The sequence below is a fragment of the Pipistrellus kuhlii genome, unplaced genomic scaffold, assembly GCF_014108245.1.
Source record: "Pipistrellus kuhlii isolate mPipKuh1 unplaced genomic scaffold, mPipKuh1.p scaffold_m20_p_27, whole genome shotgun sequence".
Classification (NCBI taxonomy): Eukaryota; Metazoa; Chordata; class Mammalia; order Chiroptera; family Vespertilionidae; genus Pipistrellus; species Pipistrellus kuhlii.
This window is the reverse complement of record NW_023425526.1, coordinates 1,364,814-1,486,647: the sequence shown is the minus strand read 5'-3', so window position 1 is coordinate 1,486,647 and position 121,834 is coordinate 1,364,814. Positions and strand designations below refer to the sequence as shown.

The following is a 121,834-nucleotide window of genomic DNA, read 5'->3' as shown; positions in this document are numbered from 1 at the left end:
TTAACTGGACTGATTGTGATGGTCATTTTGCAACTATACAAATATTGCAACATATACAAATATTGAATCATTATGTCATATAATTGAAACTAATATAACATTGTATATCAATTATAACTCAAAAAAACCCACAGAAACCACAAACGGGGACAACATAGAAGTGAAAGAACCAATGGACCCTGTTCACACTGTGGTTTTCCCACCCCTTTCTTTGTCATTTGTTTCCTTTCCTTTAAAATGAGACAAATATGTGCGTCTCAGAGCCATCAGAAGGAAACAGGTTTTACGTATCATAGTTTTTAGTCCCCCTTTTCCTATGTGAACAAGAAAGGATGGGTCCAACAGTTGAGGATAAAAAGACAAGTAAGAGGCCCTCTGTGTTTTTTGCATGTTTTTGCCTTTTTTTGTGTGGCCTAATTTCTTCAGTAAATAACATTAATTGTTTCCTGAAATAGTATATATATTGTAGAAGATTTGAAAATTACAGAAAAAAATATTTTAGAAATCACTAGTAATCCTATCACTGAGTAGTAAAACTATTAATGTTTTTGTATTTGTCTTAAGCATGCCTACCTGCAACCATTTTTCTTTAAACAATTGGGGTAGTATTATAGAAAATATCATATCTCACTTTTCAATTACATACTCTTATTTTTTTTTAAAAAATATTCTTCCAGTTTTGGAATTTCTCTTATTTTAAGAATATTGTTCCAAAACATGACTGAGTGGTTGTAGAACATTTTGCTATATTGCTGTGCCATATTTTATTTAGTCCTATTTTGGGGCAGTTAGACTCTTTCCAAGTTTTCTCAATATAGGTATGCCACATGATATCCTTGTACACAAGTTTTCATACACATCTGTTGATGTCTTTAGAATAAATTCCTAGGAGTGGGATGACTAATTTCCAGAGCTTTGAAGTGGTCCTAACTCATAATATGAAATCATACTTCTCAAAGATTATAACAATTGATGATGCCTTCTATTACCATAGTGAATAATTTTTGTACCATCTGGTCTCAGAACCAAAAGATCACCTACAATTTTGAAAGTAATGGATTGAGAGTGGATTGATTTTAGGTACATATTTTTATGAAACTCTGTGTGATTTTCTAATTTTTGCATTTAGAATGCTGGGCTACAGAAAATTGGGAGTGGGCTGGACGGTTTCCAGAGACGAGAAGCGCACCAACAGTGGGAACCATTCCTCAGCCCAGGGGCTCAGATACAACAAAGGATCAAGAATTAGAAAATTCTGCAAGTGTCAGGCGCTGGTCAGCCCACACAGGGGAACCTGATTGAGCCCTTGAAGGATGAGGCATCTGGCTGCCTGCCCATTGTGATCAGCTACACACAGAACAGATCTGAAGCAGCAGTGAACCAAGGTCCGGGGTGGGTGAAGGCACGTGGCGGAAGGAGCCAGGACAGGACTGAGAGCCCAGGAAAGGCTGCGGCAGGCGGCCGGGTCTGCCGCAGCTGCTGGAGACAACCAATCACAAGCTTTCCAGAAAGGCCAGGTTCTAAGTGGAGCCTCTGAGAACAGTCCTGCAAGTCCCTGGAGCTGTCTGGAGGGCGCCACTGAGGGTGTGGGGAGAAACAGGCAGGCAGTCCCTCCTCAGGTTGGCCTGGGCCAGCTTCTAGGTCATGTGAAAATTCAACATTACAATTCAATTAGGAATTTGGAGAAGATCATTTGGAAGAAAAGAATTAATATTCAGCCCTTGCTGGTTTGGCTCAGTGGATAGAGCCTCAACTTGCGGACTTGAAGGGTCCCAGGTTCGATTCCGGTCAAGGGCACATGCCCAGGTTGCAGGCTTGATCCCCAATAGGGGGCATGCAGGAGGCAGCCAATCAACGATTCTTTCTCATCATAGATGTTTCTATCTCTCTCTCCCCCTTCCTCTCTGAAATCAATAAAAATATTTTAAAAAGAGAATTAATATACATGTATTAATATTTAAATTAGAGATATGCACAAACCAAAAGTCCCAGAGATTGACAGCACCTAAACAATTGCCATTGATTTTAGTAACTTTGGCAGATTAGCAATGTGAGGAACTATAAGAAACTAGTGAAAATAATTCTCAAAATCATCACAAAGGAAAACACCCAATCCTACTCAACCCTCCCCAGGAATAAATACAAAGTCTTACTTAATATGGCTTTGGCACTAACAAACCCTGTCAGACTGGTCACTGGTTCTAAGCCAAAGGCTGTTGTTTACCTGTGGTATACATGATGTATCTTAGCGTTGAAAGAAGGTTAAACTTGTCCCACGTAAGCCACTCAACAAACCAGAAAACTGTGGTCAAAGTGTGAGTGTTAGAAAACAGGGAGTGCTCTCAGAGGCTGGCCAGCCGGTGTATCTGCCATTCTCTCAGTAACGAGGGAAGATGCTGCATGAAGAAGTGAACTAAAGAGATGACCTAGCATGCAGTTAGAACTTCCTAGCACACTAACTCACCACCGGAGCCGGGAGACGGAAACTGAGGAACCCGTAGCCACGGATCTGTAGAATGAAGTCTGACGGCATCAGGCACCTCACTGACAGACGAATCGCCCAAATAAAAACATGGGGTGAACACAGTATAGTGAAACATGCACCCCCTGGCGTCCCCGAGAGGCGTCCCTCCAGAGAGCCGGGTTTCCAGCAACTGAGACACCCTGAAGCACTAATGTTATGTGTTTGTCTGTTTCCAATGGACAGTTTTCAAACAGGCGTCACCCATTTCTCCGTCTTCCTGAGGAAGGTGCCTGGCAGAAGAATGCAGCCTCTTCCTGATGGCTCAGGGCGGCCATGAAGGACTAATTGCAATTCAATGAGCACTTATGGAGCACCTCGACTTCGCGCCAAGTGTCGTACGTTGAACTTTAACCATTTTTTATTGACCTTAAAACCAGGTCTTGATGGAAGGTGAAAGAAGCCAGTCCAGAATGGGAAATCTGTAAAGACAGAAAGTAGACTGCTGTCCTAGGACTGGGCCAGGGTAAGCTGAGGGGTGTGGGTTTTTTCTTGTTATTGTTGTTGTTGTTGTTTTTTGGGAGGAGGGGCGAGGGAGGAGAATGACATTGTTCTAATAATTGTGGTGGTGGATTCATAACTCTGTGACTATATTAAAAGCCATTGGATTGTACACTTTAAATGGGTAGATTTTGTGGAATGAGAAATAAATCTCGATAAAGCCACATTTTTAAAAAAATCAATCTTTATTGTTCATATTATTACAAAGGTTCCTCTTTTCTTCCCCCCTCCACCAGGTTCCCACCTCACCCTCCGCCCCCTCCCCACCCCCCATTGTCTTCATCCATAGGTGCTGAAGCCACATTTTTTAAAAAAACAGAGTGGAAGAAGAGAAAGACAACTCCTGGACAAGGGTGAGGACGGTTGATGGCACAGTGGCCTGGGAGGAGCTGGGCAGCTCCGGTTCGTCCCTGAAGGATTCTCGGCTCCTCTTCACCCTGGCTGCTCTGCCGTATCCTCTCCCTCTCGTCCGGGGCCTGTCTGTGCCGGGCTCTCTAGCATCAGCTGCTTCCGGTCAGCTCTGATCCTGGAAACCAGAGGTTCAAGGTCAGGCTCAGGAGTCAGATAGACCTTACTATTCCAAAGTCTGTGTTCCTGCTGCTCGGAAAGGCCAAACATCAAAATGTCCAAGTCTGGAGTGAGGCATGGTTTATCCATCGAGAGGTGCCAACCAAGAGGATGAGGGACCTAATCCTCAGACCCATCGTACCAGAGTTCAGGCTTATTTTATGTCCAGGGAAGGGGAAAGGGAAGGGCAAGAGGAGATATCTGGGCACAAGCAGGGGTTCCAGGAAGATTGTGCTGGTTGATGTCAGTTTGGTTCCTGCAATCCTTGGATATTATTTTTATTTGTACATACTTCCCTTATCTCCTCAGGAAATGCACCTCTGGTAAGTTTTTGTAAAACTCAAGCCTCATTAGAATTCCTCCAGTGGTTAGCAGGTCTCTGTGGGAGGCCAAGCAGAAGCTATCGGCCTGGAGGTCATGGGCACAATGCAGACCTGGACAAGATGAAGTCAGAGAGGCTGAGCACTCCACTCTGGTAGACACCTGGGTTTGATGGCTACACTGAGACACACCACTGTGACCTCGGGCAAGTTCCTTACTCTCTCTAAGCCCCAGTTTCCTCATCTGTAAGACCAGAATGATGACATTGACCTCACAGTGTTGCGATAAGGATTAAATGAGATGGAGCTCTTGGCTCACTTTGTATGACTCACAGTAAGTGTTCAAAAGAACTTTGTGTCTGGGAAGGGCAGAACACAGAGTCCTCGGAGCGTGGCATTCATTTCGGCTGGTTCAGATGGATAAAGACAAGGGTCAATGGATGTTCCTGTCAGATGACATGTGACTACATTATTAGCTTTCCCTAAAATAGTAGAAAGAAAAAGAGAAGAAACATTAGGTGAGCATTTCCTGTGTGCCAGGAGTCTGACGTTCAGTACCTCGTTTAATTATTTTAACAATAGCCCCATGCTGTAGATGAGGAAACCGAGGTTCACCCAGCTAGTCACTATGACAATACCACCGAACACTCCCGCAATGTGTTGTGTTTAATCCTTATAACTCTGTGACATTGTGATTTATAAGAAATAGAAACTAGCTGAAACCAGTTTGGCTCAGTGGATAGAGCATTGGCCTGTGGACTGAAAGGTCCCAGGTTCGATTCCAGTCAAGGGCATGTACCTTGGTGGTGGGCATATTCCCAGTGGGGGGTGTGCAGGAGGCAGCTGATCAATGTTTCTCTCTTATCGATATTTCTAGCTCTCTATTCCTCTCCCTTTCTCTCTGTAAAAAAATCAATAAAATATATTAAAAAAAAAAAAAGAAAAAAAAAAAAAAAGAAATAGAAACTTGGTTTTCATCTAGCTCCTGACTTCCAGCTCCCAGCAACCCTGGGAATTTCCCAAGTGTTGAGACTGATAAAGGTGTCTCTTTTATGTTAATGAGGCAGCTTTTGGACCCCAATTAAGGACCCCAGTGGCCAGGAAAACCAAATGTGATTTTCGGGTTGAACTTTTGGTCCCACCCCCTGACCTCGGAAGAGGGGCTGAAGATCAGAACGCCACCAATCTCCAACAGCCAATGATTTAATCAGTCGTGAGAAGTAAAGTGAGAGCTGGAGGAGCTCCTGGGCTGCTGAACGTGGAGGTGCAGGGAGGGGCTGGAATGGGCAGGAGCTCCCTGCCTTCCCCCCATACCCTGGCCCATGCGCTTCTTCCCTCTGGCCGATTACATACAGTCTTTTACAGCAAACAGGTGACCCAGCACGTACGCGTTTCTCTGAGCTCTGGGAGCCGCGCTAGCAGGTGGAACCCAGGGAGGAGGGGGTGGGATCGAACCTCCAATCTGCAGCGTGTCCGTCATAAGCTCAGGTAACAGCCTGGCCTTGTGACGGGCCTCTGACGGTGGGGAGGCAGTCTTGTAGAACTGAGCCCTTAGCCTCGGACCCGGTGCTGTCTGCGGGGAGTCAGTGAGAGTTAAGCTGGATTGTAGGACCCCCCGCTGGTGTTGCTGCATTGCCTGTTGTTGGCGTGGGGGAACACCCCCCCACACATTGAAAATGGTCTCAGAACACCAAAAGAAGGGGTATTATTATTATCTCACTTTGTAGACAAGGAAACTGAGGCACAGGCATAATTAATTTACCCTCTATATTAAATTGCAGAGCTGGGATACAAATACAAATCTTATTTCAAAGCCCGTCTCTCTTGCATTTTCTACGCTGTCCACTGAGAACAGAGCAGAGGGTCCTAGCAGCCTCCACGCCCAACAGAAAGACAGGCTGCAAAAGGCACCATGTGCGGGAGTCTGGGCCAACGCCAGGGAGGCGCCATCAGGGAGCGGCTCTTCGGGGATGACTGAGGGCACTGAGACGCCTTCATCCTGCCCTTCTCAGCGTCCTGCCTGAGAATACAGAGAGCCGTTCTGTAGGGTTATTTGTGGTTTCGTGTTTGTCAGAACAGCTATAACTTTCTCTGATACATACATCTATGTAGACACATCTCTATATTTATAGACACAGAAGTGGTTTTTCTCACATCCTTGATAGCAGAGCAGGAAGAAGATCTCAAAGGCTCAGGGGTTGGTGGAGAGCTAAGAATCATGGGCCTCACCCACTTTTTCCTTCTTCCCAGGCGGTTCCTAAAGGTTTGCGTGCAGAGCACCTGGGGGAGGTCACGCTCTGGCGAGACCCAATCATCTCCTTCTCTCCAAGGCTGACCTGACCGGGAAGCAGCCGCCCTCCGTCTGTGCCTCTCCTCCACTCAGCTAATCGCGTCCTGGGAACTGGACACCTGGTCAGGGGAGTCAGCTTCCTCACAGACGCCCTGTGTTCAGACGAACAATAGCCAGCTGTTCCCGCCCTCTGCAGAGCCAGTAATCTGGGCAAACCGTTGGTCCCTTCTTCCTGCTCCTTAGCCTCACTGCCCCCTGCTTCCAGAACACGCCCCTTTGACACGGCTCTACAACCGATCAGTTTGCTCCACCAAACTAATTATTTGTTGAAATTCAGTGGCCCCAGTGAGAGGAAGAAATACCCAAACAGCAACAAACTGTCAGAGCTCCATTTCCTGTGCTCTTTCCAACCACGGATGTGGAATGTTTTATTTAAAAAAAAAAAAAAAATCACGATACTTGCTCAGGTGAAAAGAGTCCCCCAGCCAATTCCAGTCCAGGTGGGGGGGTTGGTCTCCTAAGCCCACTCCCACCCTCCTCCAGAGGCATCCCCACTGCAAGGGGAGACCCCGATTTCTTTAACGAGGACGGGAAACAGCTGGGGGAAGCCTGAGTGGGCGCCTGGCACCTGTTAATGTTCGACTCCTTAATCACAGGCCCAAATCCCAGGGCTTCCCAGGAGGACCAGCATCCAGGTGGGGCTGGGAACAGCGGTTGGAAACGCCCCGGAAACAAGGCCGGTGCAAGGTGTGGCCTTAGGAGGGGTGGGGACAGAGCGGAAGGAAGGGCTCTTCTGCTCCCACAATCCACTCTCTGTTGGAAGATCGTTGATGAGGTTCAAAGTTTCTCTCAACTTGGTTTCTCATTTTCTGGGCGGGTCACTATCACGATCAGAGTAATATATTAAGTTATTTCCAATTCTTTACACTTTAAGGGTCATCAGAGCACAGCTTCCCAGATCATGTTTTAAAAGGGAGATAGGAGGGAAATCTACACAGAGTGAGGCTGTCTGGGACCGCCTTGGGGGCAGAGTTGGACAGAGGGACACTCATAAGGACACCAGGCCTGACAGAAGGGTGGGACACAGGTGGTGTGTTAGTTCGCTTCGGCTGCTACAACAAACACCACAGACTAGGCCGCTTACACAACAGAAATTCATTTTCTCCCAGCACTGGAGGCTGGACGTCCAAGACGAAGGTGTCAGCAGGCCTCTCCTGGGGCCTCTCTCCTTGCCTTGCAGGTGATTGTCCTTCTGTTTGTGAAGTCTGTTTCCTAATTTCTTCTTGTAAGGACATCAGTCAGGTTGGATTAGGGCCACTCTAATGAACCCATTTTACCGTATGGAGGGCTAGGACTCAACATATGAAGGGGGGGGGGGCACACTTCAGTACATAACAGATAACAGAAGTCAAGGAAGACAAAGTCCAAACACAGCCCCGTCTCCGGCTTGTGGAGAACATTGGGGTCACATGTCCCTGCAGGAATTCCCTGGAATATGGGCTCATCCTTCCCTCCAAGAGGATGTCCTAGGCCTGGGGTGCCTGCAGAGCAGGGGCCGTCACTGTGGGCTCAGGGACTGGCCGCCAGGAGCCCAGGAGCTGGACAGGCTTCGCTTTTCTGAGCAGGAGAGCCAAGAGGGAGCACGCCCTCTCCCTGCTCCTCGGTTATGAAACATACTTAGGCTGAAGCTCCATGCTAATTTAATCGTTATTAATAATTGATAACACCATCCCACAAGGATTATTTGCATAGTGCTTGGAGGCTGGAAAATTAGTGGCAATAAAATTTCAGCATGAAGATAAAACTGGGTTAAGAGTTTTCCTGCCTCTGTCTTAAATGTTTCCGTATATAAAATATTCATCTTTAAGTTATAATCTAATCATCAAAGATGTCCCCTGCAGGCTCCCATGTGTAAAAATCGAATGTGATAATGTAAATCAATAAACAAATAGCAATGAACAAATTATAAGGAAATAATCATTGGGGACGCAATGACAGCGTTATTAGAGTAACAGGTCCGCATAAAGAGTATGAACCGGACAGGAAGGCGTGCTGGTGCATCTAATATGTGGCTTGCAGGTTCAGCCTTTATCCGCCCACTGGCAGCGATGATTTGACATGTTACAGAGAACCAGAATAAATCGAGCAATGCTCAGAGAGTTTGGAGTCATGCTTTATTCACCGAGGTGGGCTTAGGGAAAATGAGTTCAAATTCTAAGCAAAGCTGCAACTTCCCTTTTTATTAAAGAGCCAGCCCTCTGTGTGCTTAGTGGTTATCTGGCTGCTGGCCTTGAAAATAACACAGTTCAATCCAATTAAAAAATACACCTGGCATGGCATTGAGAGCATGGGTGTATCTAGTCTCTGGCCTACAAGGTCAGATGGCTAAGTTTATCTTCCTCATTATTCAAGCAGGCTAAAGCAGGCTACAAAGCAAAGTTATTTTTTTTTAGAATAAGAGGTCATCTAAAAAACAGCAGAGAATTCCAAACAGTGGTTTTACAAGACAGGGGTAAGCCTTCTCAGACAGATGCTGGGTTAGTCTCCTCAGAGCCCCGGGGAGGGGCTCCCCACGTGTCCTCAGAAGGATGCCGTGATGGCAGCGGTAAGGAAGGTGAATCAAACGGTTCAGTTCCTGGGACTGCCCAGCGTTCCCATTGCGAACGTGGATGCCTGCTGTGCCCCGCTCTCCAGTCCGGTTGCCTTCTTTGCTCCCAGTCTCTGAACACTGGTGTCCCTGGGGGTTTGTCTAGTCTAGCGCTTCTACTCTTCTCCGTCCACACCCCTCTCCCAGGGGGTTACCATTCTCAGAGCCTTAAAAAGGTTGTGCTGACAACTCCACATTTACATCTCAGGCCGAGGTCCCCCTGAGCTCCAGACTCACTGAGCTCTCTATCTCCTCGGCATCTCCACTTTGAGGTGCGCATCCCTCCCTTCACTGCTCCTCCTTCCATCTTAGTCAGTGGCAACCCAGCCATTCACTTGCTCAAGAAATAATCCCAAGAGGAGTCCTTGATCCCTCCCTTCCCTTCACTCCCCACAGCCAACTCCTCAGAGAGTTCTTTTAGTTCTACCTTCAAAACATGCCTGGAGTCTGTCTACTTCCACCCATCTTCTCTCTCACCACACCGGTCCTGTCACCGCCATCTCCAGGGGAGTTTGTAAAGTAGCCTCCCAGGGGCCTCCCCACTGACACTCTGCCCACTCACCCGGCAGCCAGAGGGATTTAGAAGCAAAAATTAGATCACCCACGCCACTTCCACCCCGTCTGCGCCACACCCTTCAGCAGGTGTCTGCTGCGCTTAGCTGAACACCAGCTTCTTACTGCACTCCAAGGCCAGGACCGAGCTCGCTCCCCTCAGCTCGCCAGCCCCATCTTGAACAATCGCCCCTCTTTCAAGACGTCTGGCTGGACGGGCCTCTCAGGGTCTAGGACTGTCCTCCTCCAGTGAAGCCTCAGGGGCAGTGGCTCCGCATCCCCCAAAGGCCGTTAGAACTCTCCAGACCCCGAGACCTACTGAGATGGACCAGGATCCCCACAGGCCCTCAAAGGAGGGCCTCCTGGCTGCCGGCGGTGGGGCTGAAGCCTCAGATCCCTCTGGAAGGCCCATTTCTCAGGCAGCCGCCCCCGTCCTCCCGAAGTCACCTGCAGGGCGAGCCCTGCTGGAGTGCAAAGAGGCTCCTTGTGACTAAGAAAAGGTGCTCCGCTCACCCCCAACAAGCAATCAGCAGGGCTTTGTGCCAGGATCTCTGAACGCATAATAACCTGGCACTCAGTGCATATACTTCACAATAAAAGCCTAATATGCAAATTGTTCCCTTAACCAGGAGTTTGACCAGCAGGCAGGCCAGCCAACCACCCATGTCCCCTCCCCTGGCCAGGCTGGCCAGACCCCACCCATGCATGAATTCATGCACTGGGCCTCTAACACACACACACACACACACACACACACACACACACACACACACTGAGTGGCCAGATTATTATGCATTCAGAGATCATAATAATCTGGCCACTCAATATATATATATATATATGTGTGTGTGTGTGTGTGTGTGTGTGTGTGTATATATATATATATATTGAGGTATATATATATATATATTGAGGTATATATATGTGTGTGTGTGTGTGTGTATATGTATATATGTATATGTGTGTATATATGTATGCTTGTGTGTATATGTATATATATATATTTTTTTTTCCTTTCTTTTTTTATTTCATCACTGTGGCACAGGGACCACAATGGGAACAGCAGCTCTGTGCAGAGGAAGGCGGAGAAGAAGCCAGGCAGGCAGGCGGAGCTCAGAGCCAAGGTGGGGATGGAGACATTATGCTGGGAATTGTTAGCATGTGGATGACAGGAATGTCACAGATTAAAAGGCGAAAGATTTATGCGATCTGAAGAGAAACCAGAGCATAGGAATGTCACAGATTAAAAACTTCAGTGATTGTTCTTGAATTTTAGCATCAACTCTAAACTCCTGCATACTCTCTCCCCAGGCTCCCTCCTCCCTCAGCTCCTCCTCCTCGTTCAGGTGGCAGTGCAGACACCACAGGCAGGGCACCCCGCTTCCCCTGCCCTGCCTCTGGCTGCCCTGCCTCTGGCTGCCCTGCCCGTCTCCCACAGGCCGTCCCGGAGTCACTGTGCCCGAGGCTGCACTGTCCTTGCCCGCACTGACTCACTCTTCCCTGTGCATCCCGACACGCATCCGGTGCCTGTCTCGGTGGAAGGTCAGTCAATATTTGTCAGAAGGAGGTGGAGGGGGGGGGTGAGCTTCCTGAGACCCATGAACGGCCCCAGAGCGCGGATCCCTGCGGTGCTGGGTCACGGCATCAGGCCCCTCCCAGATGCTGTGAGGGCGGCCCCAGTGGCAGGAGCACGGGCAGGGATGTCAGGCTCGCAGGGTGCCGGGAGCACGTGCTGTTTGCCCCTTTCGTGTCGGACTCCCCTTTCTGGCCACATTTCAGCCCGGTCTCTGAGCCTGGCCACGCCAGAGGCCTTCCTCAGACCCGCCCTGGTAAGTACACAGCCGCCGCCGTCTGTCCCTCTGCCTGTCCCTCTGCAAGTTCTCGGCGTGCAAGCTCTGACTCAGTATTTCCACACTGGACCTCTGCTTACGGCCGTCACACACAGCAAGGTGCTGACCCCCCTCTACACGCGTGCCGGCTTTCCGAGTGTCACTGCTTTGGCAAGAGCCCACGGCCACCGGTTGGGATCACCGGTGGCATGAGCTCCCTGGGGTGAGCCAAGGGCCCCTCAGGGATGCTGCAGCAGTGAGGACAGCAACGGGCCCCGGCAGGCTCCGGGAGCCAGGCATCACCTGTGCAAGCCAAACAGGAAATGTCTGATGAGACTGGATCCCCCCCTCAGAGTCAGGGTGTCTCCAAGCACCCCGGGTGAGAATGGCCTTGGGAAGCAGGAAGAGGACCAGGAACCCTGCCCGCCCTCCTGCTCAGCCAGGCCCACACTGCTGGGCAGTCACCTGGAATGGCTGGAGGGAGCAATCAGGATGTCTCCGTGGCATGGGCGGGTGTGCATGTCCTCAGAGCTGGCTGGGACAGAGCCAATGCCGAGGCACACGGCCTTGCTCCTGCCTCTGGTTCGAAGGGGAAGACATGGCAACAGTCTCCCCAGCCTCCGCCTGCCCCACAGCCCTGCTCCCTGCTGGCTTCCCCCTCAGTGAACGCACTTTGTTCTCCACCGGCCTGTTTGTGAAGGGGGAAATCACAGCAGGTGGATCATCAGTCTAGACCCGTGGTCGGTAAACTGCGGCTCGAGAGCCTCATGCGGCTCTTTGGCCCTTGAGTGTGGCTCTTCCACAAAATACCGCGCCCTGGGCCAGTCTATTTTGAAGAAGTGGCGTTAGAAGAAGTTTAAGTTTTAAAAATTTGGCTCTCAAAAGAAATTTGAAGCTTTATTCTGTTGATATTTGGCTCTGTTGCCTAATGAGTTTGCCGACCACTGGTCTAGACAACCAGGTCCCAGTGTCACTCCAGACTAAGATGTGTGTGGGCAGCCGAAACAGTTACTGTCCTTGAAATATGACATTAGAAATCACTGTCAGGTGGTGCATTAGTCAGGGTTCTCCAGAGCAACATCACTAATAGGAATCGTATGAAGAGATTTATTACAAGGTATTGGCTCACGGACAGGACGCTGAACGCTCAATGATCTGCTATGTGTAAGTGGGAGACGCAGGAGGCCAGTGGAGCTGGAAGGCTGCAGAACAGAATCCAATGCGAGTGTGAAGGCCTGAGAACCAGGGGGCTGGAGTGAGAGGAGACAGCCAAACCAGCTGGGCTTCGAGAGAGAGAGAGAGAGAGAGAGAGAGAGAGAGAGAGAGCCCAGCCTTCCCCTGCCTCCTCGTTCTATTTGGGCCTTCAACAGATGGGATGATGCCCACACTGGGGAGGCCCAGCTGCTTCCCTTAGTCTACCTGTTTCAATGCGAAGCCCTTCTCAGTACACCTCACAGACACACCCAGAGAGCGTTCAGCCAGCTCTCCAGGCGTCCAGCAGAGGTGACACACAGCATCCACCGCCGTGGTAGTCATGGTGGCTTTCCCCTCCAGGCGTCTGAAATAAGGTTAGAGCGTGTCCACTTTGCACCATCACAAATGCAAACGAAAGGCACCTACGTGCTTCGGCGTTTTCAAAACCGAGGCCACCGTGGCGTGTCCCCGTGCAGCCCCAGGCCGCGGTCCAACGCTGTCCTAAACGTGCAAGCTGAGCGGTTACAATCTGCAGGTGATATTTCAGTGGTGCGTTACAGAAGAAAGAAAAAAAAATGCTTTTTGGTTCTCGCCTATTTTAAGTAACATTCTCGGCAACACACTTACTCTTCCCGTGCAGAGGCCGTGAGTAAATATTGTGAAAGCACATCTGCGAGCCTCCAAGGCCTCGGTCCCCTGGCGGGCATCAAAGGCCCCGGGCCTCCGCGCTGAATCACACAGTCAGAAACGCAGCCCTAAATCTGCAGTCAAGGCTTTCCAGGAGAAATGCGAACTGCAAATCAACTGGCCTCAGACCATTCATTTATTTAATTTGTCCTTGGGATTTAGCAGGGAGCCAGCTCATTTAAAGATGCGTTCATCGGTGCTGGCTGCTCTAGAAGGTCCTTCGTTGAGAACGCTCAGTTCCTGGAACCAATGACTCACATCTTACACCTCACACCTCTGTGCACGGTCTTCAGCCCCTGAACCGAGCCTTTTCCACTTCAGAAGCCCAGGCATTAACCCTTCGCACCTCCGAGGGGACTGAGGTGCGAAAAGGACTTTTCTGCCGAGGGAGAACCCGTCAAGCTGACAGACCTGGCTCAGAAAACACCCACCCAATCACCATCACGTGCTTCTGGGGCTCAAAGAGCATTTCTGGAACGTTTGCTGGGAACGCGGAGCCCGCCGGGAGCCTTTGAGCCAGTGCGTGAACGCACCCCCTCCCCGCCCCCAGGATGCATGCATTCCTTACTGAGTGCAGCTTAGGCCGCTGGCCTCCCTCCGGGCCTTCCAGGCTGAAGACACAGGGAGGACTGAGAAAACAGCCCTACTTAACGGATTAATAATATTCTTTCAAATATCCCTCGTATGAAGAACTGGCGCCTATCACCTCTTTGGAGAAGGGTAAATTCAGGTTAAAACCCTGCTTTGGAGACTTTTACAAACTAGTAAATCTCTTTTAAAAATGGTTATTACTTGTATTCAAACAATGGAAAAATATAAGCAATTGTTTGATATGAAACTAAAATTTTCCACGCTGCATGAATTGTTTGGTTTGGACCAAATTCTACCTCGTGTATTTCCACTAGAGGGGAAATGTACGCACGGCTTCATGTTTTCTAGGTTGCCAGCTAATGGATAAGAGAGAAGACTGACATACACATTTACCTTGCCTCCTGCCCATCATTACTTCATTTTATACTCTTACTAGAGGCCTGGTGCACGAAATTTGTGAAGTTGGGGGCGTTGGATCCTCAGTCAGGCCTGTGCTCTTTTGCAATCGGGGAGCCCTTAGGGAGCACCCTGACCACCAGGGGAAAGTTCCTGTGTTGAGCATCTGCCCCCTGGCGGTCAGTGCGTATCATAGCAACCAGTAGTTCCACTGTTCGGTTGATTTGCATACTAGCCTTTTATTGTATAGGATAAGTGGACTAATGTCACAAGAAAGCTGAGAACAGAAGGGAAACCAGCATTCACACTGGGACCTAACCCAGCACCCCCGCCTGCCCTTACCAGGCCATTTCATGAGAGGGCAGGCGCGGGTGCTGGGTTAGGTCCCAGTGTGAATGCTTGTGCCCCATCCCAGAGGAAAGTCCTCCTTATTTGGGGCCTTGTGGGATGGGAAGGACTGGTTAGCTACCTGTTTCCTGCCTATGCACTTTGTTTTTTAAAATATATATTTTTATTGATTTCAGAGAGGAAGGGAGGAGAGAGAGATAGAAACATCAATGATGAGAGAGAATCATTCATCAGTTGCCTCCTGCCCGCCCGCTACTGGGGATTAAGTCAGCAACCTGGGCCTGTGCCCTGACCGGGAATTGAACCGTGACCTTTTGGCTCATAGGTCGATGCTCAGCCACCGAGCCATACCAGCCGGGCCTGCCTATGCACGTTAAAGCTGAGCCTATCAGATGATCTTCCCATCCATGGACTCAGTCTTCCCATTCCGGATGGGACTTTGGGGAGAAAAGGGCTACTCAACCCACAGCACACTCCCCAAAGCAACCAGCCTGGCTTTTGTCGACAAATACAGACGGACAACCAATAGAGCCCCGAGGAAAAGCAACAGCTTCAAAGAGAAGAACCGGGAAGGTAGCCCGCGGCTGGCTCCCAGGGGAAGGAGAGAGAAGGGCGGAAAGAGAAGGCGCAGAGCTCGGTGTGAGGGTTCACCGCCATGTAATCTGAACGGGTTCCTCCGGAAAAGGGGCAGAGAACAAGAATCCCTGCAGATTAATGACAGGATTTCCAGGATAAGACTGTGAACTAAAGTGCAGTATGATTCCGAGGATTTGGTGGAGAATAAGAAGGAGACAATCCATGTGGCTTTGATGGGTAGGATGCTCTCTGTGGAGAGATGCATTTAGTAACCAGGGGCTTGTATTTATTTTTCCAATCACGTGACTTGGTTCTGTGTGATAATATTTACATAATTAAAACACTGCAAATACCATGTCTTAGTTTGCAGCTTTTAGGAACAACAGAGCACCAAAGGCCTAGTTCACTTACAAAATGGAATGTAAACATCAGAGCGAGGGGCCTGGGAACCAGCGGTGGGACTGGCAGCGGCCGGCTGGGAAGGGGGCACCGCCTGTGAGTGGGATAATGAGACCCTCACCTCACGGCGGGAGGAGCTAATGGAAAAGGAAACAGCCAAGTTATAAGGTAAACAAAAGGAAAAGCGGTAAATAAGATGTTTATAAAAGACAAGTTTTGGGGAGCAGTGGGGAGAGGAGGTAATATGAGTCAGGCAGTTTTTCCTGTTTCACCGGGGGGACTCAGTAGATGCCAGGTAAAATGAATAAACCAAACAAGCATAGTATCTAGAATGTTGGGTACAGGAACTCCAGTACAGAAACTGTTCAATGTGGTTACTCCGGAGAGCGGACTGCCTCTGGGGGTGCAAGGCTTTGATTTCTCATTTCATATTGTTCTACGGCTCAGAAGTCAGCAAAGTATGGCCACAGGCTGGCTGTCTGTCTCTGTAAATCAAGTTTTACCGGAACACGATCATGCCTCAGCTCCGTGCTATCTACAGTGAACCCACTCCGAGTGTGAGGGTGCACTGGGTCTAAAGTGAAAGGCCGGAGAAAGCTATGCCGGGCAAACATTAACCGAGAGGAAGGTGGGGCAGCTCTGTTAATCTTAAAGTAAACCCCAGAACCAGGGAGACTAACAGGGCTGGAGAGGGGCAGCCGATAAGAGGGCAAATCCCCAGGAAGACGTAATTCTGCATGCTGGCACCTGAGGACAGGGCTGCAGGGCATCCAAGGCCAGACCCACAGGCCCGAACGGAGACGCGGGCAGCGGCGGAGCGGCCAGCTCCCTCTTTCAGTAAGTGACGGAAAAGAGGCACAGATTGTAAGGACACAGGGGGCTCGGCACGCCTGATTTAAGCAGCATCCCCGAGTGCCGCGGAACACTAACCCGGGATAAAACCGCGTTCCGTGCCACTGACAGCCAACGCCAATGCTGCCGCCAGGTCCCCGTGGTCTCGCTCTGAGACACCAGAGAAGAGCAGGCGTGGGGAACTTGGAAAAGGCTCCACAGGCATTTCTGCTTCTTTTTCCTTCTGCTGCCTCCTTTTCCTCTGCCCCTCCCCGCCCCCCTGCTTCCCGTCCTCCCCCTCCTTCCCCCCAGGAAAACCTCTGGGCTGGACTGGGACGAGCAGGGAATGAAGGAGGGTGAGGTGTATGGGACTGAAATGATGTTTTCTTGTGGACTGTTCCTGTGTGGAAACATCTAAACACCTTATTCAAGCATCCATTGGCAGATGTTAACTGAGCAGCTACCGTGTACCGGGATGCCACTGCGCTGGAGCCTGGCGAGGGCATCGAGGCAGCAGAGAAAGACAGGCTGCCAGGCTGACGGGGGAGCTGCCAGCAGAGCCTGCAGCCTTCTCCACACGGAGCCAAAGGCCTGTCCTGACCCCCGTGAGGGGTTCAGAGGCTGAAGTTACCAGAAGCCGGAGAGAGCCGTTAAACACTGGGGATTGTTCTCTTTTCCTCAATAAACAATTACCGGCCAGAAGTATCAAAGCTTTTGTTCAAGAAAAGAAGCTGACCTTCCTGTGTCTCAGCACAGGGCTCAGCGTTAGGGGGGCCCAGAGGCCAGAATGAGAGAGGCAGCCCCGCCCTGCTGAGACCACACCAGACCTGTGCCTCACCGGCAGCTTGCTCCGGCTGCCGTACCCAAGCACTGCGGCCTGCGTGACTGAAATAACAGAAACCTACGTTCTTGTCACTCTAGAGGAGAGAAGCTCAAGATCAGGGTCCGGCACAGCTGGTTCCTCCCGGCCTCTCTCCCTGGCCTGTGGATAGTCGTCTTCTCCGTCTGTCCCCACAGGGTCTTCCCTTGTGTGTGCCTGTGCCCCACTCCCCTACGAGGGCGCCATCACAAGACCACCACCCACCTCAGGGACCTCATTTACCTTCGTCACCCCTAAAGGCCTTCTCTCAAAACAGTCACCTTCTGAGGCCGTGGGGTCAGGACCTCAACATGTGAATCTGGGGGACAGCGGCCTGTGAGCGCCTGAAGGCCCAGTCCCCGGGGACAGGACCCTAAGTGGAAGAGAGCTGTGCCCAGCGCCCGGGGTTGAAGCACAGAACCGCAGCAGGAGGGCAGGAGCTTCCGGGACGGCCAAGGTGCCCAGGACGTCTGGCTGCAGCCGCTGCCAGGAGAGCCGCTGCCAACTTGGCCACAGTTAATGCAGCGCCTCGCCCACAGCCGTCACCAGCACGTGCTGTGCTGAGTGCATCACGGAGGATAGTGCTCCCCGGACGGGGCCGGCCCGCGTGCGGCTGGGGCTCTGGGGGGGGGGGGTTTGCCCGCCATGAGGGGGTGGTGGCAGCCACCCCCGGCCTCCTGCTTGGCTGGGGAGCCCGGGCAGTGCCCCCAGGGGACAGGCCCACCCTCCCAGAGGACCTGACAGTGTGGGGAGGGCACAGGGAAAGGAACCATCTGGGCATCTCTCCCCGGCCTCCCTCGGGAAGGGAGACGGAGAGCCCGAGTTTAACGGCTCCAGCTTTTGAAAGACCGAGTTTATGTTTGTCCAAAGGACTCCCTCGTGAACTGCCCCTCCCTTCCTCTGTCCCCGGAGCAGTTTTGCTTGATCCTACATTGAACACCAGGATTCCTTTTCCTGCGGGAAAACCCTATAGGGGCCTCCGCGGGGGTGGTGTGGGGGTTGGGAGGGAGGTTCACACACAAACTGGAGCGCTGACACCCAGCCGGTGCTGTTGTGGTTAATAATCCGGGGTCACAACACCAGCTCCCCGGCCCACGCCCACGGTCAGTCCCCCGGAGCCGGTAGGAAGGGAGTGACAGGGCCAGCCAGCAGCTGCCCCGCACCTGTGCGCCTCCCAAAAGGCAGGTGGCTGGCTCAGGGGTTCCTGCTATTTGATCCTGATACACCTCCTCAGTGCAGGCTGTTTGCACCGCCCAGGGGATAAGTCACTGTTCCCGCTGCGGGAGCTCGGAGGGCTGCGGGGAGATGCAGGGGTCGGGGAAGCAGGACGGCACCCCTCCCCCGACACGGCCGAGGACGGAGGGGGCTGGGCAGGCTCATCTGCTGAGTGGCTGCTTCTGCCCGGCTCCCTTCTGGTAATAAGGAGCTTTCAAAGCACTCTGAGCAGCCACATCCCGCATAAAAGGCCATTTGGATCATTTTCTGGCTGGTTACTTCTCGGTTATAATTAGCATTAAGAGCCGTGTAATGTGATTACATTACAGAATGAAAGGGGAAGGCCTACCTTCCAATCTAGCGCAGCTCCTGGCTGGCCGGCCAGCCATCCTCCCTGTGAGCGTCTGGAGCTCACTCCGGGCCAGCATCCTGTCTGGCCCACGCTGGGTAACTCCGGCAGGGAAACCTGTCTGTCCTCCGGGGGCGGCCCTTCTGGTCCTGGCTGTTCCCAGTGGAGCTACGCAGGGAAAGTCAATTCTCTGCTCATCCTTCAGACACCGAAGGCACTTCTCCCGCTCCCCATGGCCTCTCTGAGCCGAACACCCCCTCTCTGAAATCTCCTCCACAGGACACTTCCTGGTCCTCTGGCTGCCTTCCTGGTCCCCTCCTGGACAGAACTGTGCATATGAGATGCCCATCAGCCAGAACTTGGCCACAGGGTCCCGCGTATACGGTGTGCGGGTTGGGTGGGAGTGGGTGCAGCTGGAGACAGAGTCTCCGGTTGGACATCTGCTTCCAGACGAGGCGAGGCGTTGACAGGCCTTTGGTGTCTCTCTCCCCCCGCCTCCCCCAGCGATCTCTGCTCCACAGCCTAAGACAGATTGCAGTTTGGGAGGTAGTAAATACATTTCTCTCAGACTGTGCATATGGTTATGCTCTTAACCCCAACTAAAATATTAATGTGAAAACAAGTAAGGCCTTTTCACTTTATGACCCAGAAAAAGAACATAAAACTGCCCTGTTAGATACTTGTTGCTAAGTGACAAATTACTCCAAAACTTAGTGGCTTAAAGCAATAACAAACACTTGTTCCCTAATATTTTCAGTGGGTCAGGATTTCGGAGTGGCCTGGCTGGGCAGTCTGGCCTGGGATCGGCCATGAGGTCACAGTCAGTGTGTCAGCTGGGCGGGCTGCACTCATCTGAAGGCTTGCCTGGGGCTGGCGGAGCCAATCTAAGGGGCTCATTCCCATGGCTGGCATGCTGGTGCTGGCGACTGGCAGGAATGTGTTAGTGTGCTCCCACTGCCATAACAAAGTGCCACAGGTGGGGCTTAAACAACAGAGATGTGTTGTCTCAGTTCTGTAGGCGGAAAGTCTGAGCTCAAGATATTGACAGGATTGATTTCTCGAGGCCTCTGTCCTTGGCTGGTACATGGCTGTATTTTCCTCGTATCTTCCCTTTGTGTGAATCTGTGCCAAATTCCTTCTCGTAAGAACTCCAGTCATATTGGATTAGGGTCCATCCTAAGGATCTATTTAACTTAATTTCCTCTTGAAAGGTCCTGTCTCCAAATACAGCGACATTCTGAAACACTGCGTTAGGCCAACATACAATTCGCATTTGGGGGTGGGAGCACAACTTAGGCCAGAGCAGGAGGTCTCGGTTCTTCCACCTGGGCCTCTGCACAGGCTGCTAAGCTCCCTCCCGCCCTGGCGACAGATGCTCTCTGAGGACAGCCCTGAGGAGCGCAGGCTGAGGCAGCAAGGCCTTCATCACCTCACTTCCGAAGTTACACGTCCCCTCCGCTACATGCCGCCGTTACACATGAGCACGGAGTCTGCTCACAACCAGGGAAGGCAAACTAGGCTCCGCTTTTCGAAGGGAGGACTGTCCACTGCAGGCTGCCCTAGACTATGTCCCCGTTGTCTCTCTTAGGGTCCAGTACAAAGATTACGGCCTTCCCTGTTTTTCTCCTCGGTCTTCCACTGAAAGCCAATGCAGATCTAGGGCCCATCCCACGGAGTGTATTTTTCTTAAAATCGCAGGGGCATCCCTATTAGCTCAAGTGTTTTTCTTCTCAATGATTTCTCTGCCATGAAGGAGATGAGTGCGTCTCTTCGGAGTGGGTGGGGGAGCCTTGCTATCCTCAGATTGGCAGCCTCACTCCAGCTGGAGACAGTCCCCGCAGTCTTAGGGAGGAAGACGGTGTGGGGGAATAATAGCCAACGGGAAATTTTTTCTAGTTAAATCTATGCATGCCTCAGCTTTTAGAGCGAGCCTGCATGGCTGGAGTTCTTGTTCAGAGCATTCACCCTGCCATTTGAGGCTAAGACAGTGCGATTAACACATCAACGAGGTCGGGGGGAAAACTATCTCAGGACTTTTAACAATAAAGGCAGACCTGATTCAACTGTGTAGTTCTAACAGTTAGAAAGACAATTATTCATAAAGAAAAAAATGCAATCGAAGTATCAAAACTCAGTGTATGAGGTCTTACTAACTCTAATGGCTCAATGTTCACTGCTATATACATATTCCCATGGAGATTCGCTTGTTCAAAAGAACAAATTGGAAATGTTTTTAAAAATAGAGGTATTATGTAACTGAGACATGATTCTGAGATACCCAAAATATATGCTCTTTCTCTGCTGGCTTTTCCACATTCTGTATTCATGAACCATCCTGGCTAATAATTGAAAACCTAGTTTTTAATAGAAATATGCAAGTTAGGTAAAGAATTGTAACATTTTGGGAAATCTCATAGTCTTATATGTTGTACAAATAGATGAGAAGAGGAAAAACACCTATATTAACGTCTGGTTTCCAAAATAAACACCAACATTTTATTGGGAGAAAAAAGTCTAAGAAAAACCCAAACTCCAAAATCAACCCAACGGAGACTTACAATGAGATCTGCGTTAAATGAAGCACTGTACTTCCTTTCACTCAGGGCTGAGGACGCTCTCTCAATGTGAGCAGAAACAACATCTGACAGGAGCATGTTTGAAAGCTTTTATTGAACAGGCAATGAATATGTTGTGTAACGGCTAAGGACACAGATGCCTAGTGGAAAATTTTAAAAATTATTGTTGGAAACGGTCTGTGAGTTGATGCGCCCTGCTGTGCTCTTCCCGCCCCTTCACAGAGTGTCTGTCTTCAGGAAAACTGGCTGCTTTATCCCTGTTCTTGGCAGCGGCATCCTTACGTACCACAAATACCACGCCCACGAGGGAAGGAGAGGAGCAGGCAGGACCCGCAGGTGGGGCTGCGGCCGCAGACACAGCGGATCTCAGGGGGAGGCACAGACACACGCTCTCCGGGTCCCAGTTTTGCATCCGTGTTTCACGGCTTCTTCCGTGTTGGAGCTCCTTTGATGAAGGCGATCCTGAAAGACTGGCATTCAGACCTCCGGGCACCAGGCCTTGCTCCTCGAACACCTTCTCAATGGTGTTCTTGTTTGCAGGCCCTGCTGGCCAGGCCCTTGGCTGTGTGTCTGTCCTCCCTGTTGGCCTGGCTCCCTCCTCCCCAGCCGGATGATAAAAATCACTCCTACGGTTCAGCGTCTTTGCCTTCAGTGGCAGTTTTTTCACGAACGTGACCCGTCAGTCAGGGTGGTGGGCATTTTTGTCACACGCTGTCAGCCTATTTTATGATCTGGGGCATGTCACTCCACGCCTGAGCCTTCTTTCTGGCGAGCTCCATCCAGGACGGCTGCTCGGCACTGGCATAGCTGGCTCTCTTCAGCTGGTGCAGCTCCCTCTCCGCCATCGCCGCCGCCTGGGCTGCTGGGGTGAAGACAACACAGACACACACAGCAGCAACGTGTTTGAATTTTCACTCACGCCTCTGCATTTCTTTAACACACGCATCGAGGTCTAACTGTGGTCTCAAATGTGAAATCCTTAATGTGCAAAAATGCAGAGAAGGTTTAGGCACAGAAAACCTGCTGTGACAAACAGACTGCCAGGAGGCTCCCATGCGGTGAGGAGAGAAGCTTCCAGAGGAAAACTGCAGCCCGAGGGACTGTGTACAAGTGTGAATATTCTTAACACGACTGACCTGCACACTTAAAAATGGGTTAGGTGGTAAGTTTTGTTATTTGTATTTTACATAATTAAAAAGAAATTTAAGCCAAACCAGTTTGGCTCAGTGGATAGAGCATCAGCCTGCGGAATGGAAGGTCCCAGGTTCGATTCCGGTCAAGGGCATGTACCTTGGTTGCGGGCACATCCCCAGTAGGGGGTGTGCAGGAGGCAGCTGATCGATGTTCCTCTTCATCGATGTTTCTAACTCTCCAGCCATCTCTCTTCTTCTTTGTAAAAAAATCAATAGCATATATTAAAAAAAAAAATTTAAAAGGTGCTAATGCATGGAATGTCAGAGATGAATGCTCTGTGAAGGAAGCCAGACACCCAAGCACACGTGTTTTGTGATTCCGGGAATAGGACATGACTAAGAAAGGCAGGAACTGAAAGTAGTTGTGATTGGTGGTTGCCTGGAGTGGGCGGGAATGGTGAGTGCCTGTAGGTGGGCCCAAAGCTGCTTTCTAGGGTGAGGCTCTTAGACTGGACTGCGATGGTTGGACAAATCAGGAAACATATGCTCACTGTCCGTTAGTACTCACTGACTGTACTTAAAACAGGTGAGTTTTATGGTAATATCCCAATAAAAGCTATTTTAACAAATCCGTGTGTCAAGTAATTCAGAAAAAACAAACAAACAAAAACAAAACAAAGCCCGTAGGCCCACCCCAGGAGGGGATTTCTGAGTGTTCGGGGCTGCTGGCAGGTTTCATACCCAAGTTCTGGTGGGACAAGGAGATCCCTCTTTGCAGCCCCTCCTGGAGGCAGAGCTTGCTCCCCTGCCGGCGGTCCGCGGGCTTCGCCGGGGTGATCAGGAAGGACTTGCTGCGGATGAAGTCGGCTTGCCTCGCGGGCCCCTGTGAGGACACAAGGAGGACACTCTGCCCGTCATCCCAGGCTCATGGGTCTGAGCAGAACCAGGCGGAGCCACGCGGTCTGTAACAGGAAGCGTGCGGCTGGCGCTGTCTCGGGCTCAGCTTGGTGCTCTCACTGGCCCAGCCTTCAGCACCAGGAGCTCGGATGCCCCGGGACACACACAGGCGTCCTGGGTTCTGCCCTGTCCCCACGGCGGCCTCAGCCCGGACACTGGACGGCAGGGATCCCATTGGAAAGTGTAAACGAATGGTGTTTGCAAGTAGTTTTGAGGTTTTTATGACACTTGGTCTGCTCACAGAGCCCCAAACCAGATCGCTGGCTCACACTTGTTTATAAATGCTGTCTGCACGCAGGCATGGGGGTGATGAGGTTTGGGTTAAGATGAAGGGGAGCGGGCTGAAACAAGCCATGGCTTCACCGTGGTAGCTACTTTGGGGGGATGCGAATGTCATGATTCTCAGCCTGCTTCCAAGCACAGCTGTTTAGGGTTGAAAAAGCTGTTTTGAGTCCAGACTGCGAATGGTCCCTGGGGCAGATGCAGCCCTGGCTGGGAGGAGGGGACCCTGGCTGGGAGGAGGGGCCCTGGCTGGGAGGAGGGGCCCTGGCAGGGAGGAGGGGCCCTGGCTGGGAGGAGGGGCCCTGGCTGGGAGGAGGGGCCCTGGCTGGGAGGAGGGGCCCTGGCTGGGAGGAGGGGACCCTGGCTGGGAGGAGGGGCCCTGGCTGGGAGGAGGGGGCCCTGGCTGGGAGGAGGGGACCCTGGCTGGGAGGAGGGGCCCTGGCTGGGAGGAGGGGCCCTGGCTGGGAGGAGGGGACCCTGGCTAGGGAGGAGGGCCCTGGCTGGGAGGAGGGGCCCTGGCAGGGAGGAGGGGACCCTGGCTGGGAGGAGGGACCCTGGCTGGGAGGAGGGGGCCCTGGCTGGGAGGAGGGGACCCTGGCTGGGAGGAGGGCCCTGGCTGGGAGGAGGGCCCTGGCTGGGAGGAGGAGACCCTGGCTGGGAGGAGGGGCCCTGGCAGGGAGGAGGGGCCCTGGCTGGGAGGAGGGGCCCTGGCTGGGAGGAGGGGGCCCCTGGCTGGGAGGAGGGGCCCTGGCTGGAGGAGGGGCCCTGGCTGGGAGGAGGGGCCCTGGCTGGGAGGGGGGGCCCTGGCTGGGAGGAGGGGCCCTGGCTGGGAGGAGGGGCCCTGGCTGGGAGGAGGGGCCCTGGCAGGGAGGAGGGGACCCTGGCTGGGAGGAGGGGGCCCTGGCTGGGAGGAGGGGGCCCTGGCAGGGAGGAGGGGCCCTGGCTGGGAGGAGGGGACCCTGGCTGGGAGGAGGGGCCCTGGCTGGGAGGAGGGGACCATGGCTGGGAGGAGGGGGCCCTGGCTGGGAGGAGGGGCCCTGGCAGGGAGGAGGGGCCCTGGCTGGGAGGAGGGGCCCTGGCTGGGAGGAGGGGACCCTGGCTGGGAGGAGGGGCCCTGGCTGGGAGGAGGGGACCCTGGCTGGGAGGAGGGGACCCTGGCTGGGAGGAGGGGCCCTGGCTGGGAGGAGGGGACCTGGCATCACTGCAGGCACCGGGCAGCAGCAGAGGCGGGGCTGGTCCGCCCCCAGCCGAGAGGCAGCCCTGACCTGGTCCCGCGTCTGACTGAGGAGCTATTTTAACCTGCTCCACTTCTCCAGATGCTCGTTGCCTAGGAGGCAGGAGCAGAGCTGTCCCTCCCGCCCGAGTGATCCACCTGCTCCTCCGCCTCCCTGACAGCCCTGCAGCCGAGGGCAGCTGGCAGCCCGCAGCCCGGCCACGGGCTCTGCACCACCAGGCAGGAAGCGTGGCCCGGGGGCCCCGGCGCCTCTCCCCCACACCCACAGGCTCAGGAAGGCGTTGCTCTCGGCACCCACCTGGGCCCTCTCGGGTGCCTTGGCTGGCTTTCCTATCTCGGGCTCCAGGGTCTGGGCCCCAGGCTTGTCCTCCTGGTTGGGCGGCTGCTCCGGGGCCCCTCGCCGCTTCTGTGGGGTGATGGTGATCCAGGGCGGCCCAGACTGGCCCTCGGCTCCAGGCCCCGGGGCTGCGGGAGGCAGGCCCTTCTCTGTGGGTGGAAACACAAGGTTGTCAAAACACGCCTGGTCCCTCCGCAGTCTCACTGTCGTGGCTCCCACACCGAGGACCCCGGGGAGGGGGCGCAGGGGTGGCGGGAGGGGACTGATGTCGGGGAGCCTCTCTGGGGGGACTATTCCTTTTCTTTAGGGAACTCTGCTTCCTCATTTAAGGGTGCACCAAGGAGACTGTGCTTCTCTGGTCTGAGCCACAAACACTTAAATGCAGCCGCTCCTATACACACATTTTAGAGCCAACTTCCTCATAAGGGGTATTTTCTGGAATGACATAAAAGTACACAAGTATCAATAGATAAGATTTCTGTAACATAAGACCGTCATTTTACACACTTCCTGGCTGGTTTGGGAATTGTAGACACATTCTTCTGTTTTTTTCTTTTAAAAGTTGTAAGCATGCCCTTCCATTTGTAAAGAACGACACCCAAAACAGACGCAGCTGTGTTCCTCCGTGTTCCGGAGAGCAGAGAAATAGTGCCTGTAAAACCATCACGTTTTGCTGAATTTTCTCCCACATTCACAGTGATCTTTGGGTGGTAAGGCTGTGGGTCATTCCCCTCCTCCTTTTTAACTCTCCTGTATTTTCATATTTTCTACAATGGGAAGTTATTACCTTCATTAAGAGAAATGGAAAGCAATCTTATTTTTTTCAAGGGAACATACTGATGAAATAAGCGGTTTCTCAGAGGTTCAAAAGTACTTTCTCTCTGAAGTACCCGAGACCCAAACGTTGCAGCAGCTGGCCCCTGAACCTCTGCCTCCAGCACACAGAACCAAGCCGACCTCGCGTCCACATGCCCACCCAGGCCTCCGGGGTCCCTCCCAGCGAGCGCCTGGTCAGCAGGTGAGGCAGCGCCATCGCAGCCGATGCCCCAGGGCAGTGGCATCATTGTTCTCTGTGCTCTGCTCTGCTGTGTTTGGGTGCCACTCTGTTTGTTCTTGTCTCTGCCTCCAGTTCAACCTGGAGTCCTTTCTCCTCCATCACTTGGTCACCAAGGAGGGATGAGGGACAGGAGCCCCTGAGCACCCGTCTCCGGCCAGCCGAGAGGGGCCCCTCCGGCCAGGCCCCTGGGGACAGCCCCTGTGCTGCTCCTGGCTGCCCCCGAGGCCTTCACCACCCCGTCCCCCGGGAGCCCTATCCCCCAGGAGCCCTGTCTGTCTGTCTGTCTCATCCATCCCTGGTCTCTTCCTGCAACTTCACCTCTTCCTGGCCACAGCCGTCCTCCCTGCTGCTTTGCATAAAGCTTGGGTCTCCCAAGCTCAAAGGAGAACCATCTCCACTGAGGTTTGCGGCCCCGTGAAGCCCCAGCTCCCGGTTCCCCCCACCCTCCACCTGTGGCCTCTGCCTGAGTCCCTCCAGCCAATCCCTAAGCCAGCGCAGTGCTGCCACCTGCCCCCCGCTGCACCAGAAGGATGGGTGTCTCTCCCACCCCCGCCTGCTCACCCTGAGCCCCGGCCTGACCTCATGACCGCTCCAGGTGCCCTTCCTCCTTGTGCGGTCGCTCTCGGCCCTGCCAGACTCGCTCCGGAACCTGCAGGCTTCATCGCTTCTTCTGTTCCACTCCTGATTTCAACACTCATGGGCCCCGTTACCTCCCATCCAGCCCTAGTTCCTCCTCTAAGGCACAGCCTGCGTTTCCCCTCCCCTTCTTCTCGCCCTCCCTTCCTTACAAAACTCAAGTCTAGTGTGGGAGGCTACCAACAAGTAACCATGGTGGACACTGGAAAACGCTACAATTCATACAGTGCTGTGTGGACAGGGCCTGAGCGAGGGGCAGCAGCTGAGGGCGCTGTCTGGGGCTGGGGCCTGGAGGAGGAGAGCAGAGCTTCTGGGCGAGCAGGGGGCAGGCAGGCCGCCCAGGAGGAGGGGTAGAGGCCGGAAAGGTGCAGGGCCGGAGGGGAACTGAAAAGGGGCTCTGGCCTCTCCCTGTCCACGTGGGGGCCTCCAGGGGCCAACCCAGGGTCACACTTGGAGGCTGTGAGAAGAACATCTGACTGGGGGACTGAGGAGGGAGGCCGTGTCCCAGTGCAGGGAGGTGACGAGGGATTGGATGCCATTCCAGAATCACCTCTTCTGGTCCAACAAGGCCATGCCCAGGTGCCACCTCCTCCAGGCAGCCTGCTCTGGTCCCTCTCCCAATTCTCTGTAACTCCCTGAGACCTTTTCCCCCGGGGTTGGTACTAGACATGTCTGCTAGCTGACCGTCTACCCCACTGGTTCATGCTTCTGGTCATTGGAACTTATTTAACAAACACATGGCACAGACTACATACCTCGTCCTGTTGCTGACTGCCCCAATCGCCCCTCAGGAGCAGGGGGAAGTGGAGAAGCCCGCAGGGGTGACTGGGGTCAGCAGGCACCGCTCGTACCTGCTGATGGCTCTGAGCACTGGGACCAGCGCTGGGCACCAGCCAGCACCAGCAGCAGGTGTGAGTGCCCGGCAGAACTGCGGCGCATGAGAGCAAAGAATTTTCAGTTACCACCAGTGGGTCCCCTGATGACAGCGACCGGCGCCCCACCTTGGTCTGATGCCTCCGTTCACCTGCTCCACCATTCCGCCACAGCCAACACCTGGCATGTTCTGTGTGCACTCCCTGGTGGTCAGCACACAGCATAGCACCTGGTTGTTCGGTTGTTTTGCTATTTGGTCTATTTGCATATTAGGATTTTATATATATAGAAGATAGTATTACAGATGTTCCCCTCTTTTCTCCCCATTGCCACCTCCACCTGGTCCCCGCCCCACACCACCCCAGGCCTTCACCACCCTATTGTCTGTGTCCACAGGTAATGGATAGCCTATATAATAAAAGTCCAGGGACCGAACGGTGGAACAACCAGAATGACTGGTCGACCAGTCGCTGTGATGTGCACTGACCACCAGGGAGCAAATGCTCAATGCAGGAGCTTCTCCTGGTGGTCAGTGCACTCCCACAGTAGGAGCGCCACTTGGCTGACCAGGATGAGCAGCAGGCCATGCCCCCCAACCAGTCCACGAATCCTGTGCACCGGGCCTCTAGATAAATATGCAAATTGACCATACCTTTGTGATAGCCACCAGCCAGTCATGAGTGGATATGCAAATTAACCCAACAAAGATGGTGGGTTAATTTGCATATGCAGACGCGGACTGAAGACTAAAGACTGAAGTCTGATGACTGAAGACTGAAGAGGCTTGGCTTCTCCGTTGTGGACAGAGTGGAGAAGCCAAGCCTTGCTGCAGCCAGAGCGGAGAAGCCTAGCCTCAAGGCTTGGCTTCTCTGCTGCAGCTGAAGCAAAGGCCTGGGTCCTGTTTACCAGAGGAAAACCAGTGCTGGCAGCCAGGAGAAGGAAGACCTATTGCAGGAATCTTCGTGCAATGGGCCTCTAGTCTATAATAAAAGTGTAATATGCTAATTAGACCAGACAGACTACTGACCTTCTGGATGAAGCCAAGGCTGCGAGGGCCAAGGCAAGCTGCTGTGGCTGCAAGGACCGAGCCCCTTGCACAATGTGCATTGGGCCTCTAGTGTGCATATAAGATCTTTGGTTAATCTCTTCCCGCCCCTGCACCTCCTTCCCTCTGAGATTGGTCAATCTGTTCCATGTTTCCAAACCTCTGATTCTATTTTATTTATTAGATTTCTTGATTATTGTTTTTAGACTCAATTGTTGAAAGATATGTATTAATTGCCATTTTAGTGTTCATATTTTTTATTTCTTCTTCTTCTTCTTCTTCTTCTTCTTCTTCTTCTTCTTCTTCTTCTTTCTTCCTTCTTCTTCCTCTTCTTCAAGAATACACTTCAACATTTCATATAATACTGGTTTGGTGGTGATGAACTCCTTTAGTTTTTTCTTGTCGTCTTCTTCTTCTTCTTTTTCTTCTTCTTCTTCTTCTTTCTTCCTTCTTCTTCCTCTTCTTCAAGAATACACTTCAACATTTCATATAATACTGGTTTGGTGGTGATGAACTCCTTTAGTTTTTTCTTGTCTGTGAAGATCTTTATCTGACCTTCAATTCTAAATGATAGCTTTGCTGGTAGAATAATCTTGGTTATAGGTCCTTACTGTTCATCACTTTGAATATTTGTCATTCCCGTCTGGCTTGCAAAGTTTTTATTGAGAAATCAGCTGACAAAAATATGGGTGTTTCCTTGTGGGTAATGAACTATTTTTCTCATGCTGCTTTTAAGATTCTCTCTTTGTCTTTAACCCTTGGCCTTTTAATTATGATGTGTCTTAGTGTGGGCTTCTTTGGGTTCCTCTTATTTGGGACTTTCTGTGCTTCCTGGACTTGTAAGTCTATTTCTTTCATCAGGTGGGGGAAGTTTTCTGTCATTTTTTCTTCAAATAGGTTTCAATATCTTGTCCTCTCTCATCTCCTGGCAACCCCATAATGTGAATGCTGGTATACTTGAAGTTGTCCCAGAGGCTCCTTACACTAGCTTCATATTTTTTTATTCTTTTTTCTTTTTGCTCTTCTAATTGAGTGTTGTTGCTTTTTTTTTTTTTTTTACTTCCTCATATTCAAATTTTTTATTTGATTATTAGAATTCTTTCGTCTACTGTTGAAACCCTATAAATTATTCTTTATTTCAGTTATCGTGTATGCTTAATTTTTGACTCGTCCTTTTTCATGTCTTTGAAATTCTCTCTAAGATCCGTAAAAGTCTCACCAAGTCCCCTGAAGTTCTCATCAAGATCCTTGAGCAACCTTATAACCATTGGTTTGAACTCTGTATCTACTAGTTTGTCTACTTCCATTTCTTTCATTTGTAACATGTTTCTTTGTCTCCACAGTTTGGCTGCTTCCCTTGTTTGCTTATATGTATTAGGTAGAGCTTCTATGTCTCCTGGAGTTGGTCAAGTCTCCTTGTGTAGTAGGTGTCCTGTTGGGCTCAGTGTCCCCTGTCACCTGAGCTGGGCACTCTAGGTACACCCGTGTGGGCTGTGGGCGCAGTCTTGTTGTAGTTAAGCCTTGATTGCTGTTGGCATCACTGAGAGGAACTGAACTCCAGGCCGATGGGCTATGAGGACCAGCTGTGTCTACAATGGAAGAGCTTCTGTGCAGGGACCCCTATGGAACAGGACTTGTACAATGGGGCTTTGGTGCTCACTGAGTCAGCTCCTTGAGTGTATTGCTCGTGGATGTGTAGAATTGTAATCTGTTATGGTCTGAAGCTGTCCACCAGGTGCACTGGGGGCCTCCTAGAGGTGCAAAGTCAGCCACTTCCTGGGAGCACCTGGCAGAAGTTAGAGATTTCTACAGATGGCTGCTACTTGTATTGGGCTAGGAAATGCCCAGAAAAGGCCCAGCTGTGAAGCAAGGCAGGCTGGTTCTAGTGCTGGGTCTTGAGCCTCTTATTGATAAGCATGGAGGGGTGCTTGTTTGAGATATTTGAGCAAAGTCTGAAGTCTTAGCCAGGACAGGCCATTCATGTGGGAAACCAACTGCAAGCAGTTTAGGTGGGGCTGCAAATTGGATGGTGTGGGGTCTTAGGGAATCACCAGGGCAGAGCGAACAGTGTGGGCCATGTTGATGAAACCTCAGATATGGCTGCCAGTCATCTCTACATCAAGGGAGGGCCCAGCACAGGAATAATGGCCCTTGTGAGCACCCTTGTTTGGGAGAAAGTTTCCCCTGAGTTCCTGCCTTGGTGCTATACAGTCTATTTTCTCCCTGTATGTCCCTGGATTTCTCCTAAAAGCTGACACCAGGTACTGGAGCTCAGAGGAAGTGGGATAGTGTAAATTCGTGTGCAGGCCCTTTAAGAGGAACACCTGGGACTCCAGCAGCCTCTGTGTCACTCAGTCTCAATCCCCACTGGTTTTTACAGCTCCAAGTTATGGGGACTTCTATTCTCAGCTCTGAAACCCTGGGCTGGGGGTCTGGTGTGCAGCTGGGACCCCGTTTCTCACAGAAGGCCTTGGAGATATCCCTCCTGATTAAAAGAATGCCACACGTGGGTGTCGGACCAGCCTGTTCCCTGCCACCACTGCTCCTACCAGTCTCAGTGTGCTGTGTTCTTTACTTCTGTAGTTGTAGGACTTCCACTCAGCCAGATTTGAGGTGGTTCTGAATGATGGTTGTTCTGTGTTTTAGTTGTAATTTTGATGTGTTGGTGGGAGGCAGTGAGTTCAGGCATTTACCTACACTGCCATCTTGGTTCTCCTGGACTTTTTTTTTTAAAAGGCTTAATTCACTTCTCCGTATCTTCTTCACTCTCAGTGCAGTCGCTGGTTGTACCCTCTGCTCCCGTGTGGTCCAGGGTGTCAGGCTGTGCTGTCCTCTTAGCAGTGCCCAGCACGTTACCTCAGTCAACAAAACATTCTGAGTAATTCGGTCAAGACAAAGTGTACCTGGAGAGAAAATTTTCATCCCGGTTTTAACCGACAGGCAGAATGGCAGCTGCGAAACACCAAGGCAGCCCAGCATCCGGGGGCTCTGGCTGCCTCTCCAGCCCCCGTGAAGGGCAGTGGGAGGCATTGGACATGCCACTCTTACCACGAGGGCACAGGACATGGCCTTGGTGAGGGCCTGTGCCGTGCAATTGGATTATCCTCTTTGAGCCAAAAAGAGTGCTTGACACTCACTAGGGATAGTTCTATGAAACAGGCCACACACAGTGCTCCTGGGATGGCGCTGGAGGAGGCCTGAGGACGAGGCTGCAGCCACGGTGGGCCACGGCTGCGGCTGTGTGCAAGGCCCACCGCTCACACCGAGAGCAACGCGTGCACACGGGCACTAAAGCGATTGCTGGGGTGTGGGGGAGGCTCCCCCGTGCCGAGCGTTTAGCCTGACTTCCGTTTGAAAGTTGTGTTTTTTAAAGCACGTATTGATCTGTTGTCAGTCTCTGCTTACACAGACAGCTCCTGATCGATACACGCTGGCCATCTGCAGCTGCCCCTCGCCCTGTCCCGGCTCGGCTGTGTGCTCACCGCTGGCAGCTGTCGCGCTCCCGCACACCTACCTCATCTCCATGCTCAGCGAGGGCTTTTCCCAGAGCGAGCTCCTGTCCCTAAGCTCACGCACGGCTGTGTCCCAGTTCCACCTCAGATTAACCGTAGCACCATTCCTTCCTTTACGGAGTCAACAAACACAGCCGTCCTCACTGCTTGTGAATCCCACCTCTGAGAATGTTCCTACTGCTAACACTGAAACCCCCGATCAATACTCATGACCCTCAGGGGCACCTGCAGACACGTGCACAGCAGCACGGTCACCCGCTGGTCAGGAAGTGTGGTTAGAGGCTCCCGGAACCTCAGCCTGTCTCTCCCCGGGGGCAATGGCTCAGCAGCTGCTCATTCAGACGTCACAGAGCGTAACTACTGCGGGGAACGAGAACCGTCTGTGCCTGGTGAGTGCCCCAGGCCCAGGCCCGTGGTGCGCGCCGAGACCACAGAGAGGAAGTTCCTTCCCATCAACACATCTCTCCAGGGCACCACACGCGCTCTCCTGCAAGAGCGCCCGTGGATGGAGGGGTCCGAGGCCCGGAAATGAGTTCCAGAGCTGCCAGAGGGGCTGGGAGGGGCCTCTGGCTACTGCCTCATTGTCTTCTGGGTGGTGGTCAGTGTGTGAAAATCCACTCAGATGCACACACAGGGTCTGTGTGCTTCTCTGCCTGTGTATCACTCTTCAATACAAAGTTAAAAAACAAACAAACAAAACAAAAAACAAACAAACACTGAGACAGTCAGGGCTCACTCGGGGCATGGAGAGCCACCAGGAGAGGAGTCTCGGCTGTGCAGGCCTCCACTGGAGGAATGTATGAGTCTTTTCCCACGTGGGGACCGGAGGCCTGCTGGGTTTGTTTGTTGTTTCAGCACCAGCTCTGACTGTCAGCACACAGACATGAGGCGAATTCGCACTGTGGAGCTGTTTCCATACTGTGCGTAGGTAAGGCTGCTGCGCGGAGTGGGTGGGGGGAGATGGCTCTCCGAAGGACGTCCTCCCTCAGGGACAGACCCTTTCCATCCTCTTCCTCCTCCCTGCCCTCAAAGGCACCTGGGGTCCTGGGCCCACCTGCCTTTCCTACTGCCGCTCCCCTGCCCACCTGGGTTCCCCTTCCTGCCGTTCTCTGACGCTTCCCCTGATCCACTCCTCCCCCACAAAGACCCCAGAACCACAGGGCAGACCGCCTCCCTCTCTGGTCACAGACTCACTTCACAGCCTCAAGGGCGATTCCTTGTCTCAGCCACCAGCACGCCGCCTCCGGGGCCAAGTGCCCCCCCACCCCCACCCCAAGTCAGAGGCCCTGCCGTGACCGCCCCACCCGGCTCCTCGGAAACCGCCTTCCGACCGACCGACACATCTCTCTCACAACCTGCACATCAGGAAAAACTCATGCTGTTGTGTCATTCCAGGTGAGCCAGCGAGGCCCTTCTTCCCCCCATCACGGACTCCGTGAGGCAGCGCACTGCTCACCCGCGTGGGACGCTCTGCCAGAGCCCGGCGACAGCAGCAGCACGTCCCAGGCTGTACCTGCTCCGGGGAAAGCCCTGGAGCCAGGGCGCCCTGGGCCGGCCTTCCCGGCGCCTGAGAGCAGCGCGCGTTCACCGGACGGCGGAGGGTGCCTGCCCGGGTGGGTTCGTGCAGTCTCCGTGGCAGGAATGGACGGGATCTTTTCCTAAAAGAGGACCTGGGGCTCCCTGGTCTGTCTGTTGTTACAGCACCAGTCCTCTCTGTCTCAGGGCTCTGCTTCTCGTAGCAGAATTTGTGGAAAACACTTTATAAAGAAACACCAACCCGTGCGTCACGCCTGGATGTGGACGTGCGGGGCTGGTCCCATGCAGGCGTGTGACTGGGTGCCCCAGGGTCAGATGCTCCGACTGTTGCTTAACTACAGAAGCAGAACCCAGCCCCAGGGGAGCAAGGCTGGCAGACATCCAGGGCTGTCCAGCCCCAGGCTGCAGCTCGTGGTGGAGCCTGGGAGCCAGCGAGGGCTCCAGGGCACGGAGTTGAGCCTGAGGAGCCTGAACGGAAAATGTACATGCTCAGCCACCATGTGCGCAATGCACGCAGCTCAGAGCTGGGGTGGGGGAGGGGGAGAGATGGCACAGTTCCCACATCCTCTGAGAGCAGGCAACTGGCCTCCACTCCCTGCCAGGTGATACACGGATCTTCTCAGTATCTGGGATGGAAAGGCATTGGTATCCTAGATAATAATCCTACCTAATAAAATAGTAATATGCAAATTAACCATGACTCCGCTACATCCACAAGCCACATCCACCAGCCACACCCACCAGCCAGAGTGTGTATGCAAATTAACCCCAAACAAGATGACTGCAGCCACAGAGAGCAGGAGGGAGGCTTGGGTTTCCCTGGCAATGGAAGAAGCCAAGCTTCTGCAGCCCTGGCTGGCCTAGGCCTCCACTCCAGGCTACAAAGTTTCAATTGTAGAAGGTAAATAAAGTCCAGATACCAGGGCCTCTACTTGGGTGACCAGGGGGCATGGCTGGCCTGCAAACCACCACAGGCCCCTCGCTCATGCTGCCACATGCCCCAAGGGAACCCCCACCCTGATCCGGGACACCCTTCAGGCTGGCCCCCACCCATGCACCAGGCCTCTATCCTATCTAATAAAAGAGTAATATACAGATTGACCATCAACACACAACATGGCTGTCCCCAGGTGGTCAAAGATCCTGCCCCCATGTGGACACAAGATGGCCAGCAGGGGAGTGCAGTTGGGAGGGACCAGCTCTGCAAGGGAGGGCAGCTGGAGGCACTCAACCCTGCAGGGGAGGGCAGTTAGGGGTGACCAGGCAGGCAGAGGAGGGAAGTTGAGGGCAAACAGACTGGCAGGGGAGCAATTAGACATCAATCAGGCTGGCATGGAAGTGGTTATGGGGTGATCAGACTGGCAGGCAGAAGCGGTTAGGGGCAATCAGGAAGGCAGACAGGCGAGCAGTTGGGAGCCAGCAGTCCTGGATTGTGAGAGGGATGTCCGACTGCCAGTTTAGACCCAATCCCGATCTAAACGTAAAGTTAAACATACCTCAAGGGGTCCCAGATTGGAGAGGGTGCAGGAGCGCCCCCTGGTGGTCAGTGTGCTCCTGCAGGGAGCGCTGCTCAGCCAGAAGCTGGCGAGTGCAGCAGTGGTGGCGGGAGCCTCTCCCACCTCTGAGGTAGTGCTAAGGATGTCCCTCTGCCTTCAGTCAGACATTCCCTGAGGGCTTCCTGACTGCGAGAGGGTGCAGGCCTGGCTGAGGAACCCCCCAGTGTATGAATTTTGTGCACTGGGGCTCTAGTTTGAATATAATTGTGAGCTACAACAGAGGAAGGAGAGAAAGTAGTGACGTTATTATATTACATGCGACCTCTTACAATTCAAAATGTACACAAACGTCCTGCCTTCCCGTCCTTCATTACACCTGGCCCTCACCCCTCCCAGATGGAGAGGGACAGTTCTCCAACCAGAGGCATGCCAACAGCTGAGGTGTACTGGCCCTGATTCTCAGAGCAGCATCACGTGCACAAGGAGCCCCACACATCTCTGTGATGTCAGGGCACTTCCAGTCCCCATTTCAGAGACAGGAATGGAGTCTCTGCAGGACAGGACTTGTTCAGGGTCCAGGGCCAACATGTAATGATGGGGCATCGGAACACGGGCTTCCTGATTCCCAGTCCTCACACACCTCGTCACATACCATCTCCTATGAAGGGGTACGACCCCCAACTTTCCTACACACTGTTCCCTCCCCATCATCACCCGTCACTGACGCGGCATTACTGAGCTTCGGGGCTGGGTGAGTCCCGGGCATGGTGGTAGTTTAACTGCCACCACTGGATGCCGACAGCACCTCCCTCGCCCCACCAGGAGCCCCGCTGGCACAGCACACTGTACGGGCGGCCACAGAGGGTGTTCCCACAGCTCCCCGCTTTGTGAAAGAAGCTGTTGTTGGAGATTGAACTGTAGAGCATTTGCTATGACCCTTGGCACTTGGTAAGGGCTAGGTAAACATCAGCTGCTGTTGTCATTAGCTATCCACTTCCTGCCTGTGTGCAAGTCGTGGGCAAATCCGCTGCAGACTGAACTGTGGGAAGCGGGTGTGCGGACGGACACAGGTGCACTGTGCGGGGAGCTGAAGAGACTTGCGAAGGGAAGGACAAGCTAAAAGGAAAGGTAGGTGTGGACAAAGTTGGTTTCCTTCAAGAATTCAGACATATGAGTATACTTTTAGCATGCCAGCCAAAGCATTCATCCCCCTTATATTCTACCAAATGAATCTAAGTACATTGAAACAAAGGTCGGTCAGTGAGTCTCTCTGAGTTCATTTTCTCCCTGATACCCAAAGATAGATGGGCTCTCTCCTCACTCCCTGTGACACACAGACCAGGTCCTGTGCTTTCCCATTGCTGCTGGGCCAGCGCCGTGCATGCGTGTGGCGGGAGCACATGAAGTATTTGCCGAATGAGTGAAGTGTGATCCGGTGAGGCCGCGCGTCCAGGAAGAGACTAGAGTCTGACTGTCATTGTCACCAGGTGGGGCTGGTTGGAATGAGCTGGATTAGAGGCTGAGGCTGGTTACCAAATGAGGCCCCAGCTACTGTCCCCAATATCTGCCACGTGACCACAACCCTACAGAAAACAAACCACACATACACGCACACACACACGCACACGCACACATATATACATATATATACACATGCACACACAGACATGTACACACACGCACACGCATACATGCACACAGAAAGATTAGAAGGAAAGTCCAACAGATTTAACACCTAGATAGTGGACTCATAGGTGATTGCTCTTTCTATAGACATCTTGTATTTTATCAGTTTTCTACACAAGAGCCACCGACTACTTTCTGCTAATTCTAATCCTGTGGTTTAGACTCTGGCTGAGTGTCCTGAGGCCCGGCCATCCGCCTGCTCTGGCCGCCAGCAGACACCGGGTGCTCTGTGGTGGCTGCGCACAAGTGCGGCCTGGGCTTGCCGCCACCTCCCAGAGGTGGCCCTGCCAGGCCTGCCCGCTGGGCCAGCCGGATCCTGGGTTTATGGCAACAACATGGAACTCTCCCAGCTTCCCTGTGGCAGCTCCTCAAGGCCTCTGAGGAAGGAAGAGGGAGTGTGAGCGGCGAGCACGGCCAGCAGGAGCGCTGGGAAGGCAGAGCGGGCACCTGTCGGGACGCCTCAGCTCCTGGCCTGACCTGTGCCTGAAGTGGGACAGGGAGGTGGAGCCCCCGGGCCTGGGGCAAAGGGCCTACCCCGAGATAATCGACAGCAGTAACCAGGACTTTCTGAGCAATACTGTTGCTAAAACTTCTATAACCTGTACGTTTTATATAAACGGAACTGCCTTCAGCGGCTGTCCCGTGGGAGTGAGGAGGAGGAGGACGGCAGAAGCAATAATGAGCCAAACCACCAGCAGATCCAGCGTCTGCGAACCTCAGAGGCTCTTCGCTGAGATCCTGCTCTGCCCTGCACGAGGCCGGCCTGTGCCCGAGCCCCGGGCAGCAGCCACAGCCTCTCCCGGCGGCACTTCCCCCTCAGCCAGCCAGCTCCCGAGAGCATGGGTCATTCTTCCCCTCGGTCTCTGCGAGGAAATGAAACTCCCGAAGCGAACTCCCGCCAGTGCCCCCTCACCCAGTTTCTTCCGCCCTGGAATCCATCCCACGGGGCTATTCTGTGCTCAGAGGCTGTGAACACAATTCTCTCTGCTGCGGAAGCGAAGCCACTGGTGAATACATACTATGCCGTATTTTATAAATCAAAGAAAAAAGCCCAGTGCAGGCACAGGGCATTGAGGGAAGCCTCTCTGCCGGGCGGAGAAGCCAGGGTCATCGGTGAGCCGCTCCACTCCCCGAGGCGTCCTCCCAGCTCCCAGCGGAGCCTGGGCGCCCTGCGTCTCAGCCCTTCTCAGCAAGCCCTGGAGGGACATTTCCAATCCCAGGCCACGAAGGGGGACGGAGCTGAGGTCAGGGTTTACCTGGAAGAGCAAGCCCCGAAGCCCCCCCCCGACAGTCCTAACGTGGCGGCAGCAGCAGCAGCAGGAAATCACGGTGGAGCCAGGGGCCAGGATGAGCGAGGCCTTTTCCTGGCTCTTCTCCCCGGACCATCTGCACCCGGGGGTCCCCTTAGGGCCTGAGGCACTGCACACCCTCTTGCTCCCTCGCGAAGAGGGGGACAGAAAGGATGGGAGCCTCGCCTCTGTGTGTGAGCTCACGTCTTCCTCCTGAGCGTGAGTGCCCTGATCTGGCGCTCAGGCTGCGAGGTCCCCAGGACCGTGGTGGGCAAACTGCGGCTCGCGAGCCACACGCGGCTTTTTGGCCTCTTGAGTGTGGCTCTTCCACAAAATACCACGGCCTGGGCGAGGCTATTTTGAAGAAGTGGCGTTAGAAGTTTAAGTTTAAAAAATTTGGCTCGCAAGAGAAATTCCCATCGTTGTCCTGTTGCTATTTGGCTCTGTGGACCAATGAGTTTGCCGACCACGGCCCCAGGGGAACGGCTGGGCTCTGATTTCTTTTGTCCCGCAATGTGGTGCTTTAGTAAAGCCTGGACTCAGAGTAGCCACTTAAAGTATCCTGGAAGTTTTTGTATGTGTGTTTTGTTTTGTTTTTAAATTTGCCATGGCTGAAGCCGGTTTGGCTCAGTGGTAGAACGTCGGTCTGCGGACTGAAAGGTCCCGGGTTCGATTCCGGTCAAGGGCCTGTACATTGGTTGCGGGCACATCGCCCGTAGGGGGTGTGCAAGAGGCAGCTGGTCGATGTTTCTCTCTCATCGATGTTTCTAGCTCTCTATCCCTCTTCCTTCCTCTCTGTAAAAAATCAATAAAATATATTTTTAAAAATTTGCCATGAAGTTTCTCCCAGGGCCCTGGTCACCCGGGTCAGAGAGCCACGTCCAGCGGACGGCCGTCCCGTCTGAAACCCCACGAGTCCACGGTGACCACGTCACCGCCCGAAACCACCGCGGGCCTCTCCCAGTTCATTAGGCGGAGCTGTAGAGTATTCCGGCTCTCCGCCCCATCTTCACACCGCTCCCTGTGGGACCGGGAGCCACACCCCCTCGGAGGGCTCACACCAGACAGAGGCTGTATGTGGGGGGCGTCCTGCCTGACACCCAGCCCGGGAGCCCAAGGATTAGACGGAGGAACCACCTTCTTGGGGGTGAAGGCCAGGCAGTAAGGGACAGGGGCCCATGGTCCCCTTAAAACCAAGAACGCAGGTGCTGCCGGAGACCCATCCAGAGCACAGCCGGACGGCCTCCCAAGCTCCCAGCTCAGTGGCAGGCGTGGCCTGAGCCCGCGGGGCCGCCTGCCAGGAAACAAGGCCTTGCAGAGCAAGTGTGGACCATTCCTGACTTCTCTGAGCTCGCACGACCTCCCCTTCTGTCTCCACGCCTGACTCTCAGACATGCGAGGGGCACCGGGAGGGATGCTGACTTCCTGCCAGTCTCCTGCGGGCAGGTTTTCCCTGGGTCTCATCCCCGGTGGATGTCCAGCAGACCATTCCCGCCCACTGACTGCCGCCGACCCCCCCACACGCCCAGGGCCGGCTCTTACCGGCTCCCCGGCGGGGCGGCCGCTTCTCCGCCGGCCGGCTCTCCTTCCGGGGCCCCGGGGCCGGCTCTCCGGGGCTCCGGGCCGGGCCCGCGGGCGGGCACGGGAGGGTGAGGGCTTGCAGAAGCGGCTTCCGGGGCAGGGGTGGCTTGAAGCCCGCCTGCTCGGACGCCTGGGCCTTCCCCTGCCCCTGGCCGCTGGGGGACCTGGCTCCCCGGATCGTGGGGGGCGCCCCCGCGTGACACTTGTCGTCTTTGATGAGCAGCGCCAGTCCTCCCTTCTCCAGCCTGACTTCGGCGCTGTACCTCTTGGCTGCTTTCCCCTCGGGCGCGGGCACGTCTCTGTGTCTGAAGGAGAGGGACGTGGCCCGGAGCTTGACGGGGAAGGGGCTCCTGTCCGCGCTCGGGGGCGGCTCCTGGGCGGCGGGGCGGGGCTCCCCCGTGGCGGGCGTGGCCGCCGCCTCCGGGGGCCTCTGCCTGGGCCTGGCCGGGCCGGCCCCCCTGCCCCCCGAGTCCTGAGGGCCGTGCCCAGCGGCGTTCGGGCGCTCTGGGGGCGCCGGGGGGTCATCCAGGGCGGCCTCGCTCCTCCAGGCCGGCCGGCTCCGCGCCAGGGGCAGCCGGGCGGCGGCGGGGGCGGCGGGGGCCAGGGGGCCCGGGCGCGCCGGCCGCTCCCTGTGGCCCGCGTGCGGCCAGGCCCGGCCCGAGGACACGGAGAACTTCCTCCCGCCCCGGGGCCTGCCGCCCCCTCTCCCCAGTTTCTGCTCCGGCGCCTCCGGTTCGGCTCCCGGCTGCGGGGACTCGCCCTGCTCCGTGCTGGGGGCCTTCGGGGGGGCGGCCTCCTTGTCCAGGGCACAGGGGGCGGGCTCCTGTGGGGGTGACTGGGGGGCAGGCTCCTGTGGGGGTGACTGGACGGCGGGCTCCTGTGGGGGTGACTGGGGGGCGGGCTCCTGTGGGGGTGTCTCGGGGGCGGGCTCCTGTGGGGGTGTCTGGGGGGCGGGCTCCTGTGGGGGTGTCTGGGGGGCGGGCTCCTGTGGGGGTGTCTGGGGGGCGGGCTCCTGTGGGGGTGTCTGGGGGGCGGGCTCCTGTGGGGGTGACTGGGGGGCGGGCTCCTGTGGGGGTGACTGGGGGGCGGGCTCCTGTGGGGGTGTCTGGGGGGCGGGCTCCTGTGGGGGTGTCTCGGGGGCGGGCTCCTGTGAGGGTAACTGGACGGCGGGCTCCTGTGGGGGTGTCTGGGGGGCGGGCTCCTGTAGGGGTGTCTGGGGGGCGGGCTCCTGTGGGGGTGTCTCGGGGGCGGGCTCCTGTGGGGGTAACTCGGGGGCGGGCTCCTGTGGGGGTGACTGGACGGCGGGCGGCCTGGGGGACACACTGAGGCTCCTCGCCGGGGCCTGGTGCTTCAGGCAGCTCCTGGAGGCTGGGGGGCGTGGGGCGAGGTCCTCCGAGCACTCTGTGCCCTCTGCGCCCTCGGGACCGGGCACTGCCAGCGTCAGCCCCGCCCCCTCCTGCCCACCGTGGCCTGGCCCTCCGGGACCTGGCGGAGCCTCCACGGGGGTGGCGGGGCAGGTGCCAGGAGGTGCCGTGTCCTCCTCGGGAACGTGGGGAGACGAACTCCCAGCGTCTCCAGCTGCGTCCTCAGAGCAGGGACGTGGGCTTTCCAGGGATGGCTCCTGCCTGTGATGTCTGCCGCCGGGATCAGGGTGCGGGGAGTCTTCTGGCAAAAGTGGGCACTCCAAGCAAGGGGCTGGGCCTGGCACGGGCTCCGCGACCTCAGTGACCTCCATGACCTCCGGGGTGGCCTGGCGGCCAGGGGGGCTTTCCACCTCCTCGGCGCTGGCGCTGAGCGCGGGGCAGTGCTGCAGGCGCGCCCGCCGGGCACGGGGCCCCCCAGGCGGCAGCACGGGGGCCGGTCCCCGGGGCTCCGCCTGCCGCTCGGCACCGGGCGTCTCCTCCTCCTCCTCCTCCGGCGTGCAGGTCAGGTCGCCCAGGGACTCGGACTGCGCCCGCTAGGAGAGGAAGAGGACACAGCGTCACTGAGGGGAGCAGCAGCCCGCCCTGCCCACGTGTGCATCCACGTCCGGGAGCCTCTCCTACTCCCCCTCCTGCTCTGTTCCGGAGGCCGGCCTCACAAGCTCACTGTTCAAATAAATGTCCCCGAGGCTCTCGTGGCCACGCCGAGAACTGGGGGAGGGTGCTCACACGGCAAGGCCCGGGAGAGGGGGCGTGGCCGTGGAGGTCCGCCACGCTGCACTCTGTGCTGCTGCTTCTCTCCTCCTGCGTCCTCCCGGGGCGGGAAGGATCGCCAGTTCCTCCGAGCTCCGAGGGGAGCCGGGCCTGTGACCTCGGAGGGGAGCCGGGCCTGTGACCTCGGAGGGGAGCCGGGCCTGTGACCTCGGAGGGAGCCGGGCCTGTGACCTCGGAGGGGAGTTGGGCTGTGTGACCTCGGAGGGGAGCCGGGGCTGTGACCTCGGAGGGGAGCCGGGCCTGTGACCTCGGAGGGGAGCCGGGGCTGTGACCTCGGAGGGGAGCCGGGCCTGTGACCTCGGAGGGGAGCCGGGCCTGTGACCTCGGAGGGAGCCGGGCCTGTGACCTCGGAGGGGAGCCGGCTGGGTGACCTCGGAGGAGGAGAGCCGGGGCTGTGACCTCGGAGGGAGCCGGGCCTGTGACCTCGGAGGGGAGCCGGGGCTGTGACCTCGGAGGGGAGCCGGGCCTGTGACCTCGGAGGGGAGCCGGGCCTGTGACCTCGGAGGGAGCCGGGCCTGTGACCTCGGAGGGGAGCCGGCTGGGTGACCTCGGAGGAGGAGAGCCGGGGCTGTGACCTCGGAGGGAGCCGGGCCTGTGACCTCGGAGGGGAGCCGGGCTGTGTAACGGGCCTCTGTGGAGCCGGTCTCCGCTCAGCGCTCGCTCCTGGCGAGGGCAGGCTGTTTGCCTAAAACACGATTCCCTGCATGTCAGACAGGATCCACAGTGACCACAGCTCTCAGGGTGAAGGCCACACTTTCGGCTAAACTTAGCCTTACTGTCTCTGCTCATGGTGTCCTCCAGCTCCCTCCTCAGGCCCAGCAGCCCCTGCTGTCTGACCGACTGTGGGTCTGCGTGACCCCACACCGCCAGGGCAGCCTGCCTCTCCCCACGGCGCAAACCCCTCTGCGACAGAAAGCCTGCCTCCCCCGGCTCTGCCTCCCTCTCCCCGCACACCGGCTGCCGGTGGCATCTTCCTCTCAGAGGCCTGGACCTGGGACCTGGTCCTCCTGGCCGAACACAGCCAGCCCGGCTCTTCGGAAAGAGAGGAGAGGAAGGCAATCGCTTCGCATTCAAAAGCGGAACGTGAACATGACCCAGAGGCTGTGGCCTAGACTGTCTGTGAGAACTGACTCTGGCCTGGCGTCACCAGGCTGCAGCGGGCTCGCTCCTCCTGTTCGGGCAGCACTCCGGGGCCCGTCGATGTTATTTTAACGATTTCCAGCCAGCACCTCCTGGCTAAAGGGACGCAGGATCACTGGCATGTTTGAACAATACCTCAGCCAAACCCTCGCCAAGACGCACAATTCTACTCCTCCGGGCATGAAAAGAGGAAGGCGTGTAAGGAAAGCCACAGCAGAGTTTTCAAAGCGGCAGGTACAAAGGCAGCAGGGCCTCCTGCTGGTACAGGAAGTGATGCCGTTGGAGCCCCTTTGGGTTGTGGGTCCCCTTTAAAAGGCCGGAGCCCCCGCCAGGTCAGCACAGAGCGGCGGGCCGCACGGCCCCCGGAGCCACTGGCAGCCCGAGGCCCCGGAGGCCAAGGGGCGAAGGGGCGCGGAACACGGACCCCGGAGTGTGAGGAAAATGAGACGTGTGTGTGTGTGTGTGTGTGTGGTGTGTGTGTGTGCATGTGTATGTGTATGTGTGTGTATGTGTGTTCGTGTGTGTGTGTGTGAGTTAGTGTGTGTGTGTGTGGGGGGGGTATGTGTGTGTGTGTGGGGTGTGTGTGGGGTGTGTGTGTGTGTGTGTGTGTGGGTGTGGGTGTGTGTGTGTGTGTGTGTGTGGGAGGTGTGTGTGTGTGTGTGGTGTGTGTGTGGGTGTGTGGGCAGCGGGTGGGCGGTGCTGGCAGCCTGACTCTATCCCTAAGCACATTCCTGTTAGCCTATGGTCTCCCACAGCCCTTCCTTATCTGGTCCTGCAAGACCAGTCCACCAAGTCCTCCTCCCGTGTCACAGCCGTGACCATGCACACACACACACCCAGAGGTGCTCCCGGCCTCCAGCCCCGCAATGGGCTCTGTGCAGAGCCTGTGAAAGGGCCAGAATCTGACCCTTATCTGGGGACAAAGAAAGCGAAGGGCTCTAAAGGGACAGCTTCCTCAGGATCTGGAGACCTGACCCCTGACCACTGCACCGGGACATGTGAAACGCCTTATCTCCGCGCACTCCTGCCTGCTTTCCGTCATCTGGTAAATTCTGTGACAAGAGGGTGAGCTTGGACGTGGAGCAGAGGGTCAGGCACAGCATGCATGTGCCCCCGTCTCCGTGGCTCCACGGCTCCCCGTCCCCCATGCCCTCACCAGCCTCCTGGGAGAGTGGAGGCAGAGGCCCCGCCTGCCCTCCACCCCCTCTCACCAGCACGAGGCCGAGGGCAGCACCTGCTCCTCTGCAGGCGGAAGCCACCGCCGATGAGCAGCGTGGGGCGAGGGGGGCCAGCTCTGTCAGAGCCCTGGGCGCCCCCTTGGTCAGCCTGCCATCCTGCGGATCCCGGGAGAGTTCATGGCATCCTGCTCCTGGCACTGCGGCGGGAGGCGGACGGAGGGCGGGGAGGGGCACGCGGACGTTTACCGGTGTTCCCCGTCTGGGCGGGAGCCCACAGGCCGGTCCCATGCAGACGGGAACAGCTGAGGTCACAGCCTGCGCCTGTCCCCTGCCCTCTGCCTCGGAGGCTGACAGGTGCAGCCAAACACACCCCAGGATGGGACGTGTTTCTCAAACGTGAAAGAAACACGACTTGAGGGCCAAGGATTTCACTGAACCACGGGAGACTGGGCTCTGGAGGCAAGAAAGCCCTTCTGCTTTCTCCCAGAGCACGGCAGAGGCAGACCTCGGCGGCGGGCAGGGCAGTTTGCCCCTCGTGGACAGGGCGGGGTGCCCAGCTGGCACGGAAGGCGCCTGGCAGCAGGAGGAAGGAGTAAAGTGGAGGCTCTGCAGGTGCCTGAGCCGGGCTGGGGAGGTGGGGGTGGGGAGAGAGATCCCGGCTGTTGGAAAAGCCGGGCGGCTTGGACCTCACTGTCCCGCGAAGCCCAGAGGAGCGCGAACCCCACGGACATGCAGGGCCAGGAGGGCAGCAGCGGGCAGAGCAGGATGGAGCATCAGAAAGCAGCTGAGTCCCAGGGGCCACGGCACCAGGAAGGTCCTCGTGGCTGGGAAGAGGGACCTCGCGGGCGGAGGACACAGAAGACAGCCTCCAGCTGAGGAAAACGCGCAGACCTCCCAAACGTAACGCCCGCGGCTGCTCCCTCCAAGGGAAAGGAGGCGGGGGGAGGACACGGCAGTTTAAGTTAAGGGAAGACTGTTTGCCCAGATTGGGAAGAGCAGGCTCTTGTTGTTCTGAAATGTGGTTAAGAGCTAAGTCAAGTTCAAGAGCGAAGAAAGAGGCACAGCTCTTCTTCCCGGAGCAGAAAGGGGTGCTGCCCTCCCTTCCCCTGAAGCAGGAACTGGGGACAGGCGCCCCTGTGGGCCACAGACACCGTGGGAATAGCGCACACTGAGCACCAGCGGGAGCTGCCTCCGTCCCTGCCCGGCTCCGCGCAGCACGAGGACGCAGGCCAGAGCGACTGAGCCTTGGCCTCCACCCCTCCCCACCCGCCCCCCCTCAGAGCTCTCACTGGAAATGCTCCTGCACACGCCCTGGTCCCGGCTCCGGGAGCCACACTGCACTGGAGGGTCCTCTCAAAATCAGCCTTTCACACCACGCCAAGCCTTCCAGCACGAGCTTCAGAGCACATGCCCAAGGGGAGCCTTGTCTCAGGGGTTCCCCAACATCCTCAGTGGCCCCCTGCCACCGTCTCCAGCTGGCCCCGGGGGCCTGTCAGCCCCATCTTGTCCTGAGGGGCGAAGGGAGGCAATGCCGAATGCTGTCAGTGAGGTCTCTCTCAGCTGGGGGAAGGCACCTCCCCTACAGGGGCGGTGACTCCCTGGTGCCCTGAGCGAGTTCTCACCTCCCCCAGCTGTGACTGGCCCCTGCCCCGGCCGCAGCCCCGGGGCCTGTCCTCGCAGGGCCGGGCGGGTGTCCATCTGGTGGCTGCTTCTGCCATCGCCCCTTCCCTGTGTGCTCGTTCATCCGTGCACTCTACAGCGGTTTGCTGGGCCAGCCCTGTGAGGAGCCGGGCCCGGGGCTGCAGTCCGGCTGGGACCAGGCCTCGGAGCAGACCGGCAGTGAACAGGGAGCACGCTTTCCAAAGGCCACGCTGGTGGCCTGTGCTGTGAGGGGTGAGCGCCGCGGGGGAGGGGCGCTCCCACAGGTGAGCCTGTGGGGACAGGACCTCTGAGCCAAGACCCCGAGGCTGAGGAGGAGCTGCCAGGAGACCCAGGAGGGACAAGGCCTGTGCCCGGAGGCAGGGCGGCTCCGAGAGCTCAGGAGCAGGAGGAGGCAGAGAAGAGGAAGTCTGAGGCAGCTGGAGGGGTGGGGGAGGCGCGTGCATGCTGGAGTGTGGACTTCGCTGAGTGCAGAGGGAAGGCAAGGAGAGGCGGCACACAGCCAGCAGGCTCTTGATAAGGGGCTGCAGAGTGAGTGAATGAATGAAGGATGAGTGAATGAAGGAAGAGTGAATGAATGAATGAAGGATGAGTGAATGAAGGAAGAGTGAGTGAATGAATGAAGGATGAATGAATGAAGGATGAATGAAAGAGGGAAGAGGGAATGAGTGGATGAATGAAGGATGAGTGAATGAAGGATGAATGAAAGAGGGAAGAGGGAATGAGTGGATGAATGAAGGATGAGTGAATGAAGGATGAATGAAAGAGGGAAGAGGGAATGAGTGGATGAATGAAGGACGAATGAAGGAAGTGTTTCCGTACGGGAGAGACGTAGTAATTGATGTTGTCGATGGGACCCGGGGGGGCAGCTGACCCTGGGCGGGGAGAGGCGTGAAGAGGAGGCGGAGAGAAGTGATTACCGAGGACAGGCGCCTCATCTTGCTGGAGCGCTGGTTGCGGGGCTTCACCAGGAGCTTGTGCTTGGCTGCGGAGTTGTCCAGGCAGGAGGAGGACTCGGGCGGGCAGCTGAAGTCAGCCACGGGCGCCCCGCTGCTGGCCGCGGTCCGGGGGCCGGCGAGGGCGTCGCCCGGGGGCCCGGAGGAGGGCTGGTCCGGAGAGGGCGGCCGGGACGAGGAAGCCAAAGAGACCTTCAAAGAGGAGAAACAGCAATGTTAATTCTCAACGAAATCGACACCAACTTCGTGCTTTCACCCCTGTCTTCCCGGGAGGGCCCGTTTCACACGGAGTCTCAACGGGAGGGTTAAGCGTCAGGCCACCGCCTGGAAACCTGCCACCATTCCACTCCTTCCACGGCCACGCAGACAGCCTGCGCCCCAGGCCCCTCAGCAGACAGCTGCCGTCACCCTCCCACCGCTGCGGGCTCCCCCGTCACTGTCTGCGTCACCGCCGTCACCCCCACGGCTGCGGGCTCCCCCGTCACTGTCTGCGTCACCGCCGTCACCCCCACGGCTGCGGGCACCCTCACCGCTGCGGGCACAGGCACAGACACAGCCCGCTGCTCTGCTGACGCAGGCAGCTCGACTGCCCCAGGGCAGAGCCGGGCGGTCCTGTCTCTGGGAGCGGAGGGTGGCCAGGCAGCGGTGTGACCTCCAGGCAGGGGCACAGGGTGTGTGAAGCCCCTGGGCAGACCATCACCGGGCCTGGGCTGCCCACCCTAGATGTTTCTGTGTCTTTCCACATTCTCCCGGGGAATCTGGTTTAAGTTACCATCAGTTAAGTTACAACATTTCACTCATTTAAACTTCAGAGGAGAGTGACAGACAGCTGAGGGCGAAGTGTTGCCGGGGCGTGGCTGTCACATGCCGGACGATGGCAGCACCCGCGCCCTGCACCGCCGGCGCCCTGCACCGCTGGCCAGCTCTTCCCGGCGAGGCTGAGCGGCCCCGGCAGAGACCTGTCAGTCAGTGACAGAGGGCGCCACTGTCAGTGTGGCAAACAGCCCCGGGACCAGTGAGGAGACCAGGGAGGGGGAGCTGGGAGGTGCTGGCTTGAGCTGGGGCCCTGTCACCTGCAAACAAACGTTCTCTTCTAGCACAGCGCTCAATGTGAGCGAAAGCTTATGTGGGTTTTCCAGGGTTGTTTATTGTCCTTTTCTTTTTCCTCTGGAGTAAAGTACACATAAGATTTAGCGTCATGGCCATTTTAAGAGTGCAGTGCAGGGGGATGAGACACATTCTTACTACTGTGCAACCATCACCACCTTCTGCCCTAGGACTTCTCGTGAGGCTGAAACCCTGTGCCCCCCAAGCTCCTCCTCCCAGGCCCTCTCCCAGCCCCGGCCCGCAACTCAGCTTCTGTCTCTGAGCGTGCTTTCTGTCTCTGTGAGCGTGCTCTCTGTCTCCGTGAGCGTGCTTTCTGTCCCTGTGAGCGTGCTTTCTGTCTCTGAGCGTGCTTTCTGTCTCTGTGAGCGTGCTTTCTGTCTCTGAGCGTGCTTTCTGTCTCTGTGAGCGTGCTTTCTGTCTCTGAGCGTGCTTTCTGTCTCTGTGAGCGTGCTTTCTGTCTCTGAGCGTGCTTCTGTCTCTGAGCGTGCTTTCTGTCTCTGTGAGCGTGCTTTCTGTCTCTGAGCGTGCTTTCTGTCTCTGTGAGCGTGCTTTCTGTCTCTGAGCGTGCTTTCTGTCTCTCTGAGCGAGCTTTCTGTCTCTGTGAGCGTGCTTTCTGTCTCTGAGCGTGCTTTCTGTCTCTGAGCGTGCTTTCTGTCTCTGTGAGCGTGCTTTCTGTCTCTGAGCGTGCTTTCTGTCTCTGAGCGTGCTTTCTGTCTCTGTGACCGTGCTTTCTGTCTCTGAGCGTGCTTTCTGTCTCTGAGCGTGCTTTCTGTCTCCGTGAGCGTGCTTTCTGTCTCTGAGCGTGCTTTCTGTCTCTGAGCGTGCTTTCTGTCTCTGAGCGTGCTTTCTGTCTCTGAGCGTGCTTTCTGTCTCCGTGAGCGTGCTTTCTGTCTCTGAGCGTGCTTTCTGTCTCTGAGCGTGCTTTCTGTCTCTGAGCGTGCTTTCTGTCTCTGAGCGTGCTTTCTGTCTCTGAGCGTGCTTTCTGTCTCTGAGCGTGCTTTCTGTCTCTGAGCGTGCTTTCTGTCTCTGAGCGTGCTTTCTGTCTCTGTGAGCGTGCTTTCTGTCTCTGAGCGTGCTTTCTGTCTCTGTGAGCGTGCTTTCTGTCTCCGTGAGCGTGCTTTCTGTCTCTGAGCGTGCTTTCTGTCTCTGAGCGTGCTTTCTGTCTCTGTGAGCGTGCTTTCTGTCTCTGAGCGTGCTTTCTGTCTCTGAGCGTGCTTTCTGTCTCTGTGAGCGTGCTTTCTGTCTCTGAGCGTGCTTTCTGTCTCCGTGAGCGTGCTTTCTGTCTCTGAGCGTGCTTTCTGTCTCTGAGCGTGCTTTCTGTCTCTGAGCGTGCTTTCTGTCTCTGAGCGTGCTTTCTGTCTCTGTGAGCGTGCTTTCTGTCTCTGTGAGCGTGCTTTCTGTCTCTGAGCGTGCTTTCTGTCTCTGAGCATGCTTTCTGTCTCCGTGAGCGTGCTTTCTGTCTCTGTGAGCGTGCTTTCTGTCTCTGAGCGTGCTTTCTGTCTCTGAGCGTGCTTTCTGTCTCTGAGCGTGCTTTCTGTCTCTGTGAGCGTGCTCTCTGTCTCTGAGCGTGCTCTCTGTCTCTGTGAGCGTGCTGTCTCTGAGCGTGCTTTCTGTCTCTCTGAGCGTGCTTTCTGTCTCTGTGAGCGTGCTTTCTGTCTCTGAGCGTGCTTTCTGTCTCTGAGCGTGCTTTCTGTCTCCGTGAGCGTGCTTTCTGTCTCTGTGAGCGTGCTTTCTGTCTCTGAGCGTGCTTTCTGTCTCTGAGCGTGCTCTCTGTCCCTGAGCGTGCTCTCTGTCTCTGTGAGCGTGCTTTCTGTCTCTGAGCGTGCTTTCTGTCTCTGTGAGCGTGCTCTCTGTCTCTGAGCGTGCTCTCTGTCTCTGTGAGCGTGCTCTCTGTCTCTGAGCGTGCTTTCTGTCTCTCTGAGCGTGCTTTCTGTCTCTGTGAGCGTGCTTTCTGTCTCTGAGCGTGCTTTCTGTCTCTGAGCGTGCTTTCTGTCTCCGTGAGCGTGCTTTCTGTCTCTGTGAGCGTGCTTTCTGTCTCTGAGCGTGCTTTCTGTCTCCGTGAGCGTGCTTTCTGTCTCCGTGAGCGTGCTTTCTGTCTCTGAGCGTGCTTTCTGTCTCCGTGAGCGTGCTTTCTGTCTCCGTGAGCGTGCTTTCTGTCTCCGTGAGCGTGCTTTCTGTCTCTCTGAGCGTGCTTTCTGTCTCTCTGAGCGTGCTCTCTGTCTCTGAGCGTGCTCTCTGTCTCTGTGAGCGTGCTCTGTGTCTCTGAGCGTGCTTTCTGTCTCTCTGAGCGTGCTTTCTGTCTCTGTGAGCGTGCTTTCTGTCTCTGAGCGTGCTTTCTGTCTCTGAGCGTGCTTTCTGTCTCTGTGAGCGTGCTTTCTGTCTCTGAGCGTGCTTTCTGTCTCTGTGAGCGTGCTTTCTGTCTCTGAGCGTGCTTTCTGTCTCCGTGAGCGTGCTTTCTGTCTCTGAGCGTGCTTTCTGTCTCTGAGCGTGCTTTCTGTCTCTTTGAGCGTGCTTTCTGTCTCTGAGCGTGCTTTCTGTCTCTGAGCGTGCTTTCTGTCTATGTGAGCGTGCTTTCTGTCTCTGTGAGCGTGCTTTCTGTCTCTGAGCGTGCTTTCTGTCTCTGAGCGTGCTTTCTGTCTATGTGAGCGTGCTCTCTGTCTCTGTGAGCGTGCTCTCTGTCTCTGAGCGTGCTTTCTGTCTCTGAGCGTGCTTTCTGTCTCTGAGCGTGCTTTCTGTCTCTGTGAGCGTGCTTTCTGTTTCTGAGCGTGCTTTCTGTCTATGTGAGATGCTTTCTATCTCTGTGAGCGTGCTTTCTGTCTCTGTGAGCGTGCTTTCTGTCTCTGAGCGTGCTTTTTGTCTCTGTGAGCGTGCTCTCTGTCTCTGAGCGTGCTCTCTGTCTCTGTGAGCGTGCTCTCTGTCTCTGAGCGTGCTTTCTGTCTCTCTGAGCGTGCTTTCTGTCTCTGTGAGCGTGCTTTCTGTCTCTGAGCGTGCTTTCTGTCTCTGAGCGTGCTTTCTGTCTCCGTGAGCGTGCTTTCTGTCTCTGTGAGCGTGCTTTCTGTCTCTGAGCGTGCTTTCTGTCTCCGTGAGCGTGCTTTCTGTCTCCGTGAGCGTGCTTTCTGTCTCTGAGCGTGCTTTCTGTCTCCGTGAGCGTGCTTTCTGTCTCCGTGAGCGTGCTTTCTGTCTCCGTGAGCGTGCTTTCTGTCTCTCTGAGCGTGCTTTCTGTCTCTCTGAGCGTGCTTTCTGTCTCTGAGCGTGCTCTCTGTCTCTGTGAGCGTGCTCTCTGTCTCTGTGAGCGTGCTCTCTGTCTCTGTGAGCGTGCTCTCTGTCTCTGAGCGTGCTCTCTGTCTCTGAGCGTGCTCTCTGTCTCTGAGCGTGCTCTCTGTCTCTGAGCGTGCTCTCTGTCTCTGAGCGTGCTCTCTGTCTCTGAGCGTGCTTTCTGTCTCTCTGAGCGTGCTTTCTGTCTCTGTGAGCGTGCTTTCTGTCTCTGAGCGTGCTTTCTGTCTCTGAGCGTGCTTTCTGTCTCTGTGAGCGTGCTTTCTGTCTCTGAGCGTGCTTTCTGTCTCTGTGAGCGTGCTTTCTGTCTCTGAGCGTGCTTTCTGTCTCCGTGAGCGTGCTTTCTGTCTCTGAGCGTGCTTTCTGTCTCTGAGCGTGCTTTCTGTCTCTTTGAGCGTGCTTTCTGTCTCTGAGCGTGCTTTCTGTCTCTGAGCGTGCTTTCTGTCTATGTGAGCGTGCTTTCTGTCTCTGTGAGCGTGCTTTCTGTCTCTGAGCGTGCTTTCTGTCTCTGAGCGTGCTTTCTGTCTATGTGAGCGTGCTCTCTGTCTCTGTGAGCGTGCTTTCTGTCTCTGAGCGTGCTTTCTGTCTCTGAGCGTGCTTTCTGTCTATGTGAGCGTGCTTTCTGTCTCTGTGAGCGTGCTTTCTGTCTCTGAGCGTGCTTTCTGTCTCTGAGCGTGCTTTCTGTCTCTGAGCGTGCTTTCTGTCTCTGAGCGTGCTTTCTGTCTCTGAGCGTGCTTTCTGTCTCTGTGAGCGTGCTTTCTGTCTCTGAGCGTGCTTTCTGTCTCTGAGCGTGCTTTCTGTCTCTGAGCGTGCTTTCTGTCTATGTGAGATGCTTTCTATCTCTGTGAGCGTGCTTTCTGTCTATGTGAGATGCTTTCTATCTCTGTGAGCGTGCTTTCTGTCTCTGTGAGCGTGCTTTCTGTCTCTGAGCATGCTTTCTGTCTCTGTGAGCGTGCTTTCTGTCTCTGAGCGTGCTTTCTGTCTCTGTGAGCGTGCTTTCTGTCTCTGAGCGTGCTTTCTGTCTCTGTGAGCGTGCTTTCTGTTTCTGAGCGTGCTTTCTGTCTCTGTGAGCGTGCTTTCTGTCTCTGAGCGTGCTTTCTGTTTCTGAGCGTGCTTTCTGTCTATGTGAGATGCTTTCTATCTCTGTGAGCGTGCTTTCTGTCTCTGTGAGCGTGCTTTCTGTCTCTGAGCGTGCTTTTTGTCTCTGTGAGCGTGCTTTCTGTCTCTGAGCGTGCTTTCTGTCTATGTGAGCGTGCTTTCTGTCTCTGAGCGTGCTTTCTGTCTCTGTGAGCGTGCTTTCTGTCTCTGAGCATGCTTTCTGTCTCTGTGACGTGCTTTCTGAGCTTCTTCGCGGCCCCTCCTGTGAGAGGGGCTCACAGTGCTGCCCCTTTGCTGCTGGCTTATCTCCCTGAGCAGAGTGTCTGCGAGGCCGTCCCCGGCAGCGGGGTTAGAGTCCCCCTCTTGGTGTGCACCGACCGCGGCTGTTTATTGGCGCCTACGGACAGACATCGTGCGGCTTCCACGTGTTTGCTGCTGTGAATTACGGTGTTATGAACATGGCTCTAGAAATACCTTTTAGAGAACTTGCTTTCAATTCTTATGGGTGGATACCCAGAAGCAGAATTGCTGGATCATTTGCTAGTTCTGTCTCAGTTTTCTGAGGACCCTTCCACACTGCTTTCCACAGCGCCTGCACCGTTTTACTTTGCTAACACCAAGCTGGTATGCTAACATCTCCAGGTCCTCGCCAAAATGTGCCATTTGTTTGTTTGTTTGTTTATATTTTTATGGTATCCATCCTAATGGGTGAGGTGGTGTCAGGTTCACTTTCTAACCCAGTGGTCAGCAAACTCATTAGGCAGCAGAGCCAAATACCAACAGGACAACGATTGAAATTTCTTCTGAGAGCCACATTTTTTAAACTGAAACTTCTTCTAATACCATTTCTTCAAAACAGACTCACCTAGGCCATGGTATTTTGTGGAAGAGCCACACTCAAGGGGCCGAAGAGCCGCATGTGGCTCGAGAGCTGCAGTTTGCTGACCATGGTTCTAACCTAAGACCACAATTCTGTGCCTCTCACGATGACTTAGTGAGCCCTGGGGAAAGTCTCAGGAGGGAGGCAGAGAGTGGGCTTGGGGGGAGTGGGTACCTCCAGCTCAGCTACTTGTCCCAAACCCTGGGCCCCCGCAGAGTAGGGCCAGGGGGTGGGCGCACAGGGCGGCCACTGCTGGGAGACAGCTCTGGCAGGAACTGCCCGGCACTGCCTCCCCCTGTACCTCCAAAGGCCCCACACGCTCTCGGGCGAGCAGAACGCTGATCGGTCTGCTCATCGCCGTCAGGCGGGAGAAGACGGGCACTGAGTCGCGGGAAAGGCTGTAAGTGGATGGAATCAATTTTAGATCTTGTTGGAGCTACTCAGCTGCTATGGAAATAGAGCAAGAAAAATTACTTTAAACAAACCCCAGGGCGCCTGGCCACAGCTCCTCTGTGCCCTGGCTTCAGCTGCCTTCCCTCCTGCCCCCGAGGACTCGGAGTCAGCTCGGATTGAACCGGAGACAGCTCCTCAGGGAGTCCTCCTTAAGGGCCATGCAGCAGAACCCTGCCCTAGCCGGTGTGGCTCAGGGATAGAGCGTCGGCCTGCGGACTGAAGGGCCCCAGGTTCAATGCCAGTCAGGGCCCCAGCGTAGGGCGTGCAGGAGGCAGCCGATCAATGATTCTCTCATTATTGATGTTTCTATCTCTCTCTCCCCCTCTCCCTTCCTCTCTGAAATCAATAAAAAATAAATATATTTTTTAAAAATCATGCAGAATCCGGTACCAGCCTCTCTGTCTAGACGTAATCACGCTTGGCCTGTTTTTGCTGACTGTCTGGGACTCAGAGAACAGAGACGAGGAGCTCTGCAAATGCAGTGAGACCAGGACTGAGACCAAGGGCGCTGGTCACCCCTCTCTAAGCCCGAAGCACAGGCATGCGGCTCCCGCCTCCGGGGCCCGCCTGGCCCAGGAGCCCAGGCCCCAGACGCTGAACAAGGAGCCGGTCCTGCCCGGGTGCCAGGCGGGGGCCCTGCCTTCCTGCTGGGAGGGAGCTCTCTGCTGCTGCTCGGGCTGGGGTCTGGGAGGCGGGTCCCCTCAGGCCCAGAAGCGTGAACTGCCGCCGTGGTCACGGGGGCGCTGGTGGGAGGGGGCCGGGGGGGGAGGACAGGACCGCTGGCTGGTCGCGTTTCACCTGCGGGCCGGCAGCGTCTGGGCGTGCTCACAGCGCTATGCTTTGGGATACTTTTCCCCCAAGCTCTGAGCTTCTGGAAGATTCTCCTCCGGGATGATTTAAAGCCTAACTGTGGCCTGTGTTGGGGGGTGTGGCTCCCAGGGCCATGAGGAAATGGCCTGGGGTTCAGAGGGTGTTCAGGGCTGACCGTGGCGACAGCTGCTGTAACATGTCTGTCCCCAAAGAGCAGCTCAGCCGCTGGCGGGAGGCGGAGGCCGGCGCGCCCGGAGCAGCCGCGGAGGCGGCCAGGGCGATGGGACGGGGGCCAGGGGCGCTCACGGTGAGGAAAGGGGGCGCTGCCCCACCTGGGCTCCTCTGATTCTCCCAGACCCTGAGGACGGAGTCCCAGAGGCGACAGCACCTGCTGCGGGCTGGCCTGCAGGTGGACCCAGACCAGAGCTGTGTCTCCCCCGCCCCCACCTCCCTCACCTCCTGACTGGCCAGTCTGCCACGCTCTGCCCAGGGTCCCTCCTTGGTGGCAAGGAGCCTAGCACATGACTAGTTAGATGTAATTTCACCTTCAAGATCACCCACTTACGTTTCATCTGCTGCCAGCTCGCATGCTAATAACATTTAAAAAGGAATTCCAGGTATTTCCTGAAAAACTCATTCTGCAGGAAATACCAGCCTGGCAGTGACATCAAACACTCACTGCAGACCTCTGTCCACAGAATCCCCCCGGAGTGTCTGCCGCCCGGGGGCCTGTGCGGGGGAGGACGACAGCCCAGCTTTGGGGTGCCAGGCGCCGCTGTACCAAATGCCACGCGGTACACAACGTGGTGTGGCTGCCCGCGGCCCCTCAGCCGCACTGCGCCTGGGCACTGCCAGGCACACAACCCATCACTGTGTCCTCAAATCCACACTCCGAAGGTTATTTCCATTTAGCCGTAAAGGCTCAGGTTTGATTTCCTACGAAGCTAGAGGACTGTTCATGTTGCCCAAGAACTGATAAAGGCCCAGAATGCTCTGGTGCGGAGAAGGACGAGGTCGGCCCTGCCAGCACTCTGCTGGGCTCGCTCCCGAGTGAACGGACTGAGAAACAGGGGTCTCTGTGCTGTGACCCCACAGACACAGGGCACTGCGTGTCCGACGATGCTCTGTGATGGAGAGGCCCCCCCCAAACACACAGGTCATGTGTGGCCCCGAGGCTGGGAACACGGAGGCCGGGGGACACTGAGGCCGGGGGACATGGAGGCCGGGGGCCACTGAGGCTGGGACACGGAGATTGGGACACGGAGGCTGGGGCACTGAGGCAGGGGGACACGAAGGCTGGGACACGGAGGCTAGGGGACACGGAGGGTGAGGGACACTGAGGCTGGGGGACACTGAGGTCGGGGGACACGAAGGTCGGGGGACACGGAGGCTGGGGGACACGGAGGCTGGGACACTGAGGCAGGGGGACACTGAGGCAGGGGGACACTGAGGCTGGGGGACACAGAGGCTGGAGGACACAGAGGTTGGGACACGGAGGCTGGGACACGGAGGCTGGGGGACACGGAGGCTGGGACACGGAGGCTGGGGGACACGGAGGCTGGGACACGGAGGCTGGGGGACACGGAGGCTGGGACACGGAGGCTGGGGGACACGGAGGCTGGGACACGGAGGCTGGGGGACACGGAGGGTGAGGGACACTGAGGCTGGGGGACACTGAGGTCGGGGGACATGAAGGCCAGGGGACACGGAGGCAGGGGGACACTGAGGCTGGGGGACACGGAGGGTGGAACACGGAGGCTGGGGACACGGAGGCTGGGGGACACGGAGGGTGAGGGACACTGAGGCAGGGGGACACTGAGGTCGGGGGACATGAAGGCCAGGGGACACGGAGGCAGGGACACTGAGGCAGGGGGACACTGAGGCTGGAGGACACAGAGGTTGGGACACGGAGGCTGGGGCACTGAGGTGGGGACACGGACGCTGGGGCACTGAGGTCAGGCAGCCTCTCCTGCGGGGCCATCTCCCCGCTGCCTGCTACCAGCACCACACCCTCCCCGTCCCCGCCCGACCAGTCCCCACTGTCCTCCACTCAGATGCCACCGCCGGGACCAGGTCCCTTTGCTGACGCTCCCTCCGCCCAGTGTCAGGCCAGCCGAGAGGGACAAAGGCGCTCCCTCCCGGCCTGGCCATCTGCTCACAGGAAGGACGCGGCGCAGAGCCCGTCTCAGGTCCCCCATCAGAAAGCACGCGAGCAGGCCCGTCGCCTGGGAGACCGGCCTCTGCCCCCGGAGTGAGAGCAGCGCCAGCGGCGGCGCCGTGACCCGCTCCGGGAGGCCTCCCTGCCCGAGCCCGGCCACCACTCGGCCTCGCCCGGCCCCGCGGCCCAGCCTCCGCCATGCGGTGCGGGTGCGGGGACCGGGCGGCGGTACTTGCCTTCACGGCCTGCCGGGCTGTGCGGGTGCGGGTGCGGGTGCGGGTGCGGGCACCAGGGGGCGGTACTTGCCTTCACGGCCTGCCGGGCTGTGCGGGTGCGGGTGCGGGTGCGGGTGCGGGCACCAGGGGGCGGTACTTGCCTTCACGGCCGTGCCGGGCTGTGCGGGTGCGGGTGCGGGTGCGGGCACCAGGGGGCGGTACTTGCCTTCACGGCCGTGCCGGGCCCGGCCTCGGGCAGCAGGGACAGCTCTGGGGGGCTCCGGGGCAGCCCGTCGTCCTCGGAGCTCATGCCGGGGTCCTCGCCCCGCTTGGCGGGGAGGCCCCCGGGCGGGGGCGGCCCCATGTTCACGTGGCACTGTATCTTCAACTGGGGTGGAAAAAAGAACACGTGCTCTTGTTTTCATCAGGACTTTATCGACAAACTCTCCCTCCCCAATCCATTCATTCATTCAGGAGACAGGTCAGCGCCTGGCCGGGGGGCAGAGGGCTGGACGGAGCACGCCGGCCTGCCTGCCATCCCTCCGCTGCCACCCTCAGCTGTCCTCCCCCCGCTGTCCTCCCACTGCTGTCCTCCCACTGCTGCCACCCCTCCTCTGTCACCCTCCGCCGTCCTCCCTCCGCTGTCACCCTCCGCCGTCCTCCCTCCGCTGCCACCCTCCGCTGTCCTCCCTCCGCTGTCCTCCCTCCGCTGTCCTCCCTCCGCTGTCACCCTCCGCCGTCCTCCCTCCGCTGCCACCCTCAGCTGTCCTCCCCCGCTGTCCTCCCTCCGCTGTCCTCCCACTGCTGTCCTCCCACTGCTGCCACCCCTCCGCTGTCCTCCCTCCGCCGTCCTCCCCCCGCTGTCACCCCCCGCTGTCCTCCCACTGCTGCCACCCCTCAGCTGTCCTCCCCCCGCCGCCCTCCCCCCGCCGCCCTCCCCCCGTCGACCTCCCTCCGCTATCCTCCCTCTGCTGTCCTCCCTCCGCTGTCCTCCCTCCGCTGTCCTCCCTCTGCTGTCCTCCCTCCGCTGTCCTCCCACTGCTGTCCTCCCACTGCTGCCACCCCTTCACTGTCCTCCCTCCGCTGTCCTCCCTCCGCTGTCCTCCCTCTGCTGTCCTCCCTCCGCTGTCACCCTTTGCCGTCCTCCCCCCGCTGTCCTCCCCCCGCTGTCCTCCCTCCGCTGTCCCCCCGCTGTCCTCCCTCCTCTGTCCTCCCTCCGCTGTCTCCCTCGCCGTCCTCCCCGCCGTCCCTCCCTCCCGCTGTCCTCCCCCCCGCTGTCCTCCTCCTGTCCTCCGCTGTCACCCTTTGCCGTCCTCCCCCCGCTGTCTCCCCCCCGCGTCCTCCCGCCTCGCTGTCTCCCTCCGCTGTCCTCCCTCCGCTGTCCCTCCGCGTCTCCCTCGCTGTCCTCCCCCCGCTGTCTCCCCCGCTGTCCCCTCCGCGTCCCCCCCGCTGTCCTCCCTCCTCTGTCACCCTTCGCCGTCCTCCCCCCGCTGTCCTCCCCCCCGCTGTCCTCCCCCCGCTGTCCTCCCTCCGCCGTCCTCCCTCCGCCGTCCTCCCCCCCGCTGTCCTCCCTCCTCTGTCACCCTCCGCTGTCCTCCCTCCGCGGTCCTCCCCCCTCTGTCACCCTCCGCTGTCCCCCCGCTGTCCTCCCTCCTCTGTCACCCTCCGCTGTCCTCCCTCCGCCGTCCTCCCCCCGCTGTCCTCCCCCCCGCTGTCCTCCCTCCTCTGTCACCCTCCGCCGTCCTCCCTCCGCTGTCACCCTCCGCTGTCCTCCCTCCGCCGTCCTCCCCCCGCCGTCCTCCCTCCGCTGTCACCCTCCGCTGTCACCCTCCACCGTCCTCCCTCCGCCGTCCTCCCTCCGCCGTCCTCCCCCCCGCTGTCCTCCCTCCGCTGTCCTCCCTCCGCCGTCCTCCCCCCGCCGTCCTCCCTCCGCCGTCCTCCCTCCGCTGTCCTCCCTCCGCCGTCCTCCCCCCGCCGTCCTCCCTCCGCTGTCACCCTCTGCCGTCCTCCCTGCGCCGTCCTCCCCCCGCCGTCCTCCCCCCCGCTGTCCTCCCTCCTCTGTCACCCTCCGCTGTCCTCCCTCCGCCGTCCTCCCCCCGCCGTCCTCCCCCCGCCGTCCTCCCCCCGCCGTCCTCCCCCCGCCGTCCTCCCCCCCGCTGTCCTCCCTCCTCTGTCACCCTCCGCTGTCCTCCCTCCGCCGTCCTCCCCCCGCCGTCCTCCCTCCGCCGTCCTCCCCCCGCCGTCCTCCCTCCGCTGTCCTCCCTCCGCCGTCCTCCCCCCGCCGTCCTCCCTCCGCTGTCACCCTCTGCCGTCCTCCCTCCGCCGTCCTACCCCCGCCGTCCTCCCCCCCGCTGTCCTCCCTCCTCTGTCACCCTCCGCTGTCCTCCCTCCGCTGTCACCCTCCGCTGTCCTCCCTCCGCTGTCACCCTCCGATGTCCTCCCTCCGCCGTCCTCCCCCCGCTGTCCTCCCTCCGCCGTCCTCCCCCCGCTGTCCTCCCTCCTCTGTCACCCTCCGCTGTCACCCTCCGCCGTCCTCCCTCCGCTCCGCCGTCCTCCCCCTGCTGTCCTCCCTCCGCTGTCACCCTCCGCTGTCCTCCCTCCGCCGTCCTCTCTCTGCCGTCCTCCCTCCGCCGTCCTCCCCCCGCCGTCCTCCCTCCGCCGTCCTCCCCCCGCTGTCCTCCCTCCTCTGTCACCCTCCGCTGTCACCCTCCGCCGTCCTCCCCCCGCCGTCCTCTCTCTGCCGTCCTCCCTCCGCCGTCCTCCCCCCGCCGTCCTCCCTCCGCTGTCACCCTCCGCTGTCCTCCCTCCGCCATCCTCTCTCTGCCGTCCTCCCTCCGCCGTCCTCCCCCCGCCGTCCTCCCTCCGCCGTCCTCCCCCCGCCGTCCTCCCTCCGCTGTCACCCTCCGCTGTCCTCCCTCCGCCGTCCTCCCTCCGCCGTCCTCCCTCCGCCGTCCTCCCCCCGCCGTCCTCCCTCCGCTGTCACCCTCCGCTGCCACCTCGAAAACGAGCCGTCACCAGGCAGACGCGCCAGGACCCAGCGGCCACTGCCTGGGTGTCCTGGGGAAGTTGCGAAGTGCACGCGATCGCACTGTAAAGGTGGCCAGTAGGCCCCAGGGGTTTAGAACGTCTCGGTCTGTATCTGACATGCGCACCGAGGGCGGCCGCGAGCAGCTCACCTGCAGAGCCTTGATCCGGTCGCACACGTTCTCCTGGGAGAACACCCGCACAGGCCGCGCGGGGTCCGGTCCGGACTCCGGGATGAAGATGCTGTCGTGCGAGAGGGCCCGGCCGCCCAGCGCGCCCCGGGCCTCCCTAGGAGGGAGAGCCGCCATGAGACCGTGCCCGGGAGAAGAGCTGCACTCTGTGGGCCTGCGCACAGTGGGCCTGCGCACAGCGGGCCTGCGCACAGCGGGCCTGCACTCTGTGGGCCTGCACTCTGTGGGCCTGCGCACAGCGGGCCTGCACACAGCGGGCCTGCACTCTGTGGGCCTGCACTCTGTGGGCCTGTGCACAGCGGGCCTGCACACAGTGGGCCTGCACTCTGAGGGCCTGCACACAGCGGGCCTGCACACAGTGGCCCTGCACACAGCGGGCACGCACTCTGTGGGCCTGCGCACAGTGGGCCTGCACACAGCGGGCCTGCACACAGCGGGCATGCACTCTGTGGGCCTGCACACAGCGGGCCTGCACACAGTGGCCCTGCGCACAGCGGGCCTGCACACAGCGGGCCTGCACTCTGTGCATCTGCACTCTGTGGGCCTGCACACAGCGGGCCTGCACACAGTGGGCCTGCACTCTGTGCATCTGCACTCTGTGGGCCTGCGCACAGCGGGCCTGCGCACAGCGGGCCTGCGCACAGCAGGCATGCACTCTGTGGGCCTGTGCACAGTGGGCCTGCGCACAGTGGGCCTGCACACAGCGGGCCTGCACACAGTGGGCTTTCACACAGCAGGCCTGCACACAGCGGGCCTGCACACAGTGGGCCTGCACACAGCGGGCCTGCACACAGTGGGCCTGCACTCTGTGGGCCTGCACTCTGTGGGCCTGCACACAGCGGGCCTGCGCACAGCGGGCCTGCACACAGTGGGCCTACACTCTGTGGGCCTGCACACAGCGGGCCTGCACACAGCGGGCCTGTGCACAGTGGTCCTGTGCACAGTGGGCCCGTGGCTGGTGCGTGTTCTATTTGCCCCTGACTGTAGTTCATCTCCACCCTGTCAGACACCATCAGCTACTAGGAACGTCACAGAGATAGAAGCTGCCCTCACAGATCTGACGTTTGTGTGATGCTTTTTTATTCATGGAAACACCAAGGCCTGCCCAGGTGTGAGGTCCCACACGGGGGCCTTGGCTGCTTGCTGCGCTGCCCGGAGGGTGAGGCCACTCCTGGGGGCGGATGCAGCGGCTGGGCGGGCCGGAGGCCGTGTTTGCACAGCAGGTGGAGGGCCTGCCCGCTCAGGGGGCTCAAGGTCACCCCGAGCCGGCTGTGAGGTGACACTGCCCATCCGCAGAGCCACTCTGTCCCCCGGCAGGATCCGTGCAGGCAGCCTGAGCACCCAGGCCCCGGCCCAGCCCCTGCCCTAGCCCTGGGCTCCCATTGGACCGGAGCCCACAGCACAGTCACAGAGAGTCCAGAGGATGTGGGAGTCAGCGCTGGGCTTTCCGAGCGGCAGTGCGGCTGAACAATAGGTGGAAGGAGGTGAATGAGACCCGATGGCGAAGGCAGGAAAGCCCACCCAGCAGACGCTGGCCGTCTGCACACCACGGCCCCACCGCCCGCCCGCAGCCTGTCCCAGGAGCCAGCGGGCTGAGGTGCGGCCCTGCTCTCCTGCAGACCAGACTGTGCTGGTTGATGATCTAACTTGCTTCCAGCCGGCAACAGCCAGTCCGCCAGGGGGGACCCACGGCTCCCAGAGGGCGTGTCCTCACATTTCTGGGAGGGCCCAGGGCCAAGGGCAAGCACCAGGCGGCCCTCCCACCCACGGCGGCCCTGGCCACAGAGCTCTCAGGACACCTGGCTTCCCTCCACCGGAGCTGGGCCACACCCTGGTAACCAGATGGCTGCACCACCTCCACCCGGGCGGAACCGGGAGTTGAGGCGGCATGAAAGGCCCACAGTGACACACTGGCAGAAGCACAAGGCCTTTCCCTGCAGCAGCATTTATGGGAGCAAAGGCCGGAAGCACCCCAAGTGTCCTCAGGAGGAAAACATGACACGCTGCAGGCCTCAGCGGACCGTCGGGCGAGGAGGGTCCCGGTGAACGGCATTGGGTGGCACCGTCCGCACTAAGGGAGTAACACACAGTGCTAGCTCGGGGTGGGGAAGGGGTGTGAATGTATATGGACACAGTGAACCTGTGTGCGTATTTGCTTATATATATATATTTTAAAAATTTTATTGATTTTTTACAGAGAGGAAGGGAAAGGGATAGAGAGTTAGAAACATCAATCAGCTGCCTCCTGCACACCCCTGATGGGGATGTGCCTGCAACCAAGGTACATGCCTTTGACCAGAATCAAACCTGGGACCCTTCAGTCCGCAGGCCAACACTCTATCTACTGAGCCAAACTGCTTAGGGCAGCTTATATTTTTAAAGGCTGGTTCTGCTCAGTGGGTAGAGCATCGGCCTGTGGGCCACAGGGCCCAGGCTTGGATTCTGGTTAAGGGCATGCACCTCGATTGCAGGGTCCTCCCTGGCCTGGGCCCTGGGCGGGGCAGGTGCAGGAGGCAACCAATCGATGTGTTTCTCTCACATCGACATTTCTCTCTGCCTTTCCTTTTCTCTTCTACTCTCTCTAAAACTCAATGGAAAAATACCCCCCCCAAAGAAAAAGCAAAGCAAAACAAAACAACAAAAACAACAACAACGCGCCACAAAAGGATAAGTAGCAAATTAATAAAATGACTTCCTGGGGGAAGGGCAGAACAAGGGGGAGACAGGGTGCCACGGGACCTACAGGTAGAGTTTTGCCTTTGAAACATGTAAATGTTTTACGTAGTTAAGAGACAAAATCAAACAAAGAAGGAAATAAAACAATCTCTCCAACTAGATAACAACCTGGAACAAGCAACACTTTATATCAGCTTATTGGCGGAGCCACCCAGAGAAAGTGATTCTGAGTGACTTTAACTCCACTTCCAAGTGACTTTTGACTCTACATCTGTAACAGGACAAATCCTAAGAACAAAACCACAAAGATATCAGATTGCCCTTGGTAGTCTTATTAGTAGCAACACTGACTTAAAAACACAGTACAGAACAGTCTTTACAGTATCTAACAACCTTTGCTGGGAGAGGAGAGCAATAAATTATTATAAGTATATTGTACAATGAAGAAAAGGAGAAATGTTGTTAATATCATTATGAACCAAGATATCCAGTATAAGAGAAAAATAAATTCAAATTAAAAAATCCAAAAAGTAAAATGTGTATCCTATTACATTTAAACTGTGAATATCAGTGAATTACTAATTTATTTTTCCTCTTAAAAAATAAAGCCTCTTTCCCAGGTATCTGTGCTGGGAAGGTCTAAAAGCAAGGACAGCCCCCTACCTGGCCATCATCACCCCTGGCAACCAGCCTGCGGTCTCCAAAGCCATCCACACGGAGAGGAAGCGGAGCCAGTGAAGAAACGGCGGGCACGGGTCTGGGGAGGAAATGTGCCAACCCCCTGAGATTTCTCACTGCGGGAGAGCAAAGCAGCTTTCGAACACACGGGCTCTGGGGAAGGCACCGGAGCGGCCGTGGCCTGCCTGGCTGGCCGGCTGACCACTGTCCTGTGCGCTGAAAGGTTGCCAGTTCCGTGTCCGGTCAGGGCACATACCCACGTTGTGGGTTTGATCCCTTGTTGGGGTGCATACAGGAGCAACTGATCAATGTTTCTCTCTCTCTCCTTGCCTCTCTTAAAAAAAAATCAATAAAAACATCAAAAAAAAAAGAAAAAGAAAAAGAACCCGGGAGTTCATTTGAAGACACTCCCATGGGACGCCAAGATGAATAAAGCCAATCAAATATGTAAAAATCTATGCCTTAATAATAATGGCCCCTGAGGGTCATTATGCCTCTGAAGAGTTTTATCCTCAAGTGAAGGGCCAATGTCGTTTAAAAGAAAACATAAAAGTTGGCATGGAAACAAATCTGTGGTGTGTTTTTTTACCCTTTTTATTCACATATATAATTGCTGGAATAACTGAGCATATATATTGCAACTATACTTTGGTGAAATACAAGTCATTAATATTCAAGAAAAAACAAAATTCATTGATCAGTATTGGAAGAGGACAGGGTACCAGGTCACCACTCTGAAGGTGGATCAATAAAAGGATCAGTATTTAAGCATCACTCTGCCCTTCCTGTACAAACTCTACTTGAGAGCCACCGAGGAGCTGATTGAGTAAAGAAAAGGTCTTCATAGAAGAGCTGGTGACCAGTGCACAGATTTGTGCACACTGAAAGGAAATTAATTGGAAGGTGGCCGGTGGTGCGGGACCGGGACTGGGCAAGACGGGCTGGACACGCTCTGGAGCCAACCTCCGGGGTCCCTCCCCAGCGTCTGCAGGGTGAGCGGGGTTCCGCTGGCAGGTGGGGTCCCTCAGCCTGGCCTGTGGGGACTGGGCTGAAACTGGCGCTCCAACACCCCCTGAGGAGTCCTGGAGTGTGAGAGTGCACGCACTCTGTAAAGTTGCTGTCTACGGGTTGTGGAATGCAAACACAAGTGCGCAGTAAACCAGATTTGGGGCCAACAGTGCCCCAGCAACAACATAACTCACAGCCAAAGGTGGAATCACCAGGCCCCGTAAGGAATCGGGCTTCCTCTCTGGTTTCGGGGTGTGTCACCCAGAACCATTGCTGCCAAGTCACTGCAGCTCGGCAGCTCCTGTGTTGAGCATCTGCCCCCTGGTGATCAGTGCGTATCATAGCAAGAGTTGGCATATTAGCCATACACACGCACACACACACACACACACACACATACTAGAGGCCTGGTGCACGGAATTCGTGCATGGGGGGAAGAGGTCCCTCAGCCCAGCCTGCACCCTGTCCGATCTGGAACTCCTTGAGGGATGTCCGACTGCCCATTTAAGCCTGATCCTGAAACAGGCAGTCGGACATCCCTCTCACAATCCAGGACTGCTGGCTCCCATCTGCTCACTTGCCTGATTGCCCCTAACTGCTTCTGCCTGCCATCCTGATCACCCCCTAACCCACTCCCCTGCCAGCCTGATAGATATAACTGCTCTGCTGCAGCCTGATTGCCTCTAACTTCCCTCCCCTACAGGCCTGGTTGCCTCCAATTGCCCTCCCCTGATGGCCTGGTAACCCTAACTGCCCTCCCTTGCCAGCCTGGTTGCCCCCAACTGCCCTTCCCTGTAGGCCTGGTCACCCCCAAATGTCCACCCCTGCAGGCCTGATCCCTCCCAACTGCCCTCCCCTGCAGGCCTGGTGCCCCCCAACTGCACTCCATTGCATGCCTGATTGCCCCTAACTGCCCTCCCCTGCAGGCCTGATCCCCCCCCAACTGCCCTCCCCTGCAGGCCTGGTGCCCCCCAACTGCCCTCCGTTGCATGCCTGATTGCCCCTATCTGCCCTCCCTTGCAGGCCTGGGTCTCTCCCAACTGCTCTCCCCTACAGGGCTGGTCCCCTCCAACTGCCCTCCCCTGCGAAACCTGATTGCCCCCAACTGCCCTCCCCTATAGGCCTGATTACCCCCAACTGTCCTCCCCTGCAGGCCTGGTCCCCCCCAATTGCCCTCCCCTGCAGGCCTGGTTCCCCTCAACTGCCCTCCCCTACAGGCCTCGTCCCCCCAACTGCCCTCCCCTGCAGGCCTGGTCCCCCCCTACTGCCCTCCCCTGATGGCCTGGTCCCTCCCTACTGCCCTCCCCTGCTGGCCTGATTGCCCCCACCTGCCCTCCTCTGCAGGCCTGGTCATCCCCAACTGCCCTCCTCTGCTGGCCTGACCACCCACAACTTCCCACTCCTGCTGGCCATCTTATGTCCACATGGGGGCAGCCATCTTGTGTGTTGGAGTGATGGTCAATTTGCATATCACTCTTTTATTAGATAGGATATAGATTCCAGCTGACTCATGCAGGATAAATGGCACAATTAGAAAAACCACCATTTTGCAATGAAATGGTGGGTCTGGGCAATGACCCTCAGCGGGCGTTAAAACCATCAGGTGAAGATGAGTGGAGGAATCGCTCTGGGAACCCCTGCCCCCACTGCTCAGTCTTGGTCATGGAAGTGGGACAACCAGGAAGCATGTGCCTGTGAAGTGACAGCAAGTATCCAGGTCCACCTCAATCTACGTCGTATCTCACTCTACCTAACACTTCCCAAGAGCTCGGAGACTACAGGAATGAGTCGGGCTGTGCCAAGAGAAAGCAAAGCCAGAATGTGGGATGCTCTGCAGAGCAACTGATTCTGCTCTTGCAGCAGATCAGCGACCCGAAACCAAGGGGCTGAGGGCAGCTACAGGTGAGGAGCCTTAAGAGGCAAAACCACACAGTAAATGGGTGTCTACTCCTCAAACCCACAGGCTCCCACAGACTTTGCCAGCAGCGATGTGTCCTGGCAGGTGGCACCCCCTGGCCGCGGTGATGGTGAGAAGTTGCTCAGGTCCGGAAGACACGCCGACTCTCGCCGTGGCTAAGAGTGCCTTTAGGACCTTGCCTGTCCTCCACGCTGCTCTCTAAAAACATGACTTCACTTCCAGAGCTTCCTCACACTCCACCCTCAGCTTCCTTTCCTGGCATCCACCCAGCGGACTATGACCAGTGAGTGAGGACCCTGCTAGGTGCGGGCACAGGGAGGTGAAAGGGGCGCAGTCCCACCCCCCACGGGCTCTGGTGATAGAGACGGACAACTGGACAGGCTAGTGCACCCCAGCTGGCCCCTCCTGCTACGGGCTGTTCCATGGCTGGGGGTAGGGGGTCGTACTCCCAGGCCTGTCTTCCCAACACCAGGCCTGTGTGCCAGTCAGGAGGGCTGTGTGAGGTACGTGACCAGTTCCCTGCGGCTGGCCCAGAGACCTGCAATACTTAGCAATGTTACCATGACGATGTCTTCCCCCGAGTTTGGAGCCCACCGCCTGCAACACCTATCTCAGCCCATCGTCTCCGCCCTCATGGGGGCAAGCGTGCTCACTGCCAGCAGGAAGAAACAAACAAGCAACCGGAGAACCACAGCCTTTCCTCTTCAGCCATTTGGTGCCACCAGGTGGCCAGTGTGAGTTCCACTCTGCTAGCCGCTGGGGAGGAGCCGGGAGGAGGAGGTGGGCAGGACGCATCCCTGGGCCCTGACAGTGACCCCACCTCAGCGTGGTCTGTTCTCTGGCCCAAGGCTCATTGTGCCTCTGAAGAGTTTTACCTCAAGCTAAGGGCCAAAGTTGTTTAAAAGAAAACATAAAAGTTGGCGTGACAACAAGCCTGTGTGTTTCGCCGCCCCACTTTTTACTCATAGATGTAGCTGCTGGAATAACTGAGTATATATATTACAACTATATTTTGGTGAAAGGCAAGTTATAAAAATAGGTAGACTTCCCCAAATTGTCCTAATATTGAGTCTGTTCTGCCTCATAATATTTCTGGATGATTTTTCTAAGATGGAACAGCAAAAAGTGCCCCGCTCCTTCTTTCTTGTCTCTGTTCTCTCTCTCTCTCTCTCTCTCTCTCTCTCTCTCTCTCTCTCTCTCTCTCTCTCTTCTCTCTCTCTCTCAAAGCTTTCTTATTAGATTACTCAAAGTTCAAGCTTAAACAGATGTACTTCCTAGTATAGTATCCACATCCTCAAAAGAATTTTAGGTCAAATTAAATCGGCTCATATCCCAATATTGCTAATTTCAGCTGTAGCATACTGGGCAACTTCTCCAAAATGTTGCTGAAGCCTGGTTTGCTCACTTATAAAACGGCATGTCTTACCTCCTGCCCCACAGTTTTTGTAGAATTTTAATATGTGCAGCACCTGACACACAGCAGGTACCTAATGATCCCCCGCAACTTTCTCCGCGTGTGAAAAGACAGAAAGCACGGCTTCCGTGGGAGAGTGTGCTGTGGAATCACCAGGAAGAAAGCAGGCTCAGACACCCAGCACGTCACCATGACAACGACACAGCAGCCAGGCCCCCGCGCCCGCCTGAGGGATGTGAGAGCCACTTACTCGAGCTCATCCTCCGAGTCGTAGCCCACGGGCCCTGCCTCGATGGCGATGACCTCGCTCTTCGCCTGACTCTGCTTCCAGGTGCTGCCTCCGGAGGAGGAGGGCGGGTCCTTCCTCTTCTTCTTGCCGAAGAGCTTCTTAAACGTTTTGAACTTGGACTTTTTCTTTCCTGTGCAGAAGGAATGGCCGTGAGTGCTGACCGAGCCGGCGTGAGGCGTGCAGAGGGGAGGAAGCAAGATCGCTGTCCAGGCACCAAGCTATTCTCTCCTCGGCGGCCCGTCTGCCGCACGGCAGGGCCTGCAGCCCCTGGCATCCGTTTCCGGACCCCTGGAAACAGGTCTTGATTTCTGCCTATTTGGGGCACTTAATGAAAGGGCCGAGGAAGCGCTGTAGTGCGATCACAGCATTGAAGCTGAAATCAAGGTTTAATCTCTGTCTCAGACAGGGTCAAAAGCAGAGAGTCCTGAGGAGGAAGAGACCATGTCAGAACCCAATTTTTTTCTCAGAATAATCCTAAGTGCTTCAGTTAGTGTGGACCTGGGCACCGTGGGCCGTCAGAGGAGGGCCAGCCTCGTGGCAGGCGGTGCTGGCGGGAGCCCCAACGCCCCGATGCCCTAACAGGGTCCCGCGGGGAAATCGTCACCTGCGGTGGCCGCACAGAGCCCCGCCCCGCTCCCAGGTGACAGAATTCACAGCCCTGACAGCGCCACGCCGCCTGCTTCTCACCACAAGCCCGTCATCCGGACCCTGTGCCTGAGCATTAGCAGCTAAGCAGAGCTCCTTGCTTTCCTCCGAACCTGTAGGAGGGCTGACAATGGGAGGATGCAACGCTGCGGATAAGCAGGATGCTGCCTGATACACCCCAAACATCTGCTCCAGGGATCCCCGAGTTTGTACGTAGGTAATTCTGTAAGCGGAGTTCCTCAAAAAACAGAGGGAATGGTTATATTTTATGTGAATGCTCGATACTGCCCCCATGTGGAGAATTAGTAAGGATGGGTCTGTGGGAGTCCCTGCATGACCTCAGGTGGCGCTAATTGCTGCCCAGAGGGGATTTAGTCCTTCAGCCAAGTCTCACCATGGAATGGCAGTCTCCTTACCTTTGTAATCACAGAACAATTACGTTGCTCACTGGTGGCTCTCAAAGAGTCTATTATTTGGAAAGGCTTTAGCAGTTTTCTGCATTTACCGGGTCACCGGCTGGCCTTTGCCTAGTTAACAAACAGGTACACACCCTGCAGGTCTGAGCAAACATGTGGCCTCGCGGTCTTTTACATCAAAGACACGGCTGCTGCTCTGGGACAATGTTTACAGCGTTCTCAAATGACACGAATGGACTAAATTGTTTGGAGTCGACACAGTAGTGAAGGTCAAAGAGAAAAACAGCTCAATCATTCTTATCTAGTTCCTAAGTACACATACAAAATACGTTAGAGTGCAGTGAAGAACTTTTAACTTAAAGTAACTGGCAGCGTAGGAATTATGTGTTTAAATAGTGTGGCGGTTTCCCGTCTTATATTTAATACTAGAGGAATCCACGGGCAGCAAAATCTCAGCCATGTGCTGAAGCACTATCTTCACTGATACAGCCCCCAGGGCAATGGAAACTAAGGAGAAAATAAACAAATGGGACTACATCAAAATACAAAGCTTCTGCAAAGCAAAAGAAACCATCAACAAAACAACAAGAAAGCCCACTACATGGGAGAACATATTTGCCAATGTTATCACCGATAAGGGTTTAATCCCCAACATTTACCGGGAACTTATACAACTTAACAAAAGGAAGATAAACAATCCAATAAAAAAAAAAAGTGGGCAACGGTCCTAAATAGATACTTTTTGAAAAGGGACAGAAGGAAGGCCATGAGACACATGAAAACATGCTCAAAATCACTAATCATCGGAGATATGCAAATCAAAACAACAATGAGATACCATCTCACACCTGTCAGAATGGCTATCATCAACAAAGCAACAAAGTGCTGGCGAGGTTGCAGAGAAAAAGGAACCCCCATGCGCTGCTGGTGGGAATGCAGACTGGTGCAGCCACTGTGGAGAACACTATGGAGTTTCCTCAAAAAACTGGAAATGGAACTCCCATTTGACCCAGTAATCCCACTCCTAGGAATATACCCCAAGAAACTAGAAACACCAATCAGAAAGGATATATGCACCCCTATGTTCATAGCAGCACAATTCACCATAGCTAAGATTTGGAAACAGCCTAAGTGCCCATCAGCAGATGAGTGGATTAAAAAACAGTGGTGCATCTACACAATGGAATACTATGCTGCGGTGAAAAAGGAGTTCTTACCATTTGCAACAGCATGGATGGAATTGGAGAGCATTATGCTAAGTGAAATAAGCCAGTCAGAGAAAGATAAATGATCTCACTCATTTATGGAATATGATGAACAACACAAACTGACGAACAAAAACAGATCCAGAGACACAGAAGCATCGATCAGACCGTCAAACCTCAGAGGGAAGGTAGGGGAGAGTGGGGGTTTGGGGGAGAGATTAACCAAAGGACTTATATGCATGTATATGAGCATAACCAATGGACACAGACACCAGGGGGGTGAGGGCATGAGTGTAGGGGGGCAATGGGAGAATAAGGACACATATGTAATACCTTAATAAAGAAAAAAATAAAAAATAGTGCAGTGGTAGGCCTGTGGTGGGGGGCAGGTGCGGGGGGCTCAATGTGGGGGAGAGGAGGTGGGGACATCTGTAATACTTTCAATAGGAAGGATAAATTAAAACAAACAAGAAAAAGATGCCGCTGCTGGCCAGTGGGGGGACCTGAGGGAGGGGTGGAGCAGGGCCGCATGGACCCAGATAAGCACTGGCGTTTGCCTTGCGTGGTCAGGCAGCCTCCCACGAGGGGCCTGTCTGTGCTGCGTTTATCCACCTGCTGGGCTTCTAACTCAGTTCCTTCCATGTGACCAGCACTGTTCAGGTTTCCTACATCCTGAATCTGGTTTATGAGTTTACATTTTTGCTAGGAATTTGCCTTTTTCCAAATTTTCAAAGTAGTTGTTAAAATATCCTCTTGCTGTTTCAGCATCCGTTGTCTGTAAGGAAGTTCTCTTTCTCGGCCCCGATGGGAATTCTCCTCTTTTTCCTCGATCAGCTGCACCAGAGGTTTGTCGATTTTATTTGCATCAATTTCTATTCCTCGTTTTATTTTTTACTTCCTGCTACTTTCTTTGGGTTTACTTTGATAACTTTGTAAATTCATGAGATCAATAGTTAGCTTGTTAATTTTTAGGCAATTTATTCATTTTAGGCAATTTCTAAGCACTTTAGAATGTTCTTATCTCTCTGTTATTGATTTCTAGTTTAACTGTATTGTGGTGAGAGAATAGACTCCACATGGTCTGAATCTGTTCAATTTTGTCAAGACTTGCTTGAATTTGTAAATGTTTCTCATGTGCTTGAAAAATAATGTATGGTTTTTAATGTTTTATACGTGTCAAGTAGGACAAGGCCTTTTTATTTATGTTGTCTAAATACTTTATATCTTTAATTTTTAAATACATTTGTTCTATGAATTACTGATACAATTATACAAAAAAATAACCAGTCTGATTGTAGATTATATTTACTTTGTTTAATTGTCAATTTTTACTCTATAACCTTTGACATTATGTTGGTGCATAGAAAGGTAAAATTATTATCTTGGTCACGAGTAAAACCTTTTGTGAAATGCCCTCTGTAATTTTAGTAATGCTTTTTGCCTTATATTTTATTTGGACTGCTATTAATATAGCTACGCCAGCCTCCTTTGGCCCAGTATTTGCAAGGTACATGTTTTTCTGTCCTTTTTCCTTCAACTTTTCTGCTTAAGATAATTAGTTTTAGAAACTCAGTCTGATGATCTTTAACTTCTAAGCGGAACAATTAATGCAGTTAGTCTCCTTGCGCTCACTGTACTGGCTGATACGTTAATAAAACAGGTCCCCCAGCTGGAGGGGTCTGCTGAGAGCGCTCTGCCGGGCTGCAGACTCCACTGCCCTGCGGGCTTACTCACCTCCCAGAGCCCCACCTCCAAACTGCACCACATGGGGGCTCGGATTTTAACCTATGAATTTTGGAGGGACACAAACGTTCAGTCTATAACACATAGTACATCTCTCCATGGATGGGGGTCTGTGTTGCTTTCTTCAAATAATATTTATATTTTTCAGCCTACAGATCCTACATATACTTTGTTAGATACATACTTAAGTATTTCTTTTATTGGTACCACTGTAAATGGCACCTTTAAAAAATGTCATTTTTTAATTCATTATTGTCCTATATAATAAAGAGGTGATATGCAAATTAACCCTCATGCCCTCACAAGGTGGCTGCCTATGACCAGGCCGGCAGGGAGGTTAGTGAGGGACAACCAAATGACTGAACAAGCAGGCTGCATGGGGCGCCAAGGCCGGCGGGCAGGGGGTGGGCAGTTAGGGGAAACTAGGCCAGTGGGGGAGGGGCAATAAGGGGTGACCAGGTAGGCAGGCAGGCAGTGATCCAGGATACTGAGAGGGATCAGGCCTAGACCGGCAGTCAGACATCCCCCAAGGGGTCCTGGATTGGAGAGGGTGCTGGCTGGGCTGAGGGGACTCCCCCCCCCATGCACAAATTTCATGTAGTAGGCCTTTAGTTAATATATAAAATTACAATTTTTAAATATTGATCCTGTATATAGTGACAACTTGCTAACCTGGCTTAAGAGTTCTAGGTACTTTTTGATATTTTCTATAATCAGAGTTTTACTTCTTTTTTTTTTTTTTTAATATTTTATTGATTTTGTACAGAGAGGAAGGGAGAGAGATAGAGAGTTAGAAACATCGATGAGAGAAAGTCATCGATCAGCTGCCTCTTGCACACCCCCTACTGGGGATATGCCCGCAACCAAGGTACATGCCCTTGACCGGAATCGAACCCGGGACCTTTCAGTCCCCAAGCCGACGCTCTGTCCATTGAGCCAAACCGGTCTTGGCCAGAGTTTTACTTCTTCTTTCCATCTGGATCCCCTTTATTTCTTTCTCATGCCTTATGGCACTGGCTGGGTGCTATGAGACTTCTTATACTTCCATATACTTTCATACTTTCAAACTTTTATTTGTTATCTTCAACCCTAAGATAGTGATTGTTTTATAGCACCTATTTGATAATTCTGATATTCAGTGCCGTTGCATGTCTGTTTCTCTCTGCTGTGAATCAGTTCGCTAGGATTGCCATGATGAAGTACCACAGACTGAGGGCTTAAATAACAGAACTGCTGTTGTCTCGGTTCTGGAGGCTAGATGTCTGAGCTCCAGGTGTCTTTGGCATGGTTAGTTCCTTCAAAGGATTATGATGAAGAAATCTATTCTGTGTCTCTCCGCTCATGTTTCATGTTTGCTGTCAATCTGGCATTCTTCCCCCTGTGCTGCCATCACCCTAATCTCTGACTTTATCTTCCCGTGGCGTTCTCCCTGAGTGTGTGTCTGCATCTCAGTTCCCCTTTCTGTAAGGACATCAGTCCCAGCAGACCAGGCTCACCTACTCCAGTATGACCTCATCTAAACCACTCACCCCTGCACAGACCCAGTTCCCAAAGAGGGCCACATTCTAGGTCCTGGGGGTTAGGACTTCAATACACGAATTTTGGAGGCACACAGTTCAACCCCTAACAGTGGTGCCTTGTTGCCCGATCTGCCTGCTTATCACTGACAGTTTGTCACAGAACCAACAGCACCAATTATTGCTGACGGAGTAACCTGGCGTCTGGGTAGAAGGCACCTTCCTTCAGAGAAGACTGTTTCCTTCTGCAGGTCCCTGAGGCCACCTTCAGTCTAGAAATACTCTGAGCCAAGCTCAAGGCTTGAGAGTCTCTGAATCACCCAACTGATGCAGACACAAGCTGTCCATCCACACAACGGTGACTCACCCTGGTTCACACTTATTCACATTGTGCGGCCCCGCAGGCCCCGCTTGCTGCAGGGAAGGTCTTCTGGGAGATGGCCACCTTGTACAGCTCCGTACTTTACACAGGACCCTCTCCCTCTCTCACTGCGTCACGAAGACATAAAAATGGAACTCACAATTCCCAAGACTGGTAAACGATCTGAGAGCAAAGCTGGCTTCTATGCTCAGGTTTCCAATTTTCTCTAATTCTGGACTCATTACCTCTTACTTTTAAAAAGAATTTAAAGGAATGCTCTTATTTAGAATTTTACATTTTAAATGGAAAGAGGTTGAATAACTTGATTCACTATTATTTGAAAAACAATACTTAGTTATTTTCTTTTCTTAAATAAATTCTTCATGGTGACCTCTGTAAGTACCCCAAACTACAATAGTAGTTATGGATGTAGTTTCAGGATAATTAACTACTTCTTCAAACAGTATTTTATTGTTTAAAATCAGTACTAGTTCGGTGTTCCATAATGTGAAATTTTGCAACTCATTTTTTTTCAGGGTTAATTAAAAACCCCTCATCTTATATCTGTATTTGTGGGGTGGGGGGAGGTACCTATTCAATTATGATAAAAGAAAAGTAGTTCTAACATGGAATAATAAGAAAAAGCAATCTATAATCTACCACAATATATGATATTTATTGAAATGTGACAGAGAAAAAGCAGTTCTAATACAGAATAAGAAAAATCTACTGAAAATATCTAAAAATAATCTTTAATAGAATTAGTATCAGAAGCTAATTGTTAGCAGGTAGAATTTAATATTATTGAAGCTATTTCCCCTGAACAATACTTAAAAATGACTACTAGCATTTTGACTTTAAAGAGAAAGATGGAGACCTTTGCTACCAAAATAAGGTGATTATAAATGGCTAATCTGTGGAAAAGGTACACTGTAGGAAGATCGATGATTTTTAAAGTAAATTTTACAACTCTATTAAGACATAAATAGCAATATATGAGTAGTGGTAAACCAACCAAATGATTGGGTAACTCTGAGGACTTGTTGTCAGGTGGTGATTCATGGGCCTGGCATTTAGCTCTGTAGAGGATATAATAAGGTCTCCTCAAAAAGAACAGCCATAAAAGAGGATTCGAAGGCTTTGTTATTCTATTCTTCTGGACCATCAGGCTACCTTACACTTTGCCAACCTCCTGCTGGTACCTTCAGATGTTCTGGATAACAAATGAGTCCACTGCACTGCTCAAGTCAATCAAACATGGGGACAGGAATGAAGAAAATGACTCTAACCCGCCCTCCACGTCTGAGAAGCAAAGGAGGACCCCCAGCATTGCAGGCCCTCTGGTCTCAGAATGACGGACCTAGGGGATGTCTGAACATGCTGTGAACTGAACCCCCCATTCTCCGGGCAGAGAACCCCGATGGCCTGGTTCCATCAGCCCCTCCCCCTGCCCCACAATCCAATGAGCACTCTCCCCAGAGCAGGGGAAGGGCGCCTTACCTGCGCTGTCCTCCCCCAGGCCTTCAGCAGCCTCCCGGAGCTTAAAGTCCATCACCCGTGTGGAAATCATGGCCAGCTCCCTAAAACCAGATCGAAAATGACATTAAAGAAACATGTTTAGAAACAGTCAGCTAGTATTTCAAATAATTTATACCTATGCATAGAGTTCCAATAAATATAAAATTATACAAATATGTACACGTAAACCTGGCAACAACCCTAGTAACTGTGATTCAACTGGAAACACTAGCTTTTTTAGTGCCCTAATCTTATATAGAAATAGGCAATCAAGAATAACAAAAAGTTATAGGAAAGTCTTTAAGGGAAACACAAAATCACAACAAAACTCAGTAGAAATTTGTGTAATTTTAAAAAATATATTTTATTGATTTTGTATAGAGAGGAAGAGAGAGAGATAGAGAGTTAGAAACATCGATGAGAAAGAGTCATCGATCAGCTGCCTCTTGCACACACCCTACTGGGGATATGCCCGCAACCAAGGTACATGCCCTTGACCGGAATGGAACCTGGACCCTTCAGTCCCCAAGACGACGCTCTATCCATTGAGCCAAACCGGTCTCGGCAAATTTGTGTTATTTTTAATAAAAATTTTAAAACTGAATAGTTATATAAATGAAAGAAAAAAGGAGGATCCATGAATCATTGAATAGAATACTATAAAAAGGAACATGCAAAGAATAAAATGGAGCTCTTAACATTATAATAGAAATTTTGAAAAGCAATAATATTACTGAAACATAGTTGATGAAATAATCAGCAATTAAAATTAAAAGAGGTAGTTTAAATAAATTAGATAATCAATCTAGAGATGCAACATTCTAATAATTTAAGTCTCAGACAGAAAAAATAAAATTTTATAAAGAAGGAAATTATCAAGGTAATAACAGAAGACATTTTCAAAGAATTTAAGGATCTGAACTTGAAAATAGAAAGAGTGGATAGAATAGCCAGAAAATGAACCAAACAAGTTTGTTTGTAGCATTTCTATGTTCTAGAAATATTGAAGGATTCTTGCTATGAAGCATGAATGAAAATAAAGTAAAATATTCAAATGATTAAAAGACACAGAGAGAAAATAAGGAAAATAATTTCTGAAGTCAGCAAAGAAGTGTAGCAAAGCAAAGGGAGGAAAAGGGGAAACACCTGCAATAATATCAACATTAAAAAATACTAAAAAAGAAAGAAAGAAAGAAACATGTTTAACAGAAGTTAACAGTGAGGAAAATGGCGGTGGTGACTGCTTTCTGTCTAGGACCTCACCTGCCCATGGCAGAATATGGGACAGTGCAGCCCAAAAACACATCTATAGCTCAAGATTGGTAACCACACAGGCATTTAAGCACTCGCTGATGGAGCAATTGCATAGAAACCAGATAGCAGGAACAAATGCTTCACCAAGTTAGCTGCAGAATAGCCGCAGAGATGTGGATTCCAGCATGGGGAATGTAGTCAGTGATATCCCGCATGGGGATGTGGGCAAGGTCGGGGCTGGAGGCAGTGGGGGACACTGTGTAGAGTACGTGATTTTCTGGACACTTTGTTGTACATCTGAAGCTAATACAGAATGGGGTTGAATGTAAACTGAAATAAAAAAATATCCTTTTATTTATAGCATGAAGATTTGGTTCCTTCCTCTCTCTCTCTCTCTCTCTCTCTCTCTCTCTCTCTCTCTCTCTCTCTCTCTCAAAAAAAAAAAAAAGGATTTTCAGAAATTATGTTTTTCTCTTGTTCACTGTAGAAAATTTGGAAGATATAGAGAATGAAAACCACTCATAGTCCTACCAACCAAGAGTAATCACAGTTAATGTTTTAATGTATTTCCTTCCCATATTTTTCTATGCTAGTATTTGTATATGCACACACAAACCACATTAGGAAAACTGACTTGCTGATTTTCTTTCTAATTCTTCCTAAGTGTACTGTAATGGCTACATAATATCCTACCTAATAAAAGAGTGATATGCAAATTAACCATCACTCAGCTATAACACAAGCCATGCTCACCAACCATACCCACCAACCAATCAGAGCAAGTATGTAAATAAACCCAACTAAGATGGCTACAGCCACTGAGAGCAGGAGGGAGGCTTGGGTTTCCTAAGCAATGGAGGAAGCCAAGCTTTCCACCTGCCCTGGCTGGCCTAAGCCTCCATTCAAGGCTACAAAGTTTCACTTATAGAAGGTAAACAAATCCAAACATAAACGGCTGCCAGCCACGGAGTGAGCAGGAGGCTTGGCTCTGCTCCAGGCTACAAAATTTCAATTGTAGAAGGTAAATAAATTCCAGATACCAGGGCCTCCACTTGAGTTGCCAGGGGGTGTGGCTGGCCTGCAAACCACTACAGGCCCCTCAATCAGGCCACCCCATGCCCAAGGGAGCCCCCACCCTGATCCAGGACACCCTTCAGGGCAAACCAGCTGGCCCCCACCCATGCACCAGGCCTCTATCTTATCTAATAAAAGAGTAATATGCAGATTGACCATCATTCCAACACACAATAGCTTCCCCGATGTGGTCAAGATGGCTGCCTCATGTGGACACAAGATGGCCACCACAAGATGGCCAGCAGGGGAATGCAGTTGGGAGGGACCAGGCCACAAGCAAGGGCAGTTGGAGGTGATCGGCTCTGTAGGGGAGGGCAGTAAGGGCAGCAGAGGAGGGAAGCTGGGGGCAAACAGGCTTGCAGGGGAGCAGTTAGACATCAATCAGGCTAGTATGGGAGTGGTTAGGGGTGATCAGGAAGGCAGGCAGGTGAGCAGTTTGGAGCCAGCAGTCCTGGATTGTTAGAGGGATCCCAGATTGGAAAGGGTACAGGCTGGGCTGAGGGACACACACCCTGCCCCCTGCCCCATACAGGAATTTCATGCACCGGGCCTCTAGTTTTGATATAAAGCCACATCATCACTGCTTTACATTGTGCTTCTTTTTTGAACTTTTCATTATGAAAAATTTCAAACGGCTACAAAATTGTGAAGAATATATAATGAACTTAACATATGGTTGCTGTAATTTCAACTTCACGCCTTCTCCCCCTCAAACTCTCACTAGGTTATTTCGAAGGAAACCAGTCCAGATATTATCATGTCATCTACATGTACTTGACTTCTTCCTGAATAGAATGCCTCTGGCTCTTCGCAGCAATCACATAGCCCTCGCTGGCCACTCTCCCTGCAGCAGAACATGGAGCTAACGTGTTCTGCCTCCCACAGCTGACTTGTAAACGGCGCACTTTGCCCCACTCACTAACTCACCATTTATTCGGAAAGCTTTCACTTGTTGGCAGTTACCATGAATCCTCACTTAAAAGGGGGCTCAGATGTTTACTTAACCAATTAACATTTCCCCTGGTGCAGAGCACATAACGGGACACTGTTTAACAGCGGAAAGGACTCAGAGGTCTGTGGCCGGGTCTGGCCTCATGTTTAGGTCTCCTTTAATATTAACATCAAAATGTCCCTCTCCCCACCAGCCAATTCCTAAAAAAGATGAACAAAGCTTCATCAGCACCACTTCTCTATTTTCATACCATTTAGCTCCATAAAAACGTCTGCCCAGTAGAGGGGGAAAACCCACATGATCATCTCACCTCCACTGATGCAGAAAACCATTGGACAACATTCATGATAAAAAACACTAGGAATAGAAGGAAACTACCTCATCATAACAAAGGCCATAGACTAAAAGCCCACAGCTTTTATCATACTAAGTAGAGAAAAGGGGAACTTTCCCTATAAAATCAGCAACAAGACAAGGGTGTTCACTCTCCCCACTGCCCCTCAGCACAGTGCTGGAAGTCCTGGTCAGATCAGTCAAGAAAAAGGAGCAATGGGCATCCATATCAAAGAAAAGAAGTAAAATAATCTCTGTTCACACATGACATGATCTTATACGTAGAAAATTCTAAAGACTCCCCCCCCCCAAAAAAAAAAAAACTGTTAGGATACATGAATTCAATAAAGTTGCAGGATTCAGAAGGAACACACAAAAATCAGTTGTGCTTCTATATACTAACAATGAACAATCTGAAAAGATCCTTAAGAACACAATTCCATTTATAATGGCATAAAAAAAAGAATAAAATACTTAGGAATAAACTTAACCAAGGAAAAAGACTTGCACGCTGAAAACTGTAAAGTGTTGCCAAAAGAAATTAAACAAGACACAAAGAAACAGACACATTTCATGTTCATGGCTTGGAAGACGTAATGTTGTGATGATGAATCGATGCAATCCTGTCAAAATCCCTGATTCCATGGTATCCTCTGCTCAGTGACATGACTGGGAGGAGGAGCTACCAGGACAGGTAAAGAGGCCAGAGAAGGGAAAGGAGGAAACGATGAGGAGCCAGCAGGAGAGTGGAAATGGTCAGGACTGGTTAAGAGTCACCAGCCATGGCCCTGGGTACCACCCTCTGCAGTTGCTTCTGAGCTAAGGATGAATGCCAGCACTTTGAATTGCCTGAACTGGAAGTGACTTACCCAGCACACACATACCATCTGAAGAATATCACTTAACCTTCAACAACTTTTAGTTTTCCCGTTTTGGAATTGAGACCATATGTTATAGCAGATAGGTTTACCAACTGGCCCAAAGTAGCGAAGCAGAGACACTGCCCTCAGTCCTCATGTTGGACATAGGTTGGCACAGGCACTAGGTTGAGTGCATGTCCTCATGTTGGATGTAGGTTGGTGCCAGTACTATATGCTGACAGCATGTACTCATCCTGAATGCACACCCACCTTCCGGGCCTGGAATACAGTGATGGATGAGACCGATGTCAGCAGCCTCTCGCAGGCGCTCACCCTGTGAAGGGACAGTCCCGAGATGTCCCCAGGGTGAGGCCAGGGGCCGAAGGCTGACCTTCCCAGAAGATCAGACTGACAGGGTCCCTGGATCTGAGGGAAGGGTTGGCGCTGCTTTGATATGTCACCTAACCCTCCTGAGTCACCTCTGGCCATTTTAACCAAACGCTCCTTGCTGGGAAGTGCTGAGAACGTGGAGTGTGTGTGTGTGTGCCAGCCCTGGGGTGGGCGGAAGGGTGCCCTACCCACTGAGCAGGCAGGAAACCCAGAAGCTCCCCCTTGCTCCCCCTGGGCTGCATGGCAAAGCCGCAGTGTCAGAGGCTGGGAGTGGGTGGGATGGGAGGCGGCGCGCTCTCCCATGCTGACGCTCATCCTGCTGAGCCCGGAGCAGGGAGCATGGCCAGAGCCCAGGCTGTTGGAGTCACACACGGAGGCAAAGCCCCTGCACAGACAAAGGGATGACAAGCTGGCTCCCCTCACGTGGCAGGTTTTTAAACCTCCAAACACCTTCACACTGGCAACGTGCAACTGGTGCAGAGGAAAGGGACCAAGACTTGGAGGTCAGGCTGCCCTGGGGCTGAGTCCTCAGCCCACCACTTACCACTGCTGAGCCTCCGTGTCCTCACCTACAAAAGAGGGACAATAACCCCCAGCCACCCGGGCGGAGAGCACAGCACGGTCACGCACGCCGAGAGCCGTGGGTGGCCCCCACAGCTCTTTCCTCACCACGCTCACCCGTCAGCACGAAGGCAGCCAGGAACACGCACCTGGCATGGCTGCCAGCCAAGTGTCCGTCTGCCTCAGAAGACACAGCGTCCTCTACAGACGGCTCACTCAGCGTCACTGGATTGTCAAAGACGATGACGTCTGGATTGGGAGATGAGCCCGAGCTTCCAGGCCCCGCAGTCCGATGGCAGTGAGTGAAGCTGCTGCCACGTAAGGAGTGAAACATCCCAGGCCACCGGCGGGGTCAGCCGGGGGCCGCCAGCCCTCTGAGATGTGGGGTGTGCAGGTGGGCGCCTGTGCCCTTCACCCGGACACTCCGGGGGAAAACCCTCCACGCTGTCACAGCCGGATGCCTTCCCTGTGGAGCCCGTAACCTGCCCCTCTGAAACACGTTCCCCCATCCAAGTGGCATGCAGGGAAAGCCACAATCAGAACTCTCCCACGCTCTCCCAGCACCCTTTGCTTCTCCAAGTTCAAGTCAGGCCGCCCCACCGCCCCCTCCACCAGCTGTTGCCCACCACCCTTCTGCCTGCATTGTTCTGTCAGCTCAAGTTCAAATACAGAAACACTTGGTCTTTCAATCTGGACCTGGGGTGCCTCGTCAGGGATTCTAACCAGCTCACAAAGGCGCTGGGCCTGCAGGGCCCCACAGCTCCTGGCACTGCTCACTGTGCATCTGGGCCTGCAGAGCCCAGGAGAGACTCTCCCCCACAGAAGGCTCCCATGGGGCTGCCCACTCCCTCTCCCGGGACCCTCACGGTGACCACCGGCTTCTTCCAAGCTTATGGCAGAATGCCACCATTAGCTTCAGCTCATACTGAAAAAGCCTACAAAAGTGTATTCACGTGGGGAACAAGAATAGATTTTAATATGGTATTTAAATGGTTCCCATCTATGTTTATCTACACAATGCAACAAAATCCCATCTGTAACCTGATTACATACCTCTGAGCATGCAATTACACGTGAAAAGCCTGGTCACATCCCCTCGGCAGTCTTTCTCAGCCCCCATCCTTTCTCTACAGCTCGCCAAGGCTGAGGCGAGGACTCCTTGTAAGGTGCCTGCCTAACACGCTCCTCCCTTCTGAGACTGTGCTTGGTGGGGCGAGCTACATGCCTTCTCATTCCAAGGCTCTCTTTTCAGCACCAAGGACAGTGCCTGAGGAGGGCACTGAGCACCAGACCCAGGACAAGCTCCAGGGCTGCGGGAGATGACCAGCACAGGTACAAACAGGACGAAAAACAGCAGCCAAGTCACCGACTGTGCTATAGAAATGGATCCAGTGTTCCCAGCCCACTTAAGGCAGAGGAAGTCCTCCTGGATATCAGTGATAACCTGACGAGTAAAAAGTAAATCATCTTTCAGGTGACCCTTTCCAGTCTATTGAAAAGAACTTTATTTTCTTTATAGGAGCAGTACAACTTTAAAACGACGGAAAAAAACCCAGAGGTAAATGTGCACAGAAGTGACGGCATTTCAATCTAAAGCAACAGCCCAAATGCTTCTCTCACGCGCATGGCAGTGCTGACGGCAGCTGGACGAGGAGTCCCCCGTGCCTGGAGAGAGTCTATGTGAAGTACCTTTAAGAAGATTGTCAGTAAATGACCACAGATCAATCATGCAGGGTTTTGTTGTTGTTGTTGTTTAAAAGCAAAACTAAATCCAGCATTTGTATGCCAAATCAAATAAAGATCCTAGCACCAATTGCAGACTTCTAACTGAGCCTGCCATTTAATCACCGGAGTCTTACTTGTCACTGTTTCTCCAAGTGACAGTCTCAGGACAAGCTCTTCTGGAGGGAGCATTGGGGGCAAGGCCTCACTGTGTCCGTCCGGGTGTCGGGCTCAGTGTCCGGCCACAAAAGGTGCCTGTAGCCATTGGCAGCCTGGGAGGACGGGTATGCCGGATAGCACACTTGTTCTTAAACTCCTGGAACTTCAGAAGTGTCAATGAGCCTATTGATACTTTGAATATTTTCATATTCAAATATTACCATTCTTTGAATATTAACTTATATTCAACAACAGACACATAACGGACCCTACCATTACAGCCATTCAGCCCCCACTCAATGCACGTGTTTGAGTGTGCATGGTGGTGTGAGTGTTTGGGTGCCGAGGTGGGGAGTTGCGGGGAATGGGAAAGATAGATGCTGCCATCCTAAAAATGGCACAATAATTAACTCACATCCTTTAGGTTGGGGAGTGGGCTTCTAGGGGAAGAGACATGGAATAAATCTTTAGGACTGAAGACCATTTTGCACAGAAATGCCATTACCTCTGTGCAAATTTACCTCTGAAGACCATTCCTGGCCTCTTACTTCGGCAACTGCTCTTTTGTTCTCTTCAAACAGTCTGAAGGCATAATCTGCCTTTAACCAGCATTTCATCCACGATTCACACACCTGTCCTCCCTCCCGGAAGGTGCGTGTTTACGATGGCCTGGGCAGAGGCCTTGGGTCCTATCCCACGATGAGCTAGGTCCTCCCACAATGCACTGCGAGAACCCCAAACACCCAAGCATCACAGAGAAGTAAATATGCATGTCAATAGCCAAGTGGAATATGCCATATGTAGATGGTAGGAAAGCAGCTTTATTCAAATATACTTGCTGATCAAAATACTTATTAAATTTATAATATCTAAGGTCAGTGGGTATTAGCATCCTGACTGGAATTTTTCACTATCAACTCATTCAAGCTCAGACAGCTGAGGGAGAGCAACAGTGACCTTCAGCTCACCTTCCCTGGCCAGTTCGCGGCGATGGCCTAATTAGGAAGACGAGGTAAAACACCTTTCATTTGGTGTCCTGCCACCTCCCTCTCCAACACTCCTCCCCCCCCGTCTTCTGTCCTGGCCGCCTTCTCCAGGGTCTCTGTACTCACAAACTTTTGGGTCAGTGGTAGCTGCTAATCCATTAGGAAAATATAATAAGGATTAGCATCTATGCAAATACCCAGAATCGGCAACCCCCTGGAGATGGAAAGCAGACCAGTGTTTGTCTGGGCAGGGAGTGGGCTGTAGGGAAGAGACATGGAATAGGAAGCGACTGCACATGGCCACAGCGTTTCTTTTGGGGGAGATGAATATGTTCTAAAATTAGATTATGCTCATAGTCGCACAACTCTATACATACAGTAAAACCTACTGTCTACACACTTTACAAAGATGAACTTTACGGCATGGAATTATATGCCAATAAAGCTGCTGGAAAATGTGCTGAGAAAAAAAAGTGAAATAAAGACATTTTTGGAAAAGCAGACATGATACTCATTGTCTCCGGCAACCTCACACTAACACAGATACCAGAGGAGGAAGGACAGATCTCAGGTGGAAGTGTGGAGACGTAGGCTGGAATGGCGAACAATAGGTATGCAGGTGAATGTAAATATGGACGAGATGAGCAGCATCTGGACTTCAGTCCGAGGCCCTGTGCGCAACGGGAACACACATGTGCTTGGCCCTGCTCTCCCTTCCCCGAAGCATCCCACTTCCTTCCAGCCAGGGTCTTCTCGGATACTGTTCCCCTGCTTTAGCATGCTTTTCCCTGCCCTCATGCTCCGCTTTCTTCTTATTAAATCCCACTCATCCTTCAGACAGCTTTGATTCCACTCCCCAGAGCAGAGACTTCCCATGATGAGCTAGGACCTCCCACAATGCGCTGTGAGAACCACAGCACCTTTTGTTCACAAAAGTTACCAGTTTTAATCATCTCAAAGTTTGCATGCCTTTGATCTAGTTCCCCTTTAGAGATTTGAGGCTGTTTGCATTTCTTATACATATAGTCAATTTTTTTTTCCTTGGGGAAAAAAGAAGAAAATAAGCAGTGACTTAACTGTTGTTCTCTAGTGAGTCACACCAAGTTCTGTCTGTACCTTTCTTAGGAAAACAAGTTTCACTTCACTGAGGCCAGTGGAATGTGTAATGCTCACAATGTTCCTGTGAGAATTCCCTGTTCACAAGCTGTGCCAGCTGAGTGCATTGGGATGGGTATTATTTTCCTCGTGGCAGAAGACCTGACCACACCGGACTCATAGTGGGGGTGTTGAGACTGGACCTCACCACGCCAACCATTGCTCCTTGAAGGTGCCGGAGGACCTCCTGCCCTTTGATGCAGACACCTCATTGTGTGTGCACACAACCGCTGCCTAGCTGTCAGAAAGGACAGGAGGGGAGGAAAGAAAGCAAAGAAGTGTCATAAGCAAAGGGCTGGAACCAGCGATGCAGATGCTGAGTCCTAATGCTCTGAGCATGAGGGGAGAGTAAAGGAACCTAGTGTGTGGTCAGAGGTGATATTTCCTACTGCCCTGTGTTTAATCTTATTAAACACATTACTTTCAACATTTTTATCTTATAAAAAAAAATAGCACAAGGCATGGCCCAGAGAGTGAGTCATCCTTGTCTGGCTAAGTACCTAAAACTTGGAAACTAATGGAGGTCAGGGAACATGGATCAGCAGGGTACTGCCACTCAAGAGGAGCTCAGTAGCTATCCCTGGATGAATGGATGAATAAAGGAACAAACAAATGAACCACAGGCACTCAGAACACTTGCCAGACAAAAGAATCCCCTCCTAATAAAATGAGACAGCATCAACTACCCCATCAAAGTTCCCAAGGCCACCTAGCACTCCATTGTCATGAGGACAGACTTTCTTCCAAATCTATGACTTAGCTAAACGATGTCACATTTCCTTAGCCCCGTGGTCGGCAAACTGCAGCTTGCAAACCACAAGGCTCTTTGACCCTTGAGTGTGGCTCTTCTACAAAATACCACAGCCTGGGAGAGTCTATTTTTGAAGAAGTGGTGTTAGAAGAAGTTTAAGTTTAAGAAATTTGGCTCTCAAAAGAAATATCAATTGTTGTACTATTGATATTTGGCTCTGTTGACTAATGAGTTTGCCGACCACTACCTTAGCCTAAGCTTTTCTTTATCCACTGCCCTCCTTTAGACATTACCTACCCTGCAACCCTGCAGAGCTAACATCCAACGCCCTTTGGGAACAAAGTGATATAGATGCAGGGGAGGTCCCTGCCCAGACGCCTTGTTCTCATCTTCACGCTTCCCTGTGGCCATGGGCCAGGCGGGGACCTGAGGAAGCCAGAAGGAGCAGGGCCTGGGCCACATCTCACTAGATGCTTCTCTGCAAAGATACAGCAGAGCTCCACTCAAACGAACCGTCACCAACAAGATAAATGGGAGGATTTATGAGCACATGTCTGATTCTTATGTAAGATAAGCAGTGGACTTCATGGGTCGTTGGGGTCTGTGTGAGTGGGCACATTGGTAAATTACTAGCAAAGGATGCAGATGCTGCCGGATGCAGCATACAAACATACATATGCACCCGAGAACTTGCGTTCCCACAGGTAACTCGGTCTCCATGAATGGGGCTCAATAGAACTGTGTCATACTGCAGTGACATCAGCTTGTACCCTGTTCTCTCTCACCAGGAGGGAGTGGTTTCTTGTGAGAGTTGAAAAACATTACTTTACACATTTTCAGCTTATAAAGTAAAAACAAAACAAAACATTGATTAGAGACTTACAAAACCACCGTTTCAGAAACAGGTAAGCCTAAGAACTTCAAACTTTATGAGCTTAACTTAGAAGTTGTATTTGCATAATTCTTGGGAGAATATAACATAAACTCACTGTTATGCTGGGACATCACGCCAGGATGTGATGTAACTGGGAGACGGTCCGTCTTGGAGTGAGAGCTGTGCCTGTGCGGATGGCTGCCCACACGTGTGACCCAGGGAAGCCCGCTGGGGCTGGTCATGAGTCCGTTGAGGTAATAAACACCCTTTTTATGCATTTATACCCAAAGCAACGCCACAAAGTCCTTACGCTTCATTCCCTGGGGTGCTCCACACAGGACTTGCCGCCCTGCAGTAGGAAGCCGTGTGGCAAAGCCTGTTCCTAAGACGACATACCACCCCCACTTATCCTGACCCGTGTGACATAGGCAGAGTCAGAAATGGGGTGGAATAATTATCAGTGGAATGTTTTATGAAACAGTAACGCTGACAATGACTTCCACGCACAGGGCTTCACATGCCGATTGCTTATACTGAGCCAGGGACCGAAGTCACCCCAGCTCTGCTTTCTCCCCATGTGACAGAGCCAAATGCACGGAGCGCCACGCTCCTCCGGGAGGGCCCTGCAGCAGGCGAGCACTCTGTGCAGGGGCACGGCCGCCCTCACAGCCCAGGCTGTGGGTGCGGAGCGTTAGGAAAGCGGATCGTTCTAACGCCTTCAGCTTTGCCTCTGCCTTTTCCCTCCTCTCAGCTCTACGGGCTGCGCCCCGTGGACCCAAGTCACAGGCAGGAGAGACTGGGGTAAAAGCTCTTCCCCCATTCTCTGCCCCTCCTCGTCCCTTCCCTTCGTTTCCTCCCTCCTGCCCCACCTCCACTCTCCGCTCCCCGTTCTTTCTTTCTTTCTGTGTGTATGTCACAAAGAAGATCAGTATTTTGTTCAGAATCCACACAATCCAAGGAAATGAAACAATGACTGTAAGGACGGAGGCATGAGCACACTGGAACGCAGGACAATAGGTGCGAGTCCACGCTGTGCCCAGGGGAGTGGCCTGGCCGCTCCGGTGCCCCGCTGCAGTGGGACAGCGGCCTTCCCTGTCCTCCCCAAAGTGGCCCAGGAGCGTGGGACACCGCGGGTGTGAGCCAGGGCCCTCGTCCCCATCTCCCCACCGAGCAGCCCCCAGCCCCGCAGCACCCACAGGAGCTCCCATAGGTGTGCAGCTCAGGGTCAAAGCTGCCTGGGACACACACTCTTCTTTCACTCGAGGCCGCAAAGGGCAATGATTGGGGGTGATGGGAGCGGCTGGAGCGTGCGGGGCACTGTGGGGACGGGTGTCTCTGCCGGGCACCTTGGCCCCTTAGCTCCGGCTCTCTTGTCATCTGTCACCTCAGGGCTGGGTGTTGTGTGAGCTGCTGCCCTGGACCTCCCAATTGCTCTCTGCAGCCGGCACCTGCTCCCCGCTCACCGCGCAGTGACCCTGCCTGAGCCACACGGAGGTGCACCGGCCTGCCCCCGGGCGGGAACCTCCGGCTGGCGAGGCCAGGTCCCGGCTCTGCCTGGCAACGTCCGCTCTGACCACCTGCCGCTGCCCCTTCACAGGGACGGACTCCCGCGAGCACCGCTGGGCCCGCCTGAGCCGAGCTCGTCCCGAGTGTGAGCACTGAGAACCGGACACGGGCAGCTCCCGGGCAGCTCCGGGCTCTGGCCGGCAGGTGTGGTTCCGCATTGCGGAAGCCGAGGATCGGGCAGGCGTTTGTTCGTTTGTCTCAAGGTACCTCTTAATCTGGTCTGTGATCTCCCTGTCAACCTGTTCATTGTTTCGGAACATGTTATTTACCCTCTATATCTTCTTGTGTTTTTTAATTTTGTTTTACTTTTTTTTCTTGTGATTAATTTATAGTTTCATTCCATTATGGTCAAAGATGTTTGACATGATTTCAATCTTCTTAAATCTATTGAGACTTGTTTTGTGTCCTAATGTGGTCTATTCTAGAAAATGTTCCATGCATGGTTGAAAAGAATGTATATTCTACCGCTTAATTGATCAATTAAGTCAATCTGATCTAGTGTGTCATTTAAGGGCTTATTTATTTTGTCTGGAAGATCCATCCATTGATGCCATGGGGTGTGAAATTCCTCTACTGTAATTGTATTACTGTCAATCTTTCCCGTTATGTGCGCCAAGGTTTGCTTTACATATTTAGGTGCTTCTGTACTGGGTGCACAGATGTTTATAAGGATCATATCCTCTTGCTGGATTGTTTTCTTTACTGTTATATTGTCCTTCTTTGTCTCTTATTGTAGCCTTTGTTTTAAAGTCTATTTTATCAGACATAAGTATTACTACCCCAACTTTTTTCTTTTTTCTATTTCTCCTATCATTTTCCTTCTCTTTACTTTTAGTCTCTGTGTACATCTTTTGTTCTGAGGTGGGCCTCTTGTAGACAGCATATATATCTGTCTTATTTTCTTATCCATTCAGCTACCCTATGTCTTTTAATTGGAGCATTCAAGCCATTTACATTTAAAATGATTATTGGTAGGTACATTTTTATTGCCATTTGATTATTTTAATTATGCCATCTGCTTCTTCTTCTACTTCTTTAGAAGGCCATTTAGGATGTCTTATAATACTGGTTTGGTGGTAATGAACTCCTTTAGCAGCTTCTTGTCTGGAAAGCTCTTTATTTCTCCTTCAAATTTAAATGACAACCTTGCCAGGTAGAGTAGTCTTGGTTGTAGTCATTACCCCACCTTTGGAGGTGGCAGAGATGCTGGTGTTTTCTATAAAGGCTCATCCCGTCTGCTCCTCAGTGCTGCTTCCAATGCGGATCATTGACTCAGACCTTCCACTCATTGAGGCAACTGTCTCCCAGCCCACCTGGGTGGACATCAAGGTATCTTCCCCGTAACAACTCCCCTCTGGTTCTCCAGGACTGGCTAAATGCTTTGTTCTTCATCTCAATCCCACCTAGGGCCCTTGTACTAAGAGGCAAACACGGTTTGCATAATGAGCATCTTATGAGATCAAGCCACATAATCATGAATACCAACAACATTGTTTCTCAGAATGCTTTTCACTCTGCACAGCTATCTAAGTTACGCACTTTGCTGTCAGGGGGCGGTCCCCAGTCTCCTTACAGCACAAGTCACAGGAGGGGGCGTGGTCCACCCCTTCCTCTGCACATGCAGACACAGGGGCAAAGGCAGACTCAGCTGCTAGTTAGTGGCAAAGGCACAACTAGATGCCTCGCCTCCAAGCTCCTAGTTCTCTGTTCTTCCTCACATAAGACCCAGTTCCACTAGGCAGCCCATCCACATACCACTGCTGGCGGGCCCATTTCAGATGCCGGGCTGCCTAGTGTGTGTCAACTGCTAAGCACATGGGCCCTGCAACCTGGAGAGAGGGAAGAAGAGAGGGTCCCAGCTGACGGAGAGGAAGCACAGAGAACACAGCATGTCTGAGGGAGTAGCCTGGCTGGCACTGCACAGGTCTTGCTCAAGGATTGTGTGGCCTGACACACACACATACATGATTCAACACGGAGCATCGGGAATCGCTGGGAAATGACATGCTGTAGGAGACGAGGCTGTGGCATTGAGGACAGAAGTACACAGGCACCACAAAGACCAAGTATTTGAATTTATGAAAAAAAATACGACAAGGACCAGGCAACAAATGGAATTAGCCTTTTATATATAAAATTAGGCTAAATTATATATAATTTACCCCCGGTAGGCTGGCCTTTTGGAGATCCGGGCATGCATGACTCCGTTTGGCACTCCATAAATGAGGCCTGCCTTGGTCCACGCCTAGATTTTTCATCAGCCAGCTGGACCCCAGGTAAGCACAAGCCCACGAACTGGCTTCCTGCACTCGAAAAAGAAGTCTGTGCAGACCTTTATTTTTAAAAAGAAAAACCAGGTGCTCCAGGAATATGCTTGGGCTAGGAGGATATTCAGGTTTAGAATTAGATGTAAAGAGATGAGAAAATTATGAAATATTAAAAACAAATTCTGTTTGTACGTGTCTGCCTTGGTTTTTTTTTAATTAAGTAAAAATACGGTATTATTATCTTAATGCCTTTATAGATCTGAAATCACCTTGCTAGTTTAGTAACTAAAATGGTATTAATTTTAGTTTTAAGGTCACTTAAAAGTATTTTAGTTAGACAATAAGCACTGCAGAGTGTAAGTCTACTGTTAGGTTAAGTTTCACATTTTCCCCATTCTCTTACATGCTGCTGATATACCCACTAACCCAGCTTTTGCCCAAGATTGTGAGCTCAGTAAGAACCAGGCTGTGTGTCCATAGCACTGATAGCATGGACTAGACCTCAAAAATGGTTGCTGACTTAAATGAATGTATCAGAAGTCTAATTTTTAAAGTCATCACCAACTGCAGTTTCTGCTTTTCCTGATGCTTCATTTTTATCACAAGGACAGATGAGGCGGAATGGCACAGGTGGTCTCGTTCCCATCATGTGCCCTTAGCAGACATCAATAACCAGCCACAGCATCATTCTCAAATTGCTCACCACACAGTACTCTAGGCAGCTCTGCCAGTTGCTTGGAGAAGCACTTGGCTAGAAATAAAAATAAATTCACAGATCTGGGCATTAGCTGAGCTCTACCACTAACTAACTACTAACCGTCTGAAGGACTCGGGACAAATGGTTTCCCTCGCTGGGCCTCAGTCTCAGTTCTGATGTAAGTGGTGTGGACTCTGATGTGGAAGAGGCTGTTAGATTACTTTTGAAAAATAAAGGTTTGCACAACTTATTTTTCTGGGTAGACATTTTAGTCAACACATTAAAAACAAAAACACACATATTTGAGCTGATAACAACATATATTAAAAATATATTTCCAAACTCTACTTCTCAATGTATTGGTTGTTTGCGATCCAGAAAAATGAAGCAGCAATGATATCGATACCTCAGAGACACACCTCCCACCAGCCCACTGGACACAGCCTCACCTGACACGCTCACCTCCTGCAGGGAACGCCTGCCTTCACCACACCCACACACACCAGCAACTCTCACCACCACCCGGGCACCCTGCACTCGCCACTGTGAGGCCCTGCTCACCCACATTATTCTTACACATCTCTCCTCCTGGACTTGGAGCTTTCTGGGGGCAGACACCACCTCTTTTCACCTTTGTAGTCCTAATACCTACACTAGGTGCTTAGTAAACCTACCTATATATATAAAAGGCTAATATGCAAGGTGTCCCCTCAGGAGTTCAACCAGGAGATCAATCGCTTGCTGTGATGTGTGCTGACCACGAGGGGGGCGGTGTGGAGCAAAGGAAGGCCTAGCTGGCAGCCAGCTGGAAGGAAGGCTCCAGCCAGTAGCCAGAAGGCCCCTACCAGCCCTGATCGCTGGCCAAGCCTAGAGACTTATCCATGCATGAGTTTCATGCACTGGGCCTCTAGTGTACACAAAAGGCTGTGACCAGCCGATTAGCTGGTAGTTATGACACACAATGACAACTAGGGGCCAGACACTCTGACTGGTAGCTATGACACACACTGACCACCAGAGGGCAGACATTCAATGCAGGAGCTGCAGAGTGACAGCAGAGCGCCCTCTCCCACTCCAGGACCCCCCGGGGGATGTCGGACTGCAGTTTTCAGCCGATCCCCACAGGCCAGGCAAGGGACCCCAGCTGCTGGAGAGACCTCGCTCACTGCACAGATGTCCTTCGAGTCCCGATGCCCCCATAGATGTGGCCAGTTGGGGAGGGACCATGGGAGGTTGGCTCAGGGTGTGTCCGGCCTGTCTGGCCCAGTCCTGCCCTGTCGGCCACCTTCTAATTAATTTCCTTTCAATGTGCATGAATCCATGCACTGGGCCTCTAGTATTTTATAAATGAGTGAGCCTTGTCACCCATGCTTAGGAAATGCGAGGGTAGCACTCATTAGTTAACAAATCACTTTTCCTAAGGTCTTTTATTAACTTGCTTCAGAAGGTCGAGAAAATAAATGTTCTCCAGCGCCTGATTTTATTTTAGCCATTTGGTAAGATTTTCTAACAAAGTGCTCCTGTGTGATTCAGACGCGGGGGCTGGCTGGGTTTCACACAAATATCTTCCCGTTTTGTAATTCAAAGGCATCACATTTGGAGTGTGAGGACATGGAGTGATATGAACATGCATTTGATTGGTTATGCAAAGACATCTAAAATCCAAACTTCTCCCTGTAGTTGAGAGATGTAAAAGGCAGCAAGGTGCCCATGTTCCAAACATCCCATGGAGGTGGGCGTGCACACAGGTGCCCACCACGTAACACCTAGTGACTTCTGCGTTGTCTCCTGCGTCACAGCCGTCCTTCGCATTCGACTCTGAGGTCTGAGAACAGCACCAATGAACGTGATTATTGTGTGCACCCCACAGTGCCCAGTGTGCAGTCGGTGCTCAATAAAGGCCCTGTGATTAACACGGTGGGACATAAACCATGTACTTCTCCTGCTGGCCAGGCTCGTTTGTGGACACAGCACTGGGCATTGCATGAATTCCTTCGCTGGCTGACATGCAGGCAGGCGGTCTCGGGGGGGACAGGAGGAGGGGCAGCTGCGGCGATCAGTGGATCCTGCGAATGGAGGAGGACACCGACGATTTCCCAAACTCTACCTCCTGGGAGCCAAAGCAGGACAGTGGCAGCTGACCCCATGCCCGAACGGCTGGAAACCGATCATTGTCTCACTAATAGGAAGATGTAAAGGCTGCTCAACCTTGAAGCTCTGAAAGGTCAGAGCCAACCACTCCCTATCTAATTGAGACAATGGTAACTGAGGCAACTTCCCCATCAAATAATCATGTAATTCCTTACTGATATAATAATCTGCTTATTACCTGCCTAAGGACTGTGGGTTTATCCCAAACCTGCTTAAGGGTAATGGGTGTATCCCGTAGTCTCAATAAAAGGGATAGCAAGGCCAGAGCCTAGCGTAGTCCTCCCACTAGAGGCGGGCTCCCTCCTGGCCTCCCATATCGCCAAATTAAATATTTTTCTAGTCTTTTTTCATTTGTGTGCGGCCCTTCTCCAGAACCCGAACCCTGAACTGGAACCCCGAATCACGCGGGACGTAAAAGGGGTTCCCATGTCTCATTTACACTTACGCCGTGACTGTCAGCGGCATTGAATGTTACAAGTGTTTCATCCAAGCCAGGCAACTCAACGAAGACGCAGAGTCAGCAGGTGGCAGAGGGCCCAGGGCAGATGGAGGTGGGGTCGCGAGGTCTCCTGGCATCGTGAGCCCGAGGACCAGGGAGGGACCCCTGTCTGTGAGTGTGTCTGCGGGCTGCCTGCTCTTGAGGTCCTAATAGGATTTCCAGTTCGACAGCAAGGTCGGCGGGCACACAGCTGGGAGGCTCTCCCTCTCCTTCCAGTCAATTCTCTCCGAGGGCAGGGGCGCTGCAGGGAGCGGCCACTCGGAGTGGCAGGCCTGACACTCGGTCCCATGGGTTCTGAGGAAGAAGGCACTGGAGCGCCCCAGCCCATCGCTCCCACAACTGTGGCCGAGTCTGACACACCCACCACGTGCACGGGAGGACACCACCTGCCCCGCTGGCTGCCCCGCTGGCTGTCCCGCTGGCTGCCCACCTGGCTGCCCCGCTGCCTGCCCCGCTGCCTGCCCCGCTGGCTGCCCCACTGGCTGCCCCGCTGGCTGCCCCGCTGGCTGCCCAGGTGACTGCCCCGCTGCCTGCCCCGCTGGCTGCCCAGGTGACTGCCCCGCTGCCTGTCCCGCTGGCTGCCCAGGTGACTGCCCCGCTGCCTGCCCCGCTGCCTGTCCTGCTGGCTGCCCCGCTGCCTGCCCCGCTGCCTGCCCCGCTGCCTGTCCTGCTGCCTGCCCCTCTGGCTGCCCCGCTGCCTGCCCCGCTGGCTGTCCCGCTGGCTGCCCCGCTGCCTGTCCCGCTGGCTGTCCCGCTGGCTGCCCCGCTGCCTGCCCCGCTGCCTGTCCCGCTGCCTGCCCCGCTGCCTGCCCCGCTGCCTGCCCCGCTGGCTGCCCCGCTGCCTGCCCCGCTGCCTGCCCCGCTGCCTGCCCCGCTGCCTGCCCCGCTGCCTGCCCCGCTGGCTGCCCCGCTGGCTGTCCCGCTGGCTGTCCCGCTGGCTGCCCCGCTGCCTGCCCCTCTGGCTGTCCCTCTGGCTGTCCCGCTGCCTGCCCCGCTGCCTGCCCCGCTGCCTGTCCCGCTGCCTGTCCCGCTGCCTGCCCCGCTGCCTGCCCCGCTGGCTGTCCCGCTGGCTGCCCCGCTGGCTGCCAGAGAGAGGAACTCGCTGAGTGCTCTGGGGGATGGAGTCCTGGAAGACCAGTGCCCCCCCCTCAGGATGCTGCCAGGGCTATTGCAGGGACCCCGAAGGCTTTATGGCCCAATGGCAGATAGGGCCGCCTTGGCACCTGCCTGAAGGAGAGGGCAGCTGTCTGGGCGGCCGTGGCTCTGCTTCCCACCCAGGCAGCCCAGTGGGACGGGGCCCCACTGGCGCGACGAGCACTGGCCCAGGCTCATGTGCCCCTGCCACGGACGTTCAGAGGCCTCAGGGCGGAATCCGCACCCCCTGCCACTCAGAGTGTGGCCCCTTGGAGCTGGTCGGGGTGCAGACACTGGGCTCCGCCCAGACTATGGACTCAGAGTCCCACTGCAACAAGCTCGCAGGGGGTTCCGCTGCAGTCAAGTTTGAGAAGCAGGCTTTAGATCAGTGGTTCTCGACCCTGGGTTACTTGTCAGAGCTTTCAAAACTCCTGGTAATCAGGCAATGCCTCAGCCCATCGCGGGCAGCAGGGACCTGTGATGTCAGAAGGCCTGCAGGGTAGAGAGCCACTGCTCTGGAGGCAAGTCAAGGCTTCTAAGAGTGGCCTCATGTCATTAGGGGAGCCTTCCGCTGGGGCATCTGTGGGAGCACTCCCCCTGTCACCCGCAGACAAGGAGCACCATGAGCGTGGTGCCTGCCCCACCGGGCAGTGGAAGCAGGCACGGCCTCCGGCCTCCGGGGCCCATGACCTCGTGGAGGGAGCTGGGCACGCAGCATCACAGGGGGGAGAGGGCGCTCTCATTTAATCCATCCTTCCTTCCTTCCTTCTCTCCTTCCTTCCTTCCTTCCTTCCTTCCTTCCTTCCTTCTTTCTCTCCTTCCTTCCTTCCTTCCTTCCTTCCTTCCTTCTTTCTCTTCTTCCTTCCTTCCTTCCTTCCGTTCCTTCCTTCCTTCCTTCCGTCCCTTCCTTCCTTCCTTCCTCCCATCCCTCCCTCCTTCCTTCTTCCTTCCTTCCTTCCTTCCTTCCTTCCTTCCTTCCTTCCTTCCTTCCTTCCTTCCTTCCTTCTTTCTCTTCTTTCCTTCCTTCCTTCCTCCTTTCCTTCCTTCCTTCCTTTCCTTCCTTCCTTCCTTCCTCCTTCTTCTCCTTCCTTCCTTCCTTCCTTCCCTATCTTCCTCTTCTTCCTTCCTTCCTTCCTCTTCCTTCTCCTTCTTCCTGTACTTCTTCCGTCCTTCCTTCCTCTCCTTCCTTCTTCCTCCTCCTTCCTCTTCCTTCCTTCCTTCCTTCCTTCCTTCGTTCGTTCCTTCGTGCCTTCCTTCCTTCCTTCCTTCCGTTCCTTCCTTCCTTCCTTCTTCCTTCCTTCCTTCCTTCCTTCCTTCCTTCCTTCCTTCCTTCCTTCCGTTCCTTCCTTCCTTCCTTCTTTCTCTTCTTCCTTCCTTCCTTCCTTCCTTCCTTCCTTCCTCCCTCCCTCCTTCCCTCTCTCCCTTCCTTCCTTCCCCCCACCGGAGGGCATTTTCTCCCCCGGTTTTTAGAGAGAATGGAAAATCCAGCAAAGGAGAACTGAGAGGCGGCACCTCCTGGAAATGGGAACGGGGACCCTGCTGGGAGGTTAAAGACCACTGAGGCTGCACCTGCTTGAAACTGGGGGTGGAGACAGCCCCCCCCCCCCAATTCCCAGCACTGCTGAGCGGAGGGCCGTCCTCCAGCCGGATGGAAACTGTGCCCCCAGCTCAGCAGCTGCCAAGGCTGAGGCTCCACACAGTGTGGCCGAAGCAGGAGCTGCAGACGTGGCCGGGCCTCAGCTGGTCCCTGCAGCTCTGCCTCTGGCCAGGGGCTGGCTCCGGAACCGGGGTGCGGCTCAGCTCAGGCCCGGGAGAGCGAGGTTCGGGCCTGTACGCAGTTGTTGGAAGAGAATGTCTTTTCTGTCAGGTCCAAGAGGGCGTGAGGCCAGAGGAAAGAGCACTAGGAGGGGAAGCGGAAAAAGCAAGCGAGGCTGGAGACTCCTGCTTAGTCCTGGATCCAGCTGTTCCTGAAGTCAGCCTGGCTCTCAGCTGCCTGCACCACAGGTCTGTCCGGCTGGTGTCGTAAACGCCAAACAAGTCTTTGCACGCATTTGCAAAGGGAAGCGTCCCCGCTAATTCCCTGAGCAAACGGGCTGGACGGGTGGCACCACACGTTTGAACCTCCAGAGCTGCGGGGACACGCTTCGCTGGTTTCTAATTTTAGATCTCCAGCGTAGAGCGAAGGGGGCTGGTCACCTCCCAGGACAGCCGAGCTGGCACACAGTGAGAGGCAAACACTGAGGCAGGGTCAGCGCGGGAGAGCATGCTCACTGCAGACTCACACCCAGATGTCAAGCCCCCTCTCCCAGAGCTGACAGGCTGCCCACTGGATGCCGAGGCCTGGAAGGAGCACCACGAGGGCTGAGATCAAGGCAGGTGCCAGCAGGAGTGGAGCTGAGTCAGAGAAAAACCAAGCTGGATGCAGGCACCTCCACCGGGGCCTCACGGCGGGCGCTGGACCAGAGGCGGCAGCACCGCTCCTCGGCCCCGGCGCCTTGGGCAGAGCACAGGGCACCCTCCAGCACACGGGGCAACTGCCCGCCGGCCAGATGCAGGCAGGGGCCACCGGGGGCCGCATGGCCAGGAGCTCCGGGCCGCTGTCCCACGGGAGCCGGGTCCTCTCCCAGCTGGGCCGGAGTCTCAGCTCTTACAGGACCAGTGCACAGGTTGCTGTGAAGGAGCCGCTGCGATGACATAAGGCATAGGGAGGGGGGCTAAGAGGAGAGCTGGCGCTCACTGCTATTTCTGGTTCTCTCAGAACGCACACCGGGAACAGCCCACTCCGCCCCCGCCTGTGCCGGCTGCCTGCTCTGAGGAGCCCTCCCTGGTTGTGGTTCCTCTGAGCGTGTGGACTGCCCCACCCCAGGCCACCCCTGAAGTCCAGGAGTCACCCTGTCTCTGCTTACACCGGGCCCCCCGCTGTCTCACTCTCAGGCCTGCCTTCATCCTTTACCTGCCCCTCACTGACTGAGAATTGAAAACAGGCCGCCCCCAGGAGGTGACCTTTGGCCGGCTAGCAGCCTGTGCTGGGACATAAGGGCAGCTAACCCACAGGTGCCCTAGCCACCTGGCCAGCAGAGGGCGCAAGGGCATCTGAGGGTTGGAACCAGGTGCTAAGGAGGCAATGGAAGTGCAAGACAACCCTGCCGTTCCTGTTGGGGGCGCCTGCCCCTTCCGGCGGGAGGAGCAGCACCCAGTCTGAGAGCCTCTGGGTCCGCAGCATGACCTGCAGCAGCCAAACCATGCACAGCTCAGGGGGCCGGGGCGGGTGTGGCAGGGAAGACAGAGCCAGTGACTGATCACAACCCTGATGCAGGCCTCCGGCAAAGAAACAGGCAGGGCTGGGTAGGTGAAAAAGGAGTCAGAAGGTGGGGCTGGACCCGAACCCCACCCTCCTCCACAGTGATGGACAGCCAGCCCGCCGGGCCTCACCACCAGGACATCCTGCCCCATCACAGCCACCCAGCCCCGCTTCCATGGAAACAGGAAGCAAGGATGGTGATCCAATCCCCACCTTCAGGTCCTGAAAAATGGAGCTGCATCCGGGCCCTCCAGAGAGGGGTGCAGGCTCTGTGCCCCTTCCTCGCACCCTGGACAAGCGATTACCTAGTTCGCTTCCCCCCACGAGGAGGACAGTGAGGGCACCCGGCACAGAAAGCAGGAGGTGCCTGTCAGTAGTGAGAAGCCCTGCTTGGGGCCGCAGTTCATGGAGATGATACAGTCAAAGAAGCGGCTCAAACCTGAGGTTGGGTCAATTCTTCAGCAACTGTCAGGGGGGAACAGGGTGGGTGGCTCAGCTAGTATGGCATCTTACCTCAGGCCTTGGCTCCCAGTGATCACCCCCAACTGCCCTCCCTTGCAAGCCTGGTGCCTCCCAACTGCTCTCCCTGCTGGCCATTTTGTGGTGGCCATCTGGTGTCCACATGGGGGCAGGATCTTTGACCACATGGGGGCAGCTATATTGTGTGTTGGAATGATGGTCAATCTGCATATTACTCTTTTATTAGATAGGATAGAGGCCTGGTGCATGGGTGGGGGCCAGCTGGTTTGCCCTGAAGGGTGTCCCAGATCAGGGTGGGGGTTCCCTTAGGGAGTGGGGTGGCCTGATTGAGGGGCCTGTGGTGGTTTTCAGGCCGGCCACACCCCCCAGCGACCCAAGCAGAAGCCCCGGTATCTGGAATAGATTTATAGTCTACAAGTGAAACTTCGTAGCCAAGCCTCCTGCTTGCTCCATGGCGCAGCCTTTCTGTTTGGATTTGTTTACCTTCTGTAATTGAAACTTTGCAGCCTGGGGTTTGGCTTAGGCTAGGGCAGGCGGAAAGCTTGGCTTCTTCCGTTGCCAGAGAAACCCAAGCCTCTGTGGCTGCAGCCATCTTGGTTGTGGTTAATTTGCATACACGCTCTAATTGGCTGGTGGGCATGGTTGGTGGAGCAGAGTGATGGTTAATTTGCATATTACTCTTTTATTAAGTAGGATATTCCCCTAATAACAGAGCCCTACAATACATGAAGCAACACTGAGAGAACTGAAGGAAGAAATGGATAATCAGGCACTAACAGTTGAAGTCTTCACTGCGCATTTCTGCTGGATGTAAAATCAACAAGGAAAGAGAAGGCCTGAATAACATGATAAATCAACTGACAGACATCGCCCAGTACCAGTAGAAACCACATTCTTCTCAAGAGCATGTGAAACATTCTCCAGGAAAGGCCATTTGTTAGGTCATAAAACAAATCACAGCTACAACAGTGATTATAAGGAATTTATAGCTTTACGTGCCTGTATTTAAAAATAAGAAAGATTCCAAATTAATAATGTAACATTCCACCTCAAGAAATTTGAGAAAGAGCAAACGAAACTGAAAACAAGCAGGAAAATAAAGATTTTGGAAAAACATTAATGAAACTGAGAACAAACCAAGAAGATGAAATGAAGACTGGAAGAGGCACCATCACGAACGGCCTCACAGAAATAAGAGCAATTACATGACCAAGTGTCTGCTGCAGCCAGGTAACCTAGACGACATGAACATATTCCTAGAAAGGCACAAACTGCCAAACCTAACTCAAGAGAAGATTGTGAACTGACTGTCACAGGTGGAGAGATTGAAACCGTCCACAAAGAAGCTCTCAGGCCCCAATGGCCCCACAGCTCCATGCCCCCCAGGGTTTGAAGAAGACTCCTCACGGACAAGCAGGTTCCTGCTGGGGGGGTGAAATGCTCTGGAATTAGACTGTGGTGATGGTTCACAACTTTGCTTTGAAATATGTGAATTATACCTCAGTTATATAAAAAGTATGGAGAAAAATTAAACAAAATGCATCTAATAACAGTTACAACAATGCCATTCCTGCCTCTTCTTTCTTGTTTGGTAAAGCTGGACATTATTGAAAAGTGAATCATAAGTCCTTTCCTTTTTTCTAATCCTAAAAATAGGTGACTTTCTATTCCATCTCTTCCAAACCTTTTCTGCACTGAAAACTTTCAACGAAGCTGAAAGACATGAGTCAAACGAGGAGGAAATATATATAACAAAGGAAATAGTCATCCTTTATACTGATTTATAGAGCAATATGAAAAATGCAAGTAATTCAATTTGAGTGGGCACAGGGTATGCAAAAACACTTCGTTCACACGATAGGGAGTAGCCAACAAGCGCATAAAGAATGGCCCAGCCCGCTGGCCACCAGACGTGAGACAGACTGCTGAGGACTGAAAGGCGGGCTCCTCCCCCATTGGCCGGTGAGAACGGGGCCCTCCCAGGAGCCCCTGCGGGAGCTACGACGGAGCCACTCTTTCTGACGGCCATGTGGCAGTCCACCAGAGTTTTAAATGTATTCGTCCTCGGACACAGCGATTCCACTGCTGGGAATTTATTCTATAGAAATGTTCAGACACATGAGCAGACAGCTCCCTGCAGCTTTGCATCCCGTGGGCCCAAGAGCCTTCCAGGAGTCAGTGTGAGGAGAGCATTCCCCGTTTCCACAGCTTTCTCGCTGCTGAATCCTCAGTTGACACTGCTGTTTTGTACACCACACAATCCTTGTTTTGTTTTTTGTTTTTCTTTACCTGGAGGGCCTCTTTGATTTATCTCCCCCCACCATTCGGCATGTCAAAGAGAAGCTCTGAGTCCCTCCAGGCGGAACCTGTCTGCACGGGCCTCGCACCCGGTGAATAATTCAGCGGGAGTGACCTTCCAGGCGGAGATCCTCTCCCCGGAGCCTGGCAGACTTCGCCCCATTGTCCTTCCAGTCCTGCTGCTGAGAAGCTGCTCCCGGTTTGATTCTGTTGTTTTTAGCAGAAGTTCTAACAATACTCTCCTCACCCTCTGAATCCTGATGTTTGCTAGAAAGCAATTCCCCGGCCTCTCCTCTGAACGGGAGGCTGGCGTGGCTCTGGCTGGGGAAGGGGGACACGCGGCAGCCGGGGACTCTCTCTCCACGGCCACATCAAGACAGCTTTGCCCTGGCGCGGAGCGTGTGATGTGTCTGACTCCGGACAGCCTCGTCTTTCCTCCTTTTGTTCACCTCCAACTCCGTTCTCAGGTCTGAAGCTAGGACCTCAGGCTGCGCAATGACTGTCAGGCCCAACGCCACCACCGAGCCTGCCCAGGCTGCCCGCCTCCTCCAGGGACGTTCTTTGGGGTCCCCGGAGGCAGGGCCCGCCCTGGGCCACTCCGCTCTGCAGCGTGAGGCTGACGGGTCCCCGGGCGGGGGAGGGTGTGTGTGAGGTAGTTGCTGCACATCAAGTTCAAGTTCCTGTGTTTAACCACGTGCAGCTCGGGGCGTCTTTGAGGCTCTCATGGAAGACTTTCTATAGTGTCTTCAGACACAATGCCCTCGGCTCTGGTTTCCTTGGCAACCCCATCTGTTTTCACCTCCCAGGGCTTCCCCGGCCTGTCTGCTTTGCCCAGGGCCTTGGGCCTCACGACTTTTTACCTCTCTGCTTGTCGCCTGGTTGGGACCCAGAGAAGGTGGTGTGTGACTGTGTGAGCCTAGCCCACCACCCCCAACGCCAACTCCCAGAACAAGAACTTTATTAAGTCAGACTCCGAGAGACAATCACAGTGGTCCCCTCGCCCAAACCCCTCAGTTAGAGGTGAGACAGGCCCAGAAAAGCCAGCGCTGTCCCTGTGCCACTCGGGCCTGCCTGTGGGGAGCCAGGACCAGCCAAGGCCCTGCACACAGGCAGTGCCCACAGCCAAGAGTGTCAGACGTCCGGACCGGGGAGGTTTGTTTGCGGCAGGAAATCAGACAAGGCTTCAGACAGGAACCGGCAGGTGCCCTTGACCTTGACACAACTGTGAAGCTGCCGAGGTCATCAGCTCTGTGGCCTCTCCCCTTGGCAGCCTTGATGGCTGTGAGGTGCAAGGCTGCACTCCCCTGAGGGAACCCCAGGGCAGGCAGCAGGCTGTGTGGCTCCGTCCGGACACAGCGCAGACGTGCCCAGCCGGGCCGCGGAGCACACCCTCCCCCTCCCCGCCGGGGCACAGGAGCTCCCGCCTCGCCGCCCCGTCACCGGGTGGAAGCCTGAGCCATGAGCTGGAGACGCAGCCCCAGCAGAAATCCCTGCTCAGGCCCCTTACAAGCAGCAGCCCTGGGCAAGACACCGCCATGAGAGGCAGAGACCCACAGGCTCCAGCCGGCATGTGTGCTCGCACTGATTGCCAAGTCAGAAGCCACCCTCCCAGGAGCAGGGAGAGAGGGAGGGAGGAGAGATGGAGGGCAGAGGACCCTGCTCCCCCACCTCCACACAAACACCCTCTGGCTGCAGGACGCCGGGAGGGGCAGCCTCGGAGGGAGCAGAGAAGCGCCCCCGGCCCCTCGGCGGCCTGCAGGGCGGAGGGAGGGGAGCTGTCCGATGTGAGAAAACAGGCAGAGAAACGGTTTGGGAAAGGCATTCCGGAAACCTCACAGGCTTAGCCCGATTATGGCTCAGGTGTTCCCAGAGCTGTGAGGTCCGGTCGGACTGGGAGCAGCACAGAGAGCCATGGAAGCCCCGCTCCGAGGTTCCACAGGGATGTCATTCGCCGTAAAACCTCCCCTCGGCGCCTTCGGGCTCCACACAGCCCCCGGCGCCCAGGACACGCAGTGACACACGGGAGGACCTGCCGACAAAGGTCTGGGGGCCGTGAGCCGTGTGGCCGGACAAAGAACGGGCTGCTCCAGAGCCGAGGGAAGAATGCCCAGCCCCAGGGGGGTCTCGGCAGCGGATGGGCAGGTGGAGAGGACCTGTGACCGGTGCAGAGAGAACGTGCAGGCAGACACTGTGTGTGAGCAGGTCCGAGCTCGGAATATCATTCCGTGAGGATGTGAGAGGGTGGGGGTGGGGAGACCAGGCTGTGGGGTGGGGTGGGGTGGGGAAGGAGACCAGGCTGTGGGATGGGGTGGGGTGGGGTGGGGGAGACCAGGCTGTGGGGTGGGGTGGGGTGGGGGTGAGGTGGGGTGAGGTGGGGTGGGGTGAGGTGGGGTGAGGTAGGGGTGAGGTGAGGTGGGGTGGGGTGGGGTGAGGTGGGGTGGGGTGAGGTGGGGTGAGGTGGGGGTGGGGTGGGGTGGGGTGGGGTGAGGTGGGGTGAGGTGGGGTGGGGGGTGAGGTGGGGTGAGGTGGGGTGAGGTGGGGTGGGGTGGGGTGGGGGTGAGGGTGGGGTGGGGTGGGGGTGAGGTTGGGTGAGGTGGGGTGAGGTGGGGTGGGGTGAGGTGGGGTGAGGTAGGGGTGAGGTGGGGTGGGGTGGGGTGGGGGTGAGGTGGGTGTGGGGTGGGGTGGGGGTGCGGTGGGGTGAGGTGGGGGGGGGGTGGGGTGCGGTGGGGTGGGGTGCGGTGGGGTGGGGGTGGGGTGAGGTGGGGTGGGGTGGGGGTGCGGTGGGGTGCGGTGGGGGTGAGGTGGGGTAAGGTGGGGTGAGGTGGGGTGAGGTGGGGGTGAGGTGGGGTGCGGTGGGGGGGGTGGGGTGGGGTGAGGTAGGGGTGGGGTGAGGTGGGGTGCGGTGGGGGTGCGGTGGGGTGCGGTGGGGGTGCGGTGGGGGTGAGGTGGGGGTGAGGTGGGGTGAGGTGGGGTGGGGTGGGGTGGGGTGGGGTGGGGTGAGGTGAGGTGGGGTGAGGTGGGGTGGGGTGAGGTGGGGTGGGGTGGGGTGGGGTGGGGGTGAGGTGGGGTGAGGTGGGGTGGGGTGGGGTGGGGTGCGGTGGGGAAGCAGACCAGGCTGGAGGAAGCAGCAGAGGAGAGCTGAAAGACTTGTGAACAGGAAGCCACGTTAAGGTGCTTGGACTCTGTAAGGAGCGCGTGACAAGGTTTCCAGCCAGAAAATATGACCCAATAAATGTGTGTGAGAAGGAGCCCCGGCTGGAGGGCAGAGCAGCAGGTTTGTGTGTGTGTGGGGGGGGGGGGGGCTGGGGAGGGGGCATGGGATGGAGAGAAATGGACCGACCGAGGGCTCTTGAAGGGACACAGCCTACGAGACATGGCACCTAGAGCTGGGCTGGGCACAGGTAACAAGGACAGAGCCCAGCCGTTACATGTGGGCACGTGAGCAGAGCCGGCTCTGCTGGAGAGGGAACGGAAGGTGAACCCAGTCAGGACACGAGCGTCCTTCCAGAGGAATAACAGCAGCTGAAAAGGAAGAACTTCTAAATTTGTAATTTTATATGAACATCTACATATAAGTCCTACACGTAAATCCTATAAACACTGACACAATGAAATCCTGGGAGTGGCCAAAAGATTCACCCCAACCTGCACCGCACTCCGCCCTAAGGGGCAAATCCCACGGTCCCTTCTGCTCACAGAGAACCAGACCCTAACCATGGGGCTTCCTGACCGCCGTCAGCGAAGGTCCTTCCTGCCGCTGACGTGTGCGCAGCGGGGACGGCCCTGCACCGCTCGGCACACAGGCGGTGCTTCCAGGAGCGCGGCCTGAGCTGCTGTCAGCGACCCCAGGGTGGGCACCCGCAGCTCTGCTTTGTGTTGAAATACCTGTGCCCAGGCCCTGAGCTCTGACACGTGCAGACACACAGCCCGGATGCGGAGCGGTTCCATCCCCCAACGACGCTGGCTGCTCGCTTACAGACACACGCTGCCCGCCCCCGGCTCCCTGGCAACCACGCTCTGTTCTCCAAAGTCCTTTCCTTTTTAGAAAATCACAGCAGGAACCGTGCCGGGGAAACGTTCTGAGCGGAGCGGGAGGCCCCGGGCGGAGTAGGAGGCCCTGGGCAGGGCGGGAGCCCACGTCTACCAGGCAGCTGGGCAGCCGATCCCGGTTACAGTTTGTCACGTCTGATCCCCACACGGCAGATTCACAAACAACTCAGCAAGAGCTGACGGCGTCAGGGCTCAGCGACTGTAAGCAGCACGCTGCAAAGACGAGGGGATCGGCTGACACTGGGTTAGAAGGTGGGGCTTTCCCCCCCACACAAGAAAAGGAGGAAAATCAACAATCACTGCTCACTTAGAGGGCCCCGTGCTCATGGACGTGGTGGGCGATGCGGGTCAGACCGTCCTCACTCCCCAGGCGGGGGGGGCGGGGGAGGAGGTACCAGGACAGGAGCCTCCGAGCTCGGGCAGAGTCAGTGTGACAAACGTCAGGAGGACTAACCCGGAGGCCAGGACGGCCAGCCGGACGCCCACCCCCGCCCGGCCAGGCGAGCTCGGCGGCTCAGGGCGGTCCCCGGCTCGGACGGGCTTCCTGGAGCCGAGCGGACCTCCTGGGCCTCGTCCTGAGCTCGGCAGGCGGAGGCCGGGCCCCTCGCCGGGACGGGAAGGCGGTTCTGCGGAAAGGCCACCAGGGCCCGCACAGCCCTCAGCCAGGACGCACTGTGCGCCTGCAGGAGCAGGAGGCCGCACCATTTCTGCCAGAAGGGGTGTTTTTTCCTACAGGAGGGGGACAGGCTGGAATCCAGAGGCGTCCCAGCCCAGGCCCCGTGGGGACGGGACGAGCCCCGTGTCAGGTCCCGGCTGCCGGGCCCCCCAAAGCCAGGACCGCAGAACCACCAAGGAGGGACATGAGTAGAGGTGACATGTCCCCCAGGCCAGGGATGGCAGCCAGCAGTAAAGTCACGCACCACCCTGCGGGCCAGTCCATCCCGCGCAGAGCCCAGATCCCAGCAAACCCCGCAGCCCCTCCTCCCCACGCAGGCCGCCCGCCCGGGAGGGAGGGGGCCGGCAGCCCAGGGGGTCAGACGAGGTCTCGACCTCAAGGCGCTAACCCCTTCTTTCAATGAAAACATGCTGAGTAAGCATCCAACGTGACAAAAACACAGAACGGCGCTCTCACAGCCTTGCGGTTTCGTGGGAGAGACGTAGTGGAACAAGCCCACAGAGATGTCCTAAGGCGGAGCCTGAGCAGGCGCCCCGTGGGCAGCGGGGCTGAGGGCATGGAGCTGGGCATGGGGCACCTGGGGGCATTCTGGAGCTGGGACCACAGACAGGCTCTGGGGGACCTGTGCAGTAGGTCCAGGTGCAGAAATGGGGATTGGGTGGCACCGGGGGGGGGGGGTGCGGGGGAGCGGGGGCTCCTGAGCAAGGCAGTGGCAGCAAGAGGGCAAGACACGCTCAGCAGACGGGCTGGCCCAATGAGGCCAGGGAAGGAAACGTGGCCAAGGAGGAGACGGGAGGGAAAGGCTGAGGAGCTGGTGCAGGCTGGGATGGAGGGTGTAGTGAGACTCGGGATGTGTGTGGGGGGGAAATCGTGGCACCATAGGAACCCGGGGATGGACTGGAGGTCGGGGGGGTGCCCTGGTCTCCCTGCAGCCAGAGCCAGGCCACAGACTGCTCAGCGGCGACCCCTGACTTTCCAGGGGGGCGGGAGCCAGGAGAAAGCAGCGGTGCAGGGGCTGACGGTCTGAGGGGCAGGTGCAGGGGTGGGGAAGGTTCAATACGGGACAGTGGAGGGCAGCTCCCAAGAGAACCGTGGGCTGTCCCGCTGACTGTCAGGACCGTGCACTGTCCCGCTGACTGTCCCCGGAGGACCGTGCGCTGTCCCGCTGACTGTCAGAACCGTGCACTGTCCCGCTGACTGTCACCAGAGGACCGTGCGCTGTCCCGCTGACTGTCAGAGCCGTGGGCTGTCCCGCTGACTGTCAGAACCCTGCGCTGTCCCGCTGACTGTCAGAACCCTGCGCTGTCCCGCTGACTGTCAGAACCGTGCGCTGTCCCGCTGACTGTCAGAACCGTGCGCTGTCCCGCTGACTGTCAGAACCGTGCGCTGTCCCGCTGACGTCCCCGGAGGACATGCACTGTCCCGCTGACTGTCAGAACCGTGCACTGTCCCGCTGGCTGTCCCAGGAGGACCGTGCGCTGTCCTGCTGACTGTCAGAACCGTGCGCTGTCCCGCTGACTGTCAGAACCATGCGGTGTCCGCTGACTGTCACCGGAGGACCGTGCGCTGTCCTGCTGACTGTCACCGGAGGACCGTGCGCTGTCCTGCTGACTGTCACCGGAGGACCGTGCGCTGTCCTGCTGACTGTCACCGGAGGACCGTGCGCTGTCCCGCTGACTGTCACCGGAGGACCGTGCGCTGTCCTGCTGACTGTCAGAACCGTGCGCTGTCCCGCTGACTGTCAGAACCGTGCGGTGTCCGGCTGACTGTCACCGGAGGACCGTGCGCTGTCCTGCTGACTGTCAGAACCGTGCGCTGTCCCGCTGACTGTCAGAACCGTGCGGTGTCCGGCTGACTGTCACCGGAGGACCGTGCGCTGTCCCACTGACTGTCAGAACCGTGGGCTGTCCCGCTGACTGTCACCGGAGGACCGTGCGCTGTCCCGCTGACTGTCAGAACCGTGGGCTGTCCCGCTGACTGTCACCGGAGGACCGTGCGCTGTCCCGCTGACTGTCACCGGAGGACCGTGCGCTGTCCCGCTGACTGTCAGAACCGTGCGCTGTCCCGCTGACTGTCACCGGAGGACCGTGCGCTGTCCCGCTGACTGTCAGAACCGTGCGCTGTCCCTCTGACTGTCAGAACCGTGCGCTGTCCCGCTGACTGTCACCGGAGGACCGTGCGCTGTCCTGCTGACTGTCAGAACCGTGCGCTGTCCCGCTGACTGTCAGAACCGTGCGCTGTCCCGCTGACTGTCACCGGAGGACCGTGCGCTGTCCCGCTGACTGTCAGAACCGTGGGCTGTCCCGCTGACTGTCACCGGAGGACCGTGCGCTGTCCCGCTGACTGTCAGAACCGTGGGCTGTCCCGCTGACTGTCACCGGAGGACCGTGCGCTGTCCTGCTGACTGTCACCGGAGGACAGTGCGCTGTCCCGCTGACTGTCACCGGAGGACCGTGCACTGTCCCGCTGACTGTCAGAACCGTGGGCTGTCCCGCTGACTGTCAGAACCGTGGGCTGTCCTGCTGACTGTCAGAACCGTGCGCTGTCCCGCTGACTGTCACCGGAGGACCGTGCGCTGTCCCGCTGACTGTCAGAACCGTGCGCTGTCCCGCTGACTGTCAGAACCGTGGGCTGTCCCGCTGACTGTCAGAACCGTGCACTGTCCCGCTGACTGTCAGAACCGTGCACTGTCCCGCTGACTGTCAGAACCGTGCGCTGTCCCGCTGACTGTCAGAACCGTGGGCTGTCCCGCTGACTGTCAGAACCGTGCGCTGTCCCGCTGACTGTCACCGGAGGACCGTGCGCTGTCCCGCTGACTGTCAGAACCGTGCGCTGTCCCGCTGACTGTCAGAACCGTGGGCTGTCCCGCTGACTGTCAGAACCGTGGGCTGTCCCGCTGACTGTCAGAACCGTGGGCTGTCCTGCTGACTGTCAGAACCGTGCGCTGTCCCGCTGACTGTCAGAACCGTGGGCTGTCCCGCTGACTGTCAGAACCGTGCGCTGTCCCGCTGACTGTCAGAACCGTGCGCTGTCCCGCTGACTGTCACGGGAGGACCGTGGGCTGTCCCACTGACTGTCAGAACCGTGGGCTGTCCCGCTGGCTGTCCCAGGAGGACTGTGCGCTGTCCCGCTGACTGTCAGAACCGTGCGCTGTCCCGCTGACTGTCAGAACCGTGGGCTGTCCCGCTGGCTGTCCCAGGAGGACCGTGCGCTGTCCCGCTGACTGTCACGGGAGGACTGTGCGCTGTCCCGCTGACTGTCAGAACCGTGCGCTGTCCCGCTGACTGTCAGAACCGTGGGCTGTCCCGCTGGCTGTCCCAGGAGGACTGTGCACTGTCCCGCTGACTGTCAGAACCGTGCGCTGTCCCGCTGACGTCCCGGAGGAGTGCTGTGAGGCTGGGGCCGCCATGGAGCGGCTGCCACGCCCAAAGCCGCGCCGGGCGCAGAGCACCGAGGAGGCGCTCAGAGCGGCGGCTCTGCTTCCGGGGCGGCCACCGGCAGGTCCTCTGTTTTGGTGGCAGCCGGAGGCGACAGGATTAATTCCATGGGAAGTGGGACCACACCCCTCCCCTCACTCAAGGCTTCAGGCTTTCAAAGCGGTTTGGTGAGGGTGGGGTCGGGGACCTGGCTATGGCCTGGGCCCGGTCACCCCGGGAGCGGGAGGGAACGGTGTGGGGCCCAGGGTCCTGCAGGGGGAGGAGTCCGCTCCTCAGGCAGACGCAGCTGGGGAGGCCGGGACCCACCACGTCTGCCGCCCAGAAGTCTGGGAGCCAAGCCCCCCTGGCCTTGGGGTCCGTATTCCTGGCCCACAGCCACCTCCGCATCCAGAGGATCGGCCTGGACCACAGGCTTCTCTCCAGACCATTCCCTACTGTGAAAGTCATTTTGTTTCCCTCTGCTTTTAAAAGTGTCACCCGGAAAAATAAACAAATGCGGGGCCGGGGCCTGGGGATGTCCCACAGGGTGTCTGTGGGAAAAGCCGCCTCTCAGCAGCACGTGGAGCAGAGGCCTGACCCCAGACCGCCAGCGTCTGAATCAGGGAGCAGAGGTTTCTGCCGAGCATCGAATACCAACGGTGAGAGCGCCTGTGTCCTGATTAACCCAAAGTCCGGACCGAGCTCTGCCTCCCGTCCTGCCGCACCCACACCTCCTGCAAGCTGCCCTTCGCAGTGACCTTATTTCTGATGATGAAAAAAGCGCTTTCCAGTATTATCCCTACACACACACACACACCACACACACACACACACACACACACACCACACACACACCCACACACACACACACACACACACACACCCCACACACACACACACACACACCACACACACACACACACACACACACACACACCACACACACACACACTACACACACACCACACACACACACCACACACACACACACACACACACACACACACACCCCACACCACACACACACGCACACACACCACACACACACCACACACACCACACACACACACACACACCACACACACACACTACACACACCACACACACACACACACACCACACACCACACACACACACACACACACACACACCACACACACACCACACACACCACACACCACACACACACACCACACACACCACACACACACACACACCACACCACACACCACACACACACCACACACACACACACACACACACACACGAGTGTGGTCTGTAATAAGCAAGCCTGTTGCACTCAAAGTCCTGCTTTCTGGCCCGGGTCCAGGTGACACTCCGGGTCAGATCTCAGGCCCAGAAGGACATCGCAAACAGGGGGAGCCTCGTGTGAGAGCGCCAGACCTTCACCGCGCTGCCAGTGACACTCAGCTCCCCTCAGCCCCCTCAAGCCCCCTCAGCCCCCCTCAGCCCCCCTCAGCCCCCCCTCCAGCCCCCCCTCAGCCCCCCCCTCAGCCCCCCTCCTCCCCCTCCCCCGCCCTCCCCCCTCAAGCTCCCCTCAGCCCCCCTCAGCCCCCTCAGCTCCCCCTCAGCCCCCCTCAGCCACACTCAGCCCCCTCAGCCCCCCTCAGCCCCCCTCAGCCCCCTCAGCCCCCCTCAGCCCCCCTCAGCCCCCCTCAGCCCCCCTCAGCCCCCCTCAGCCCCCTCAAGCCCCCTCCGCCCTCAGCCCCCTCAGCCCCCCTCAGCCCCCTCAGCCCCCCTCAGCCCCCTCAGCCCCCTCAGCCCCCTCAGCCCCCCTCAGCCCCCTCAGCCCCCCTCAAGCCCCCCTCAGCCCCCTAAGCCCCCTCAGCCCCTCAGCTCCCATCAGCCCCCCTCAGCCCCCCTCAGCCCCCTCAGCCCCCTCAGCCCCCCTCAGCCCCCTCAGCCCCCTCAGCTCCCCTCAGCCCCCTCAAACCCCTCAGCTCCCCTCAGGCCCCCTCAGCCCCCTCAGCCCCCCTCAGCCCCCTCAGCCCCCCTCAGCCCCCTCTGCCCCCCTCAGCTCCCCTCAGCCCCCTCTGCCCCCCTCAGCCCCCTCAGCCCCAGTGGGCGAGAGCCTCTCGCGGGAAGGCAGGTAAAAGAATGCGACACAGGCTTCTTGGTTGGAGTCCACCCCCCGCCCAGCCCCGCTGCCAAGAGCACTGGCCTGGGTGGGCCTGGCACAGCTGGGCCCCCCACAGGGAGCAGCTCTGGGAAACTCACATGGCCGTCCGCCTGCTGTCCTCACCGAGCAGATGGAGGCGTGTGCTCCTGTCTGCTCTGATGGTCCAGTGAGACACGGCACTGCTCACCGAGCTTTTAATGGCAATGAACCTGTGCGTGTTTACTGACACGAATTTAATCAGAGGAGAAAAGCACCACTGACCCACCTACAGCTCAGGGTGGATAGTGACAGAACCGGCCACTCCCACAGGCCCCTCCCGGACCCGGGCCAGAGCCCTGCCCACAGACCCTCCTCCCAAACAGATCTGGAAAGTTCTCTAGCTCCACCTGCACGTCCTGGCACATGTGCACAGGCAGAGAGACTAGAGCATTCCCCTCGGGGAGAGTGAGCCGGAGGGCCCCTTCCCCGAGGGGCCAGCAGACTCCGCGAGGAGGCGATCCCCCGCCGGGCGCAGTGGGTTGAAACCCAGCACCGACCGGGCTTGTCTGGGCGCTGAGGGCAGGAAACCGGATCTCCGCCCCACCGTCCGTCTGCCACGTCCCCGGCCTGGGACAGGGCAGATAGGACGGACACTGCGATCCGGAGGCAATGTCCCGGGAAGCACTCGGCAGGTGACGGAGAGCCAGGCAAACAGGCGCTGCAGCGTGCCCTGTCCTGCTTCCAGGCTTGGCGAGACATCCCAGGTTTTCACTGAATTTCTTCTTTCTCAGTAAAATTACACAGATTTTCAAAAACGAAAGCAAACCCAAGTCGCCGAGTACTTGCATTTCGCGTTTCCCCCACACCTGTCCCTATCGCCACTGCAATCTGCTCATCTCATGGAACACAGGGTGACAGGCGGCCGCTCAGTCCCAGGCGCTGTGCGAGGCGCTGCCCTCCGCCTGAGCCTCCGCACAGACACCATCTCGTTCTCCTGTCCCCACGGGGAAGAGAGCCAACCCGCAGACATCCACACGCCAGGGGCCGGGAGGCTGTGAAAACCAGCGCGAGGTGAGGGAGGGACCCCTTTATACAACACGATCAGGGGAGACCTGCTGTGAAGTCACAGCCGAGCGCACACCTGAGTGAGCGAGGGAGTGAGCACGGCGTGTGGGGGCGTGTGCGGGAACAGGGGCAGTGAGCACGGCAGAGGAGCCAAGCGGTCGGGAGAGATCAGAGACACGTTGGTGCTATGGGGATGGGAGTGCACACAGTGAGAGAGCCTTGTAGACACGGGCAAGACTAAATTTTATCCTGAGGGAAGTAAGATGACATTAGGGTTCCAAGCAGAAGGCTGGCACAATCTGACTGTCTCTCTGTCTGTCTGTCTGTCTATCTATCTACCATCCATCTATCTATCATCTATCTATCTCTATATATTTTAAGTTATCATTTTTATTGTTGAAATTATTACAGATGTACTTCCTCTCCCCCCCCCATTGACACCCTCCACCCCACTCCCCCCCCCCCCAGGTCTTCACCACACTGCTGTCTGTGCCCATGGGTTATCATATCTATGCTAATAAAAAGATAATATATTAATTAGGGTGGATGTCTTCCGGACAACCATCTGGACATCCTTCTGGACAAAGCCACAGCAGCTGCCTGAGGCTCAGGCAAGCTGCAGAGGGCGGCTGCTGCTGCCCAGGGCTAGCCCAAAGCTCAGGCAACATGGTGGCCGCCAGTGGCAGCAGCAGCGGGGTGATGGGGTGGCACCTTCCCCTGATCGGCCAAGTCGCCTCCAGCAGAGGGAGGCAGACTACGGCTTAGGCGAGGTGCCAAGGCAGAGGTACTTAGGGGCGGTCAGGCCAACAGGGGGGCAAGGTAGGGGCGATCAGGCAGGCAGGCAGAGAGGTTAGGGGCGATCAGGCAGGCAGAGGGGTTAGGGGCGATCAGGCAGGCAGGTGAGCAGTTAGGAACCAGTGACCAGATTGCGAGAGGGATGTCCATCTGCTGATTTAGGCCTGATTGCGGGATCGAGCCTAAACCAGCAGTTGGACATTCCCCAACTGGTGCAGGTCAGGCTGAGGCCCTCCCACCCTGTGCACAAATTTCATGCACCGGGCCTCTACTATGCACATAAGCTCTTTGGTTAATCTCTTCCCACCCCTCTCCCCCTTCACTCTGAGATTTTTGTCAGTTTAATTTCATTTTTCAATTACTCTTGCTAGTATATAGAAATATGACTACTTTTTGCATAACGACCTTGCTAAGTGCACTTATTAGTCCTAGTTGCATTTATTTCAAACTTATGTCTTCTGTAAATAGAGATAATTTCACTTCCTCCTTTCCAGCCTTTATGTGTTTTGTTTCTTTTTTGTTGCTGTGGCCTCACTGCACTGCCTGGAACTCCCCGAGCTGTGCTGTGCGGCCTCCGCAGAGACCTCGGCCTCGTTCCTGACGGAGGGGAGAATGCCTGCCGCTTCGCCCTCGGGATGGATTTGGCTCTGTATTTCCGGGAGGTGTCCTTTAACAGACTGTGCAGTTTTCCCTTCATTCTGAGTTTGTTGAGAGTTTCTAATCATAGATAAGCTGTGAGTTTTGTCAAATGCTTTTTTCTGCATCTACTCAACAGATGAGACAGTTTTTCTTCTTATTCGGTTAACGCGGACCATTACATTCATCGAGTTTCACGTGCTAAGACACCCACTGTCTTCTGGGATGCATTGTTTTTGATAAGAAGGCAGTCATGTCCTTATTTCTGTTCCCCCATATGTAACCTACCTTCTTTCCTCTGGCTGCCTTAATATTTTATTTTTCTTTTGTTTTCAGCAATTATAATTTTGCTTTAAGAATTTAATTCTGGTGTGCCTACGTGTGCTTTTCTTTGGGCTTCCCATGCTTGGGGCTCATTGAAATTCTGGAATCTGTAGACAGATATTTTTAAAATCAAATTTAGGGCCATTTCCTCAAATATTTTTCTGCCCTGATCTCTCTTCTTGTAGAACTTCAATCACACACGTTTCAGACGACTTGTCATTGTCCAAACCTGTCCCCGAGGCCCGCACCCTTTTTTTCACTGTGAGTCAGTTTGAATGGTTTGTATGGACGTCACCGAGTGCCCTGATTTTTCTTCTACAATGCCCAAACTGCTGTTAGATCCGGCAGTCTTCCCTTCGGGTGACTGTCCTTTCCGATTCTAGAGTTTTCATTTGGTTGTTTCTTAAAGTTCCATTCCTCTATTGAAGTTCCCATGTGTTCACGATGTTTGTGTGGGTTTGTATCTATTGACCTTTTCTCTTTGTTACTGGTCACAATGTCCTGCATGTCTAGAGATTTATTTCTCATTGTGTGCTGGACGTGCACACAATACTGTGTTTAAAGAGCGTTGGGTTCTATGCTGGCAGCCCGTGAGTTGACTGGCATATCCTCTCTTTCCCGGCAGCTTGTTTTCAGGTTTTGTTTCTGTGTATTTGGCAGGGTCCTTACGCTGGACCAGGGTAACCCGACTCCGGAGGCTCGGCCTTTCTGTGGTCTCCCCTCTTCCCTCCGCAGGCTGAACTAAACCTGCCCGTGCTGCGCGGCCCCAGGATCCCTGCCCGGCTCACCAGCGCCTCCCCCACCCCCAGCTGCGGTTTTCTGCCAAGCCTCGGGGTCTTGTTCTGTGTGAACACAGCTTAGTACCAGTATTTAGGCAAGATTCGAGGGGAAGGCTTTGAAGATTTCTGAAGTGCCTCCTCTGCTCACGTACCCTGACCCACAAATCCCAGCCGCCTCGGCACCCCCAAATTCTGATGTTTCTTTTGCTCAGCTCTCTGCCGGTGTTGGCTTCGCGTACGCTACTTTGGTTTTATTTTATTTTATTTTAAATATATTTTATTGATTTTTTACAGAGAGGAAGGGAGAGGGATAAATAGTTAGAAACATCGATGAGAGAATCATCGATCAGCTGCCTCTTGCACACCCCCTACTGGGGATATGCCCGCAACCAAGGTACATGCCCTTGGCTGGAATCGAACCCGAGACCTTTCAGTCCGCAGGCTGACGCTCTATCCACTGAGCCACACCAGTCCCGGCCGCGTACGCTACTTTGGTTTTGCAGACGCTCCCCAACAGAAAGCCGGGATGAATGTGGACTACGGACCTGCCCTGAGCTTTATTCCATTCTTGGGAACACTGCTTCATATGTTCTGTCCAATATTGTAATTGTTAATCCAAAGTCTATTACCCCATCATGGCTGGGACCAGCAGACTGGTCATAGTCTAAAAGGCGACGGGCTGGTGTGTGGAAGATTGTGAATGAGCTATCTACTTTACGTCCACATTAAAGAGACTGATGATGTTTTTCTTGAAGCAGGAAATGGTAATGCTTCGACCTGTTAAACACCGTGCAGAACGGGCAAGAAAACAGAGTAAAATGTGTACCTTCAGATAAACCCCGGGGCTGCGAGCCCTTCCCCATCTCTGGCACAGGGAGGAGCCTGGCGTCTGAAGCTGGCGGAGGACTCCTCCCAGGGTGTCTGGCGGAGCCCACGGCGGCGGGAGCAGGCGCCGGCCACAGCCAGGGGACCGACTGGCGCTCCCACCGGGAACCAGCCACAGGAGGGAAGGGTCCGAATGTGAGACCCAGAGAGCGCGAGGTCACTCCCCAGGACGGGGTCTCTCCTGGGCGATTCCACACCCTCCGCCGGAGCCGAGGGCGGATCCCCGCTGGCTTTCCTGCAAACGCAGGACCTTCGCTCCGTTAATCCGCCAAGGACAGCTGTCTTCCTAGCAAGCGCCTGCCCCGGCCCTGCCAGGAGGGTCAGCGTGGGGAGCCAGCAGTCCTTCCTGACCACCAGCGGGGCCACCACAGCTCCTCCCACGCGGCCTGCAGCTCGCCTGACAACCCAACAGCTTGTAAGTGAGCAGAGAGATCTTATCCGCCCAAACAAAACCCCAAACTCCCACTCACTGCCTATCGCTCGGCTGCCTATCGGGCAGATAAAGACCTGGGGAGCCGTCCGGCCCTTCCCTGGTACGAGTGGCCGCTGCCCTGAGCCAGGCCGCGGCTCGGGTTTCCCGCGGCCGATCCAGTGACCGCTCCAGGCCTGGAGCCACACTCGCATCACCCAGGCCACCGGCTGCCCTTGAGGAGGAAGGAGACTTGGCCTGGCGATTTCCATGAATACCGCCGCGTACCTCACCTCTGTCTCTCTGAACCCGGACTGCGTCCCTGTAACCAGCCAGAGCACCCTAAGGGTTCGGGGACTCGGCCGAAAGGGCCACCGCCTGCCATCGTTCCCCAGCCCTGCGCCTAACAGCTCAGCGCAGGGCTCACACAGAGGCTGAGCACGTGTCCTGTTTAAGCCTCGCACAGGGAGCCAGCACCTCAGGGCTGCGCTCCTCGGAGACGCCGCGGGAATTTCAGGAGGCTGGCAGAGTTTCCGAGCACACCACGGAATCCATTTTCTCCAGAGCCCGAGAGCAGGGGCAATGCTTACATTTCCCTCAGGGTATTTGCATCGGGTCCCCCGCGCTGCTCAGGGGGCACTGATTTACTTGTAAAATCCTTTTCTCCCTTTGGTTCCATGTCCTCCTGATTTGCATGTGGCAGCTGTGCCGGGCACTGCGGTCACTGCTAAGGGGAAGCGGGCGGTCATGGAAAATCCCTGCTGAGTGGCTGGGAACGCATCGTGATTATTAGACGAAGGAGCCCACCGGAGGCGGAGAGCGTTTCCGTGTAATCTGGATCCAGGCAACCGTCACCGCCTTCGGCTCATGGAACCTGCGAACGCAAGCTGAGCCGTCCTGCCCGCCCCCACACGGCCATGCAAAGTGGAAACCCCCCCCTGCATTCCTGCCATGGCCGCCGAAACCCGACGCCCAGGCCCGCCTCTCGGGAGCAGGGCCTGGCACGGAATGCTCCATCTGGGCACACCCCACGCCACCTGGCCAGCTGCTCTTTTTCCCTGGTCCCCTTTGGCCGGAGAATCCTGTTCCCCAACACCTGTGGCCTCACAGAGCCTGCCCCCTGCCCCCCTGCACTCCCCCTCGGGGGGCGTGGCAGAGGGCCAGCTTGGCCAGAGCAGATGACAACAAAGGAGCGGCTGGCAGGGCTGGGCAGCTTTGGGACAGGGGCCATCTGATCCCAAAGGAGGAAGCGGCTGCCTCTGGGGCCGATCCCAGCCTCCGGCTGAAGGAGCCTCGAGCAGTGAGACACCAGCTTCCTGGCTGCTCCCTCCTCCCCTATGTCACCCTCGGGGGAATTCTGCCCCCACCGCCCTCAGGACGGACACCCCCCACGCCCTCTGAGAACAGTGGACAGCAGCATCTTCTCTGGAAATGGATCCTGACAAGTTCCTTGTTTCCCAAACTGCTGCTCTGAGGAACCCCCACCCCCAAACAAGGTGCAAACAAGCGAGCCTCACCCCCACGCTGTGGGTGCTGTCCAATCCCTGACCCACTCCTGCTCCAGGATTCTCCAGTGTGAGGCTCCCCCGGGGTCACTCAGCCTGCGTCCTGGGGGGGGGGGGGACCTGGAGGGATGTCCGATGGACCAAGCCGGGCACCTGCCAAAGTGCGGAATCGGAGGCGGGAGACCGTGATTCTGGTCCAGAGCAGGCCTCCCATCTGCTCCCTGGCCCCAGGCACCATCCCTTCCAAGGGCCGCATTCCTTACCCTGCCCCTCACAGGAATGGGGGGCCCACACGAGGCTGGGGCACACGCTGCGCCTTTAGAGCAGACGGCCGTCTCAATGGAAAAGGCACTCCAGACCGTGGCACCCTCTGCACCATCGCCCTGGGGCCTGGCCCGAGGTGCCAGCTGGGGGCGAGGAGAGGGAGTGAGCCCACACACTGCCTCCGTGGGCAGGGCCCGGGGCCAGGCCTGGAGAAACAAAGCTGGCGGGAGCCCTCGAGCTCCCACAGGTGAGGGGCCCCTCCGCGGGGCAGGTCCCGGTGTGGGGTCCCAGTGACAGGCAGGGGTGAGGATGGCCTAAGGGGGCACCTGCTGGGCCGGGAGCTGCCGCTGCCCCTGGAGCAGCCCACCCGGCCTCCTGCAGCTACAGGCCGGGCCACGGGGCCCGCGAGCCCGGGCAGAAACCGCACTGAGCCTCAGAGCTGGGCCGGAGGCTGCGGCCGCGCTGTTTCCGTCCTCGGTGCTTTCCGCACGCGGTTACGCCGTGGACACCAGCCTCTGCCGGCGTGCGGTCACAGGCAACGGGGAACCGCGGAGGGAACGTGCCCGCGCCGCACGCCCAGACCCTGAGGATGCTTCACCCGGACACGCGGACACACGCAGCACTGAGTGCCTGTCCCACCGCTGGCTCCGGGCCACGGCAGCGGCCCAGCACAGAGGGCGCTGCCGTGGCCCCGGGGCCCGCGGTCGGTCGGGGAGAGCAGAAAAGAACAAAAGAGGACAAAACATTCTGCAATCTGCCCCACGCGGAGCAGAAAGGCGGCGTGCGGGGTGGCAGGGGCCGGGCGGCAGCCTGCCATCGGCCGGAGCAGCTCCGGGCTGCTCGCCCCGCCGCTGGGGGGCGCTGTGGCAGGTGGCGGAGCGCGGCGATGGCCGCCCCTGTCTGCCACTTGCTCCATGGCCATACCCCTCTGCTGAAGAAAGCACAGCTGAGCTCATCCTGGGCTCCCTGCCACGTTTGTCTCAGACGTGCTGGGGTCGCACCCGCCGGGGGGCACGGGTCTGCCCTTCGCCCCCTGCTCCTGCCCCGGGGGTATGTGCCAGGCAGCCAGCAGCCCGCCTGCCACGCCCCGAGGCCTCTGCGGGCTCCGGAGGGCCCTCTGCCGCGCTCAGGCCCGCCTCTGCCTCTCCCGCCGCCCCGGCGGCCCCTCCGCGAGGAAAGCACAGCTGAGCTCACCCTGGGCTCCTGCCACCCACAGGCCCAGTGCACAGGCTCTGCCTCACTTCCAGGCCAGAGGCAGGGCCCGGGGACCGTCCAGGGCAGGGCCCTCAGCCCAGCAGGCTGAGGAGATGAGCCGCTTTAACCGCGTGGCTCTCGGGAGACACCGCCGTCTACTCGCAGCACACAATCGGGGAGCTGCGAGCTGGAGTCCAAATGAAGTCTGCCTTATTCTTTCCCACCAAGAGCCATTCCGTCAGGTGTGAAACTCTGACCCTACTGCCAAATTGTCACGCATAAAAGGCACTGGATCTGAAAGGAAGGGAGAATAGTTGTACCTGAAAGCCCAGTTCAGCCAGAGTCAATCACCACTTACGGAGCACCCACTGTGTGTTACTAGGGGCCGGCACACGGAATTCCCGCGAGAGCGGCTTCCTTCCCCCGGCCCGGCTGCCCCGAAGGTTACCCGTCTAATTAGCATATCACGCTTTTCTCATCGCAGGTGCCTCTCACCCTCCAGAAATCTCAGTGGCGGGTGCGGGGGTGGGGGCACTGAGCGGGAGAAGTGACCAGGGGGTGAGGGCGGAGAGACCGGCCTGTGGGCACTGCCGGGGACCAGGTGGGCGGCGAGGACGCGGGCTGAGGGCTGAGCCCCCGGAGCCGGGAGCTCGCTGCACAGGAGGCGGAGCTGGAACCTGTGGCAGTGGGGGGGGGGGGGGGGTGTCAGGAGGGCCGGACACGGAGACTCGGGTCTGACTGGAGGCCCGGCACCTCAGTGACCGCCGAGCACACCTTCCGTCACCGGCAGGCCTGGCTCCAGGGTCACGGAGAGCGTGACCTTCAGGCGCCCAGACCCTGGCCAGCACATGGGGTTACGTTCACGCTCTGAGCCTCCACCAGTGAGAACAGCCTCCCCGCAGGCCGAGTGAGCGTGACGCCAGCTAAGCGGCGTGCCCCCGCCTGAGCCGTGACCCCAGGGAGCGGGGGACGGGCCTGGGGCCCTGTGGTTGGAGCCAGACAGGGCGGGGCAGCCCCAGCTCGGGTTCGGGAGCCGTTACCTGCCCCTCCTGCCCCGGCCTCCTCGAGGACGGGAAGCACGTGTGCCCGTTAGCAGGCTTGGCCATCAGCCCTCCGCGCCGGCTTTGACTGCGGCATGTCATTCCGGAGGCACGCGGAGCAGCGAGGGGCCGGCCCCTGGGCCCCGGTGCCCCCCACCAGGAGCCAGAACAGCCAGGAAGCCTGCCGGGGGGACCCTGAGCCCGAGTGCCCAGTAACTGTCCCGGAATTCCTCTCAGGGACCTTCCACCTCCCCGGCCTGGCCCTCCTCCGCCTCCTCCAGGCCAGCCGGCCGCCCCCAGGTCCACAGCAGCCTCTGCCTCCCCAGGGGCAGCATCGCAGCTGGGGCTCCGGGGAGGGCCCCTCTCTACACGAGCTTCGCAGCTACACGTGGGTCCCACGGGTGCAGACACGCACAGAAGGCACCTCTGGTCACAAGGAGGGGCCCCCTGCCCACCCTCTGCTACGGCAGCCCCACCCTGCAGGCTCCATTCCAGGACTCCTCCCACCCAGGCCCCTCGCCCCGCTCCCCAGCCCCGGCTCCGAGTCCCCAGCAGGACCCAGCTCCCTGCCAGGCCGGCAGGAGGACTTCCCGGGGCGGGGCCTCCCCAGGAGCCTCAGCTCCCCGGGGGATGCTGGGCCTGCCGCTGCAGCTCTGAGGGCACCGGGCTGGACGTGGCCTGAAGGAGCACGTCCTCCTTCTTGAAGGCATAGAATGGGACTCCTCTTTTAAATCGCTGTATGTTATATGAACTTCCTTGTCTTTTAAAGTTGTATACCCTGAGTGTGTTGTTTGATTTTGATGCTGATCCTTCATGCACTCGGAGAATGGAGGGTAGGACAGCAGCTCCCAGGGGAGGAGGGAGTGGCCAGGAGGGGGAGGAGTCCCGGAAGCGAAGCCTGTCTGGGGGGGGGGCTGTGTGGAGCCTGGACAGGCAGCAGGGTGTCCATCACCCTGAGGGAAAGCCTGTCTGGGGTCAGCACCACCCAAACCTGAGACTCTTTCTCTAAATCCAGCCTGAATGACAGCGTCCGGCACCTACCGCCTGAGCCATCGACTCCCTGAGGAAGAGAAGGCCGGCCGTTTTATATCACTCCGTCTTCACTCTGGCCCCGGCCCTCCCGCTCCTCCTCTGCCTCCAGCTCGGCCACCATCCTCCCTGCTTCCTCCTTTGGCTTTGGTCACGACGTTCCCTCGTGACTAAGCATCCCTCCTTCACAAATGCTCTCAAGGACCAGCCTGCATTCCGGGGATGAGTGACTCATTCCCCCTCCCTGTGCGTTCAGACCGCCTCCAGATTCCACTTTATAAATAAGGTGCGGCGAACAGCCCTCCACAGAGACCTCTGGGCTGCAGAGTTCGTGGCTCCCTTGGGGAAATTCCTAAAAGTGGAATCACCGTGATAAAGAGATGATCTTGCCAAAACCGGGTTGGCTCAGTGGATAGAGCGTCGACTTGCAGACTGAAAGGTCCCAGGTTCGATTCTGATCAAGGGCATGTACCTTGGTTGCGGGCACATCCCCAGTAGGGGGTGTGCAAGAGGCAGCTGATCGATGTTTCTAACTCTATCCCTCTCCCTTTCTCTCT

At 55.5% G+C, this 121,834-nt stretch overlaps 1 protein-coding gene across 1 annotated transcript; it reads right to left on the bottom strand.

Annotated features, from left to right (window-relative positions):
* Window positions 1-21,325: 21,325 nt before the first annotated feature.
* On the bottom strand, window positions 21,326-121,312 carry CRACDL (CRACD like). Its single transcript, XM_036454044.2, has 11 exons — window positions 121,290-121,312; window positions 75,610-75,689; window positions 68,184-68,352; window positions 60,201-60,336; window positions 57,251-57,412; window positions 46,995-47,222; window positions 41,203-41,859; window positions 39,864-40,764; window positions 25,153-25,340; window positions 23,123-23,264; window positions 21,326-22,110 (listed from the first exon to the last, which is right to left on the bottom strand). Exons 2-11 carry the CDS (start codon window positions 75,677-75,679, stop codon window positions 21,968-21,970), a joined length of 2,796 nt encoding a protein of 931 aa, XP_036309937.1. The 5' UTR covers window positions 75,680-75,689; window positions 121,290-121,312; the 3' UTR covers window positions 21,326-21,967.
* Between the last annotated feature and the right edge of the window lie 522 nt (window positions 121,313-121,834).

What these genes read in the sequence shown, in the direction of transcription:
- CRACDL (XM_036454044.2), bottom strand. Translation starts at nt 75,679, where the DNA reads ATGATTTCCACACGGGTGATGGACTTTAAGCTCCGGGAGGCTGCTGAA. An exon ending in AGGCACCCGAGAGGGCCCAG is followed by an intron (nt 23,265 to 25,152) that starts GTGGGTGCCGAG and finishes GTGTCCTCACAG; the next exon opens with GGGCCCGCGAGGCAAGCCGA. An exon ending in CTTGTCCCACCAGAACTTGG is followed by an intron (nt 22,111 to 23,122) that starts GTATGAAACCTG and finishes TCTTCACCCCAG; the next exon opens with CAGCCCAGGCGGCGGCGATG.